General features: G+C 40.7%; 1 protein-coding gene across 4 annotated transcripts; it reads right to left on the reverse strand.

Moving 5' to 3' along the window:
- Window positions 1-28,554: 28,554 nt before the first annotated feature.
- cnih3 (cornichon family AMPA receptor auxiliary protein 3) lies at window positions 28,555-112,826 on the reverse strand. Of its 4 annotated transcripts, none has more exons than XM_070987985.1 (7): window positions 112,179-112,826; window positions 92,866-92,934; window positions 79,059-79,106; window positions 47,042-47,154; window positions 41,029-41,172; window positions 40,293-40,348; window positions 28,555-30,246 (listed from the first exon to the last, which is right to left on the reverse strand). In XM_070987985.1, exons 1-6 carry the CDS (start codon window positions 112,254-112,256, stop codon window positions 40,321-40,323), a joined length of 480 nt encoding a protein of 159 aa, XP_070844086.1. In that variant the 5' UTR covers window positions 112,257-112,826; the 3' UTR covers window positions 28,555-30,246; window positions 40,293-40,320. The 4 variants fall into 4 exon arrangements, with proteins under 4 accessions (XP_070844086.1, XP_070844083.1, XP_070844084.1 ...); XM_070987982.1 differs by having other exon boundaries at window positions 41,029-41,175; XM_070987984.1 differs by lacking the exon at window positions 28,555-30,246 and adding an exon at window positions 38,355-38,573 and having other exon boundaries at window positions 41,029-41,175.
- Window positions 112,827-144,179: the final 31,353 nt, after the last annotated feature.

Genomic DNA, 144,179 nt, shown 5'->3' on the forward strand with positions numbered 1-144,179 from the left:
ATGTATGGCCCTTGTAAACTGAAGCGTGTGTCTCAAGAGCTCAACAAATCAGCACGGTGATCCCTTTGTTGAGAGTAACCAAGTCTTTACAAAGCCAACTTCTGTATTAAAAGAAATGCATTGTACTCTATGAATGCTATAGTTCTGGGTCACACTCCCTTTACCCCGAACTGGAATTTCTGTGTATTTAATCAGCTGGTGATCAGGAAAACCCGAATCAGTACACTCAAGGAGATTTGGACTTCTGAAGTCATCAAACAAGAACTTGAAACTTAGACTTGACTTCTGTGAAACCTGACTCCCCTTGATCCCCTTGACTTGACCTGACTTCAGACTTGAAAAGCAAGACATTCAGAGTCTGAACCTGGAAACACCCTCTTACCAAGGACCAGTACTTCACTCATCCTCTGGGACTTGAGACTTGACATATTCTGCAAAAAAGTGAATTGATTTGACTTTTCCTCAAAGACCTGTGACTTGTCCTCAAGGAAATGGACTTGGAGGAGTTGTCATTAAGGATTTGACATGGACTTGCCCCAAAACACAACTCCAAAAGGTTTTCTTTGAAATGAAACATCACCATCAATTCTAATTCTAACACCAAGTTAGGGTGTTGGAAGTTTGCCCTCTAGTATAGTCTTATAGTTCAAACTTAATGAGCAGTATGGTTTGGAGTATTTCACTTGATTGACAGGTATTTTCTATTTTATCATACCATACTAATCTGCGGTGGTTGCAGATTACATCTATTTTGAATTTGGGTTTACTGGTAATTATTTACCCCAACCATCAGAACCTTTAGAAACTAAAGGTGAAAACTGCTACAGAGGGTGTATCTATCTTTTATAGATGTTAAACGATTAACATTATATTTTTCACCAAATAAGATCCAAATGTTATAATAGAATTCCAGCTGAACATAAAAGCTGCTCCTGCTATTAACAGCGAGACCATTAAATCAATGTGCGACATGATCAAACCTCCATTAATCTCTGTCTGAGGTGAAATTAATGCATGAGATGTAGAATACAGAGTGGGCTCCAAATCCTTGAATAGAGGAAGAGATTCAGGAGAGAAGAGGAGAAAAATGCCTTTGATGTGCTGTAAATGCATTAACGTTCTCCAGTTTCTACCAGGAGGTAATTGGAGTGTTGGTTTGCTGAGGTTTAACTTTCAGCTGAGGGTTTTATGGAAATTGATTTTTTTTTATAGTAAAAGGATTTTTTCATAGTGCCTCACACTAATAAAGGGCTTAAGATTAATGTGAACAAAACACATTTATCTTTAAAATGTGTGTAAATAGAGGGAGAAATGTATTTAAAGGTATGGTTTGAGAAAGATTCTAAAATATTTCAGTGTCTGAATGATGATACAGATTATACAGAAGGGGATTTTATTTAAAAAAAACAAAAACATTCTGAATGAAAGTTTAATTACGATATTGTTCCATTAACTAATCCATGTTTCATAAAGAAACACTCAGTCACACGTGCAATGATTGTTGTACTTTTCATACTTTAATGCATTCTTGCTGCACAAGTGCAATTACATGATATTACATTTATTTAGCTGACTGTAACGGGGGGTTTAGGACCCAACTGTAGTTCCACCAGAACACGGAAGTCACGCTGAGTCTTAGATACGAGGCTGTCACTGCTCCACTGATGCTCCAGTCCTTGATATGTATTGATGTACTAATGTGTTGTCGACTGTAGTGCTTATCATTTAAATAAAGCCCTTTTCCATATTGAAAACTTGTGGAATGGATTCCCCCAAAAGAGCAACAATCAGGATAAAAGTGTATTCAGAAAAAAATGTCTGGTAAGAACCAAACTGATAAAGAATCTTTTTCAGAAACAAGAAGGATCCTATCAATCAGATGACTGTAAGACTTCAGAGTTCATATCCAGGAAAGACTGTCGACCACAAGTATTCAAATTAACCGTCTACTATATCACTTCAAATAACCTGCAAAAGCTGCTTCCTTTCTGGATTAAGTTCAAACTCAAACTCAAAGGAACCTACAAGTGCTGAGTATGAACACTTGACATTTGTAAAAACAAACATCTAACTGATATGATGAGACTCCTTTTGGAAGCTTGGCATGTGGAACTTGGACACAGTCAGTGTCAAATACAATCACTGATGGGCAATAAACAAAAACACCATGATCATACACATATACACCTTCTCTGAGCAGCTTCGAAGGAGCTGAAGTTGCTTACATGATGTTGCGAGCATCGATCTATGTTGGTGTTCGATCTTACAAACAGTCTAGGCCTGTGACATCATCAAGATTGGCAGGTGTGCTGAGTGTGTGTATTAGCTGCTGTTTCCTGTACTTGCTCCTGATGATGATTTTAGAGTAAAACTAGAAGCTCGAAACAACAAATTAGCCTCTGTCTTTTCACATTTTCAAACTTTACTCAGCATCAAGAATTGAGCAAAAAACTGAATCGCCCCATAGCCACCAAACAACCACAGAAACACACAATCACTGCCGAAAGAGAATTCCAGGGCGAGCACTGAAATATAACCTGCTGCTAATCTTGCTATCACACTTGATTCTAATTCATCATCTGAGCAGCTATGATTAGCTTCTGGAGCGGCCAGCGCTCTGTTCTGATAACATGGCTGAGATATTCACAGGCCTCTGCTTTGGCCTTATCTTATTTAACTCGAGGCCATGTGACACACGAGCTCTCTAAACAAGAACACAGATGACACAAAAAGCCTTGAGAGCATCATTTAAAATGCAGCAGATGGTGCATAGTGATGCAACCGCAGCTGAGCTGAAGGTGTAAGGTGGTTCAGTGCAGAATGGATTCCTCGGTGCTTGTAAACTCTACTGCAAACATGTTCTGCCTTTGTGTACGGCTTTGTACTGCTATTTTAATTTTGTCATTCAGTTTTGTAAAATCCATTTCAGTAAAAAGAAAACTCCATTACTCATTACTGTACCATTAATCAGGTCAAAGCAGGAAGCTGTTTGAAGACCTGGGAGCAGCTTTTTAAATCTTCTTAACTGCATTTTCATCGGCCTGGATAACTGGACTAAAATGAAGAAACTGGTGGAATATCTGTTCATTACTGGATTATATACAAAATCTAAATAACTGTCAAAAGGAACATCAACGACAAACAAAAGGGCAGCAATAGATGACACTGAATACAAGTTTGTGGTACTGGACAATGGTGGCAGAGTGAGGGTGTAAAATAAAGTTTCACACTATCCCTCCAGTATCACCCTCCAGTTCCTCCCAGGAGCTCAGAACAATCAGCAGACGTCACCATAGCTGCAAAAATACACAATCCCTTCACTGGCTTCCCACCATTGTTTGTTGGAACATTTAGTTGGAACTGCTCACCAGACTGCGGCAGTGATGGGTGAGAGATTTAGCATAGAAAAGAAACTCAGAGTTTCTGATGCCACAGTAAATACTATGTTCATAATGTGGATGGTGGTTTTTAGCCTCCATGCCATTCATTGCAATTATGAAGTGAAGAATGACAAATACCATTGTCAGTTGCCAAAAAATGCCATATATAATTAAATGAAAAAACTCCACCTTTCTTATGCTGCTTTTCTGCTGTTGCATGACATCACTAAAACATCTGCAGAATGCAGGTGCCGTTCAACCAGAAGAAGGGGTCATAATGGAATGACATAACTAAGAGAGTTTAAGTCAAACCTCAAATGATGGAAAACCATAATGAAAAGCAGTTTTAATCAGATTTCCTCTCGAGTTTCCCTGCAGCTGTCCATCAGTGCCTTTTTCAGTGTCCTCACAAATCATCCTATTTGTTGATTTGGATCTTCACATTCCCACTAATATCAAGCTCATTTATCATTAAAATAAAGAGGAAAAACATGCCTTCATCCAAGGGTAAGACATGGTACAAAAAACCCAATACGAGGCAGTCAAGCGAAAGGTTAAAAATGAAAAGCCATAAATGAATAATGCCACACGGAAATGACAAAAGCATGGTGGGAAAGGCAGGTGTGTTGATACCCTTTGGTGTATTTTCATAATGTACAAACCCAGAGCCTGGAATCAGATCTCGACTGATTAATGAGGGCAATTTCTTTTCTCTTTAATATATTTTTTAATTGGTTACACAAATAACCCCAGCTCCAAGCTATTTAAAACTAACTGTCAATAAATCATTGTCATATTAACTGAGAAATGTCACCTGCATCGTAGATGTCTGGCTTTATTGTGTGGTTACTAAAAATTAATCCACACCTGCCTGCCAATCAAAATGGAGACTTCTCAAGAGCCATGGTTTAATAGACATATAGATAATGTTTAAATAATTAAATCCATTGCAGGTATGTGCTTTATATCACGTGTCAGTAATGATGATGTGATCTCTGTAACAATTGTGGGGAAAACACAGTGTGTGTCCATCTGTGTGTGTGTGAAAGCCGTACTGAGGTTGTTAATATTTACACTCTGGAACCATGTGGCTCTGGTTTAGAGCTAATCTAAAGGTCTTCCTCCCACACCGGAGATGCACACTGGGAGCAAAATGGAGATCCTGCTGAGACACACACCACACACCAACCCTCCCACACACACACACACACACACACACACACACACACACACACACACACACACACACACACACACACACACACACACACACACACACACACACACACACACACGTCACAATCCCAGTGGAAGTGAGTTGAGAGCAGTTAAATGGGTGTCATGTGGAGTTATTGGTACAGTAACCTTTCTTTTATTTATTTATCCAACTCAAAACCTCTTACTCATACGATGACTGAAGAACACTGCTTCATATTGCATGTTATATTACTGAAATTTTTGGTGGGGGGTTACCTCAATCAGGTAAGATTAAAAAACCTTACCTTTTAATAACTTGCTAGCTTTCTGTGCATCAGATGGAAGCTTTGCTACATATACAACTCTGCTAAATGCCAGGTTTCATTAATGGGGAGTCTTGTGACGCTTAAGGTTCATGAAGTTTAAGGGTCACAGCATTATTCAAGCAATTATCTGTTACTGTTATTGCTAGTCCTTGGTTTGATTCCATCTGGGGACATCGTCACACTGTGTGGGGTCCTGAACCCCCAGGGTCTACTGACAGATACCTTTATAGTTTAGTTACATGTACTGGTCAACAAAGCAAAAGCAAAACTGAACAGTCTGTATAATGTATATTGGTCCTTGGGTGCATTCTGCCCTTTTTGCACTATCGTACATTTGTGGTTTACATCTCTGTTGTCCCTGATTAGTTGCCTTCCGGATTAAATGGCATGAACTTTGAATATGTAATCAGATATTATGTGCATGGACACACACAAACATAAAAACTCATGCACGCACTGACACAGTCCCAGATCCCAGAGGGAAGGTCGAAAATATAACAGAGAACCCAGAGGAGCTGAAACCGTAACAAAGATCCAGGAAACAAGGTATTTTAATCTCTCTCTGCAGTGTACACTTGCATGGAATTAACAGCAAATGTGGCCAATAACATATCCCCATTTAAGGGAATTACAGTACTAAATTCATGTAAACCTACTATTTATCTCTGGCGCTGGAGAGATTAAAATGAGCTATATAGCTGACAGACAAAGCAGGCATGTTGCTTATGCACTTTGTAAGTCCTTTTAAAAAATACAAAATATTTAAAGAAATCAAAATATTGGTCCTTTAAACAGAAATTCCACACACATCTACAGTATATCCAAATATAGTCTTTGAAATGATATTTGTAAACCTAGAGATTATATTTTTCCACTGATCTGATAACTAGTGTGTATCTCAAATGCCCATCTTACAGTACCAGCAGCAAGTCCACATGAAGATGATCATTGATTTCTTGCAGCTCACACACTCCAGAGGGACGCTCACCTGTCAGCAGCAGATATTATGAGCAGAACGGGAGCTCACCTCTCACCTTTGGTCAGGATCACCCTTTAATCTATGATTCTATGCTGTGTGTGTGTGTGTGTGTGTGTGTGTGTGTGTGTGTGTGTGTGTGTGTGTGTGTGAGTGTGTGCAGTTGACAGAGGCTGACAGTGAGTCATCAACAGTCTGCTTGGTGTATGCTTGCATTTATGTGTGAATTTATGTGGCTGTGAGGTTTCTTATGTGTTTGTTTCTTGTACACTGTGTATTGCAGTAGATGGTGAGATAAAAGGAGATTACTAGCTCCCTCTGTAACATCTCAGCCTATAACGCACACACACACACACACACACACACACAGTATATACTGTATATGTGTGTTACTGTATATGTGTGTGTGTATGTGATGTGATATATCTAATATCGTTCATGTACATTTAGTGCACGTATATGTTCTTCTGCCTCTATTTATACAGCTCCTGACAATAAATCATCTTCATATTAATTGAGAACCTGCCTTTTATTTCAGTACAATAGTGCTCATATGACATTTAGCATCTATTATATTCAATTTCATTGTTCATCTGATTCTGTTTTGCTGTGACCTTTACAGCTCCCTTAAATGGGTCTCCACTCACCATTTAAAGGCAGAATTTGTGGGAACTGCAGTATTTGCTGACATGTCCCTGCGATGATAGATTTAAAGTAGAGGACAGGCATTTTAAGAAAACAGAAAATCACTGAGGACAAGATCAATATCAGAGCTAAGAGCACAAACACTGGAAGTGGGGGATGCTGCAGGTCTACAAAGTAAAACATGCCGTCCAATGATTCCAGCTTTTTTGCTAAATATTTTATCTTGTTAAGGTAGTCATCACCACTGAGTTAGGCAGACCTGGCAACCGTCTGTGAAGACAGCAGTCTGAAATACTGTGTTCAATCACTGCACCCGGCTCTTGTAGGTCAAGAATTAGCTTCCATGCTAACTGCTCCAAAATTTTCACGGATAACTGCTGACATTTCTATTTCTACATGTTAAACAAGACAGACAGAAGACAGAACCTTTTTTTTAAAGGTATATATTTCACTTTAATGGAGCAAGGTTATCTGTTTCCCTTGCTTTCAGTCTTTGTGCTAAGCTAGGCTAAATACCCTGGGCCAGGTTTTAAACCAATCACAATAGTCTTGGGTGGCGAAAAGACCAGGATGCAACAATAGAGGGACGACTTGTTTTGAGGAAACGTGGGGAGACTAGTCCTAAAATAGCTAACCTCTGCTAAGGTTAGGGTTACAGATCAGTGCTAGCTCTGAGGCGGTCAATATCCCTGGTCTGTATAGGTCAAACTAGTTAACAGGAAATAAAATTATGTTTCCTTAACTTTACCATGAAATCTTAAACATAGTTTATGCCTCCGTTTTCTCATTTTATTTACTGCTCTATAGGCCTAATGTAACACTATAATACATTTAATGCATAACAGGGAGCTGACATTATCAACCTCAACCTTATGTGATCAGCTACTGTGCAATTTAACTGCAGGTTAAGAGTCTCTGGTACTGTCGAGGAAGGACCGAGCATTACTCATTCACTTACTCGCTCAGATTATTAATGGGGCTCTTGAGATATCTTACCTCCTTAGAGTTCAAGAATCTCATTATTAAAGAGTAATTCCACCAAAGCAACAATGCTTTGTTTAATTGAACGTGTCAGCAGTGTCAGAGGATGGAGGAGGAAGTGAAAGATTGGAGAAAGCTGGGCGATGTGATAGCTTCCAGTAGAGCACTGGGCTGGCGGCAGAAGAGAGGTCGCTGACTGTGATGCATTACCCCAACACAAAGACACCATTCAATACCAGTGGGCAAGGAAATTGATCTGCGACTCTCTCCGAGGAGCCATTGTTACTGGCTTCCTTGTATTAAATGACAGAGAAAATAAGAGGAGAAGAGATGGGGATGGGAAAGAAAGTAGGATGGCGACGAGAGGGGGGTTGGGTAAGAAATTCAAAGTAGAGGGAGAGCAGGCAAAATGAGACATGTTTGAAGTCTTCTTTCTACAGTCGCTGCTTGTGTTGTTGTTTTCGAACTGGAATGATTGTTTCAGGAGTGATGATTCAATACATTAGTGAGAACATCACCTGCACCTTTTAAGTCAAGCTGAAATTAAAATACATTCTCTGCAAACGAGACAGGATCTAATGGGATGTAGTAAGCTAGGTTTTCTTTCTTCTAGAACCTGAATGTGGCCCTCAGTTGTCACTCAACCAATGTCATGTAAACTGCCCACTCAAGTTATGAAGTGAGGAGAAAGATAAGAACTTGTGACTGCTCACAGTTCTGTGTAAAAAGCAGTGTATTCATGGACTTATACTCTGTTTGTCTGCACTGTTTCTCTCAGCTCAGTGAATCGGTCCATCACTGTGTTGTCTTTTGGTATAGTTCATATGGTTAGATGCTTCTTTTCAGTCTGTAGAACAGGCAAAGTCAAAGCAGTGGGAGTGGGAAATAGAAATTGGCCACTTACTGAAACTGCCAGAGGTGTGTTTGTCAAACTCATCGTGCTGCTCTTGAAAACTGGCAAAACATATTTTCTTTACTACACTCAGTCTGGAATTTGTAAAAGTCTTAATGAGCCTTGGGGTTGAGTTTTTTTTGTTAGATATGTAAACCCTTATCCATTTAAAGGCTGTATGTATGAGATTTTCAGCCAGTAGATGTCACACTAGAGCAGCAGCATCTCAGACCAAAACAAAAAAATCTCCCTTCACTTTCCTCCCTCCTCCTTTCCTGTTTTCAGCAAGGTGAAGAGACACACAAAAAAGTGTCCCCTGAACACACAAGATAAACAACAGAATAAAGTTACCCTTTTGCAAACACTGTCATGTAACGCGTTATCCTGGTTATTAATTTGTTGGTTGGAATATTGATTTTTATAGCCTCTAGGGTTACTTTAACATTAGTAACGTATTGATCGTGGTAAGGAGCTGTAAGGTAAGGATTCTTTCTGCCGGGCGACCTCAATTCATGTAATGTAATAATTAGCTTGCCAAGTGCCCTGCTAACACTAGCTACCTGAAACATCAAGTAAAATATGCTTCAGGTAGCTTCATTTCAATGTTTGGGACACTGATGGCAAACAGCTATGACCACAGTTTATTGCTGTGAGGGTGGGCACTCTCTTAGTCCTTTTATAGACTGGAGGGTTGAACAGTTTCACAGGTAGGAACTCACACGCACTAACACACATGTCTGGCTACTAAAACAAAGACCAGAGAGGTTCAGATTACAGTGCAGACAGAGGGAGTGTGACATTCTCTGCTAAGAACAGCATTAATCCACTACATAGCAAATAGCTATTTGCTGCTAGATTAATGTTCAAAATCTCATATATAGAACCCTTAAAGGTCCCCCATGGTAATTGACCACTGGTGGCATCCTGACACCCTGTATTGATGAGCAAACATCTGCATCTGTTGCTTGTTTCTCCACTTGTGTTCTTGCAGCACCTGTCTGCAGCATTATGTCTGGTCTTTATGAGGATGCTTCAATACAATCGTGAAGTTAGTGGAAGTAAAGAACTGAAGGTGATGCTGTGCTCTGAGTCATCTCATGTGTCAGCTGAGCTTGCACACTGCCATCACCATTTGGGTGGCCCATTTAAGCTGTCAAACACATTAGCTCAGTCTGTGCTGCTGCTGTTTACACATCTCTCAGCTCATCACCACCACTCTAGCATCCACCTGTTCCCAGCGACACACTGATTTGTCAGCTTTGTATTATGGTGATAGGGAGACAAAGCTGAGATGCTAAAAGCGAGAAATAGGTCCTCAACAATATTTTCTGAATCTTAGTGTACCCCTATGCTGCAGTTCTTGATTTACATTATAAAACGGAAAGGTGAAATCTGGCAATCTGATTGGCTGTTAACTGTGATATAATGAGCATATACCACAGCTACTATTCTAAAAAGCCTTATCACAGCATATCACTCCGCTTCAGGGAAGCAACAATGTTTGCATGACAACAACCAACTGCTACAGTATGCAGCAAAAAGTAGCCGGTTTTGATGTTTATTTTTCTTAAGGTGTTAACAACATTCAAACATGTTCATGGTCAACTTTGATCTCCAGGGAGGGCTAACGATGGATGAATGAATTGAAGTTAACGACAGCTCCCGTATAATGACAGTCAACAAAATTCGTTAAGGCAAGTAATTTGGTGCTTTTAAAGTCATGATATTCAGATGCCGCTGCTGCCTCTGTCACATATGTCACATATAGTTGGCTTAATAAAGTCAGCGATCACTCAAAACTAAAATATAAAAAAAAACTCATTCATTGAGGTTTTGGGTGGATTCTTCCAGACCACTCACTCATAGTTAACTGTGGGGGGGCCTCACATGTTTACGTTACGGGGCTGATTGTCAGAGAAGCAACAATGTATCCATGACAACAACCTGTAACAGTAGGTAGCAAAAGGTTTAATTTAGTTTAGTTTAGTTTAGTTTAGTTTAGTTTATTACAGTCTTTGGTTTGATACAACAATTCATTGTGCAATAGACTTGACAACACAACATAAGTACAGCAGCTGATCAAGGTCCAAGAAAGGAAAACAAAACAAGATTAAGCAAATCAAAATAACAAATAAATAAATAACTATTAAAGCATTCAATAAATGTTCAAGACTGAAAAGGTGTAGGTTGAAGCATAGCTTATTTCGCCTACCCTTTTACAAAACAGGTTATATTGCAATCTACTGTTTCATTTATATTAACAAATAAACAAAGTCAAAAAAAAGAAAAACTCTTTAACAGAAGGCATTACTGCTCATAGTTCTAATTTGTATAAGTTGATCATCCTCTTTTTAAGTATTTTTTTTAATGTATAAATTGTTCTACACATTTTTAGATCATTTTCAAGATTATTCCACACGTTGACCGCTGTTACAGTTGTACATCTTTGTTTTATGTTGGTTCTGAATTTAGTCTTTGTAAACATACATACCCCTCTGAAGTTGTAATGACTTTGTCTTTCTTTGAACATTTTCTGAATACAGTCGGGCAGCAAGGTTGCTGCGGTGTTTTGACAACATTAATAAGTAGATTAAATTAGTTGAATTCACATGTTTAAGGTTAACTTTCACCTTCAGATAGGGTTAACAATGGTAGAGTTGATTGAGCAGTGACTTTCTCCCGAAAAAAAAAGGCGAGGAATAGACAACATGCACAGCTAACATACAGAGAGGTGGGACTGTTTTTTCCACAGTGGGGCTATTTTATTAGATAATATGTATTTCTGTTTCACGCTAAGGGGGTTTTCCAAAGAACGCCCCTTAGCTGTGGTATAATGAGCGTATATCACGGCCTGTCGTGATGTATTGCTCAAGTATATCACACCTGAACCACAAGATATGTTGAATTCATTATACATTGAAAAATTCCATTCAGAATAGTGAAAAATTTTAATCTCAAATTCCCAATCTCAACATTTGAGGAGCTGCAAACAAAAACTGTCCCACTCAGCGCATTCAAGAGAAGAAAACTTACTGAATGTGTCCCCACCTTTTGTCAGTGGCTTTAAGAATACAGTTACTACTAGTAATGTAGTAATATCGTGATAATGTGATGTGTGTGCCTTTATAGCCTCCAAACTAAGGTTCTGAAACACCCGATATTGAGTTTATTGAGTTGACACTGCCTCGACATTACCTTCCCACTAAAACACAAACACATGAGGGGATGCCACTTTGTGTTGTAAGCAGTTTCTCCTCTAAGAATTGTCCACGCTTTGTTGTCCCGCAGCTATTTCTGTATGTGTGCAGACAGTATAAGTCTGTATGTTCTTGTTATTTTAGTCTTCCTAGAGGCTGTACTAAGCCTGCCTGCCACCGTAGCATGTACACACACACACACACACACACACACACACACACACACACACACACACACACACACACACACACACACACGCGCGCGCGCGCACACACACACACACACACACACACACACACACACACACACACACACACACACACACACACACACACACACACACACACAGACTCAGTAAACAGTGAGAGTCCCTGTCTTCATTGAGATCAAGCCAAACAAGATATTAGGCAATATTGCAGAGTGTTTCTGCTCACAGTCATAAGTGTGCACAAATGCTCCTGACTGTGCTTGATCAACATCAGCTCACAATACAGATATCATAGCTTTATAAAATGAAACCAAAGCATCCCGACACACACCCTGACAAGCACACTTCTAAGAATAAATCCACTCATGGTAATTTATAATGGCATCCACTGTGTGTGTGTGTGTGTGTGTGTGTGTGTGTGTGTGTGTGTGTGTGTGTGTGTGTCTGTGTGTCTGTGTGTGTGTTTCAGAATGTGCAATAAAATAAACTATATTCCAGCTGACAAGTTTGATTCAAACAGTAGGAAATGCAACATTTTTACAGTAAATAGAATTAGTATCATGCTCTATTTAAAGATGTAAAAATTGTGTTAGTGTATAGGCCTTTTAACTCTATTTTAGATGTCTTTACAGCAAGTCTTTATACTTACAGACTGTATAGTGTCTGATCACATGAGCTTCATCAGTGCTGGCTGTTTTCAAACAAAAATCTGGAATGCACATTGCCATGAAGGCAGGATTAAGAATGAGGACAATGTTCCGACTACCTACATTCATGAACAATAGCAAATTAAATGTAATGCTGCCTAGATTACCATTTTTTATGAACTCATTTAAAAATGTTCTTAATTATAAAACGTTGATACTGAATATCTGAGAGTTCACTGGCAAGATATTTGTGTTATACCATTGTTGCTACTTGAAATGGCGTAACTTTGTTGTTCTTAATCAAGTTTGCTGGTTTACATTCCAAAGTGCAAATGTTACTTTATAACATTATTGTTTCTACAAATCTGTTTGTAGTGTGTGCCTTCAGAACATGGTGCTTTATGTTGGAAAAAGTCATTTTTGTGCTTATTTATAGTTTTAAGCATCAGTGAGGTGGATGGTACGTTTCTTGAACTGAGCTGTACAGAACATGACACAGTGTTTCTGAGTTCTCATCCCCTGTGCTGAACATCATTCAAGGGCAGACATTGCTTATAGCTGCTGAATGCGTAGTAATTGTACTTATATTATTGAAATCTTGTTTGTTATATTTGTCACTGCAACAAAAGTAATATTTTACACATTGCATTACTTTTTAATGTGATACTCCCAATACTGATACTGCATGAAGTTTCTCTTTAATTCAATAAACCCCTGCAGCCATCTGAAGGCAGCAGGGGTTGGAGATGTGACAGAGTACAGTGTCATTACACACAGATTTTCACTGTGTTTACCATTATTATATTATGTGCAAAGGACACCAGGCTGCTATAAACTAACCACACACACCTGTACACACATCATACTGGTCTGTTATAACTCAATATTTTGCTTGTTTAACTAGAGCTGTTGGTGTGTCACAGCTTCTTTTCCTCTTCCATTTATTTTTCAGCAATTTATGTTTCCTTGGTGAAATCATTAATCTGCAAAAATGGCTGTTGGACTTCATGCAGTATGATGTTACTCTTTACAACATGAGATAACATTAAAAAGCAGACAAAAAACAATTGATGCTGCGGGTTCGCGTCCTGTTCTCCAGACTAGAATGTGAATTCCTGAAAAGCGTCTCATTGTGAACCAGTGAAATGCCAAATGATGGTATTAAAAAATTAAAATTCTAATGTATGGCATATGTACTGTATGCATAGCTAAGACGTTTGTATTCAGGGGTGTAATGATCATTGCAGCCGCTAGGAGCTGCTAGCCGAGCTTTAGCCTTTCAGCCTTGCTGTGATTGTAGTTCTGTAATCCCACATCAGAGACTACATGTAACCCACTGCTGTCAGCCTGGTGTTTTAGTAAATGCTGAGGTCTGGCTCACACTGTAAACATTCAATGTAAGTCGGTCATTGAGTCATTGAAAATACACACACACAGACACAAATGCACACATATACACAAATCCCCATCAGAAATAAGTTACTCAAGAACAGATGCAGCTCAAAGGAAATACAATTCTGCCACTGAAGATTTCCTCCAGAGACTGTGTGTGTTTTGCATGACTGTGTGTCTGTCACTGTGTTTACGTGTGTCTACGTGTCCATGTTTCACTACACATGTATGCATGTCAATGCTCCTATGTGTGCATGTGTGTTTGTTTCACGGATTCCATTTTCATTAGTTACGGTGTACTTATCCTGCACAGACAGATGAAAGGTTGGCATGCTAAATATGAAGTCAGTAGGGGATAGAGACGGCATGTGTGTATGTGTTTAAGAGAGACGAAGAGAGAGGAACATAAACAGTGAAAGAAGGAGAGAAAGACACAAATAGAGAGATAATGGCAAAAGAGTCATGTCTGGTGGTGAATTTGGCATGTTGTGTGTGTATGCGCACGCGTGTGTGTGTGTGTGTGTGTGTGTGTGTGTGTGTGTGTGTGTGTGTGTGTGTGTGTGTGTGTGTGTGTTTGTGAATAGACATGCAGATGAGAGTACCATGGGTAAATACCAGATGCCCCATGGCTGGTAACCATGGGAACATATATATCCTTCATCACGGGTTGATTTGTTGTTGCTCCAGCTGTGTTGAACCATGCTTTTGACCCATAACACCTCCACTAGTTTCATTACCCACAAATGAAGGCCCATTTATTTTCAGATGCCTTTTGTTCCGGAGCTGCCCCTGTTATTGCCATCAATGCTAGTTAGCTTGCTAGCATTAGTAGAAGCCAAGATGTGGGTGTGGGTCCGGTATTATTGTTGTTTAATGTTGCATCATTCTACCTTTTACCTATTTAGCTGCTCCAAAAACAAATAAGTATTTTTTTTCTGCCTTTTTGTTGTTTACTAGATAACAGTTTGCCAGCTGTAGACTAAAAGAAATAATTTAATTCGTTGTCAAAGTTCAAAGACTTCTGGCAGCTACTGGCATCTTTTAAGGTAGAATGTTTTCTTGTTAATGTTGTGAATCAATCAACACATTAAACCTACATTATAAAATGTCAATGGGACACCGCTGACCATTCCATTAGTCGTTATTACAGTAGCTTGCATGACATGCACATTAATGATGATTGAATTTTTAGGTGCTTAAAAATTGAATATGAATTTCAACTGGATTATGCAGACTTTAGATTTTTTTTTTTTTAGATTTCATTTTTATATAGTCTACAATATTCTTCACTTGGGAATAGAAAAAGGTGCAGAGCGTCCTCTGTGTGCTCTGGCAAAACTGCACCACTACATGTGTGTAGGGGTGTGTACTGAACTTTTACTAATACTCCAGTATCTGGTATTCAATCAACATTTACCAATATGATTGTCTCCCCTATCGTCTTTGTCCTCTTTTAACTCTGCAACAGGATGTTTTTAATGGTTTTTCAAACATTCTCACCAAAAATGCCAGTTATAAATTGCATAATTACATTTGCATTTCAAGGATGCATTCAAAAATAAAAATGCTATGATAACTGCTGCTGTTTTACATTTATATCTATATCTATATCTATATCTATATCTATATCTATATCTATATCTATATTAAGACACATCATCTCACAATACATCTCAGTTACTTGTATAGTAGCTATGTAGCTTTAGCTCACAATTAATTGTGAGAAGTTACAGTAAAACATTAGTAAATAATAAATATATATTTGCAAAACCTTTTTTGATCGAATTTGTGATTACATTTTAAAGTGCATATTAATCCATCACATAAAGACAGAAGAGGGAAACAGAAGTGTTAATTAACTATTATAATTAAACACTGAAAAAACCCCAAGACTCCATAGTTGAAGTATTGTCTGCCAATGAAAGCTGCAGGCATCTACCTGTGACAGCACACAAATGCTACAAGGGAGCAACCAGAGGTCAAATTTCATGTGGGATGTTAAGAAAGAGGTGAATGTTTGTGTATCATTTCCCCACTGGGATTTTAACTGCTGATTCAAGGCCTCAAACTTGTTAAACTTGTTAAAACAGCAGTCCACTTCTCTATCATCCCCACTGGCTCTGCAGGAAGACAAAAACACACAGGCACAAGCACACAGTCTGGGTTGTATGGTTTATTTTGGGAGTCCAACTGTCTGATTCAGCCCCAGGACTCTTTGTTAACAAGTAAACACAACCTCCACAACACTAGCACCCACCTCCACAGTTCTGCTGTGTGAATGGGAGACACACACATTGAGGTAGAATTTTAGCATCTCTTTATACAGCCCAAAATAAAGCAGTATAAAGAGTTGTAGCCTGATGTGCAGCTGAGGGAATACAAGTAAAAACAACTTTCACAGCATCCCTTTGTTTAAATCTGGAGGTTCAGTGTCAGTTCTATTTCATACAGGCTTTACCCTTTAAGAGCTGTTGCTATTGGGGTTCATCCCCAAGAGACATGCACAGGCCCACTCAGGTCTGCCCCTGCAGCATATAACAGCTGCATGACCTGAGTTCTGCTCCCATATTTTCTGCAGTGTCAAGGAGTCAACAAGTGAAGAACAGAGGAGAGGATGAAGTCAAAGTGCTCCGAGGCTGTCCGCTGGTTGTGTGATGCCATCACACAAGCCTCCAGTGCAGCAGGAGTGGAGCCTCCACGGGGCATCAGTGTGCTCTCTACGAGATCCTCCTCCTCATCCACGACCCTCCTCAGGGGAATCCTCCCTGACTTTTTTTTCTGTTTCAAACGTGCTAGACGGCAGATGATGCGTTGTCAGATCTGGCGTTTTTACGCACATGCCAAATGGTGCGCCTCTAATCCCATCATCACGGATTAGTGGAGTGCATGGGGTACATAATCAACGTCCCACCCTTCTGCAGTGTGGAGGGAGTGTAATATTACTCGACCCCTTTTTTCCACACAGGGCTGATGATGGCACAGCCGGTGCCTTCCCATCATATTACACTTCACGTTATCTGCTTGTAGACCTTGGTGTCACAGAGGGCATTGACTACATCAGCTTTGCCCTTAACTCAATCGTGACTGAATTCTGGGAGCAGGGCTCAGTTATTACATACTGCAGGTGGAAATCCAATGCTTTTTCCTTTTTTTTTTTTTTTTTTTCAAGAACACCATATCTCAGGTTGCTATTTTATGGGAAGAGCTAGAATGAGTGATGAGTGATCATAAACATTAAAATAAATAAAATAAGAAAATAATGAGCTGAAAGATGCTAAAACACTGAGAACTGCAGGATTGGGTGATAATTCTCTGACCTCACTCACATTACATGCATTACATCTATTGTTAAATACCAATTAGATTAGCTTAATGGTTACAGTAACAAAACGAATATGTAAATATTAATTTCAGGTCTGTGACAGGATGCTCAATTTTTCCACTTTGCAATCTGTTGTGCTCCACATCCACCTATCGCATTCTAGCTTTGTGCCACAAAAAGGCACATGACTTCTTACTCAGGCACTGGATGTCAACTGTGAGGTGCAGATCCAATATAAATTTAATTCCCAGAGATACTAAGCTGGATTATTTTCTCATTATTTCATTACATGATGGCAAAATTGTTTTCTAACCGTAAAGACCAACAGACGTGTGCACAGTTCAGTCTGTCACGTCCTTGACACTTTTGCAAGAATGCAAGATAATGCAATGGTAGTTCCACAGCGCACTTGCAAATATGCAGTTTCTATTTTCAAGCTCAGCCACTGACTGTGCCACTGTTCCTGATGAATGAGCTGAGTGGATTTTTAAAGTTCAAGCCTGCCTCTCAGAGATTAATGACTTGCATTATAAAGAGTCTTTCCATTATATTTCATATTATTTTCAATAGCCTATTTCAGTATTCTGTGTACAGTTTTGCTCCCATCTGTCTGAGGGTGAGGTGTTTTATAAACTAAAGTGGATAATTGAATGATTGGTTGGGTTCCACCCCCTCAGCTGTAACTCTATTTATACCACCTGTGAAATGTGTTGCTGTTGTTTGCTATAATGAAGGCTAATGCTGGCTGAAACATGAAACATGTTGGTTTCTTAATGGTAATTAATGATCATCTGAACATGGGCCAATAGATAAAGACTTGAGGAAGAAAAACAAGCCTTGTTTTTTCCCACTTTAATATCTGTTAATCTCAATTGGAGACTATCTTCAGGTTAACTACTGCTCATCGCTTGCTTTTGCGCCATTTGATGTTTGTCCAATTGATATTTTAGAGGTACTACTGAATTAAACCAGGGACATAAACTGAGAACCAATGTAAGCAAAATAATAACTTTCTATTTTCTTTTACAAAGGTACCACCTTGTTCTGTTCACCACAAGGGTTTTGTTATATTGGCAAAGTAAGAATAGCTGTGGTCCAACCGGTCTAACCTCAAGTGATGCAAAGGCATGAGTCACATGAGTCATGTCCCCTGTATGACAGGACACCGTTAGTCTCCAGCCCTGCTAATGCTACATGCTAATGTTAAATGCTGATGCAACCTCTGGATAAAGACTGTTTTAATTCTTCATTACACTGATACTTACGTGCACTGCATTGCATTTTTTGAAGGGCTCTTTTGGCACAACTTTTCAGTTCTTTAAAGAAAAGGTGGTCCTGTTTTTTGGCCACTTGGAAGAAAATTTTTGCATATTTCAAGATCCAGCAGACACAGAGTAAGATTGGAATTTCTTTGGAGTCATGTCTCTTTCCATGAGATGAATGTAAGATTCAGTCTCTTTTTGCTCTGGTTTAGTCTCCAATAATTCCTTACCAAAATATCTAACCCTGTACCATATGACTTCTTGACTTATGGCCAAAAAATGTCTTTTGTGTGGTCACTGTGACCTTTGACCATTGACCACCAAAATCTGTTGTCCAATGTTTGAGCCAAATTTGAAGAAATTTCATCACGGTGTTCTTGAGATATCGCGTTCATGGGAATGGGATGGACAGATGTACGTACAGACATACAGACAACCTGAAAATATCATCCCAGTGCCCGTTGTTGCCATGGACATATAAAAACTCCAAAATGCTCAAGGGCAACTGCAGAGTTATAGATACTCACTATGAGTAAACTCTTAACGTTACACATACACAAGTCATGTGACCCAATATTAAAAGAAAGAAAATGATGAGTGTAGCTTTAAAGAAAACCAGGTTCAGAAGTGGACTTCAGGGTGGTTTCTGTTAGTAAAATATGTGAGTACAGTTATTGGTATTCTGTAACAGGTGATGTCTTCATCGTAGCCTTCACCCATTTTTCTCTCCAGTGCAGCTTCAGTGCCCGGCCTTGAGCTGTTAGCAGATGGAGAGGAAGGATTTCTTCTCTAAAGCTGTTTCTGAGGTAAAGGCCATGACAAACAGCTCCTCTGACAAAGTAGGAGAGTAACAGTATTTCTCAGCAGTATGTGTGTGTCAGAGAGTGTGTGGGAGTTTGTGTGAGCTCTGCCAGCCTTGTGGTTAATGCAACAGTATTGAAGGTCAGCTCAGCGTCAAGGAGAGGAACATATCTTTGGTAATTAGCACTCCCACAGAGACCCCAGCATCTGTGTCTAACCAAGCTACACACACCAGCTTGGGCATAGCTCACACACTTGTAGTACTATACTTGTGAAGACATTGACTATAAACTGTGAGTCAAACTTTAACATCAAGACCCATTTTGAATCTAAAGCTGTGTCTGGAAAAAAGGGAGGAATGATTACATGTTCTCAATTTAGGATTTCCTCATCTTTGTATGAACAGTTCAGGAAATGCACATGGAGTACACTCAAACAGTAAGACTATTACTGTTGTTTTTATAAAAATATATGATCTAAACTCAATTCAAATATTCCAACTTTTGAACAAGGCATCATCTCAGTCAGACTTGTTTGGTAGAGCTGTTCATAGTGGTTAGTGTTCATGGAGAAGCTCAAAGACACATTTTGGGGGAGACATTGTGGGAAATATGCTTGTTTGCTGTCTTAGCAGAAATTTGATTGGAATATCAGCAACAGTTTAATGCCTGTGCATTCATTGACAAATTGGTCCAAGATGCCTATTATCTAACTCATTGGCCAATTAATGGAACACCAGGATTTGGAATAATACTTAATTTGTGTTAGGTCATAGCTATTTGAGTAAACAAGACTTTATTAGAAACATGCATCAAGTAAGCACAATTTTAACTAAAATAATTAAGTTCTTAAACTAGATTTTGACAATGTCGCACTGTAAGACAAAAACAGCTAAGAATGCAGGACCCATCTAAAATGATATTATTCTTTAGTGACTGAAATTCTGACAAACTGGCAGTTAAACAAGCTTTTTGGGCAGCTGCCCACTTTGCCTGGTTGGTAAACCAACTCTACAACCCTGAGTCCAAAACAGTAGGACACTGTAAAAAATACATAAAAACAGAATGCGATCATTAGCAAGTGTACTGTGTTTGCAGATAACAGTTTTAAAAAGTGTTCCTGAGCCCATGTAGTAATCTCCTTCATACAATCATGTGTTCACAAAGAAGTGAACCTTGCTCCATCCTTGCTTGTGAATGACTGATCGTTTTGATGACGCACCTTTCATAATTTATCATGATACTATAGCTTGTCACATTCATTATTAATCACAAAAATCAATAAAAACAAAACTTCTCACTTGGTATGCATGCAGGAAGTCTGGACATACAGTATGTGTGTGTACATGCATACATACTTGTTTGGCTTACTGCATGTGGCTCCAGTAGTGTTGTCACCTGTCACATGAATCCATGCTGTGTTAACCTTGTAAACCTCTGCTGCACAGAAACCACTGCCCCTGGCAGACAGCTGTTAAGGCTTTAAGTCAAACAGAAGTGTACTCATCCTCTTTGACCAACAGTGTCAAAACAGATGTTCTTTGCATTAAACAAATGGTGTACAAAACCGGAACGTCACCTTTTGTGCCTAAAGGAAGATATGAGTGTAGTAGTGCTAAAAATATACTGAGCTTTTGTTGTTTTTTATGTAGTGTGTCATCTTCATCCTCTATCCTATCATCTCCAAAGTTTGTGGAATTTCTGAAAGTTAACAGGCAAAAAATATTGTTTATTTTTCAGACTGTAAGATAACAAAGAGATTTACTCCGATGAGATGAATGTTTTCTAAAATTACAGAGGACTTCTGTTGAAGTTATGACCATAGTTTTGTGTGATACAGCCATCCTCACCTTAGCAATACAAATCAAAGTACAACAGCAATCGATCAATGTTAGATTATTAGCACCATATTAGCACCGGAAAGCTCACAGTGATTATGTTATATCCCCTTTGTTTGATCTGCACAGCAGACAGTGAACTGTAGAAATGACACGTTATGGTTTTATAGTGGATTGTAACTTCCTTTCCAGCTGCAGAATCGTAATCGCTGTATAGGCATAAGAGTGGTATCAATTTTCTCATCAACTCTTGGAAGTATCCATACTCCTCTCTGATGGTTCAGCAGTGACAGTGATGAAAACTCAGTCAGTGGTCAATCCCAGATCCACCACACACCTCAACACCTGTGATGTAAAATAGTGTGAATCTGTGCTCACTGTCACTCAATCCCCATATACTCCTCAGAGAGACACTTTCCTCCCTGCTGCATTAAAGAGACAGAGGATTCATACAAATGGAAGTAAAGGCTGATTCTTCTGTTTCACTGGAGTCTTTGCCAGAGGCTGTGAAGGTACAAGTGCTCTTTAGAGATGGGTTCATTTGCAGTCTCCTCCAACATTACAATGGAAGATACTATAAACCTCTCCTTTTTGATTGCCGTGTTTCAGCATAATAAACTGTCTGTGATTCTCTGGAAAGGTTCAGTAAGTGTATAACAGTAACCTGCTGGAAACATACATAAAGAAAATGGTAATGCTGATGATCATTGTTCCCTCAGCTGTTGGGATCTTAAACAAGCTGTAGGCCTAGTTGCTACTGCACACCCTCAATCCTCACGATCTAAATGACTGAATAGGTCAGATGCCCAAAACAACATCACAGTTGGAGAGTACCAGCACAAGTGAACCTTTGTCCTCACGTTGTTAATGTTGTGAAATGGTCGCAGTTTGTGTAGTTTTAGGCACCAAAACTATTTGGTGAGGTATAGGCAACCAGTTAGTACACTGCTGTTACCTACATGTAACATAAGTATGTCATGTAACTTAAAATGTGTCAATGTTGCCTTACGGTTTCACAGCGGACATGAGCGGGTTTTGACCCATCGATCCACCCCACCTTTCTCCATATACAGACTTTCTTGCTCTTTATAGTACATCACCTGACTTCCTCCTTTGCTCCTGTCATCATTTCTATGGCCACTAGAAGACACCTCCAAATAATAAACATAGATATGGGTCGTTATGACCTGCTTGCAAAGTCGACCTATAAAATTGTTTTTCTGGTGAGGACAGGTCTTCCTAAACACCATCCCAGCCACTTTCTTATGAATTTCAGTGTACGCTTTCCCAGCTAGCATCTTACGCCCTGCTACTGGACTGTCAGGGGCATCTCTGCACAGCAAAGCTTGTCTGGTGTAACCCTAACCCTGCGGCTTGTGCAGCTATGATCAGACCGTCTGTGCTGTCTTTTCCTGTAGCTTTTCTAGCTACCGGTAGGATTTCTCTCTCTCTCTCTCTCTCTCTCTCTCTCTCTCTCTCCAGTGATATGATCCAATTTTGCTGTTGGTAGTTAATTACACAATAGGTAGCACTGGAACATGAGATAAAATTATTTCTAAAGAAGGCTCATCTTTTCAACATAGGGAAATGATTTGGCTGCGATTATGAAAGGCAGGCAGTCAAAAACAGTGAATGATATTTAGTGTTGGGTGGATTCCAGGAGTTCCAGATTATAATGGGAAACACCTGCTGCAGGTTGCCATGATGCCCATTTTTCTGCTTGTTGTTTTTGGCAGGTAGCTAAAATGTGTTGTGAAGGGATTCATAATGAACTCTCTCCTCTTGTATTATACCCTAATCCATCCACTCTTTAATGACTGTGCATCTGGAAGACAAAATGTGATTAGAGGGTGCTGTAAATATCTAAGAGTGAGTTGAATATATTAGTAGACAGCTTGCTTTAATATATGAGAGTGCTGATTCACCAGATTCTGTCGTTTGTTGTGTGTGGCAGGTGATCTTTGGCTTTACATTGGCAAGGAGCTTACATACACTCCCATAACTTACTATTCATGTTTAAATACTTATCAAAATTCACCTGTTGTGCCTGTTTAAATGTACAGTTAAACCAAACATGGCACATCCCACACAGTTTAAGTGATGCTGTCCTGAGGTTTACTGTATTTACTGTTTAGTTGTTGGGCAGCTGCTTCTTGAAAACAAACTGACACTCAAGAGGAAGAGGCACTTTGCATTTTTAACAGTTGCAACAGGAATTTATTTGGACTGACAGAAGAAGAGGAACAGTATCATTATCGTGACCAGTTCCTATGGTTTGCTTAGCATGAAAACTTAGAACCAACATGGCTGAACAAGCAGAACAGTGGCACCTACAACAAAAGCTGCATTAGTTTGAGACTAATTAATACATCAGATACAACAGATTGCAAACAAATCTTGGGTGAGACAGAGAGAGCAGGGGGCAAAGAAAGATGGCAGAAAAAGAATAAATATAGAAATACAGAGTGGGTAAAAAAGGAAGTAGGGAAGAGAGAGTGGGATGTGCAAAAACAGTACGTGTGTGTGCGAGAGTGTTTTTGAGAGAACCACTTTGAGTTTTAGATCTTGGGAGTGAGGACATTTTGGGTGGTCCTCACTTTCAGACAGGCCCTCACAGGGATGTTTGAGGGCTCAGACCTGGTTTCAAGGTTTAGGTTAGAATTAGGTGTACGTAAGGGGGGTATGCATGTAGGTGTGATGGTTAAGGTTAGGGTAAGGGGTGAGGGGATGTATAGATAGAAGTATAAACATGTGTATTGCAGTACTTGATTGGCAGACAAATCAGTCAGTGAAATTTTGAATGCTGGTACAGAACCACTGCTGTTTGATCGAGACACAGACGACCAGACGGGGAAATCCTCCTCCTCTCACTGGTGGTGTTGTGGGTAATGCAGTTTGACAGCACGGCCATCTGAAGCACACAGGACACTGACAGACTGCCCATACAGCTCTGCAGGACAGCACAGCCTCATGTGTCAAGGCCCATAATGCTTAGCTGCATGTGCCCCCCCCACCTCTTTCTTTCCCTCTCTGTGTCTGAGGATAAAAGCGAAAGCAAAAAAAAAAAAAAAAAAGGTGGAAGACAGAAGTTTTTGCGATAAGGTGAAAAGCAGGCACCCAGCTCCGCGGGAAGTGTTCAGATGGCATTAGAGCTTAGAGGTGTTTTGGGGACAAAGTGGCTGAGTCAGTGAGCGGTATTGAAAGAACAAAAAAAAAGACACAAGGTTAGACACTGGTCCTAATGTTGTTTTTGTGCAACACAAGGAGAAATGTCTGTCTGGAGGCACTCCCGAGGGAGAAAAAAGGAATTTCATTGCATCAGTCGGTTAATCTGTGTTGTCTTAAAATTAGCTGCACAATTCTTGCAACCTCATCAGGAAGTTATTTGTACAAACAATTCAGTTATGCATGCCATCTATTACGGCAACAGAGTCCAGGCTACCATGGCGGCCACAATGAGTAAGTATTAAGCATTAAACATTTCAGCAGGAAGGAATTTCTTATTTTTGCTGATCAGATTCTGCCCTACAGCCAGACTACTTCTACTGTACTTCTAAGTCAAAAGCAGTCACTTCCTGCTGCTCTCCTGTCACATTAAAAGCTTTCAATTCAATATTCTTTTATTAGTCCCGTGAGGGGACTTGCGAGGGGATTTGCACAGGCAATTCACCAGGAGTCATTTATTGAGAGGCAGGTAGATGCAAGCGCTTGTATTTGTCACTGAGGCTGGTGCCGACTGCTTGCACTCACTACAACTTTGTGTACACAAGCCCTGCAACGTGCCATTGTGGTGGTTCTCTGCTGTTTTCTGTGAAAACAGGGAACTCTTATTTCAACAAGAGTTCACTTATTGATTTGTTCACCTCAAGCCAGAGAGGAGGGGCTGATCTGAGATCCCATGTAGACTTTTGTTTGAATGAAAACCTGCAGAATCTCAGGCCTTGGTGTCACATGGTAGAAAGCCACTGACCTAGAATAGCTAGTGCCCTCCTGTGTCCCATGTTGGTCCGTTCTACAAAAGTTGACTCACTGTCTGTTTACAGTTTGGAAAACTACGTGTTTGAAAGTCAACATGAGTCAGAGAGCCTATTTCTGCTGGGCCTTCACAGAGAGAAAGTACCAATATGCATCAGTGAGCTTCAGTCCCATGCAGAGTGAGATTAAAATTGGCTCCCTTGCTGTGAAAAGTTGAAGAAACAGAGTTTTACAGACAAACCTCGGGTTCCAGACAGCTGAGCACAGTGTGCCAGAGCCGCAGGACAAGAGCTCAATGTCATTTCACAGCTTTAAGAGGAGGGTTGGATGCTGGTGAGGATTTGGGGAAGAGAACATAAACAGAGGGAGGTGAGAGGAGGTAAGAGGGAGGGGGGCTAATCCAAATACATCACTGACAGGCTTCACACACACACACACACACACACACACACACACACACACACACACACACACACACGTAACGATGGGCCAAAAGGTCAGCAGCCTGCTTTAATTATGATGAAATATATGGCAGCGATGTGGACAGCACCCAGGTGCATACTGGGAAGACAGGCTGTCACCAATCTGTCAGCAATGGTCTGCCACAGCCTGGACAGGCACTTGCTCACCTGCACACACACACACACACACACACACACACACACACACACACACACACACACACACACACACTCACACACTCACACACACACACACACACACACACACACACACACACACACACACACACACACACACACACTCACACACACACACACACACACACACACACACACACACACACACACACACACACACACACACACGTTTGAACTATTCTGTCACTCTCTCAGGGACACTGGTCAAGTACGAGGGCTCACTGTCTCTTGTTCTGTTACATTTTAATGCAGCAACAATATTAATCCAGCAGTCGAATATGAAATAATATGACACTGACAGACTCTGGTTTATCATTGCTTTTAATTTTGATACCTTAAGTGCATTTTGCTGACAATACCTCTGCACTTTTACCTGGTTTTAATGCAGGACTTTTACTTGAAGTGAGGTATATCATACATTCTGCTGTTACTACTGCTAATTAAAGCTGCACCACTCCGCTACTTTCACTGCATGTGTAACCTCAAAGGGGTTGCTCATAGTGACAAACCCACAGAGAATTATTACCGACCCCCTGCAGTCTCTTTCAGTTCACTGTTTTGGTTCTAAAGTTTTGGTTCCATCTCACTGCTCTTTTCAATGTCATTTTTCTGCTGCAGCAGGCAGCTGTTTCCTATAAAGAAATCTCTGATAAACGCACTGTAGACCACCTGCTCGGCACCAAATAGAAGAAAAGTTGGTGACTAACGGTGAGCATAGTGGCAGATTTTAAAAGCTAAACAGCTAAAGTATGTGGTGGAGACCAAAAAAGAGCTATAAGAGTGAATATTGGACTACGACAAATGAATATTAATGTTGCTCCATGCTTGCTAGATGCGTAAATAGGCAACTGTTTGCTAACATGTTAGCCATCACACTGACAGTTGTTGCGCTGCCCCCAATTGGTTGAATAATGTATTAATGTCGGACAAGATTTTAATATTTTCCTCACCACTGTGTCCTGGTACAGTGTGTGTATTACAATATAAAACGGAAAGGTGAAATCCGGCAATCTGATTGGCTGTTAACTGTGATATGAGCGTACACCACAGCTACTATTCTAAAAAGCCTTATCACAGCATATCACTCCGCTTCAGGGAAGCAATGTTTCCATGACAACGGGCCGTATTATTATTAGCTAGATTAGATTATAAAATCCTGCACTGTGCTTCAATGAGTAATTAGGAGTCAAATAGGAGCAGCTCCTGTACAATGACAGTCACAGGATCAGCACCTTGACAGCGACTATGACACTTACAGGGCTCTATTGGGTGATCTGTCACTGTCTGATTGAACAGCCTGATGGAAATGATATTTTACAATTCTTCACATTATTTACTAACAAAATTTGTCAAGGCAAGTAATTTGGTGCTTTTAAAGTCATGATATTCAGATGCCGCTGCTGCGTCTCCAGGTGCCTGCCGCGATGTCACATACAGTATAGTCGGCTTAATAAAGTCAGTGATCACTCAAAGCTAAAACTATTTAAGAAAAAACCTCATTCATTGAGGTTTTGGGTGGATTCTTCCGGACCGCTCACTCATAGTTAACTGTGTGTGTGTGTGGGGGGGGGGCTCGCATGTTTACGGGGCTGATTGTCAGAGAAGCAACAATGTATCCGTGACAACAACCTGTTACAGTAGGTAGCAAAAAGTTGCTGTGGTGTTTTGATGTTAACAAATAGATTAAATAAGCTGAATTCACATGTTTAAGGTTAACTTTCACTTCCAGATAGAGTTAACAATGGTAGAGTTGACTGAGCAGTGACTTTTTCCCAAAAAGAAGGCGAGGAATAGATGACATGCAGAGCTAACGCACGGAGAGGTGGGACTATTTTCTTCACAGCGGGGCTATTTTATTAGATAAAATGTATTTCTGTTTAATTAAAAACTACATGAAAATTATTGTGTATTCCTCTTTAATATTGCCATTATTGGCAACCGTTTTATAAAACAATACATCACGACAGGCCGTGATATACGCTCATTATACCACAGCTAAGGGGCGTTCTTCGGCCCAATGTGTAGCGGAGGGCTGAAAACCCCCTTAGCTTAATTGATCTGCTGCATGTTCCATCACGGCAAGTGTGTTTTAATAAGAAATGGCTTTGATTTTGCCTTATTTGAGGAGGTTGAAGAAAACAAAAAGCTTTTTTCATTATGTGTGAGAGAAATTTAAACCTTTATTCGGAACAGATATGCAGTTTTTGTTTTTAATGACAGTGACCATCTGCCAAGGGGCTCGATTTTCATGATAGTACATGATGCATGGTTCAGCTTTGATTTGTGTTGCTAACAGTCAAGATGTAAATGGGCATTAAGTGTTTCTAGGACTTGTCTCACTTCCACCCAACAGCTTAAAGAGAGTTGCACAGCACCAGGTGCATGCCTGGTCTGTGTTATTTTTATCATTTTGCCAAGCAAAGTGCAGAAATATATCTTGTGCATAGTTAAAGGAAAACATTGGTATTTTCCAGCCTGGACTCTAGTGGAAAAAGCACTTTCAGTGGATGTATACTGAGGGTCTGCAGTTTCCCTGAGGGATTACATTGCAGCCCGTTTTGTGACTGCCAGCTGCAGCGGTCTCGCTCAATAGAGGACTAATTTGAATGACTGTTGTCCCCCTTACTCACTTAGACCCCCCCCCCCCCCCCCCAAAAAAAAAAAAAAAAAAATTAGAAAATAGGGTTGAAGTTGAAAATTACTTGAGTTTCCCTCTGATACTGTAAACCCGCAGATCCTTCAAGCATTAGCTTCCATTCTTGTTCCCTGGTGGTGATTTTGCATTTTCTGCACAAGGCACAAATAAAAAGTATATACCAAACCATACATACATACATATACATATACACCAAATACTTGATTTTAAAATACTTTATTTCATAAACAATATCTAAATTCAACTTGGTCGGTCACATACACAGTAAGGATAGAAAATGCTTGAATTATAATAAGAGAAAACAACAAGAACTGGGCATTCCTATCTGCTCCTTGAGTAGCGGCTTGCAAAGTGAGCTCATCATGTGACAATGATCGTGAAGATCTAAAGAGCGGCCTAGTTACAAAACTGTGCTACACATGGAAGATGCAGGTTCAAACACCTGCCCTGCTTATAGTAAGTGTCTGTGAGCAAGACACTGAATTCATTCCAGCTGCAGGGATGATGACCTGAACCTGAGCCTGACCTCAGAATTGACCAGTATCTCAACATTCCCAGACAGCTCAGACACTTTCTTTTTCTTTGTGATGTCACCATCTGCTGCAGTTGCTTTTCATCAAAGAGTAATGCTTGGCACCTTTCACATCTTCTGCTTTATTCACTACTCATTCTGTCTTATAATGGTGTGGTTACATTGGAAAACATTATTTTGTTTGAAATAGAGCAGGAAGGCAAGCTATCTCACAAATAGACGTAACTAAATCAATTTTAATACTGAAAAGACATTTTGGTCCATGGTGTAAATCGAGCTAGAAAAGATTCACATTGTCTCCCCATCTTCAAATAGGGCTGGATAGTTCTTTTCATGTTGGAAGACCTTCACCTATCATAAATGATCTCTAATATATAGCCAAATATTGCAAATATTGTGCAAGATCAAAGACGCTATTTGTGCAAAGAATGTGTGCTCCTCTACTATAAAAGCTTAGACAGGTGTCAGCTTTTAGTTGGACTTTTAGAAAAGTTTCCCACAATAGAACGACACTAGGACAACACTAAGAAGGCATTTGCTGTATAGAATAACTTTTGCTGTAGATCAATTAGAAATGCCTTTTTTTTTTTAAAGAATACACCAAAATGCACACGTCACAAAAGCCATTCACGTAATGTTAGAAAGAAAAAACCCACAGGCCATGGACTGTATGTGCCGTCCGGGGGGGAAATATCAGGAACTGGCTGCTCCAGAGCTTTCTCTTTTCTGTACAGTGTGATCCATCCACTCGTCCGTCTATCCCTCGTTGCTGACTCACCGCTGAAGCTACGGTTGGCGAGGCGTCGAGGGGGAATGACTGAGGGTCGGTGAGCTGCGCTGGGCTGGACAGTGCTTCACCATGCTGTGCCTGAGACAAACTGTGCAAACGCTACTGTGCTCTTCATCCTCTGGGCTACCGGTGCTGCTACTGTACAGTGAGTACGGCACCACTCCAGAGGAGGCTGTGGATGTGTGTTTGTGTGTGTGTGTGTGTGTGTGTGTGTGTGTGTGTGTGTGTGTGTGTGTGTGTGTGTGTGTGGTGTGTGCGTGGTACAAACGTTAGCCAGGCAGTGATTAACTCAGGTCTCTCTATGACCGGTCAAACTGTAAACAGGAGTGTTAGTCTTCAGTTTTTATATACAGTTCAGCAGAAAACATGTCCTTTCTTCTTAAGGTGGTGAAGCAGAAAAGAGGCTTCATCCTCCATCTTTTTCTTTCTCTTCTTTACTTTTAAATTTCCTGTCTTTCGATTCTAGACCGAGACAACGGCAGTCTGTGTATCCAGAGGTTTTTTTTTTGTTTGTTTCTCTCCAGTTGCTGATATATCAGTTGTTATGAGGTAACCAAGGAGTAGATCATACTGCAACACAAGAAGAAGAAACAGGAAGTAGGAAGAGAGTCAACACTTGTCTGATTGGACAGGCAGGCAGGAGGTGACAAAGTGAAAATTACATAACAGTTCAAATGATCTAGTGGCCTGTTTGAAGCATTCGAATGGAGCATTAGACATTGTGTGTGTGTGTTCAAACATTTCATTGATCCATAGTTAGTTTTTCTGCTGATTCATCTCAATAGTGCTGTCTCTACTGCAAGCAGCTTTAATGGGGAGTCTGTTTGTGTTCTTGAAAGACAGAAACTCAGGCGCAGACTTATTTATTTTAGTTGCTGACAGCAAACCTTTATACATGATGTCCCTTTGAAGCTTTTCTCTCATAATCTGCATTATTCAGATTAATGCTGTGTTCACACATCCTGTTTGTTTGAATTATAATTCAACACCATGATTGGTGATGTTATAGCAGCAATAATAATGGGTTAAAGCAAGATTATGTAATTTGTGACCAAAGGAATAACACAATCCTCCATTTGCAAGTGGAAAGTTGAATTCATAAGCAACACTTGGGGTATTTGCTTCAGCAGCCTTACTTGGTTTGGTATGACCAGCAGTGTATGGTGGCTAAAGTTAGCAAATATTAGACTGATATTGCTGTTTGCAGACTTGATGACTCTTCTGTAATTGCAACTGTAAGGTAAACAGTAGAAATGCAGTCTCCACATTTTCACATTACACATTTTCACATTAGTATTCAGTCAGCTCTCTCATTCATTTCAATGAGCCACTCTGCTGGCAACAAATACAACATAGCTTGCAGTGGTGAAATTTAACTGAATACATTTATACTAGTACTGTACTTAAATACAGTATTGATGTACTTAAATGAGTATTTTTACACTACTACATGTATTTGACAGCTTGATTCTAGTTACTCACATTTACATTTGGATCATTAATACAAAATATAAATAAATGAATAAATTATGAAAGATGGGTATAGATGAAGCCATCCACCAGTAACTAATTAAAATGAGCCTCATCTGTACCAGCTGCAACATGAAAGTGATGACCACATTAATGCTTTAATAATTATAATCTGCAATGGGCAACTATGCCTACTGAATGCTTAAAAACGCTGTATTAGCAAGATTATGTAAATTAAGTGTACTTAATACTAATGTACGCTTAATGCTAATACTTTTATACTTTTACTTGCGTAAGTCATAGTTTAAGTCCAGTATTTGTAAAAGAGTATTTTAAGAATGTCACACTGTACTTTCACCTCAGTAAAAGATGCCTTCCACCAACGGTAATTTATCATGAAGACGGAGGTTAATGACGGGACAGCAATAGCAAAATCCTGTGATTTTCTAAACCACTGCGCACTGGTTCGGCATTTGATAAGGCCTCACACTCACTGATCTATAACTCAAATCTTCCTGGATAATATTACATAAAGCAGTACATCCATATGAACGCAGCCTCTTGCATTTGACCTTAACAGTGTTTTTGGTCTTAGCATTACTCTGTAATTGCAGCTATAGTAGCCACTGCTCAGTTGTATGGTGTAACTTTTTTGGTCTATTTTGCAAAATATTATGACAGAAGCATCTGGGAGCACTATTACATCTTGACAGAGAAGCAATAAGCTGTTCTAATCTATTTTGCAGAGCAAACAATAGGACATGACATGACTGCTTTTTTTCCAAGCAGTCAATGGAAGGAACGACCAACGCTTGTGTTTCTCACAATTATTAACAGAAGAAAAATGTCGGAAACAATTATTATAATGTCAGAATTGTTAAAAAAACTACTATATATAATTTATTCTACAGTGTCTAGAGCAAGTGCTGGGATCATATGTGAATCACAGGAACACAGATGCTAAAATAAACAGCTTTTTTACTCACATAAAACCCTCTTCAAGGCTTTGTTGTGCAATAACAGAGTATGTGTGAACACAGCCGTGAGTCTAGAGCCAGTTTAGATTGTAGTAAGTCCAGAGAGAGACACGAGTGTACATGAAAGGTGCCTAGTGAGGCAAAGACCGCTCATGATGAAACGGCTTATCTTGACGTCTTGATGCGGAGTGTCTGTACTATCCCCGTCCTCTCAAAGTCTGTGGCTGAACAAACACTGCAGCAGTTCGACCAAAATGAAATCTCACACTGTTTGAGCTATGTTTGCTTGTGCTATGTACATAATTTTGAAGTAAAAATGATTTTAAGGTTTATCATCTGTAACTATAGCAACACACAGGGCTTTATATAGGGCTTTAACTCCCTTGTAGTTTCAAATACTGAAACACTGTATTACTTTTCCAAGTGGCTTTAATTTAGTGAAAAATGTATTTTTTTGTGTGTTTGAAGAATAATCACAAAGCTGAATCCTGACCTGCAACTGGTGTGAAATGCACAAAATGACCTGTTAGACAAGCTAGATAATATATGCTGTATGTTCCACAACATAATGAATATTGTGATAAACCATCTTTAAATTATTATTATTATTATTTATTATTATTATTTTTTTTTTTTTTACAATATTACCAATAACATTGTGTTTCCACATTAAAAGTCTTAATTTTCCATTTGTAGGTTTTTACCATGACCTAAAAGTGTAAAACCAACAATCCTTCCTGGCATGTTTGTGCTGTTTTTTTCATTTCTGAAAAGAAAAACAAAACTGCAGCTGTAGAAAAATTGCCACTGAATGCAAAAGAAAAAGCAAAAGCTGATGAGCATCATGTAATGCAATGAGCGCGTACAAAACAAGCTGTAAAACACACATAGCTGCAAAGTGACACAGTGATTTCACCACCATGAAGCTTTTCTTTTTCGCTGTTTTTTCCTTTTTTTGACCAAAGACACAGTGACGTCTGATGTTTACCTGAAAAAGAGATTAATAAAGGACCGCATGAAACAGCAACAGCCAAAATCACAGATTGCGGATTCAACACTTGTCTCATGGAGCTGGGACTTGACAAGAACAGATCAGCACCTTGCTGACAGTAACTAATGCTTCCAAACGTTTGTGTTCATCCCTGAGGCCTCTCTGAACTCCTAACACCTCCACTAATCTCTGCTGGCGAGAAGACTGCAAGTTCACTCTGTTGACTCATGAATATCCATGGACAGTGAGAAAATATGATGCAGAGAGAGAGAGAGACAGGAGGAGGATACATGTGAGAGGAGAGACAGACAGATCAAGAGTGAAACATTGCTTCCTCCTCAGAGACTTGACCTCCTCCCATTAAAACCTCTGAGAGCTGGCATCGTCATTAGTAGATTGTCTTGTAGCTCTTTAAATTACAGCTCCTTCACTTTCACAGCCTAATTAAACATTAACAGAACATTACGTATGCTAAAATATGACTTCTTATATGAGATACTGCAGAGAAAAAAAAGAGGAATACCGGCACTTAGACAATAGACAAGGAAGAGAAGAAATATAATGGAAGCTCTGTATTTGTTTAACCCTCCTGTTCACGTTAACATATCTTCTCTCATCCCAGCTATTTAAACATCCAGAAAAATGACTCTACCCCCACCTCCAAATGCAGAATATCTACGACATGACAATGAGAAACATGTTGATCACCATAAAATCTCACTGACTGGCTTAAAGTTGAACAGAAATATATTTTTGGTGCTACAGTGGCTTCATTGTTTCTATTAAGTATTTTGAATGTAATTTTAAAATGTTCTGACCCCAAGATTTGTGCAGGACATTGAATACAGTTGTCCCCATGTCAATGTCAATCATTTATTAGCATTAAAGATTGTCTGGAGGAGGAGGTTAGGAGGTTACTGTTTGCCCAGTTGGGTTGGATGCTCCTCTCAAGTACTACCAGCCACTAGATCTGGAATTGTATTATAAATGTGTCCAAGTCCACATAAATCCCATTAACAGCAGAGCCAATGTGAGGTGAATTAGTGCTGAACACAGGCTCTTCATGTGACACCTTATTATGCAGGAAAAACGTGCGCCAGCGAGGCAACATCCAATTATTGTAGCTCTAATTAGAGCGCAGCGCAGCACATGCATGTGTGAGGTGAAACACAAAGGAAGACAAATCCAATTCCCTCCACTTGTTATGGAATTTTCACTGAACACTAATCAGTTGCCACAACACCCAGTGCACACCAGGCAGCTTGTGGCATTTTCATGAATTTTCTGAGGCAACTTTTTGGTTTTTACAGGAAGTCGGCAAAGCTTTGTCCAAACCCTGTTAAATATAATGTTTGACTGTCTTCATATAGTTTGCTGGTATGAACATGTGTGCTGCTCATTGGGGATATTCCTGAATGTGGGTGATTTGTTGTGAAGTTATTTCTGGTTTTATTTCATGGCTTTAGTGTGTGATAACACACTAACTTGCAAACTACTTCTGCTAACAACTTACTAAAACTGATACGACTGGTTGAAATTTCACTTTGATGTTTTGCTGTTCTGGATGGCTAATGTGTGCATAACATGGTTATTAACAGTACTTTTGTGTTCTCTTGCTCCATATTGCGTTGCGTGGCTACATACACTAAATAGTATATGTTGCCACGTATTGCATATCATTGCATTACTGTTTTGATGTTTTTGTAGCTTTGCATGATTTGTATAATATCTTGAGAATGATGACTTTATTGCTATTGTTTGTATCTATCATTTATTTATTATAGTATCAGCTATTCATTTGTAACTATATTTGGGGTTCAATAGCATTTTATCAAATCTGAGTCTCGTACTAAATTCACTTAAGCTCAACTGAGGCTAAGAGTCTACAGAATCTTTTTGTGGATATTCAGCTGTTTACCATGTTCATCATGTTAATTTAACATGTAAGCTTGCTAACATTTGCGACTTATGCAACACCTAGTGCAGCTCAGGCTGTTAGAAGTTTTTCAGGTATTTAGTCAACTAAGGTGCTGGGCCAATTAAAATTAATGATGCGCAAGATGAAAAGTCAGAAGATCAATAAAGTTATTACAATTCAACCTGAGGGAGGGGTGAATGTGGGCAGCAAATTTTACAGGCATCCTTTGATTGGTTCTTGAACTTTTTTGATCAAAAACTGTCAAAAGTTCCAAACTCTGTCAACCTCACGGTGCTAGATGAAGTGACAGAATCACCAAAGTCAGGAGGATTTATTCTCTGTGGACCGTGAATGTCTGTACAAAGTTTTATGGCAGTCGTCCAATAGTTTGTCCAATGGGCTTGTCAGTGTGGACCAAAGCAGTGGACCAACAGACCACAGTTAGTTGCTAGTTGATCAAATACTGGAGGTCCTGATTCACAACAGGGGAGGTGATACACTGAAATTCTACATAAAAGTAAAAAAAAAAAAAAAAAAATCATATAACTATTTTATTCCCACTCTTGAATCCTGATCGTTTTGCCAGACAAGATTCACCAATCTATTGGTCACGACTGAACTAGAACACACAGCCCAGTCCCAATCACACAGTGATGTTAGACGGTGTTTGAGTTTCAGTTTGGTCTTTTAGCAAGTTTCTCGCTGCATTAATGTTAATTAGCTACAGCTGATACAATCTGCTGCCGGCGGTGTTTGTTCTTTTAATCAGCCAGTGCGACGGACTAACAACATTACATCATAAAAAGAGTAACTTGAGTTTGATAACTTCTTGTGTTACTGGAATAATGTTGGCTTTTAGTAGACAGCTTTTCCTATGAACCTATAAGTGCCGACAGCAGCATACAGTTTCAATCTAATCTAGTCCACTGGCAAACACATACACATCATTGAACACTGTGACACAAGCAAAAACAATGAATGTATACGTTTGCTTCTGCTTCACTGGAAAATGGATTGTGTTTGTCCACCGTACAGCAGCACTACCAGTGGAAAACGTGATTTGTAACTGATGGTGGCTCACTCCCTTTATATGTAAATATTATGTTAGAAATACATAATTTTTGTTGTTGATATTTATCTATGTTACCTAAATTAAGGATTTAAGGCATAATTTATGGTAAGGCCATTCCTTACCTGTAAAAAACATTTCATATTAAGCGCTCTCCTTTCGTGACAGATGTCGCCTATTTCATGTTCCACTAGTTTTCAACATCTGTCTGGCTAATGAGCCACAGTTAACCTTGTGTGTGCATGCTTGGGAGAAAATAGAAAGGTCTGCCTTTTTATGTCCGGGAAGATGGGAAGAACAACAAATATGATAAAACATCTTAGACCTGTAAATGTACAGCAGGATAGCACGTAGGTAGCAGCATACAACAACATGCTGAGGGCCAGAATATTACACCACAGGGGTTAAACCAAGCGGAGAAAAGACGGGAAACCTGTACATATTATGCAACAGAAAAGTATTAGTTACTGGAGGACATCACATTTCAACAGCATCCCTGTGACAGAAACAAGTTCAGGAGGAGAGAGGGAAGAAAAGGTAAAGGGGTTGAAGGGTAAAGGTCACAGGTCACACTCTGTGGCGAGCTCCATTTATCAGACAGGGCTTCATTATCATCCATTGTGAGAGAAGCTACAGCAGAGAAGAGTGAGACAGCACCGAGCTCAGCAGGGCCTGTGCAGACAGGAGCTAACGAGGAGGGAAGTTCTCTATAGTATTTATATTAAAACTTAATATAACACATTGTGCACGGGTGTCTTCTTCTTGACTCATTTATAATTGATTATTGAGGAATTTAATTTATTTACAGTATTGACATAAGCAAAAATGTGTCCGATAGGTGAAACCCTATGAAAATTATATTTAGCTCACGTCTGCTTGATGCCCTCTGAGCCTGTGTCTCTGTCCTTCTGTTGTGCACAGGTGGACAAAATCAAGAGTTATAGAGTAATTCCACTGGATCATCTGCAGCAGATAAACTCCACTGAGCAACTCAAAAGGATTTTAAATCATCTGTCACCCAGGTGTGGAGGTGAGCGCTCAGGTGGAGCTGAGTGTGTGTCTGTGAGGGCATGCACAGTTTCATGATGTGCATACATGGTGCCTTTGTGCATGTCTGCGTGTGTGTGTGCATGGGCAGTGAGATTTATTGTGAGGGGGTGGATCTTTAGGTTCCAGATGCAGGCGAGCCGTGCTGGTGTGTTTGGTTTTGGGGAGCAGTGAAGAAGAAGGGTGGGTGTCACAGGGCAAGAAAACAGAAACAAGCCTCATGAAGCAGGTTTCAGACCCCTTCACTTCCAGTTCAACTACCTCTTTACCCCCCGCTACTGTATATAAGCACCAGAAAAAAGTCATTTAAAACTGGCTCACTGTTTATACTGACCATCATCCTAGTCTGTAAACCAGGAGTTCACTTCTCAAATTAGCGTTGGTTTTCAGCCATTGCGTGTCATTGGAACTACCCAGTTAAGTTAAAGATTTCCTGCAACCTGGTCGATTGTCTTAGTTTATATTTGTTATGATGACTTAAATTACAGTCATAATTAAAATAAATGTATAGAATGTCAATGCAGGCCAGTAAGTCACACAGGCTGTAAACAACCCACCGCTTTATTCAGGTGATCTAAATCACTTTATTTGGAATTACCCACAATGCAACTCAACCACTAACTGGCTGGAGATTTGGGCATGTTATGCTAGTGGTGGCTAATGGAGCCCCAAGCCGCTAGCCTCAAACAGAGAGGAGGAGTGGGCCACAGAGGTCTGCTAAACTTCAGCTCCAACCCACACTGACTCACATGTCAGACTTCACATAGCTCCCTCTGGAGGCACAAACACCTGTACAGACAGTGATGTATTCAGTCAGCGGTGTCCCTTTTTAATATTTGTATTTGGATTCATTTTTTTTCCCCTTCCAATAACTATTGTAGCTTTGGGGATTTGTTCACAACCTGTGTAAGTGAGACCACTCTTGGTGCTATGCCTCTAGGCTGCATTGATAAATTATAGCAAATCATATCTTAAAGAAATCCTGGCTAGACCCTGGTTTTCAGTCTTATTTATATTTTGCTATATTGGCCAACACCATCTCTTTAGATTTTAATTGGCTGATCATTCTCTTTGTGGAGCACAAAGATATTATAAACAAAATATATTCTACAGTAGTTTATGGTTTATTCACAAAATGAATGATTTTTTTAATAAAGGTATCAAAAATGAATTGCTCAACCCAATTAAGCAGCTGATGGCCAGGAAGCCTCTGTCCAAAGAAATCAATATTATATGTGATATAAAAATCACACCATGGTTTATATGTTGAAAATGTTAAATAATTTCAAGAAACTGGCCCTCTTGAACTTGCCGGAATTGAAAGTGAACGGCTCATCGCCCTGCTTTGAAGGGAAGTACCTCACTGTTGCTGCTGCTGCTGCCGCCGCCAGTGGTCACTAAAACAGCAGATCAGTCCAACATGAGCTAGAGCAGGACAGGATGGAGTGAGATGGAGAAGCAAAATGATATAAGTTCAAGATGAATGCTCGGCTTACAACCACTGACACCCAGTGTCCTCAACAGGACCAAAGCACATTGCCTGAATGCGCTTTCACCTTGTCTGTCTAAATACTATATCAGTACAACATCACTGTTGAGGCCCAGTTAATCGTGCTGAAGGTACACCACTATTAGGCCCCAAATATTAATATAAAGCTGCACTCTGCCTGGTGATTTCTGTTTTTGTAGCACACTCAAGTCATACAAATCAATTTGAATATTTTAGTAGAATAAATAACAACATATATACTTTACATTACTGCTCAGCATTTCCCCTGAGTCTTTAAGTTAAATAGTGTAAAGTTCACACATTTGTTGTCAATGAGCTAACATATTGAAAACCACCAGTGCAGTCCTTTAAAGTTTAAACTGACCTACAAAATGTCCTCTTCATTTAATCAACAACACACTGGCTTAATTGACTGATGTAGGCACTGGTATGAAAATGGATGATATAAATTGAAGCATTAGAAATTAGCTCTTTTCCTTTCTTTTTTCCCTTACTTTCTTCCACTATACCATGCCAGGAGGGAGAATACTGTATCCTCATTGTCTGTAGCCTTTGTAATATCTAACAATTGTTTCAAAGGACATTATTGCTTTCAGTGGAAAACAAGTAGAAAGTCGACTCTTTAAACCTGACAACCTTGTTTGCTGTGCCATGTGACCTACTTTCAGAAAACTCAGGACATGATGCAACATGCTGTATTTCAATCCATTTCAAATTGAATTGAAAATCTTTGACAAAAATAAAATTGACTACATACCATTGCTATACATGTATGCATCGTCTTTAACTTAATGCATGGTACTATCAATAATATCTGTAGCTGTAAGAACAATGTGCTTCCTCCAAGAGAAAGACGTCAAGCTTCTGTTGTGATTTGGCGCTATACAAATAAAATTGAATTGAATTGAATTGAATGACATAAAATTTCTAAACATTTTTCTAAAAAAAAAAAAAAAATCACATTATCTTGACAAACATGGACAATTAACAAGAAACAGCACCTCATCCCTGATATATGTCGATTTTAGTACAGAATGTGAGGTTGCAGACTGCAATTTGTTTGCTTGGTTTTTTTTTTTAATCAAAAAGCAAACCAAATGCACCCAAAATTTGTATCTTGTGTTATAGAATAACAACAACACTCGCCACATTGCTCATGATGTTGCTTTTCTACCTGTGTGGTATTGCTGTGATAAACATATTAACATCACCATTAACAGGTGACTACCTACTACCTACTGCCTAAAATAACAACAGTTCATATCAACAGCACACCACTTCTCTACAAGGATGGGGCCTTAAAATGTGTGTTAAATGTTTAGTCACAGCATTGTCACACACATACAAGAACAACTCCATGTTAAAGTTGCAATCCTTTTTGGGTTATGGGATAATCATCAAAAATCCTCTTCCATGCTAATACTGCCACATCTGGCTGCTAAAAACCTGAAAATTGATCTTGGAGCTCATCAAAAACTACTATCTGTAACCAACATGGCTCCACAAAAATCTCAAACTTGGTTCTTCTACAGTGTGGCAGTATATGGAAGACCACTAGGGTCAGATTTTCTTGTAATACTTTTCTGTCTCACTTCACTACCATAGAATAAAAGGTCAAAAAATAAGGATTGTACCTTTAAGTGTTTCCATTGATAAGACCTATTAGAGGGATATGTCCAGGTTCCACACACTGCAGCACCCACATGACACATGGAACAAGAATCCGCAGTGATTAATAACAGCATTATTAGACATGGACAGGAACACAGAGTGCATTGTTATCATGTAACAGCAGAACATTTTAGCAAAAACATTGGACATATCATAAAACATTGCACAGGTAAATGAACTGTGTGCAATGCCAAACATACCATAATTTACAGAGCTACCTTCTTATGTATAAAATGAACACTTTATCCAAAAGATTTATCCTTCAACTGTGTGCCTGAGCCTTCTTGTAGTGCTTGTCATTGAAGTAAAGAATCAAATTCTCTCAACATCACATGCATTAGCAGTTGTGGGCCTGACAGTAAACCTAAGCAACCTTACAGATCTCCACTATGTGGAAGAACTTGCATGTGATTGCTAGAGAAATGGTTACTTTATTCAGTGATTTGCACTCACATTGCTCCATCAGAGCTGGGAAATCAAACCAAGTTAAATAACCATGTGATAGCAATAGAGTTGGAATCAAACATATGATGTGAGTGCTCATTTTCACATTTTCAAAGTTTTTCCCTTCTGGTCTATATATTTTAAGTAGCTTCAGTTCAGTTTCATTATTTTTTACTTCATCTGTTGTAATCAGATTAATGTAATCTCTTTACATGTAATCCAATTATCTCCCCACACTGCCTGTCATGTGCTCACCAGTAGAGATAGTAGAAGAAGGAGAGGACGAAAAAGGACAGCTTGCACCAGGCTTCCTTCAGGCAGAACTTGAGTGTGTCACCATTCATCACGGACGCCGGGTCGTAGAGCAGCTCCTTAGTGTCCGTTGGGGAATGGAAGTACCTACCACAGAGGGCAAAGACCACATCGCGGGTAGTTGACCCGTTCCAGACCCCCGTGGGAGGGGGAAGGAAGGAGGGACGGAGGGAGATGATGGGAGGAAATGGGGAAGGAAATAGTATGGAAAAAGATGGCATGATGAGTTAAGCGGGCACCATCATGCAGCAGACGTGGGCAAAATAGTAGATGAATATGTTTATGAAAATTAACCGTTTGCTAAACCCGTCCCCTGAGCAGTGATTTTATAGTCTAGCTAAAGTATGGACAGACGCTTAGCAAAAGTACAGGGAATGGATTAAGCAGTGCCTTTAACTGTCCTAACGTTAGTTGCATATGTTAGGAGAGTAACTAGCTTACTACCTCCTGCAGTAACCTAGCATTACTTTCAAAGCCAGGTATCGTATCTTTAGCAAAGTATTTTGTATTGTATTTTGTGAAGTTACTTTGCAGGGCTGCAGGCTATGTTAGGAAAAGCTTGATCCACGACCAACAGAGCCACTGTGTAGTCTTCACCACTGCTTCAGAGCCACAATGCTAGTACAGCTTACTGGAATGCTAGCAGCATCCTCAAAGCCTTTTCTCTTGTGAAACATACCTAACCTCTGCGTTGCTTGTCCAAAAATGTTACTGTACAGCGATATACTGTACATATATCAGAACAACAACAACAAAAAAATCCACTCTCCAGGCTTTTTGACCTGCATTCAATTAAATATAGCACAAAGTCAAAATACTTAATGTTCAAACTGATAAACTTGTAAATATACCCTGATTTCACCTGCAACATGTTTCAAAGCAGGGACAGGGGCCTGTTTACCGCTGTGTTACAGCACCTTTAAAGTATTTGGGAACTGAGGACGACTTAACTTACTCAACAGTTCAGGGTGTCCATTGTTCTATTCTGTGCCTCATAATGCACCACACATTTTCAGTGGGAGACAGATCTGGACTGCAGGCAGGCCAGTCTATTACCTGCACTCTTCAACTATGAAACCACGCTGTTGTAGCACCTGCAGACTGTGGCTCAGGGACTGTCTGTCTGTCTGTCTGTCTGTCTGTCTGTCTGTCTGTCTGTCTGTCTGTCTGTCTGTCTGTCTGTCTGTCTGCCTGCCTACCTGTCTGTCTGTCTGTCTGTCTGTCTGTCTGTCTGTCTGTCTGTCTGCCTGCCTGCCTGTCTGTCTGCCTGCCTACCTGTCTGTCTGTCTGTCTGTCTGTCTGCCTGCCTGCCTGCCTGCCTGCCTGCCTGCCTGCCTGCCTGCCTGCCTGCCTGTCTGTCTGTCTGTCTGTCTGTCTGTCTGTCTGTCTGTCTGTCTGTCTGTCTGTCTGTCTAGCAGCATATGTTCCCGCAAAACATGTCTGTACCTTACAGCATTAATGATGCCTTCTCAGAAGTTATCACATTCTGTTTTATTTATGCTTTAGGCAGCATCCCAACTTTTTTCCCCCATCATACTGTAATATTCAAGCTAACTAGATACCCTGCGACACAAAAACAATGCTGCTCCTAATTTCTAAGCGCCATCTCTTATACCGACACACTTTTACATATGCCGTGATTTGGTCACATAGCGTTTTATAGTTTTTACCTGTTATCCAGCAGCAGTTGGAGTCAATGTAAAGGTTGACTTTGTAGGTTAGGCTAAGCAGGTTATTACGACTGGGGTCAGTATTCTGTACAAAAAAACTGAAATGAAAACTGAAAATCAGCATTCTCAAATCTCACCACGCAGTTTTGGTGCCTAAAGTGTTTGGCAACCTTAACGTCATAAAGATATGAGCGCAGGCTTTGACATACTGGCCTGTTGGCCTGTTGTTGCATCCCTCTAACAGTGATATATGTCGTTTTGGGAGTCATTGCCAACCAACCTATTCCATCATTCAGGTATGACGGTGTGTTCATAAACTTGTGCTATGCTAAAATGGAAAGCTTGACAGGTATAAGTGAGGAGATGAGGGCTTAGCAAAGGATACAGTATCCTGACAAAGAGTAGCTTGTTGGACTCTTGGAGCAAAAAAGTTCCCAACAAGACAAACAAAGCATGATGAGTATTCAAATATCTTTTCACCCACGTCAGTTATGGAGTTCTAAAGGTATCAGGGCTGGGGTTTATTGGGTTTCTAAATCCAGTCAGCTCCATACAGTAAATTAATTACTTCAGCTGCTGTGCATGAAAATGAGCACTGAACAATGATTTTCAATAAAGCTTTAAAATGAATTTTCAATGAAACAGCCATTTATCACCTGCTGGCTGATTTAAAAGCTGAAGAGAAAATCCACACTATAATGGAGTCTGCATGCATTATTGCGATGCTTTTAGCATAATCAATATTTGCAAACACAAACAGCTCTCTCTCTTAAAGCTGTGTAAAATGAGGTGTCCAATGTCACCAAAACACAAAACCTGGTGGTAATTAATAGCAGAGTGAGTTTGGGGAATTGTAGGAAGTTTCCTGGAGCTTTTGCATCCCAGTGAGACTTATTTCAGTGGGGCTGTTAGAGTTATGAAGTAGAAAATATGTCATACAGAAAATGAGTACTCGAGAAAAGCCACCATGAGAAAACATGACGAGGGAATTCCAAATGCTGCCTTTTGCTCTGAGAGAGGGCTGTTTATGTACTGATACACAATTGCCTCATTACTTTTTACAGGGTGAAATTTCCTTCAATGGACCCCAGAGCTGATACAAATGAACAGGATTCTGTAACAATGAATAACTGTATATTAATGTAACAGACCAGCTGCATTAACAGAGTTACTTTACTACAGGTTATTTTTTCAGTCATTGTGTCCACAGAGCCCAGAGAATTTCACGCATTTAAAAATTCAAATTATGTTTTGGAGGGTATGATGGGTCATGTAGTCCAACCAGGAAGCTGCCACCATTATGCATGTGGTCTGTTCAGTCATAACTCAGGCTAACGAGATGGTTTATGTATGTCCACACAGTATGTTAATTCATGTACGTTAGCTGTACGTGACTGCGAAATGATCGTACGTTTGGTTGTCATGAATTAATTACAATATACATTCACTAATTCAAATTTCTGCTGCTCAATAGATGACTCATGCATGTATGAAATCTTCAATAATGCAGTTGAAAATGCATTTTGATGTATTTTGAGTGGGACAGAAGGGTTTTGTAATGAGTCACTGAATATAATTGCCATGTATTTCTACAAAAGATACATGCATAAATGACTGATGATGAGGTAAACAAGGTTTGCTAATAGATAGCAAAGTACGGCATATGATTAGCAAATAGAATTTCTTTAATAATAAAGAGAACTACTGACACCACAAGACAAGAAGAATTTGACAAACATTAAGCACATTATTGTATGTCATAGACATTTAAAGATGCTCACACACACACACACACACACACACACACACACACACACACACACACACACACACACACACACACACACACACACACACACACACACTTGGAACAGGATTCAGCTGGCAACCAAAGCATTTTAAGAAACTACATCACTACATGGCCAGCATATCTCGGAGTTTCCCTCTACACCCCCACATTCACAGATTGTGAGAGCTTTCAGTCTGGCAAAAATGTAATTTTTTAATAAACAAGGGAATGTCCCCCATGAATGGACCAGCTACTTACATCATCCCAGACTTTACGTAATGAAGGTTTCTCTACTGAGGCCAGACACACAGACATGCTTGTATGCTGTATGTACACCAAACCTGTTTTTGCTTGTTGTCATCGTTCCTCTTGCTCAAACTGAACATTACAAGAATCCTTTCTAACATGTTTCCAATGAAAAAGATGACAGAAGCTACAGTCTTCTTCAGGAAGAGGGAATTTCATTTTAATAATGCTGTAACTTTGAAAGATACTCCTTTCATTTGACTAACTCAGACAGCTGAAGCCTCATGTAACTTCAGACACACACAAACTTTGGAATACATTTATCCACACGATGAAGATCAGTAACACTGGAAGCACAGCAGAGATCTCTCAATAAAAAGCAAATCTTTCAACAATTTGATAATTCTCAGGCAAGTTCTGGAGTTACAAGGAATGTCCTATCATTTCTGAGCAGATTTATGGATGTCTATTTTCAATGGGAATATCCACGGGAAGTTATGGCTCTGACAAGGATGAATGTTGACAAAAGTTGCAGCAACCTTTAGCCCCATGAGTTGTGTGCTACACACTCCTTCCTCACACAGTAACCCCAGCTTCAACACTTATGAACAGACCTCCCTGTAGTTTTAAAGAGTTTGTGTGTATATATATATATATATGCATGGCTCCATCACACTAGAGCTAACTGAGAAAGCCTCAGGGCACCACATAACTCCAAAAGCCATCATGACCTAACCTTCTGAGAGAGGCCTTAATGAGAACGCACTGCTTCTCCTGGCTACAAGACATTCCTCACTACAAGTTTCTATTGACAAACTGATTTTTGCTGCCAGCAAAGCTGTCAATCTGGCTTTAAAGCAGCCCTCCCAGCAACAGGTGTAAGCTCTGCAGAGCATTGCATGGACTCACGAACAAGAAGCTCCACATACGCTCACACACAAATACACAAACACATCCATATGTGTTGGTGTGATCACGTACTGTATCCATGAAGTGTGTTTTAACAGCTCACTCTCAGTGTCTCCCTCCCTCCCTCTCCTCTGAATGACCTTGTCAATATTAGATCTCTCTCCTATCACTCACTTGCTTTTTCTCTCGCCTCACCGTCCTGCCTCCTGCTACCTCGTCCTTCATTCTCCACCCTCCTCCATCTCTCTCTTCCTTTCCTTGTCTTCTCATCTCTCAGCTGTGCAGGAAGCAGCATGTGTAGCCAGTGGGCATCTGGCACAGTCTCCAATTAATGAGACAGCAAGATGTTTTTCTCTTTGGCTCTCCTCTCTCCTCTCCTCTAATCTCCTCTCCTCCTCTGCTCTCCTCTCGTTCTCTCTCAGTCTGTAACTTCCACCAGCTGAGCACAAGCTTAAACCAATCAGGCTGCCAGCAGTCTACGTCTAACCGGCAGGAAGAGCAGCAACAAAGACAGAAAAAGACAAAGAAGGAGCAGCAAAAGAAGCCTGAAGATCACTGACTGGTGACCCATTTTTCAGACGCTGCTTTTCAGAGGCTCGAGATGTGCTAGAACACTGATATACGTGCTTTTAACTAACTTGTTCCTCTCTGCCATTGAGCTGCACTGTTGTCCAAAAAAATCTGTTAGAAACACTTCAATGAGCCAAACTGTTGAGATGTTCTTTCATTGCACATCATGAACACACACACTTTAGATTATTTTGACGCAATCCAACATACAATGTTCTACTCTCAGTATTTAAACTATAAATGCAAATCCATAAACTAGGATGTGTGGATTCATATAAATTTTTTTCACAAGAGATGCACGGCAGCGGAACGGTGTACGAGGAATAAAAACTTGAAACCGCATGGTAGGAAAGATGTTAAATATTGGACGATTCAGCTTACGTTCCATGCCACCTGCTCCACACTGCTACCACTGCTGCAGTATACAGATGCACACTACTTCCTGTGCAATGGCATCAGAAATTAGCATTGGTAGGTAAATAGTGTTGCAGCTCAATATGGACATAATTCCTGGGTATACTGGAACACACAACCACTTGTCAACAACTGCAAGTACGTGCTTTATGACGTGTACAGCTTTTCAGTACTGTTTACTGTTTACTGTTTATTTGTTTTCTAGCCTAAGCTTAGTTTTCCCATTAGTGAAAACCCAAACCAACAGGATACTTTTTAAGAAGCGAGGTCATAAATCTGAAAGTCCAGGAATACACACACGCACGCGCACACACACGCACAAACACACACACACATATATATGAGATTGGATAGTTACCTCCACGTGTTGTAGAAGAGCAGGGGAATGTTGAGGCCCACAGTCAGCCACTCCTGGGCACACAGGAACATGATGCAGAAGAGTCCATGGATGGAGTACTCTGGTAGCACCAACTACAAAGAGAGGAGGAAGAAGTGGATGAGTCAGACAGAAGAGGACTAGAGCGAAGAACAATCATTCACACTTAAATCACTGATGAAGCTACTCTGATGTCAGTAAGCAGAGAGTGACACACCAACACTTGAGCACGTCTCTTTCTCCTTCTACTCCTTTACTGCGCTGCTGGTGATTAATGCTACTAAATGTAAATACTGCTTGAATGACATTTACTCTAATATTAGACCTGCATGAATGAACCAACACTATATTAAACTTAACTACAGGGTAGTTGGTTAGCAGATGCCACATTATCATTTTAATGCCCACAGGTGTAAGAAAACACCTCAAGTATTATCATTAGCATTCAAATCCTTAGCCTAGCCTATATTTAGCCACTGCAAATCTATCTATCTGCAAGCATTCCAAATGGCTAAATGCCCCCATCTAGATTATGGAGAGCTTAGCTCCACAATAGGCAGCACACACTGATGGCAGTGCTCCACCATTATCATAATAACTCGAGGGCTCAGCCCTCCGAATGCAGGAAGCAAGAAAACCTCCTGGCAAACTGCAAGGGTGAAGATGCGTGTGTGTCCTCATCACCAATCCTCTGCCAAGCCCATCTCCCTCTTAAAGACCCCTCCAATGAAAAGTTTTAACCCTGCTAACATGTCCATATGATGTTTTTTATATGTTAGAAGACATATTATGGGAAAAATAAGTTGTTAATGCCACAGCTGAGCATTTCCACCTTGGAACTACAGTGGATCAATGACAATTTCACAAACACAGATTCAGAGAGCCAGTGTTTCATATGCAGTATATGTAAGGAACCGATCCCGTCAACTTGAAGGGTGGGGCTGCAGTGAAACCAGGGTTATCAGAGGAGAAGCCAGCTGTTGCTACATGTTGACATTGCAAGCTAAGTTTTGCTATTTTCAAAATTTTCAAAAAAGGATAAATGATGAGTTGTCCTGTATCACCAAAGGATCTGAAAATCAACCATTTTTCAGAGCACTGTTCTGAAATTTTCACACAAAAACTGATGGATTTTGACACAGAGCTTATACTGAAGCCTGATGCTGTTCCATCCAGAGCAAGTACGAGCCCGCATGTTGGCTTATTTTTTTTGTTTTATTCATTGACTGTGTCCAAGAAATCGACAGTGTGCTAGATAATGTTAGCCAAAGTTAGCCTGACAAGATACACATTATGATTCATGTCAAATGCTGACATTTCATTTGCCTCGGGGATGTTGACGAAGAAAGTTACAGCGAACGTTACTGAAAACAGTTTCAGATAGCAAAGCTGATGAATTAGAAGATGGTTTTATTCATTAGGCTATGATTTCTGACAGAATGTTCACATGACATTGGGGTTGTTCACAAAGAATCCTCATAAGCTGCTAGTATACTGTAATGTTAGCATGATCATTCAAAGTGCATATGGCAAGTTTCCCTTCAGAGCTTTCTGCCAGAAAGCGCTGTTTGTGTGTTTGACTTGCAGAGACGAAGCTGAGCAGGTGTGCTCGAGCTGCAGGCAAGTGGTGGAGAGGTGGGTGGAGATAGAGGTGGAGACTGTTTGCATATTCACAGAAGGCAATGAATGTAACCAAAGCATGTTCTTGTAACTCAGGAACTTCTTGTTCTTCTACCTTCATCAACGACTCTGGTTTGAACTTTGTTTTAAAATCCAAAATGACACAATGACGAATAACTGTGCAACCATTACACTTGCCCATAGTCTGTGACATGAATTGAGAGGTATGTCTAATTTTTTAAAAGGTCTTGTCTGAAAATTACGTCGAGCTCTTATACAACCTTCATGTAAACAAAAGTCACACAGCTACCCAGACTGCTGAATTCCATACATGTGTGGGTTTGCGCACCACAGCCTATGGACAGTTTGCTAACATTAGCTACCATAGGTAGCCAATGCTAAGAAGAATCAGGTCAATGACTGTTAGCAAACACGATGGTAGCTAATGCTAAGAAGAATCAGGTCAATGACTGATCACTCATCTGGGCTTTTCCTACTGTTAGCTTGGCACAGATAAACATTTCATGATGGCTTTAAAGTGACTGACTCAAAAGAATCTTGGCAAAGGAGGGAAATTCAATGTGTCAGTATGACTATATCAAAAAATTATAGTCAAACATAATGCAGCAATAATAGATTTTTTTGGCTCCTGTGGGAAAAACAGGCTGTGAAAACAACATTGGCTGATCTATACCTTCTAAAATTGCTATGTTTACCAGCTAGTTTTGTTTGCTAGTTGGTGCCATGTACAGCAGATTTATCTCAGTTTATGGCTGCTGGAATTAAGGTTGATCAGAGCTGTGAGACTGAACCTAAACAGTTAAACTGCCGGCCATAAAATTAAAGCAATGAGCTGAAAGACAGTGAAAAGGTCATCAAACTACAATGTAGTGATAATTCTTTGTCAGCTGATCCATTTTCTGTATGAACATATGAATTAGTGTACCTTTAAATCCCACGTTATTACTACTCTGATGAAAAGAATCACCTTAACATACATGCAAAAAATCCATTGTAAGATGATGAATGTTGTTTGGTTCTGAACTAACTCACTTATACAAATAGTCTAATAGTAGAAATGAAACCACACTTCATGACAAGGTGCAAAACACAGCTGATGTGCTTATGTATGTTCTCTGTGTGAGCACATATATTTAAGCTGTATGTTGCTTTAATTCCCTTCCTTGGAGAAAGGTAAAACCTACATTTTAAGTCATTATCACGATGCTTTTAGAGAAAAACAGGCAATTCAGGAAAAAGAAAAAGCTTTTGAAGTGTTGAAAGCAAGAAGAAAGGAAGATGCAAGATAAATAAGAGCTTGTCAGCCAAAAAAAACCCCAAAAAACAAAAACCTGTATAGTAAGGAAGCACACTGAAAAGAGCGTGATGACTGAAGAGGTCTGCAGCTCATCATGCAAAATGCCACAGTTTTGAGAAACACTTACCTCTGTATGAGATATTTACCAATTCTTATTACTGTATTGATGCACTGTATTGCTGACATTCAGCATTCACTTTATGAATTTCATATTTGTATGAGCAATGAAAGGAAGTAGATATAAGTGTGAAAAGCTGATTCCAAATTCTGTCTCCAAAAGGACATGTAACACTGACATCTGCTCTGATAAAAATGTTCTCTTTCTAAATTGAACAAAACTATATTTCAAGACAAAATTGGCTTTGCGCCTCAATCTGAAGAATCAGGGAGATACAGCAGACATAACAGAGAAAAAAGTGCCATCTACAAAAAGCTCAGTTTCATCAGAAGAAGCCAAAGGCAAAGAGAGGCTATGTGTGCAGTTATGTCTCAAATCCTGCTTTCTTTCAAATTACAGTGTTGTGTAACAGTATAATGACAAGCTGCCTTTATTACTGATCTACCACTTTATTTTAAAGCCACACTGATCAATATCTGTGTATTAATAATGGACCAAATGACTAATATGAATGGGGTCACCCTGTGAGACAGAGCTACCACCCAGCTCTGCAGTTCCTCGCAGGTCTACAAAGAATTTTAGTGTATTTCAGCTCATTGTTCTGCTTTTCCAGCAGCAGGAGTGAGAAAGCTCTGACAAACCAACTGTACGCGATCTGCTCAGCATAACACGACACACAGACAAAGTTTGCAACGAGCTTGTGCACACAGTGGAGCATTTAACAGCCAAAGAACAAACTCTTATCCAGGGCCATTCTCCCCAGCGGTGTTGATCAAAACAGAGCTAAAAGGAGAGTTAATATCTGACTTGAAATTGACAGAAGCTTTACGTCTGCTGGATGTGTACAGTAAACAGGAAACTTGAAAATGCTGATCCAAACAATTTTATTAGGTCTTAATTGTCAGCATTGCAGTTTGACCTTGATTCACTGCCAATACGCCAAAAAGGACAATTTAAATGAGACATTAATCAGTTTTTATTAAGCAACAAAAGTTATCTCAATAACTAGAAACAAAAGCTTTTTATTTCAAAATTTTGAAGTAGGTTTCCTTTTCATACCTATGCACCAGCTACTTCCTCAGACCTGACAGTAATGCAGATTATCACTTTAGTCTAAACAGATGTATAATCTCAAGAGTTGGCACGCAACCTGGACAAGCCTGGCCTGCCACTCTACATGGGTGCCTGAAATTGCATGCCATGCAAATCTGTGTGAACACCTATCTGAGTAACCCAAATGCCTTAGTCCACTGAAATCTGCACAAGCTTTTCACTGTTTTAGTTAATGTTATTCACAAAGAAAGCCACTTCACTACTCATGTATATTTAACAGCGTACAAGGCGACACATTACGCTGCCATCGTGAACCGCCTGGCCTTGAACATTACTGTATACGCTGCCATAACGAGGCAGTGTTCAGGATGCATTATTCAGATGGCCACATGCCTCCTAATAACAGAAAAACACATTTTCACTGAATAGCTCTTCAACAGCAGGGGACGAGAAAACTGCTGCTAAGACAAAACCTAAATATATCCATTTGCTTTCACACATACAGCAGGGAAGCTGTGCACACACACATACACACTCCAGCATGCAGCATGCATGCAGTACATGGACGAGAACACACCCATACAGTCTCCCCTCCCCACACAGACAAAAAGCTCATTAAAAAACAAATAGTCACACTGAGCTTTACATACTCCCTTTTCTGCACCCCCCATCCAAATCCCTAATGCATGTTGGCTGACAGCACTCAGATGAAAGAACAAGGATGATACGTCACTCCAGCAACCACACAACACCAAGGAGTACATAAAACTTTACTGACAACAATATAACAATCTGATGTGGACACGAAAAGGGGAAAAAAGACCACCCTTGTGTCCCTAAGTGGCCTTGCAACAGAATGGAAAATAACAACGCTTAAGACGCTTAAAAGGAAAGCATGAAAGATATGTTTTTCTGTAATGTGCATGGTTTTGTACATCAGGATGTCACATCATCTATTAATAGTTGAAGAAAAACAAGTGGCTCAAACCAATTAAACATTTAAAATTCCCCACTCCTGCTGTAACTTGGGAAATTACACAGAAAAGAAGTTACTGAAAAACTGTTGGCACATGGGTGTTGGCAGGTGGGAAGTCTGTGAGGGTGTAACACCTCTGGATGAGTGGCAAGTTTGAACCGAAAAAGCAGAAGCACCGAAGCAGACAAAGTATTAAGAAAGTCTAGTTTGCTTTGGGAAGGCAGGCGAGGGTCGAAGGTGTCAGATCAGGGAAACAAATGCAACAAGGGGCAGGCAAAGGAGTCTAAACACTAGAAATCAGGCAAAGAGTCAAACAGGCAGATCAGGCAACACTTGAATCTATTAGGATCTGCCCTCCTGTCTGTCCCCAGTGTTTTCCTTTTTCCCCTTCCTTCGTCTTATTTGTCTGTCTGTCTGTTCCCCTGTCTGTCTGAGGCTGAGTGTGGTTTTCTCCACTTCCTGCTCTCACCTGCCAAATCACCTGCGCACCTGTTGTGCATCAGACTCATTAGACTAACAGTATTCAGCCTGGCTTTCTCCTCCAGTGGTTGCCAGATTGTCCTGGTCTCTCCTGGTGTAATAGTTTTTTGTTTTGTTTTTGAGTATCGCTGTGACTACGTCTTCAGAATTCCTCAGATAGTGCTTATGTTGGATTATGTTTGGTTTTTTAATCTTCCACTAGATGTTTTCTCTTTTTCAGTGCCTTCCAGCTATGTCCAGTGTCTCGCTCAGCCTTGACCCCTCCAGTTGTTTGTTTCACTTTCTGCTCCTCAGTTTAATTTTTGTATGATAAATTTACTTTCTTTTCATTCATTCTGCCCACCACATTTGCATTATTGGAGTCCAGAAAACATTCCAAGGTTAAAGCCTTAACACAAAGCTCACGAGAGAGCTGGGAAAACATAGACAATGTGGCAGGAATTAATGAAACAAACTAATTATGTGTGCTAATTTAGCAGGTAGGCTGCTGGTAATAGCCTTTTTTCAGGCGTCTGATTGGCCAACACTATGTTAGAGTTGGGGTTATATCACCACTTTGTGGTTTGGCATGCTCTTGTTAGTGCTTCAATTGTGTTTTTGCATTTTCATATGGACAGAGATGTTTGTTAAAAGCAGTGGCTGTGTGAAAAGGATTCTGTCTCGAACGAAAGAGGACGCACCCTGTTTTTAAAAAATGCCTGCGTACATGGGGACTCTGCATCAGTGATACGATATGAAAAAAAAACAATGGATGAAAAATAGTGTTGGCAGGGCTCATGACAGAGGGCTCTTATCCTTTTTGCTGGTTGATTAAGATGCCCACAAAGAGGAGTTTTATCTTGGAGAAACTGCACTGTCCACAACCACAGATGCGCCATTACTGATGCGCTCTCATCATTACAACAGGAGTTAAAACTGGTGTTTGTACAGTAGATAAATATACAGTGTGCACACCAGAATGCTGCCCAGCCTGTCAACTTTGTACAATGCTGATTGTTTGGTGCTTTTTTAATAACTACGGTGAATCTTGGTTAACAACAGAATTCTCTTTTCTAAATGAGGTAGCCTTACTCCAGATGTCCTATGCAAGCCGTCACATGGAATTCTGTTTGAGCCGTCTCTCTGTCATGTCTCTGTTTCAGTGCTGTGTCCACTGGAGACATTTCATAAGAGCATTTTAATGCAGTCTGTCTGTCTTTAGATAAGAAGGAAAACAATAGCATGTGTCTGTGTCATTGAATTCATCTGAGAAGTGACATACATAAAAAAAAAAAAAAACTAGTTTTGCAATATTATGTAAAGTAACAATGGATAGGACATTCACATATCCAGTTTAAATGAATTGTCAATATAAGTAAAATCACTTGATGCTCCACCTGACACAAGCTGCTCTGGCAGATGGTCAAGCGGAGAAAACAGCTGCATGTAAAGCATGAGTGAGGCAGTTCAGTCACATCTTCACTGGATGCAGATCTGAAAACGGCTCTGCTGGACATTGGGAATGAAGCAATATCAAGAATACAGCACCAAGAGACAATAATCAACAAGCAGCTTCACACTGTTGGCACAAGTGTGGGCTGTGGCAATACTGTACATGAACCTTTGAAAGGCTTGTGCTAGCAAGCTACATTTCTTTGATTGCAGATGTGCGGTGCCATGCACAGACAGGTTTAAATGCCATTACCCGAAGGCTGTGTGCACCATTCAAGGTCAGCTGTATAGCCAGGGAACTGGACACACCAAACTTCTTTGTGCTATTTACAATTTGAGCATAAGCATAAAGCAGCACTATAGTCAAAGTGTTGTGAGCATTCAAACCAATTTGTATGAACAGCTGTGCTGCAATTTGCTGCATTTTAGCACTGTTTGATTTCATTCAATGATGGAAAAACAGTGGCTGTGTTTATTGTTTATTGTCACAGTGGATGTATTTGTCAGTCCACCATCACAGAAACCAAACTAAGGTCTAAACCTGACCTTGCAATCCTCCTGAGCATTCAGTTTTTTTATTTACGGCTCAGTTAGTGTGACATATTTGTTGCTGAGAAAGAATACAAACATGAAAATTATATACAATTACTAAGCTCACTGTACACTGCAGGCAACCCTGCTGCTTTGCATTCAGTGAACATGTTCACTCTACAGTAAATATAATTGTGCGTGTGTGTGTTGGGATGTATTGGAGCATATGCATTCAATTCCCATGCTAATGGGCAACAAACTATTTTCTTCCTTCAGTCGCAGATTGTTTAGATTGTGTGTGTGTGTGTGTGTGTGTGTGTGTGTGTGTGTGTGTGTGTGTGTGTCTCGACAGAGGGACCCATCTGGGACTGTGCCTGGCTGGGACTGAAGATCTGTTTCTCTTGCTGTGGTGCCCAGGGGCTGCCCTTACACCCATCTGATCCACCCAGCAGCAACGTTGACAACGTTTCATTCATGTTGGAATTTGTATTTTACCTCAGTCACTCCAAGTATCTCATGATACACAGTGTCACTGCACTTTGGAGCACTTCCTACATCTGCAACCATGCTGAACGGCAATCTCACACCACTGTGGATATCGCAGAGCTGAATGTGTACAGAAATGTATGAATATACTGCATGTATATCACCTCTGAAATTACCATAGAAATGAATCTCACCTCTTTCAAACAGTCCCAAAATAAAATGTACATTTTAAGCTTCAAAAGCATCTTTGCATGGCTACTGGTCTTCTTAGTCTCAATTTGTCCACAGCATCAGTTAACAGTTAAGAAAGTTAGAAGAGCTATCTAGAGTAAAAACAGCGCTTTATTTCTTCTGACGTGTCACAAGAATTTCATACCATTCTGGCATTTCACATTTTATACACAGTATGGGAGCACTGAGTGTCAGCAACTCAATGGGTACACTTCAAACTAAGTGTTAATAGCTTATTCGCCATACATTCAGTGGTGCTAACTTGCCAAGAATCTAAAGAAATATTAGTAAAAATGTGGAGCTCAAGATGTAGGCCACATTTTTGTTTTCTTGCATTTCATAAGGGTTTCAGACTGCGCTGTTAGTTCACATTTGATAGACAGTATGCAGCACTGAGTGACAGGAACCATTATAGTGAAGAGTAGAGGTGACACAGATTCACATCTACACAAATGAGAAGTTAAATTTGGTGCTTAGTATGCTGAGTCCCCCTGCAAAATCCAGTATTTTTGCACGAATTATGTATGAATTGTATATTATGTACACTATGGGAGAAGAGTAGAAAGAGAAAAGGAAAAGGTATGGAAAAGGGCAAAATGCAGAAAGCAACAATAGGACAGTGAAGAGTTACAGCATTTCTAGTAAATTCCATAAGCTTTAGGACAGATAGTCCCTGTCGATTCTTGTGGAGGGGACTGTGGATTTTATATCAAAAGTTGAATATGTGAGAAATCTAAATGTGTTTATCTTTGACTGTACATAAAAACTGTCAGATTCAGAGCTGAGGAGAGAATGCCGCACACACCATCCTGTATGTCTGTTTCACCACTGCTTGTGGGATTTCTTCATTTTGATTGGCTGGAAGATGGCCATAATTTTTTCCATCATCTAAAAGCCTTTTTATCAGTGTCTTAAATAACATATATAAAACAGCAAAAATGTTCAAGATTTACAAAATCATATCCTGAGTTCTTCACATTGCTTATTTCATATGACCAACAGACAGACAAAGGCAATGAAATTTCCCAGATATTTAGCAGCAAGTCATCATCATTGGGTAGTCAGAACCAGCAAATGTTTGGTGTCCTGACTTAAACAATTAGATGATTATTAAGGTAAGGTAAGGAAAGGCAAGGCAACCTCACTTGTATAGCATATTTAATACACCAGGGCATTCCAATGTGCCTTACAGGGTAATAATATTACAGCGAAGGTGAGATTTAATATTTAAAAAGTGAAAAAGTATAAGAGATACAAAATTAAAAAGCAAGTAAGTGTAGTTTGAATCAAGTGGAAATAAAAGATGACAGAACAAGTACTGTTTGAAATGCGGATATTTAGATGCACAATTAATTTGAAGTAAAAACTATTTAAAAAAAAAAAAGCAAAGCTATTAAAATGAAAAGCTAAAAGGAGCTAAGATAGGTGGAGAAGTTTTTACTGTAACCAGTAGACCTACTAGGTAGAGTAGGAAAGGTTTTAGCTCTGACTTGAAAGTGGTCAGTTGGGGCTTGTCTAATATCATCTGGGAGAATATTTCATTTTGAGTCATTTCTCAGGGTGACTGGAAGGCAGCGTAAGGATTTTAGAACTGGTCTAATATGGTCATATTTCCTTGTTTTTGTCAGGACTCTGGTAGCAGCCTTCTGTATCAGTTGAAGTTGCTGAAGAGCTTTTTTTGAAAGCCCTGTGACCAGACCATTACAGTAATCCAATCCTGAAAATAAGGGGAAGGGTAAGCTTTTCTAGGTCTTGCTTGGACATTACTCCTCTGAGTCTTGCAAATTTTTTGGATGGCAGTAAGCAGACAAACTGACCAATTTGATGTGACGATGGAAATTTAAATCTGTGTCCAAGATAACACCAAGCTTTCTGACTTGACTCCTTGCTATGAGAGACAGGGCGTTACAGTGAGAGCAGACATTCTGTGTTATCTCTATTTTTATGGAGAAAAATTTGTCATTAATTTGCTGATCCACCAGATTCACTGTCATCTGGTTTAAGTGAAATATAGATGTGTGTCATCTTCATAATTGTGGTAGGCTACTTTATTATTTTGTATATTTTGGCCTAGAGAAAGCATATCAATATGAAACAAGAGAGGTCCGAAGATGGACCCTTGTGAAACTCCACAGGTCACAGCCATCGGCTCAGACACACTGTTACCAACGGAGACAAAGTACTTTCAATCATGGAAATGACTTAAGGACAGTCCCAGAGAGTCCCACTTCTTCTAATTCTAATTATTGTAATCTTTACTATAGAATTGTATAGTCCACAGTATCAAAATGGGCACTAAGACACTGTATTAAAAGAGACTTTGTTGAGGTGGATGTCATTTAACACCTTTATATGTGCAGTCTCAGTGTTATGATGTGGCCAAAATCCTCATTGAACGTTATGCCCCACAAGTTATTGGTATGCAACTTGGCTGCTAGTTGTTTAGTCCAGGGGCATCAAGGCTGTTCTTCTTTAGAAGAGGCTTAATGACTGCAGTTTTCAAAGCCTTTGGAAAATGCCACATTGGTTGTTAACCATGCCTATCAGTTCTTTCATTAAGCTGTTTTAAAGGAAGCTAGTAGGTAAAACATCAAGGCAACACGTGGATGAAATGAGATTGGAAAAAATTTCTTCTAGTTCTTTGTTGTTAATGGGATTGAATTGTGTCATAGCTGCCAAGTAACTTCCGAAGACTGTTATGATTCTTTTTTGCTATTGTGGAGTTGATTGTGTATCTGATACCTTGAGCTTTGTCATTAAAAAAATTGAAAACTCACTGCATGTGCTGGCAGAAACTATTTTCTGGGATATTGGAACTAGGGGGTTGGTTAGCCGGTCAATGGTAGCAAACAAAATCCATGAGTTATAACTCGCAATGAAATCTTTTACGCTGTTAGAACAAATAGGTAAAATAACCAGGATCTAAATGTGTAGCGTATAACTGTGGCTGAATAATTGGCAAATTATGACAGTTTCTGGCAGAAAAATACAACGCTAAGGAATGTGTTGCAAACTTTACAGAAAGTCCCATGCAGGAGTGAAATAGTGATTACTTTTCCATCAAGCAGCTAATCAGTTAATCAACTAATTGTTTCAAAACTTCAAACCAGTGAGATTTGTTTCCATGAAGGCACACAAAAATCCCAGACATGTACTTACCTCAGCCAGGTATAACTATCTCCAGGAATCCTGAAAATAATTCATCAATAAACTAATCCATTAATGACAGCTCATGAGGACATGCTGCTGCTTTGACTTCAACTCAGCTAATTGCAGTGTCACACTTTCAGATGAAAAGCACATTTAGACCAAGATGCTGCATGCATATCATCCCCCTCCTCTTCCTTTGATTTCATTAGCTGACGATGACTGAACACACAGCCACCCTCTCTCCAACCCTAAGCAGCACTTCCTCTGAAGTGCAGCTCTTGAGCTGCTACATCACAGCTCTTCATACGGGTGATATCACATCGTGTTTCCATCTGGTAAAAAACTGTAGAAAACCTCGGCTGTGGCACTAATGAGCTGCTGCAACGATATTTGTTTGAAGAAGAGAAGTGCATTTTTATTGATTTTCTGAAACTATTTCTTAATTTATTTGTAAGATGGAGAAGGGTCCATGTCTTGCTTTTCTCAAGGCTTTGTACGTACAGGCTTGCACTTAACAGTGCAAGTCTGTACAATGTCCACAAATTAATTGCAAAACAGAATAAATGGGTATCAATAACAAGAATTAACATCATTATTACTAATTAAGGAACTGCACGTATTTTATGCATTACTTCAAAACAATTTATTATGATTTATTATTATTATTATTTTGCTAAATCTTCTGCAGAGTTCATCAACTCCTATAGAAAACCTTTTTTCTACAATAAAAAGGAGACCACAAATACAATGAAAAGTAAAGTTTGAAAAGGAAAGCTATGACAAACTATTAATATAAATTACCCTGTAGAATACAGATGGCTGAACAAATAACCAAATTATTATTAATGCAGTCTCATTAAAGAACTTGCATGCATCTGTGGAACCCACTGATCGGACTACAGACCAGTATCCTCCTCCTGAAATCTCATATTCTTTTCTTGGCAGAACCACCATGGAATCATTAGATCTAGCATTCTAATGTCTAAAAACAGTATTAAAAAGTTTTTAAAATGGTCTAAAAGTAAGCATTTTATACACAGTAAATCTGTCATTTTTTGTGTGAAATTCACCACCGTCCGATTCTTTTTCCCACCCTTTTTCCAACCTGCATCTTCAAACACCATCAGTCTCTCCAAAAGACATGTCCCTGCTTATTCACTTTCGCTTGCTCTTTTCTCCTCTGATTACCCCTGTGCTGACGCAGCTCCCGGACCTCTTGCTGCAAATCACCATCCAACATAGCAAATGAGAGCTCCTGCCCACGCTCCTTTCAGAGCCCAAGTGGAACCTGACAGGGCCACCACAACTTGGCCTCAACCTCTCCAGGTCCAATTAGTGAGGCCACCAGCCACAGAGTGTGCTCACTCATGGCTGAAAAGAGGCTGGAGAGCTTTTCAAATGTGACTTCTCAGGCAGGCCTGCTCTGAGGGATGGAGGGGTAGGAACACTGGGTCACCAAGCCAACTAATGAGGGGAAATAAATAAGTAGAAAATAAAAGAGATGACAGTGAGACAGAGAAAAGACATGCTGTGTTCTCTACGCAGTTGTGCAAGCCCACAGTTTCACAGCCTTCATCTCATCTCTCCCAAGTCACGCTGCTTTGTCACCCACCTAGTTGTGCAGATCGCAGAACAGCAGGAAGTATGAAAACACACATAAGCAGTACAGTGTGGCTGTGATGCTACAGACATTTCCTCATTCACTTAACTCTCAGACTTTGATTTGGCTGACTGACATCTGACAAACCTCGGTTCAAACCTCTTTGATTGGCACACAGGTGCAGTATCTAACACTGCTTGACTTTAATTCATCCCATTAACATTCTTGCCATATATTCTGTTTTTTGAAACATATAAACATACAGATAGCTAGAACTTTACCCTCCCCACTGATGTGCTCTCCCCGGACTGCAACTGTATGAACACAAAAGTCAGCCCTTACTCAACCACATCATTACTGAATGTGCCAAAAGAAAATCAGGGACCCCCTACGTTATGGGCACTCTACATAATGCAGCCATCAGGAGCCATAATAAACATAAAGAATGATTTATCCCTCTTGAAAAGCTTGTTTTTGATGAGACCTTCTCACCTTGCTGCAGTGGTGTACAGGTGCACTCCAGGACCCAGTGACATCACTGTTGGGTGTGGTTACAGGTGTAAGAAAGCACACATCTGACCACAACCAAAAGAGTTCAAATAAACTTGAAACTTTCTACCAGGCGTTTTCAGCCTGATTAGTTGGAGAACAGAGTCCTAATTTTCATGTATTAGTCATAGGTGCCATGTCAAAACGTGCATGATGTGCAACTGCTATGGTGAGCTGTAGCTGTTCTGTAAACTTCTGCTAATCAGTAAAGAACTAAAGACAGTTTGGTTTAAGGCTATTAATTAAAAGCTGATTAAAAGAAAAAATGAATCAGCAACTATTATGATCTTTGATTAATCATAATTTTTCAAGCCAAAATACCAAACATTTACTAATTCCAACTTCTCAAATGTCAGGATTTGCAGCTTTGTTATATATCAGTAAATTGTGATGGTCATTTTTTTTGTATATTGCACAATATGAATGCACATTTATCTATAATGAAGACAACTGTTAGCTGCAGCCATAGTCTGGTCGAGACATGAAACTCAACTTTATTGCTTTTTTTTCTAGAATAAGAGTCTTTTGATACTGACCCATGTTGGAATCTAGTAAAAACGCTGATTTTTACAATAGCTAGGACGGTAAATGCTGAAATACTCAGTTTTCTGGATACCATGTCAGCATTACCTGACCTGGGTCAGTGTATTTGATATGTGTGAAGCCAGAGACAAATGAAATTTAATGACAAATTACCATAACATTACATTGTGTCCCACAGTGCAAGTTAAATAGGACGTTGACTGATTTATTAGACAAAATTCTGGCTTGACATTTTTATTTTGCAACTGCACACTTTACCAGCCAAAGGTCAGCATCTAAGATGCTGACTAATGGAAAATCTGTTTTTACTTGCAGATAATATCTGCAAGGAAACCCTTAAAATCTTTCCAGTTTAGATACTCTCGAAGAAACAAGTGGGAATGGCTTACTTTTTGTCCCAGTATGTGGCATCTTATATTTCAGATAATGCAACTCAGTAACATCTTTTTGTTAGCTCCACTGCCTGAAAGTACATGTTTAAAACTCCACATGCCCACTGTGTGGTTTGCAGCAAATAAAATGACCTTCATATAAAATAGGTGGAGTTACCCAATAAAATGTATGCACACATAATGTAAATTATCATGCCAAAGATTTCTCATAGGAAATATAACAAAAGAGAGAATATTTGCAGTGGTAGTAGTGACAGCATACAGCAGAAACCACACCTGAATTCATGTATGTCAACAGAAAGGCAGCAAGTCGACTGCAGATGACCACCACAGATGTATGGGAGTTCCCTTGCCAACCAGAAAACATATGGTCCTCTCCTTCTCCAGTCCAGTCCTTCTCCACACTCCTCTCCACCTAATTCATTTAGGTCCACTCCTTCACTCTGGATGAAACTTGGCTGTTCATTTTAGCTGCAGCAGCTTTTCTTCCCCTCTTTAACATCAAAAAAGACCCACTCACCAATTACTGTCTCAAACCCCTTCAGGACAGACAACTGTAACTAAGCTTGGCAAAAAATAATTGTACATATTTTATGACCTTTAGATGATTCATATTCCCTCCATGCCATGGAGCAGGGACTCGCATGGTTCATTTAGCTGTTCAAACAGAATTCAGATGAAACAAAGGCATAACCTTGTAATAAGGCTTCCATTACAGTAGGTGGGGGACCTATTATATTCATTATCTTGATGTAGTTTAGTTAGAAGTTGAATTAAATAAGCTAAGGCCAATTAAAGTAGAAGTCAGTTTGGTACAATAATAGACAGTGATCACCCACAAACACCGGCCTCGGTAATTTAGCGACCTCTAGTGGTAATGTAGCATCCGAGCCTACAGTAATGCACTGATCTAACCTGGAGACACTCGAATGGGCGGAGAGCAACATAGAGCTGCACTATTTTTCCCCAACATTGTTCTTCTTTCTGTAAACAGTAACTTGTGAGACCAGAATAATTTCAAATATGCTAAAGCCACATAAAATTGCTCACACTGGCGCTTTAAAGCTAGCCTATGCTGAACAGTAGTAGCTGTGGCCAATAATGTTAAATGCTAAAACAGCGTAATAAGAGAAAAGAGCCATGAATTAGTAAACTCACTCAGTGATCTTTTTACAGAAAAATACGTAAAGTTTCCTACCATTGGCCCCAATACACAGTGGCCAGAAACATTTTCACGAGAAACCAGTGGCAGCGCCAGAGACAATGCCTGTTCAAAACAAATGCTACAATGGAAATGTACAGTAAATTAAAAAAAAGTGTTCCAGTAGAACAATACACACAAACTCTGAAAACAACTTTAACAAAAAATTGCTGCATATCCAGTCAACACAGCGGATGTTCTCTAGGCCTCTAGGGGGACTATTAAATTACTGGGGAGAAACAAGACGGGACACTTTGTTTTTGATGCAGGAAGAACAGATTAGCTACCATTTTCTTTGGATACAAAACCATGAGTCAGTGCTGTGTTTGCACTGATAATACCACACTGCACAGCAAACTAGAAGTGTTAAATAAAGTAGTTGAACCAAGAAGTTGGCCTGTAAAATATGAAGGATATTTGCAGACGGTTTGGTTATAATTTTATCAATAACCTTGAATATTGTTAAAATATGTATATTGTCTAAATATCAATATTGCTAAATTATATAGATATTTTGCAGATATAGGGATCAGACACGGCAGCAGTGATATATTCCATTCTAAAGGACTGGTTTTATCGATTGCTGGGCTGCTGAACGACCACTTCCCCTGAGCTGAAACATCAAAGGCTCCTTTTCAGCTTAAATAAACCGAGCTCACTACAGTATTCAGCAGCACTCTGCTCGTGCCCTTTCACCCCTAGGGCAGGAATGATAGGCATGAAATTGGAAGTGTCTTCCTTTTGCAATTGAGTTGATGAAATTCTCTTTCCACATGAGTGGACAGCTGCTCCAGGCCTCAATATATCCTAAAATCCCCCATACACTTGAGTGCAGTTTTGAGACTGGTGACGTGTGCAATATTGCCTTCAGCTGGGATAAAACAGTGGTCACAGGGACACAAGGCATATGGAGAAATAAATTCAGATTTATTCAAATCATTTAGAGACTCCACCTGAAAAAGAGAGATGGGATTTTCTTGGCAAGACGAGTAAAATAAGTGTGAGTAACATTTTTCCAGGCACAGTTGCTTTTTAGACGTCAGCAGTCTCTATGTTAGAGCAGGTGTCACTTAAAAGTGGGATGTCTTCAGCTGAGTGTATGATAACCTTCTTACTTTGACTCACACACACACACACACACACACACACACACACACACACACACACACACACACACACACACACAGACACACAATATCATGTCTTGTTGTAAGTAGGTCACAGGGCCATAGATTAATTGTGTATTGGAGAAGGAGGTATTGATTAGAGTCCGTTTGGCAAAAAAAGCACCATCAGAGGATGGATCCTCCATTCTTGTAAGAGTGTCAGTTACGGTAAACCGCTCTCATCTGTAGTAACACAGCAGTCAGGTACTAGATGCTCTCTCTCTGTTACATCTTTGCTTTCAATCCCAACATGCAAGGTCTTACTGCGTGCTTCAAATGAAAGGGATGCAACCTGGCTGCACAGTTGCTTATAAAGTCAATGCAAAGATATGAGTGGACACGTCTCAAGACTATAGGACTCCACCTTATCAAGGTACAGTGACAGGATGTGACAGAAGCTGAGGTGTCACACAAACACATAAACAAACACTGCATGAATTTGGTCGGTGTGCACCTTTCTTGCTAACAAGATATGTAGCATCTGTACAGTTGTCACACCGATTCGTACTTGCTGCAAATAAACACACTGCACAAACTGCACCGCAGCAGAAGCACCAACAAGGTTAGCAAGGTCATTTCAATTCCAACACTATCACCACAAACGACTGTGATATTGGAAGATTCTACAGACACTTCAGTGAAAATGTTGTTGTACATCCTTTGCTTTACAAATTAGCTTTTTTTGTTTTGCCAAATATCTTTTTCAAACATCTGGCCATGGCAGTCCAAGATCATAGTTATGGCAAATTAACTACGATTAAGACATGGTTTGGGCAGCTACAACACTTAGTTTAAGGGACAAATACAAATTGCAGGTATGTGATGAGATGTAAATCCAGTCTCTTAGTTGAGAGTCAGACGTGCTACATGGTAATCCACCACTCCAACCTCCACTCCTGCACACTGCTTCCTACATTGGCACTGAATGTGGCAATGGATGGAAACTGCTATGTACAGCATCGCATATAGCTCCTCATGGTACTATAGGGATGGACTGAGTATTTTATACCAACTGAGGACAGACTTTATTTGGAAACAATACCTCTTGGTGTTGTTTCTTCCCGGCAGCATTCTCTCCTTCTGTCTGCTTCCTCTTTCTTCTTCTGCCTGGCCTCTTAGCACAGACGCACACAAGCTGACAAGCTAATGAGTCCTCTTCTTCCACCCTTTCCTCAGCAGGCCCTTGTCTTTGGCAGGCCTAACCATTCCATTAGATTATACCCTGTCCAATTATGGAAAAAGTGTACACTAGTTGCCATTGAGGATGTAACATGATACAAGACAGGGGCTAGCACTGAAATGAATACCAATGTTTTTCAAAAGGTTTTCTCATTGAATATTGAACACATCAACACCCATTTCCGTAACTCTTCAGAAAACACTGTTTTCAAATCACAACTGAATATCATTTGGTCTGTCCAACAATCATTCCAACAGCCCTCTGAAGACCAGAGCAAGACACCATTACAACTTTTGGCCAGATCACAACAGATTTAGCAGTGGATATTTATAGTGCCTCGAGCATGAATCTACATTTTCTGGTGTTCCCCTTTTCGAGATGGACCACAGTGTGACCACAGAACTAAGGGAGTGAATCCACCTCTCCACGGGGAAAAAAATCTTGATTTTAATGACAATGCATTGTGGGAATGATTTCTCATCTAGCGCCACCCACTGGAAACAAACATTTTTATCTTCAGCATTCTCTTTGTAGTTAATAAAGGCTAAGAATAGTTAAACTAATCAATGATGGTATTAAAGCATTATCCATTCATTACTTGTTTATGCAAATAAACAAAACCCAATCAAAACGGTTGCCATTGGCTCCCGATTGCAAGTAAAGGTCTTGAATAACTTGATGACACTCTTCCAATGCTGTCGCTTATTGGGTAAAAAGTGATGATGATTATAGGGATCCAGTGCTAAAGACAGTCTATAAAGATTCTACTGGGATGTACAAATTACAGTAATTAAGTGGAGCCCAGAGCAACATTGTTTCAGATATCCTAACTGTGCCCATGCTTGTGCCTTCGGATGACTAAGAAGTGAATGCTGTTTAAATTTTCCAAGCAATTACATTTGGAATGGAGAAATGGTGCATCAGTAACACAGCTATGCCTCCATCACTGAACATCTTTGCCCTGAGTGGAAACATTGCGTTTGTCACTTCCATTAGTAAGAGTTTTATTTGTGATATTCTTTGTATTTAACAATTATCTTTTTGAGAAAATTGACTGTACATCACATCCCAGCTGCATACTGTGGTGCTGATGTGACACTCTTGGAGCCCTATAGAGAAATTCTCTTTTTGATCCAGAAGTCCGCTACAAAGATGGAGCTGGAGGGGAATCAGGGTCTTGCTCAAGCACACGTTAGGCTTCGACACCATAGGACAGCCTCTTTTCATGTGGGAGATAAGAGTTCACGTCTTGTCATAGAACAGTTTGCTTTGGAAGCAATATTGTAGTTGCCATTCAAAGATGCTGTAGAAAGAAATAATTTTCAATTGTTGACATTGCAGGATGGGATTTTGAAGAATCGTCTATGTTGTCTAATGTCGACATTTTTGTGGCATAAAGTTGAGATTACAGGAGGTAGACAGCAGCATTCACATATCACCTATTTATTCAAAACACAGTATATCCATGTCCCTGAGCAGCAGAAGCAATAGTAACTGCCCAGTGGCTAGAAGCACCTTAAGATCAGGCTCAAACCGATGGACAGACTGAAAGCTACTGAGCCTCAGACAGAGAAAATGAGACTGACATGTTGGTTATAAAGAGATAACAGAGGAACGTGGTTGAATGTGTAGGGCAAAGACCCAATTACTATATAAAGACTGTCTTTTCCTTTTGTCTCACATAAACTATTTCCAGTTAGGCAGGCTTGCACAGAACAATAGTCCAAGGATCATTTCAGGTTATCTAATTTTACAACAATAACCACTGGATTTCATTATGCAAAAACAACCCAGATGTGCTGAATCAAAAGCCCAGCATGGTGGCTCTCAATCATATGCATGGTCACCTCATCAGCATCAGTCTAGGAGTCAGAACTTTTTAGCAATTTGTGATTTATGCTCGTGTTTAAATCAGTATCCAATTACTGAGGTGTTGGTCCAAGTAAGACTAAAACTTTTGACTAAAATTGTATTTTGATTTTATTTTATTTTTTGCTTTCTAACTGTTTTGTAACTTGATCATTCCTAATGAATTCAGTGTTTGTGAGATAAAACCACTCATCATGGGGATCTCTAAGAACTGCCTGGAGATTCACTGAGCTGAACGACGCTACTACTGAGACGAACATTTATGTAACACTCATAGTATGTACTGATCCAGTCTAAATATGTCCCTGTCATTCTCTGCTGTTTTATTAATATCTACATTGAGCACACTTAGTCTAGGAAACAGCAGGACTGACATCCATATTTAGCAAAAATATTTATCCACAAACACACATTTGCAGTCAAAATGCATCCCTCTGTGTCGTCACATGTGTCTGTCTGTCATGCACAGACAGACACACACGCACACACATACACACCGAGCTATAATCCCACTGACAGAAGCACCATCTGTGCAGTGCAGCCAGCTTCCCTTTGTGTCCTGTGTCTTGGCAAACTTCACAGAGTTTTATCAAAGTATGCAGGACAGGCCCTCTGTGGCCTCACATCAGACAATGCACTTCACACAGACTACATCACCTGCATGCTAGCTGCTGGCTTCTATGTACTGTGTATGTACTGAATGCATGTGTGTGTGTGTGTGTGTGTGTGTGTGTGTGTGTGTGTGTGTGTGTGTGTGTGTGTGTGTGTGTGTGTGTGTGTGTGTGTGTGTGTGTGTGTGTGTGTGTGGATAAGGGAGAGAATAAAAGACAAGGAGAGGATGAGAGACAGATTGAGTGAGTGAGATGTGGAGATGGATGTGACCTGCACGACGGACACAGCAAATGAGAATGAGTCAGAGAGAGATGGGGGAGGGGAAGGGAGAGAAGGAGGCAAAGAGAACCTTTGTACTGAAACTTCAAAAGCATTATGGGAACCACAGGGGACCCCCCTTCATCTTCATCCCTCCCCACCCGACTCCTCTGCATCCTCAAATCTCATTGGCTGTAACTGGAACAAGCAGCAAGCTTCACCTTGACATCAGTAACTCGTAGGAGGGAAGTAATGAGGGGCCTGCGACAATTCAGTTTAAACTGAATGGCTACAAGTTAAATTCTTTAAGCTGATTTTGGCTTGATTGATAATTGATGTGGATCCCATTTCACATTATTTTGTGTTAAAGTAGGACCAATCTCCAAGGTGTTGGATGGGAACAGCTCCATACAGCCCACAGCTCCAGTGACTGGGAAGTTTTAGGAAAATGAAAGTTACTGCAATGAGAGCAGCAGAGAGAGTGACCTGCAGCAACACAGGAGGAGGACAAAGTGATGAGCGGAGAAGAGACAGGAGCAGAGTCTGAGAAGCGGGTCAGGGTAGGTGTCCGACTCACCTTCCTCTAACATATTTCAGATTCAGAGTTGGCCATATTTTAATACATTGGAAATAAATTCGATTTTAACGTATCATACACATTTGTGCTGTTGACCAATCGCAAGCTGTCTTGATGGTGTTGTCTGATATTCGAGGAAACTGAGCACCGGGGAGTCGAGAATGGAGGAAGCTCATTAGCTATTTTTGCAACATCTACTTTGGTTGACCCCCTCTCAGAGTAAAAAGTGCTGTAGTTGAGACATTGTGCATCTTACCAATAGCTTGTAACCCACCAGCATGTTTCTGGCTGGCAGGCGTGTTAGCAGTAATTTTCCAACAAGCTATGTGTGGAGTGACTTCATCACCAAACTTCTAAAGCTGTGTTTAGGAGTGTTTACCGTGAGATTTGGTAGCTCTCGAGACACCTTCAGCATTTTTTTTTTTTTAGAATGATCTGCAAATTTCCATATCAAACTATATTACTGATCGCTATTATTTGTCCTTTGTTTTTGGTTTGAATTATTTTTCGCAAAATACACACAGTTTACAAGACTGACAATATTCAAGTGTCTGAATCCTCTCTATTCATGAAACTTCAGTTCACAGTCGATGACTGAAGGCTTTTCAAGCTTTTGGAAAGTAGCACTGTATAAACCTCCCTCTCCCTGACGCAGCCTGTGATGTCATCCACTCAGTTACAAGCAGGCTGCAGGCACAACTCTCGCATGCCCTCCTTCTTCTCTTTGATGATGTTAATCATGCACCTCTGTCCTCCAGTCTGCCCACATTCACTCAATATTACATGCGACACCCGAGACAATAAAATACTGGATTTGTTTTATGACAGCACCAAGGAGAGAGACAACTCCCTCCCCTGGGAAGATCTGATCCCAGCCTGGTGCACCTCCTGCCTGGGTGCAAACCTCTGGTACACAGGCAGCTAGCTGTCACTCACACAGTGAAAAGATGGTCCAACGAGGCCGAGGAGATTGTTCTGAACCTGCTGCAATCTGGTGGTGGACTTCTGCAGGTGCAAACACTCTCCTCCTACACCAGTTAAGAATAACAAACCTGTACTTTAGCTACATATTTCCTTTGCTTTGCGTGAAAATTTAAAGTTGAGAAATTTCAGTAGCAGCTGTAGTATATTACTTAAAATATGTTAAGAAATGGCTGTGTCCAGAACCCAGTTAGAATTTGATTAAAACCATCTTAATTTTTAATACTTCATTATATTTAAGTAGAGTTACTGATTTTACTCCTCTTGCCATGTAATAGATGTAACCTGTCAAAGTTGTCTCGCCACAGCTAAGCAATTAACCAAGCAAGCCTCATGCTTATGTATGAAGTGTTCAGAATGCATGGAGTGCTGTTTTGCCCAGGGCTTGACTCTACTGAGTTAACTTCCAGCAGGCAGCCTGACCAGCTGAGTTTATATTCTTGGACAGAGTTCACACCTTGATACTGCAGCGCTCCAGGTTGGAAATGCATTCTACACCACTAGTGATACTCTAGTTTGTGACAGGTTGGGTGGTTAGAGAAATGCCTGTCTGTACACATGGAGGGATGGATAATAAAGTGGCATCTGGATGGACAGATGGTTGGCAGGAGGTAGCACCTCATGGTGTGTTTGGGTATTCTGTTAATTGTTATATTTTACTCAATATTATAGCATGCAAACCGCTTTTAGAACTGATCGCAAATCACTGCTGTGCATATAGTAGTAGTATCTTTTATTATTGCTCGTTCTGACTGTGTGCTGACAACACACCCTTGTGAAATCAGCCAGGTGTTGGCAGATGGAGTGTATGCTGTGTAATACCTTTTCTTTCATGTGTGAGCACAGTTTCCCTCTTTAGCACCTTGGTTACACCGTCTAGCTTCACCAAAGGACTGTCAATAACAACACTGAAGAGGTGGATGTATGTGCAATATTATTGCTTACATATGTGTTACATCAGTCAAGCATAATGAAGCATTACAGGTCTAATGGCGGCTTCTTACATGATAAATACAGTACATATTCATGTTTCATCCTGAACCGATTATGCAATTTCCTTTAAATGTATACCTCTGCTCTTCAGAGACCTGACACCATTGTACACCCTGTCCAATGTATTCACTTAATGTTGTCTGTTATTCCCCAAACTATTTGTTTTCACAGTGTTCAAATCATTATCATTGTTTTTTTTTTTTTTTTTTTTTTTTTCCTTCAGACGGTTTCTAGAGTCTTTGTGGAAACATTGGTAGGGTTGTCTTTCCCTGTCTGACCTCATGCTGTGTGACTGATACTATGGACTGAGGGATAATGTTTGCTCACTGTCGCAGTAGCTTGACGGCACAGACCTGGTGTCACATTCACTGCACAGAAGCACCTACTGAATACTGTGGGATTGTCGTGACAGCGCCTCTTGAAGACTGTCTGAGGCACGTGACGATGAAGACTATAATTTTTTACAGATGACATGAGGTAATTTCCAGTGAACATTCCGCTGGAACATGAGCTTATGTCCTCAGTGCACACAAACACATTGCAGTGACCACAAGACAGTGCCTGTAATTCATCATTACTGTGCAACTAATCTGTGCTTGGTAACTATCACTGAGCAGTTACAGAAGACTATTTGCCATGCAGTACAAAATGTATAGAAACTATAGTCTGAATGACACTTATTTTTCTAAAGAACTGTGACCAAGTGATATACTAAGCGGAACACTTTACAGGTAAAAGATCAACTTGTCAGTGCTCTCTGCAGTCTACACTTTCTAACTGACCCCATTACTTATGTTGGCTTATGAGCACTTTCTTGTTACTTATAGGCCAACATATAGACTGAAACTGATATATCTGTAATAAGCCAAAATCACGACCTTCTTGCTATGACGCACGCGCATAGCTGCTGCTCCACCGTGCCGCCCCCATAGCAGTTCAAATGTGGCATTTTACATTATCATTATGGGCATCATAAAAGTGTATATTAGTATATCAGCTGTATTTGTTGTATGAGAGTGTACAGGTGTATCTAATAAAGTGGCCACTGCGTGTGAGAACATGTATAAAATGCCTTTTAGGGTTTCTCGTGCAGTTTGATATAGTTTTTACCATAACAAATCAATACTGTAACAAAAAACTCAAGTCCCTTTAGCCCAAACCAGCTCCCAACCATCATAGACCAGCGAAATGAAGAATCTTATTTTTTGAGCAGTTCCTATTCCAACGCAGAATACATCACAGTCACAAAGACAATGCAGTACACGATGACTACTGCCATGGAAATCGAGGCTGTTTCCAGTGTAAGTCATGAACACTATTAATATTCATTTCCTGCTGAGCTTAACGGTGGTTGCTGTTGTCTTGTCAAAGAGGGATTTGCCCCCCCCCTCCTCTCTTTCTTTTCTCCTCCTTATTCTCACTCTCAATTCCTCTCTCATGTACATGCTTCTCTCCCCCCTCTCTCCCTGTTATCTCTCACCTCCTCCCCATCCCTGTCTCCACCTTTCTCTCCACCTCTCAGGTCTTCTCTCCTGGTAACAGTGTGTGGGATCAAGGAAGCACTGTGGTTTGCCTGTAAGCTCATTATTCTGACTGACAGAGAACTTACACTATTCCTGCATGAGGGATCACACAGAAGAAATCACACACATACAATCTTTTCTCAGCAGCAATGTTGTTGTTTTGGTTTATTTGCTGTCTGGCAGCTGCATCCTTTTATAATCTGATACACATGCACACGTTTCTCTGTGTTTATGTATCCTGTATGTACTCATGCATTCAGTCGTTTTAAAGCTTAACTCACTATGACTACGTATATAAGGGGAAGTGTTTTCCCATTGTCATGCTTTGCTTATTTGGAACTAATTGAATTTGTGTGAGTAAATCTGAAAAATGTTTCATGACTTAAAGTTTAGCCACATTAATTTGTCCTCAGCAGTAAGCTTAAGCTGCTGAAAGCTGATTAAATATTGGCTCTGACCAACCTTAAATAGCACAGACTTAAGCCATTACCTCTGTCCTTGATTGAGACACAAATCTCAAATCTTAACCATTCCATTAGATTTATCCTATGATGATAAGCCGCACTACATTTATTTAATATTATTCAAGAAACTGAAAGCAGATATTACATTATATACACAAATGGATTTTATATTATGGCTTGACATGAGGTTTTGGCTGATGATCATGTCAATGTATTTCATAAACATATCAACAGTGTAGGCAGCCATATTACTGTAGCTTAACTGCACAGTAATTACACTCATTTGATGCTCATGCCCCTGCCTCGCAATCACAGGAATCTTTAAGAAAGGTAACACGAGTTTGCATGTTTTACCTCTGTGTGTTACCTCAGTGATGCCAATACATTTGATGATAAACATGCACACAGTATGCAGCTCTACATTTTGTTTTATCATCTGAAACAACAGAATGTCCTCGACATGCAATACTCAGAAAGCCTCACTGATCTACTCAGTGTGGCATAGTTGTGTGTCGTGCTGCTGATGTGTGTCAGGTACACCTGTGACCTTGTGCATGTGCATGAGGCAAACAAAACATGGATCCACTCATAGAAAAAAATCCATAGTGCTACCAGAGGTCAAAAGCTGCACAAGGTACCTTTAAATGTGTCCTGTGGTAAGTACAGTTGGTGTGTACATTTACTGTTTCTTGCCTTTGTGCGTGTCCTTGAGGTCCAGCAAACATGCTGAATGAATTTCCTTCCTCATAAATAATCTGCAAACCCAACTTTTTGAGTATTTTGAGGCCTGAATCGTTTACATGTCTGCTTTTGGGCCTTTTGCTGGCTTATTGCTGTTTCTTAGAGCACCACAGTCAACAAGTGTTCTTTAATGGAAATCACGGACTGGAAGGTGTATACGCTTGTGCATGAGTATGTGTCCTTGTGCATGCACACAAGATACAAAAAAAGCCCTCCACAGTGTTACTGGAGGTCAAGGTTAACCCTGGAGCTGTGTCTGAGCCAAGCTTTTTTTCAGCAATTTACATCTATGAAATGACAACAGATGTCAGGTGTTAGTGCTTACCACAGCATGATTTCCCAACCCCTTTCAGGTCACAGTTCATTTAAGTGAACTCTCTGCAGGGCTGATTCCTCACTGCCTGTAACCCTGTGCTCTTCACGAGTGGTTTCTTGATGTCCTTTTCACCTAGTTCACTGCTTTCAACTGTGGCTATGCTCAGTGAGCTATCACTTATGAGTCGGTTAAGAGAGAGAGGCTGTTTCACTGGGCAAAAGGGGCAGGATTGGTGAAAAATGTAAGATGGTTTTGTTGGTTCTACTTTGAGTTATGAATATTAGTCCAGTATGAGGTCATCACTGAAGGCAAAGGAAGTTCAAAGCAACTTGATTTGAATGAACATTGCAGATGTTTATCAGATGAAGCCAACTTTTTCACTTTGTTCTTCTGCTTTAACCAAATCAAGTGTTTTACTCAAATCATTCATTTCTTTATCAAAACAAGGTTCATACTTGAGTACAGTCAATTCAATCATGCTGTCATCAGCTCAGTTTTCTTAATGAGTTCTTCTAAGTTTCAGCCTTTGTGTGCAGCAGCCGGAGGAGCTTTGTTCAGACACACAACGTCCCAGTGGACTTAACTTCCAACCTTCCAGTGCTCTGCAGTGAAAAGTGCCATCACTCCTCTGTTACACTGCTGACTGATTGATTGTGATATTCAGGTGCCTCTGGCAATAAATTCCAAAGATGCTAATGAGAACATGTTGCTCATGGGATCAGAAAACAGGGACACTGACGCTTACATTAAACCAACTAGTAGTCTACATGTGGCATGTAGACAATGCAAACCATCAATTATCTTACAGTGTATTGAGTGTGACTGTGTGTAAAGAGACTTCATAAAAGGCTTCATGTTACAATTATGTGTGTTATATGCATGAGGTGCTTGGAGGTTTTTGCACAGACAGTATGCATGTGATGGCACTGTAGGTGGAAACTGCCGTAGTCACTCGTCCCTGAGCGGACAAACATGCAGCAGTCAAGATCTGTTCATTCACATGGAAAACAGAACATGCAAAACACTGCTAAAATGTTAAAGAGCTGACAACAGATTCTCTCCTCATCTGCACCAGACACGCAACAGCAGCAGTCCTCTGTTACCCCCTGTTCACCACAAACTGAAGCAAAGTGGCAGGGCTGACATGAGCCTGAAGCTTGCGGATGCATTCTATGTTTTTCTTATGCAAGTCCTGGTAGCTTGCTTTCCTGTAGAGAATCAGGGACTGCGATGATTTGCTTTTCCTCCTTTTATCAAAGTTATTTTGCACAATGTAGTTGGAAAAACAAAACTGTACTTCCTTAACAAGGAAATCACAGTGATTGGTTGCTGTTATCCTGTCACTGTGGACCATCAGAGGACATCTGCAGAAAATTCAAGCTTTCCAAACCTCGGGTTATGCCACTGGCTAACTTTTGAATGTTGATATAGCGTGGCAGTCCAAGCATGTTTCTCAAGGAGTGGCAGTGAACAGCCCACTCGGCAGAAGGTTGGCATTGAAAGTTTCTGCAAGCCATGAATACATTAAAATCAGACATGTCCAGTTCGGATGAGGGGGAGGGAGACCAATTACACAGGAGTTCTTACTCAGAAAGAGCTGGTGCAGTTCTGCCTTTTCTTTTCCTTGATGCACTTGTCATATTTTGCCACCAAAAACTATCCAGCACTCCAGCGTAAAGCACTTTGATTGGTTTGTGTCTCATCATAATGAAGTACACTCAGCAAACAGTCCAAACAAAAGTGTCGGTAGTGTAAACCAGAACTGAAAATGTATAGCTTTGTTTGTATTGATTGCATTAGAGTGTACAGGAGGATATAATACAGCAATGAATGAAGGTACCATTTAAAGCTTTGATTACCAGATAGTCAGAGACAAGGGTGAATGTAGATAATGCCATGTATCTTAACTAACCTGCATTTAAAACTGGTCTATGATTAAGACAAGAGGACATCAAGAGCCTGAGTTGGAGTGGAACACGGGACATACAAAGTTGTGTCATCTGCATAAAAATAAACATTAAATAATTGATTAAGGGAAAAATTAAGTCATTTACACATAATGTAAATAGTAATGGGCAAGTAATTGATGCACCCTGTGCTGATGGTTAGAGGGTTTGATTCTTGTGTAGCACTATCAGCCACAACAGTTTGAGCTTTCCCCAAAAAGTAAGCTTATGATTAAAAGCATCAACCAAAACATCAAGCAGGCAACCATGTGAAACTGTAGGTTTGTCTTCTAACTACTTTAGTGCCTGCTTCCTTGTCTCTGTGGCAAATTGTGAAGATTGTTTTCCGCAAGGACATAATTGTTAAAGGTGGAATGCAGTCAATGTTGAGTTTTGAAGACATGACAGCTCCAAAAAGATAGCCTAATAATAAGCAGAATATATAAGGTGCTGCCATCCTCCATCACTTACTCATTACTACACTTAAAAAGGTAGAGGAGGGATGGAGAGAAGAGGAAGACAGAGAAAAAAACAGGGAGAGGGGTCTTGAAAAAGAGGAGGAGAGAGAGAAAGAGGGGCAAGACAGGCCCAAAAATAAAAGAAGGAAGAGCACTAATGAGTACACTCAGGTTTGCTCAGTTGCTGTGACAACGCGCCGGCTCACTGCTTCAAGCCACAAGACTGCATATCTAATGAATAACACACACACACACACACACACACACACACACACACACACACACACACACACACACACACACAGTTGAGAGAACAAAACACAATACATCCCCTCAAGCTATTGTCATCTGCATGGGTTTTCAGATGCCCAAAACCCATCAGAACACAACACACTCTATTGAGAACAAAAATGGCACCTGCCCATCGACCTGCATGTGTATGTATGTCCGTAGTGGAAACTATCGAATAGGTATGCCAACATAAAGAAACAGCCAAAGCTTTTAACCAAATCAATCAGGACCACCGGGCTGTGACTGCGCCAGTTGGCGTGAGCTGAATAGTTTTAGTAGGGGAAAGAAAAGCTGTGGAGAAAGGAGGAAAAACCCTTCACAATGCAGCAGATCCTCCTGCATCAGGACCTCAGGCGTCCATGCTGACAGGCGCAGTGTGCAGCAGAGTCGAAATATAGCTCAAAAATTGTGTGTGAAGTTCACACACTGTGAAAAGATGTCGGAATTTGACTAGATATATGAAAAAGGAAATTGTCACTTGAGGCACTTGGCAGGGATGTTCTCTCTTTCCACTTGTCTTTGCTTTAGTTCTTGAACCACTAGATAATCACCTCATACATTGGAGAAGGGTTACACAATATGACGACATATTATACCGTGAGTATGACAGACATTTGTTTTGCTATTTGCCTATTTTGTTATACCACTTCTAGAGATAGATGTCTGTGGTTGTATGATGCCTTTGAGGGCAGTGCTGCAAATCAATGAGCAGGATTTATAAGATTTTTACATCAATGTGATTCAGTACATTGATTTCTCAGTCATTCCATTCATTTGTTTTGGATTAGCCAACAGCAATCACATCTGGTTATTTCATTTACAGGACAAAGTGTTTTTTCTCAGGTGAATTTAGCCACCTCGCATTGGGTTCTTCTGTTTGCCTTGCAATGTTCAAAATGTTTTTAAAAAGTGTTAAATAATTCCAATATGTTTGCATAGAACAGTATTCATAACAATGTAGCTGTCTGCAGCGAAGTTCAGTTAAGTGATCTATAGTTTGTGGAAAATCAGACTGTAGAACTACTCAAACTGCAAAACCCAAATTTCTGATCTGTGATTTCCTGAGACATAGATCTTTGACCATTCAGGTAATTAATCAGGTGACCACTGAGTGGTTAAAATCGTGCTTAATCTGTCCGGAATCTGACTGGCTTTAATTACACAGGTTCTATAAAACTAAAGATGGCAAAACCTTGACAACACGGCATGGCTGAGGGCTCCCAAGCTGGGTTATAATATTGCATGATGCTGGGCCTTTTGGAAAAATAACACATGAACACAAAACTATGACTTTTATGTCAGACTCCTGAGGATGAGATGAGTTTTTTTAATTTCTAACTGATAATATTGCAGCTAATGTACATGAAGAAACTGAGATTACAACTCTGAGTCTCAACAAAAATCAATCCACTTTTTATTGTATGTAGCAAAGATTTTGATGATGTATTGATTTCATCACAGGTTTCGAATATTTCAGGTTTTTCATTGAAACAAATATTGATTAGAATGACATAAAGTAATGTGATTGGGTGATATTCCACTTCAGGCTGCTGCTTGGTGACATTGTGGCATCACGTCTGCAGCTCCAATGAGCCCTGCACAGTAGGTCACAGCTGCAACGCCACTGCATCTGGATGTGTGTGTGCATGTACTGTATGCTGCTTTGTGTATGTTTGTGTGTTCATGCATGTGTGTATTTGTCTCTACATAAGCACTGCAGGGAGGATGTCCTCCCCATGGGCCAGTAGAGGGCCTGGGGGCTCTAGTTAACAACATTGATAACCAAGATCAGCTGTTCAACTGATGAACCCCCAGCATGAACAGACTTGCACATTCAAACACAAACACACACACACACACACACACACACACACACACACGCACACACACACACACACACACACACACACACACACACACACACACACTTGCATGCACACATGCATGAGGCATGCACACACAGTGGGAGTTTCAGAGAGGTGGAGGGAGAAACAGATGTCACATTGAAGATGAGGAGGCCTCTTCTCATCTGAGTCCTCAAGGCAAATTGTCTGCGCGCGCACACACACACACACACACACACACACACACACACACACACACACACACACACACACACACACACACACACACACAGAGCATGGCTGCAGAGCACAGCATAGAACCTCTCAATCTCTGTCTACAATTTGATGTCAGTTCAACATGAGGCAAGAAGACAAAAGAAGCATTACTGTGCAAATCAAAAATTCATCAAAAACTTAACTATCGTAACTAGACTAGACAGGTGGCACGGTGGAACAAGTGGTAACACTGTCGCCTCACAAGCTAGAAGGTCCCGGTTCTAATCCCGCTGTGGGTGCTGGCGGCGTGTCCTCCACCATGCCTTAAAATACCCCCACTAAAAACATGCAAGAAGATCACCGCCTGACCAGTGGTGAAGAAAAGGGAACTGGTCCCCAGCCGCTGTCGGCTGGCAGCTGGCAGCCCACTGCTCCTGGTCTGCCGTGGAGGATCAACAGACCGAGGATGGGTCGAACGCAGAGAATTAATTTCACAAAGCATGGTGTGTGCATGTATATGTGATGTAGTGATAATGAAAAAGTACGTTCTCTTAGACCTGCAGAATACTAATATGCAGTTCTATAAACTCACATTTCAAAAATCCAGCACTAAATTGTTAAGCAGAAGCCTTGCATTTCTGCATGTATGACAGATTCATGGGCCAGAATGTGTTTAAAACTTTAGTAACAGATTTCAGGTGAGAGTAAGGTCGTCTGCTAACTATTTTGAATTTTCATTGAAAGATGCAATGTTTCTTTCCCACGTTTATGGAATGTCTCATTGGTGTACATATTCTTCCATCATCAGTAATTACAAACCAGTTACAGGTCATATTCACAACTTGAATGGAACAAACAAGATGTGATTTGTCCCTCTGTGCTTACCTTCCTCAGCAGGTTGCAGATCCTCTCAATGTTCCGCAATCTCTCCCTCTGTAAAGAGACAAATAAGGGGAAGGTACATTTAGAATATTCTGGGTTTCACGCAACTCTTTGTTTTTGGTGACTCAATCAGCTGTGAGTGTTGACATCTACTCAAAGATGAAATAGAAATCGTGCAAGTTTGTCCTTGTGGTACATTTTGAAGCAAAGCAGGGGAAATGGGTTTAACTACATTTCTTATGAGCTGTTCATATGTTCAAAAATATATTCCTGAGGAATCTAGACAGATGATCAAAGCCATGTATACATGAATGAATCTTAGATCTTCCACATTTTAATGGTAAGTCAGAGGTGAGGTCTTGATTCCACCTGGCTCCTCATATTTGAGACTTGACATAGGTGTCGCCAATATGTCTGATACCCCGGGGATTGAAGTGCACTGTGCCTGTCAACTCTGAAAGCGAAAAACATGTTTTTTGATGAAGATGCAAAGTGCCAAACAGGCCAACGTGTTGCTATTTGATGGTGAATCATGCTGCCATTGTTTGTATGGTCTGCTGGGATCAGGTATGAGTAGGTCCTAATGTCACTTTTAGATTGTGTCTCTTTCAAAATAAAATGCATACATGTTGGACTTGAAGATCTCACAAACCTTTGGATTGTCTCTGCATTAATTCACTCATATCTTGAGGAGATGAAGAGAGTTTTTCTTCAGCAGTCGCTGCACTCATCACTACCTTTACATATACATTCACATTACTTACTATGTTGAGTGTTCTCAGCTTGTATGATAATGTGTAAAATGCTTAAATCAGCAGTCACCACAATGCTGACTCTAACAGCCACCATCTCACCAGAGCTTTTAATATCATCATCAAATATTAACTCATTCCTATAGAGATGCAATCTGGACTTGACTGGCAGCGCTGCATGTTCCACAGGGATGCAGAACTCTGGCTGCTTATAAATCATATATTGATCTGAGCGTCACGCTGTTTGTGCTTGTGGACAGTCAGTTTGACTTCATCTCCGCCTCTCATAAGCTGGCTGCAAACGTAAACAACAGAGGCTCCATGGGAGTGATGAAGTACATCAAAAAATATATTTAGGCTCTACAGAACATCAAAGCCAGCATGTCTAAAGCTGAACTATTATTTAGTAACCACATAAGACAAACAGCTTTAAAGTGTGTGAAAATGTGCTGAAATAATTGCAGTGAAAACACACTTTGCTGCCTGTGAACATTGTATTTATGGGTGTTTCTGCAACACCACAGTGGTGTACTTATCGTAAATTACTTCTTCTTATAATGGAAAGTATCTGCATCTATAGACTACATACTGTGATGCTGCCTGCATTTAAGCCCTCTGTGGCTTTTAACTTACCCGTGCATTTTTATTCCATATGTTTAATGCTGACGGCAAGCAATAAGCTCACATTTTGATTTGCTGTGTGAAAATGTGACAGTGAGATGCTACCTCTGCTGGACTAGTGTGTGTGTGTGTGTGTGTGTGTGTGTGTGTGTGTGTGTGTGTGTGTGTGTGTGAATCAGTGACACAAGCAGGTGCTCGCTGGGTGAGAGCGAGGCAGACAGAATGTACTGAGTGTGTGTCTGTGTGTGTTGAGGCAGAGCCCTCATTGTCGACACCCACACCCACACACACACATGCGCATGCACACACACACTTAGAGGTGGATTCTGCCGATTCACAACTGGCTGTGAATACTGTGAGTATTTACAACATAACACAAGGTAACTGATGAAATACTTTTTTCATTCACACTTGACTCTTAAATTCACTGCAATTGTTGTTGATTATCATAAGACAGTTTTCAGACGGTCCCACGGCAAAAGCTAAATTAGTCTGTGATTACAGTCACTAAAGGTAACTGTCTACAAGTGCAAATTGAGGCTAAATAGGAGACCTGCAGGGCCTTGATTGACTGTGTTTGTTGTTGTATGTAGAAGTAAAGATTACTTTCCACTTTTGGGTGAGTCACTGTGTCTTTTTTGTTGGACTTTAACACCTCCAGCACCACTCAGCTCTTTCTTCATCAGACTGTGTGTATGTGTGTGCATAACCCTTTGAATTCAAGTGATGAAGTTGTTTTAAAAGAGCAGGGCAGGGAAACATGATTATCATTTTTTTAAAGTGAGATTTGAAGATCGATACTGACCCTCATGTCTGTCACACCAATCTTCAAATATCAGTCTCATACCACTGAGGCTGGAAAACTGTTAATGTCAAACACTGTTTTTTTGTTGCTGCAATATACATCATGTGGCTGGGAGGCATCAATCTGCATGCCTGGTTTCATGAAGAAGTGTGTTGCTTTCTGCTGAAAGTGTATAATAGCATCCAGCTCAAAAAGCTTTTATAATGCGTAAATGAGCTGATTTGTGTTTGGCAACAATGCTCTGGCACAAGTGATGCCCATTACATCCCTGGTATTTTGAAATTAATGATTGTCAAGCCCACCTTAATCAGTCCAGATCAAGGGATTCTAGACTTAGATAAGATGTATTTCAATTCAAGTCATTCACCAACACCAAGACAGACAATAAATCATGTACTTTCAAACATAGAACATAAGGATCAGATAAGACTACCTTGACAGTCTCTGCAAGAGCTCTGGATTAAACCCTTTATCAACCAACTAACGCATAGTATTTAAACTTGAATGATTTGACCAAAATTAAAAAAGATCCCTTTTTGAGGGGTTTTCATCCCACTTCAGATATCATTGGACAGATACAAACATACACACTCCACTTGGCTCCTTGTTTTGGTTCTATTGCTTGCACCTTTGCTGTTTTAGTTGAGTCTTACTGCTCTCATCAGCTACTTCCCACCAGCAGGCAGCTGTTTTCCATAAAAATGCTGACTGCGTCGGCTTCCTGCCCCACATCAACCAGCAGACAGACAACATTAGCAACTAGCTAGTGAACATAGTGGTGCATTTAGCAGCACCACTCCCTCAGGAGTTGGTGGAGACCAAACCAGAGCTAAAAGGACAGTGAATTTTGGACTTCCATTCATCAGGTGGCCAAAAACAAAACTCGTATGAATGCTGTGTATGCAGGTTGTGTATAATTGTGTATAATTACACGTTTTTGAACACATGGGCCGCTGCTAATATGTTAGTGCTGTGTTTACGACTCATTAAGCTATTTCTCAAGAGACCGAAATCAGAAAGAGGAAGCCAGAGGACAGCATATAATATTCCCCAAAATTGTTCTCCTATGCCTTTATGGCAATGATAGTGGCTGTATTTGAAGGTTAGATGCCAGTATATTCTGACGGCCTCCATATCGTTTCCTAAAATATACATAGATAAAGATGTAAACATAAATATTTGATTGCTATTTTTAAGATGTGAAGACTGCTATAGAGGTTCCTCCTTGAAAATGTTTAATTTATGCCCGTGCTCTAAATAATGAAGGCAGAGATTCTTGGGTAGGAGGGCGCAAACAAGACTGAGGTAACACCACTGTAACAACGGAGAGACAGAGAGAGGGGAAGACACATGGATGGTCGTATAAAATGAGAATGACCACTGAAACATTTTGTATCATTTATTCATTTTGACTGTCTGTGTATGTGTGTGTTGAGACTTTCTGACCAAAGTATCATGACTTTATTCATTATTTCTCATTTCTGCAAAATGCCTCATGACTTTACCTCATTTCACATGGAAGCGAGCGTGTGAAAAAATGCTGGAAAAATATAACGCGCTTCCTTTCAACTTTTCATTATTTCAAATGTTTCAAAGTACAAGGAGAAGCAATTTCAACTGAGGAAAGTTAGACTTTGATGTGCAATGTACGTCAGCGCGCGACGGGCAAGAAAGGGAATCTGTGATTGGGAGGAGGAACAGCGGAAAAGCATGGCCGGGGAAAGAATTTATATTCATAGTGATGTAGATTTCTGCCACATGTGCAGAAAGAAGAATTGAAACCCTCCCCCTGTCCTTGATATGACCTCACCCACTGCACACACACCCACATCCATACATGCTTATATATACATACACAAACCCACACACAACAACACACATGAAAGGCCCAGTCTGATAGCCAATTATCTGCCCTGCTAATGTCTATTTCTGGTTGAGACTGCGCCTTGTCGAGGATCAGACCAGTTCACTCCTGCACACCACCATCTCCCCTCGCCTTCACCTCATGATGGGTTTGATCGAGGACACTCAAATTTATTCCACTCAAAGCATTGTGCATGTGTGTGTTTGTTAGTGTACATGTGCGCACACACCCGCAACTGTCTACTCATTAGCAAGCAATTAGGTTGATGCCTCTTTGAATTGTGAGTCAGCGCTAACTGGCTTGACAAGCGAGAGCGGCACGAAAGCATAAACAAGAGTCGGAGAAAGAGAGGGGTGGGGTGGGGGTTTCAATTGACCTCTATTTAACCAGCAGACCAATTAAGGACAGATTCTCATTTACAGGAAGTGGATCGTGGAAGCATGATTGGACAATGAACCCCCCCTAAAGATGAAGTGGAAGAGGGTTATCATAATGTTAATGTTCCACTGGTGCAAAGTGTGTTTAAATGCTGTGAAACAAATTTCCCCTTTTGACTCAAGTAAAGCTTGAACTTAAGCAGGAGAGACAGGCGTGGAGCAGCGAGGGAGATGGAATGATACGGAGAAGGAAGGGTGAAGGGGAGCATTTAAACGGTGTGAAGAGGCTACAGAAGCTGTCATCGCGTGTGCTTGTGTCCTTGGTGAGACGCTAATGAAAACACTCCTAAGAGGCACACTCATAAAAGATTTGAGTGAAAAAAACACAAAAAACACCAGACTCTCTTTCCTTCATCTCCTTCCTCAGTTATCACTCTGATGATATTATCAGTGCTCCTGGCTACAGCTTTATCCTTTCTTATTAAAGCGATGCATGCATGTGAATGTGCCCTGTAAGAGTGTGCATCCTCACTGGAGTCTGCAGAGCATGCATGTGTGTAACAGTCACACAAGCAATGAATGCTGGGAACTACACAATAAACCCTGAGCACTGCTGGAAACAAGGGAATTAAAACTCATGTGCATGTCTGCATGTGATGGACTGATAGTGAATGTTTGTTTGTTTGCACCTTGTCTCATAGCAACATTCCACATCCACGTGAAATAGGCGGTGCTAGAAGCTTGGTGATTAGATAGTAACTACTTGCAGAGCTCGTTGGTGGACTACTGTAGTGGACAGGTGATGCTAACACGTTAGCATGCCAGCAAGATTCTGGTGCTAGTCAGTCACAATAGAAGTCAGAGTTTTTTTGTATTTTCTCTGTACTGGGTAGTTTACTCCTCTTAGCATTTTGGCCTCAGAATTGTACATCATTTTATTCAATATGCAGATACTAAAGGGGGAAAATGCTCTGCAAGGTCTGCATCTTGACCAAGTTAGTGACCTTGCTAACTGACAGTTACTGTGTAGCAGAAGGGTTTGAAATACCAACAAATAAATAATTAGCCACTTGACAGGGAAAATGAACTCACTATGCAGGCTAAAAATGTTCTTCTTTGGTATGTGATGTGTCATTGAGGTAGACTTTATTGCCACCTACTGGCCAGGCATGCTTGTGTGCGTGGGGAGATATTTTGGAAAATAAAAGTCATGCAGACAGAATTTTTCTTAACCGGGGGGTGGGATATCCATTTTAAAAATATCTACATATTCTGCTTGGACAAAGATGGCCACTCTTACTTACACTGTTGTAGCCTCCTGTTAGCTTCAGACCACCTTCAGAAAGCATGTTTGTAATGAATGAGAACTATAGATTTGATCTCCCATCTTTTGCAATGCACTATGAGGGGAGGGCAACTCTTTCAGTGTTCATACAGCATGTTCATAAGCAAGTTCATAAGTTTTAAAATAGCTTTAAAAACTCTGACCCTATCCTATAATGTGGTATAGGTGATACGGTGGCACAAGTGGTCCTGTTGCTGTTGCTGTTAGGTTGTACGGTGGCACAAGTGATAACACTGTCGCCTCACAACTAGAAGGTCCCAGTTCGAATCCCGCTGTGGGCGCTGGTGGTGTGTCCATCATACCTTCAGTGCTTGCTGGGGCCTTTCTGTGTGGAGTTTGCATGTTCTCCCTGTGCTCACCTGGGGTATTCTCCTTAAAATACCCCCACTAAAAACATGCAAGAAGATCACCACCTGACCAATGGTGACGAAAAAGGAACTGGGTCCCCGGCTGGCAGCTGACCGCTCCTGGCCTGCCGCAGAGGAACGACTAACAGGATGGGTCAAAAGCAGATGTGTATGCATGTAATGTGGTGTGACAAATAAAGGGATGTCTTTCTTTCTTTCTAATGTTGCATGTTAATTTGAGTATAGACACTATACTCACTATATATAGACACAGCATTTGACCCGTACAGCATTGACGGGAATGAAACAACAATAAAAACAATGCTCAAAAAGCAACAAACAATCAAAAAGCACAAACTTTTACCAAACCCATCATTCTTGTTTTGTTGGTATCTAGACTCTACAAACACAGCTGTAAGATTTTGTGGTGGTTTGGAAGAACTCCTTCTTTGGCAGAAGCTGGGCGTGGTTCTCCAGGTGGCTGGGAGCTGACTCCTACTCACCTGGGACTCATTGCAATCAGCACAGAATAAAGACTGAGGACTGTTGAAGACTTGTCGCCAGATTCTTACCAGTGCTGCTAGTGTTTAGCATCATTGAGTGTAGTTAATCTAGTGTCTGTCCCCAGTGTCTCATCCTCTTAGTCTTTTTCCTTTGTTTTGAATCAGTGAGTTTGATCTCCAGCCCCAGTGCCTCTGCCACCATGCTACCCACCCTCTTGCCTCAAGCCTCCAACCTTTTACCACCACCACCTTGCATCACCTGTGCCTTCATCACCACGTGCCTGAGTGCTGCAGCATATCTTGGAACCATACACCACCTCAGTCCCTTGTGCCTCACCTGCTGTTCCCTGGACTTCCTAGCTACAAGTTACCTTGTTGCTCATTCAGTAAATTCCTATTTATTCTTACACCTTGTCTGCATGTCTGCTATTGAGTCCTTTTCCTACCTTATACGTAATGGATTTGGCATTAGCTCTCCAACACAGTTTCCAAATTTGGAAATTGGCAAAAATCTCAGGTGTGAAAAGGGAACAAGAGACAAGACAAGACTTTTCTGAAAATGTATGTGTGTGAGTCTATTGAAATTAGGCAGCTGACATATTTCAAATAGAAGAATCCTGATAGCTGAAGTTGTAGTTGAATGTCAGTCAAGATAAAAATACTGAAGAAAATAGAAGTTAAAATGGAAGTACTGAAATAAGCTGAAGTTTGAATGAAAGAGCTAAAATGAGTTAAAAAAGTCAGTTGGAGTATGAGCTGTTGCAAGAGATATAAAAGTTTGTGTTGTTCAAACTTGAAGACTGAAAGGATTTGAAGTGTCAGTGTAAGTTAAATAAGTCTATTAAGAACACTGAAAGGAGAAATGGTAAAAAGAAAAAAAAACTAAGTTGAATTTAATTGAAAATCAATTCAATCACTACACAAAGATGTAGTACATACATACACAGTGAAACATCCATCAGAATGAACACATCAACTATCAAAGACTTTTTTGAAACAAACAGAGCATCAACTCCTCCAGCTACAGCAGCTCTACAGAGAATATAGAGATTGCATCTATATTGTGTGTGTGTGTGTGTGTGTGTGTGTGTGTGAAGGGTCTGCGCATTGTGAAGTTCCTCCCTGATGGTGCAAGCTGACAGAAACTGCTAATTAGGAGGGAAGGAAAGCTGGGTGGGAGACATTATGCAAGAGCCAGTGATAGACAGGCCATATGGATCATTGCTGGAAGTGTATGACATGAGAGCAGGATGGAGAATTATGGCTGGTTACTGTGCTCAAGATGAAACCATCGGCTAGCTGCATTGACAAGACAGGGAGAGTCGAAAATCAAAGCTAAAGGGGAGATATTCAAATGTTATTGCAAAAGATTTCACTTGAAAAAAGCAAGGTCATTGAACTATGACTCAGGAATTATGGGCAGGCCAAGGGAGGCAGGTCAAATGTTTCCAAAGGTTATCCAAATGCTCCTTTTTTATTCAGCTATCTTTTTCATGTTTCATTGGTGGGATGAAAGTCTGAAAGAACTTGCTCAGTTGCTGATAATATGGCCTAAGTACACCCTCTGTTGATTATCCACTAGACTGGTTTGTGAGTAACAGCGTGAGTGACTTCACCCTTTCAAGAGTTGAGTTGATACTTCAGTTCAGCTAGCATCTGGCTAGCTCGGTTCAAGTATTAGAAATTGTATTTATATCAGTTACTGCTAACAGTTCTGTAGATTACAGAAATGACAAGGGAACTAGTGTTGATGTTACCTCCAAGCAAGCAACTACAGCAGGGTGCAGCCATCACCAAGCCATCTCTTCCACCAGCTCCTCTCCACTCTCCTCCACTACAACTACTGTATTGCTGCGGTCACTGTTTTGGCCACCAGCAGCTACCTCAGAACCAGATGCCAGCGGTGGATCTGTTGGCAGCTCTTCTCCCAACCCTCGTCTTGCTGAATTAAGCAACATGAAGATTATCTCAGTGTGGATGAACCCAAAGACGTAGTCATGAATAGTCTTCCAGTTTGGCTCCTCTCAGAGAAGAACCCAAAACAGAGCCTGCATTAACTAGTCTGTGAAAGGCAATGCTGTGTGCTGTTTCCCTTGTTGACAGTTTGGGGCTCATGCATCGTCTGATTTAAAACTAAAAGTGAAAGGTTGTGAGAACTCTTTTTCCAACTTGAAAAACATGTTCAAGCTCCGATCATTGCATATCTGTCACACATTTGTATGTGTTGTTCAGTCAAGTCTTCAGTGGAAAAACTCATCAAGCATACAGTAAATGACGAGTGACAGCCTTCATGGCTATGGGGACAGAGCAGAGTGCTTAGCTGAAAATCCAACTTAAACTGCCCCAAAACACACAAAAGGTAAGGACAATGGCAATGAGCAGTAACAACACAAACGGAACAGCTCAAAGGGTTGTGGAAAGCTGGAGAGCATCCTCCACAATAAGGTATACTTCCAGGGGCCAGTTTTCATGGAGTGAACATGTAAGAATGCAACCGCAGGATTCCAGTAGATGCCAATTACTGTGTTAGACTGAACCAAGTAGGCAAGGAAGAAAGAGAAGAGTAGGTAGAGGGGTTCTCTTTTAACTCTGGCTTTTTCTTTTTTAATTTAAATCTGCATTTTAAAGTTATAGCAAGGATGTCTATGAGCCCTTCATGGTGTAATGGTGTTGACAGAGACTTTAGGGATATATGCCAGGTGGGAAAGCAGTGTAGAGTGTTAGAGAGAGGGGCTCTGGTTTGATGTCACCTCTGCTGTGGGAATCTGCTGCACCTGTGCACCTGTATTGTCCAGGCTGACTTTCAAGGATGCAAGAGTTTTTGCAAGGGCTCACCTCCATCAAAACCTTACAGTACTCATAAGAGGTTAATGTTGTAAAGAGACAGCTGTCTTAAATCACTGATTTTTACCCAATGATTAGCTGTGTGGACTTGGGAAAAAGTGGGAAAAAATATCTAATACCGATGTTTGACGAAACAAGTGCTGTTTGTCAATCAGTAGTGCACCAAGGAAGTTGTCAGTCAACCAGTGGTTTGGGAAACTGGACTATGTTTCATCCACCCATCTACCAAATCTCTGTATGGAAGCTGGAAAGCTCAGCCATGAAACTGGAGCCATGATCGATTGTCAAAGATAGTTCACATGTTTGCAAGATGTGTAAAATCAGAGATATGTACAAGCAGATAAGGCTTTGCTAAGCACATTTGTAAAAACAGAGCGCATATGTTCTGAGAGGTACAAGGGACATCTGAAACGCACTTAAAATGTTTGCAGTGTGGAAAGCCATTTTCACCACAACAGAGTGAACAAATGTGACCAATATGTCTTCACTACTCTTTCTGTTAAAGATGACCTGTCAGGTTTTTGACCTCTACTTGCAATATCTCCCTGCTACTAGTCTTTTGGCTAAGCTAGGCTAACCATGCCCTGCAGACTCCAGATCTGTACTGAGTGTACAGACATGTGATTGATACCCACAAACTCCACAAACTTTCTAGGGTTTTCAGGGCTTAGGGGAACCAAGACATTAACTTGTGCCCGTCATAAAAATTTAAAAAGTAGCAACAACTTTGGTATCTAAAAGAGAACTAATGCATTATTGGGCCACATTTTCATATGGAAATGGGCAGGACTGACTCATTTCATATCAGAAGTGGGAGGCAAAAGGGGAAGGATGGGTTTAAGAAACATGGGAGAGTGAGGGAAGAAAGGAGACGGAAGTGAAAATTAGATGGAACCTTTTGTACCCATTTCCCTGCCGGGTTCTTTGATATGTTCTGCATTGCATAATGATATGCAAATATGACAAAATATGAAAGTGGTACTGAGCAGGAAAATCTGGTCTAATGCACTGGTTTCAGGGTCTTGAAAATTCCTTTCAAGCAGAATTCTTTTCATTTGCCTCTTAAGAAATCCTCATTCAGCCATCTCTTCCTCTTCCTCTGTCTGTCTCCCATCTCTAATGTCCTCCTTTACCCAGTTTGTGATTTTTCTTCTCAATCTGTCTCCTTCCCCAACTTTTCTCCTGTCTTTCTTCCGCTCATCCCCAAGGATATATAGAAATCAATACTTCAGAGAGGCTATACAGTCCAGAGCTCTTAAGTCAAAGTCACCTCCAAACTAACTGCTCGCGCTGTACTGTACTACCATGCATTATTAAAAGCTAACTGTGTTCGTAAAAGCGCAAAAGACTCAAGGGGAAAGGATTTAGAGGGCTGGAATTCATCCTAAAACAACTTCACCAGGGGCAGCTTCCCCATGCTGGCCAACACTAATGCACATTTTTTTTCACAACTTCTCTTGATTGGTGCTGTGGAGCATTTAGAGGTGTGATGAAGCAGAACATACTTTCTCTGTTTGAGGATTTTTGAGAGAGACAAGTTAGTGGATGAGGATGAGAATGAGTTGGTGGTGGTTGTTTGTCAAACTACCTTTTTCTCTCACATTACATTGCATATATATAGATGTTTACACAAGACATTATTGCAGATCTGCTAGAACACTGTTTAAAGGATGTTTTTAATATTCACTGCACGTCACATTTGTTTACCAGACAGCCAGGGAGAGTTGAGGATATATGTATAATCCAGTGTATTAACCTGTGAATTGACTATTGTTAAAACGTAATATTCTGTAAGCTGAAATAGATAAATGTTACTATTCAAACAGCAGACTGGATACACAGAATCACTAAAAGCCTAAATCCCTGCATTAGCCCGAGACAGCCTTTAAATATTATCAGGGTAAACCAAAGTGAACACTGTTAGCTGTGAGTGTGAGAAGCAGTGAGTCTGTTGGCACCTTTCAAGGACACTTAAGGTATCCAAACACTGTATGATTGACGTTTGTCCCCCACTAAAGGCCACAATCTTAAAAAAATGAATTAAGATCTTTTACTTAAGTAAAAGTACTTACAATAACGTAAAAAGAATCTAGCACAAGTAAAAGTTCTGCATTCATAATACTACTTCAATAAAAGTGACATATTATCAGTAACATACTTTTTAAGCCTCCAGCAGTTGTTAAAATGAAACGATGGGAGTTTTTCTGTGGTTGTTTGGAAGACTTGCCCTATGTTTACACGTAGCAGGGTATTTTGGAAAATGGATATTTGGCCCCTCCGTTTTCAAAAATAACATCGTGCACAAAACATCGTTTTCAAAAATGTTGTTGTTTACATGAACCCAGATAAATCCGCCGTCGAGCGCATCATAACTATGCCAAGCCTATGGGCGTGTAAACATAGGTCGCTCACATGACATTAAGTATTCAGTCGCACGTTGTGACGTTTCGGAACCTAAAACGCTGTTTAACCCAGATTACACGCCGACAAATAGCCGGCATTTTCAGAAATCTCCACTTTGACTGGAGTTTTTGAAAATTGTCATTTTTCGTGAAAAAAACTCTTTTTGCGTGTAAACAAGAGGCCAAACCGCATGAAAACATATGCGTTTTCCAAAAGTGTAAACAGGGTCTTGGTCTTTGAGGTGTGGGGTTGAGTTTCCTCTGTTTCCTCTTTTGGCAGAAGCTGGATGTGGTTCTTCAGATGGCTGGGAGCTGGGACTCATTACAATCAGCACAGTATAAAGACTGCGGACTGCTGAGCACTCGTCTGCTGAAGCAAGATTGTTTCTGCTGCTTAGCGGTGTTGTTGGCCAGTTACCAGTGCTGCTGGTGTTTGTTATCAACGAGTGTAGGTTCTCCAGTGTCTCATCATCTGTGTCTTTTTCCTTTGTTTTGGGATCAGTGAGTTCACTGGCACCGATCCCCAGCTCCAGTGTCTCTGCCTCCACCTGCCTTAAACTTCCAACCCTCAATCACCTCTACTTTGCTCCACCTGTACCGTCACCACCTCATGCCCACTACACAAGTACTCTCACCACCTGCACTGTGCGCTCCAGCACATCTATGAACTGCTCTCCACCTCAGAACCTCGTGCCTCTCCTGCCGTTCCCAGGACTACCTCACTACGACTCTCCTCATTGCACATTTAATAAATTCCTATTTTTCCCTTACCCCCTGTCTGTGTGTCTGCTACTGAGTATAATTTCTACCTGAAATGTAGCATTTTACAGGGGACACTGCATACAAATTAAAGACATCTAGGATATGACAACAGGATCTTTGGTTTGGGGGTCACAAGCACAAATTTGTTTTTTAGAAAGGCTCATTAATTCTTTCACAATGTATCTTTTTTTTATTATTTAATAAGATTATGTGTTTTTCATGTAACTGTAGCTGTCAGATAAATATAGTGAAGTAAAAGGTAAAATATTTCCCTCTAGGGAAGCATAAAGCATAAAATGGAACTGAGTCTAGGCTGTATCAAAATGCTGGCTGGAAAGACGGTGTCGGTTAGAGGGGGTGAAATGCACTGGGACTGGTAAGCGTCTGCAGGAACAGACCAACTGTAGAGTCCATGTTTATCTTTGACTGTGCCTTGTCGCTTGTATTTAATTTATATTTGGATTCCCTAAAAGATGATTCATTCATACTTGATGTTTTCGCCTGAGGCCCTATAACAGGAATGTTTTTGAGCAAGGAAGTGTGGAGAGGAGGGCAGACGAAACTAGTGCAACCCTGATTCCTCCATCTGGGACAACGTGTAAAACACTGGAACAACAAAGAGTGGGGAAGTTGTGGAATGAAAAACACCTGTTTGGAACATTCCACAGGTGAACAGGTTCATTGGAAAGAGCATCATGATTGGCTATGAAAGGGGCATCCTGGAAAGGCTCAGTCGTTCACAAGCAAGGATGGAGCGAGCTTCATCACTTTGTGAACACATGATTGTATGAAGGAGATTACTACATGAACTCTGGAACACTTTGTAAAACATTGCCTGTAAACACAGACTGACAAATGATTGCTTTCTGTTTCTCATCTACGTTTTACACAGCATCTCAACTTTTTTGGACTCAGCGTTGTGTGTGTGACCAGCTGCTTGATTTAAAATGAATGAAGAGTGAGGAATGTAGACTGGGAAAGACAGAGACACAGAGTGTAAAAGATGAGATCAAGAATCTCCTGCTGTACTGTGCTGCATTAATGTGTGTGGCTCTCAGCAAATGGACTGAAATTGTTTTCCATATGCGCCAACAATTGCCTTTCACACATAAACAAGGCAATAATCTAAAGAAACATGTGGACAAAGTGTCTGGTATGAATGAAAATGAGTAAGGAGAGCAAGCCTACCGCATGGAGTGGATTGCCCTGATCAATCGGCACCTTGAAGTCAGCCTGGAGCTCATCAAAAGCTGTTATCTGCAAGGGAGAGAGGAAAGAAATGATGACCATCAGTAAAATAGAGGGACAACATTGAATTAAATTTGCTACTCTGAAAGCACATCAGCATTGCCATCAGCCTCATGTGTGTCTGGGCTGCTGTTATCGTTAAATAACAAAAAAAAAATTGCTACATTTAGGGATGCACTGATACTGATACCAGTATTGGGTAATGGGTTCAATACTTTGCTCATGTACTCATTATTGTAATTGTGATAGTAGTCTCGCCACCGAATTAAATATTTTTGAATAAGCAATGATGACAAAGGAAAATTCAGTTGCAGCTCAACCAGCCTATAAGAGCACAAGGTACCTTTGAGCATCTGTATGCACCAGGATTTAACTAACAATGTAAACCATCTTTTCTAAAATCAAGTAGCTTTGGTCCCTAGATCTTTGGCTTTCAGGCAAGAAGGCTTTGCACAGACGCAGAGGAGTGTGACAAAGTGGTATTTGACCACCTGGCATGAGAATGTGTTGGTTTAAACTCAGTAATTGTGCACAGTTGCAGCTAAAGCTTAAGCTACACTAATATTATTATTATTACACTATTTGAAGAATTGCATTCCAGTGATGGTTGCATAGGATTGTTTCTAACTCCCGTGGTCCAATTTCCAATAACTCTGGACTGCAATTTAATCATTTCCAAAATTCATGTTTTTCTCTAGCAAAACATTCTGCTTCTGTCCATATTTGCTGGCATTTAGGCTTTCAAAACAACATTTAACTGTGGTCAAAAACCATTTGCTCTCCTGTACACAAGGGAGGAGTGCACCTGTGTTAAAGGGGTGGTCTAGCATCAGTAAGCCTAAGGGCATGATTATTATCTCATCATCATTTTATTAGCCTGCTGTCTGCATGTATTTATGTTGATGAAACTGATTAGTTCCATTCATTAAAATATATGTCGTTATGGTGATGACATCATAAAATATGAGGACAGACATTTTAAAGACCTCATTAGAAACTTTGAATGTTAGAAAAAATGAAGTTCGGTGCAGCCCTTCCACCAGGCTTCACAAAAATTCTCATGGAACTGAAGACACTGAAGAAGCTCTCTTTCCTCACTCATTCCCTCCAAACAGCTGCTCTGTGACTTCCATGTCTTAATTTTACAGCAGAATGCGTTATGTCAACGTCACCTGCTGAACAAACCAATCCACCTGCTGCACAAGACACAAACAGCCCTCGACATAGACATCGTGTAGCTGACGCTTTCACTAAGTTACTCTTACAAGGAGACATTATGTGCTCACATCCTCCATTTCAGAATCATCTCTTCATCCTCGCCATCATCAACACAATCTGCTCCAGTCAAAATGTTGGATCAAATCTGGCCAGAGGCACAACATTTGCATGCAAGAGACTGAGAAATCAGAACCCCTCGAATTGGTGTCATTTGATCCTGCTGCTCACCCACTGCTGCACTGTGGGACAGCTCTTAGTAATAACGTCAAGTAATAATGAACAGCAGAGAAAATACGCAACAGTTCCATTGGTGTTGGCATGTGTTGCAATGGAGGCAATTGCACTACAAAGACAGATGTCACTGCTTGGTCCTCAGGAGGAAAGTGTGTGTGTATGAGAGAGTGAGAGAAACATTGCAGGAAGAGATATGAGTGTGTCAGTCAGTGCATTTGCATATGAGCTACACTGTGTGTCTCCAGGGTGTGTGCACGATGGGGGAACTGTGAGATGTGAGAGCAGCGTGAGTATACCACAGTGTTATGGGTGCGTGTGCAAAAACTGCATTACTGTTTGTATGTAACAAAAAATGTTCCATTGTGTGGTATATGAGAAAGAAATAGAGGAAGCAATGGCATGTGAGTTTGTACATGTGAACGTGCACGTTCGCCCAGTATGGGGAATTAACATCAGAGAGACGGCAGAGGTTTGCACCAATCTTGGGTTATTTCCCAGGGCTCGCCCCCGCACTGACAGGCAGCTCTTTACATGTTATTTCCCAGTGGATCCCAACAGTGATCCTGGCTCATTGCCTCCTTCTGTTACAGTGTGTTGGCCTCCCCCGGGCTGTTCCTCATGGGCGATGGGAACACACACACACACACACACACACACACACACACACACACACACACACACACTCTTCATGGGTGCATAAATACAAGCACTGTGTGTAAATGCACACAAGAACACACTCTTCCACACAGACACACAGATAAAAGCGGAGTAGAAAAAACTTGCCTACATCCTCACGTGTACCACATGAGAGGAACATTATAGACTGGATGTTGGAAATGGATGTCAGGCTTGAAGGATCATTCAGTTTAGTACAACAGCTCTTATCTTGGTCTTTTTTGCCATCATTTCTCTCACTTAGAATAGCATTGTATTCAAAGTAATTGCTGAGAAATATGACAACATTGCTAAAATAAAGTTTGATGGAGAAGGAAAATAGTAGATGATTAGACAATTAGACAATAAAGCGGGTTATAACAGTTTATCTAAATGTGCCATTCAGGCCTAAGGTATATCACTAATTCTACATTAAGGACCCATCATTGTACGTTATACATGTAACCATCCCACCATGCTGCAGCATGGTGGGATGGTCTTTCCCCACTTTGTGTGCGGTGCAACACTGGTACATTTTCATACAGAAGATTATCCAAGGCAAATTTCTTATTTAAGGTGGGAGTGTATGTTTTTTAAGTCTTTTTTGCAAAGCAGTCATAAACTTTGGTGACTCAAAAGGCTTCATTTCCCAGAGCATCTCACTGGTGTCTCAAATGGACACACAAGGTACCTTTGCCAATGCCAATGTTAACCCACCCGTGGCAATTTTAAATATTAGGTGCTCAGAGCAGGTTGACATAGTAAGAAGGTGGAGTGAATAAATAGATAAAAAAACACGACATTCACCAAATAGTGAAGAATCTTTTGCTTTACCTGATTAAGTAGTTTTGGTGCCTAAATCTAACCAAACTGCGAAGGTTTAACAACATTAACCATGTGTTAGAAAGCCTTTCTGGCAGGATGGCTTTGTGCATTGATGGGATGAGAATGGGTTGAATGGCTGAAGCAATCACTCTGGGCGTCTAATATTGACATAGATGGGTTTACCTCGGACTAAGCAGAAAGCCCAGTGCATCTCATACAGAAGGTACAAAGGGTTCCTCGTGTCTGTATGAGATGCCGAGGGCATGACAAAGCTACATTCCTTTGGGAATGAGACTGTTTTGTGTATATTTTTTGGGTGTAAAAGTTATTTTGATTTAATGTTTTCCTGTTTATGTACTTGATGCTGATATTTGATCTAGGTCTCATTTGTGAAAGACATTTTAATGTCAATGTGACTTCCTTGTAAAATAGAGGTCATATATATTCATTCGTTCATTCACATATCTACCCATTCAACCATCCAAATTGAGTCCATCTCCCTAGTCATGTCCTTCAGCTTTTCATGGCATTCTTTGGCCAGAGGTGATACTTAATGCCTCCAGCATGTTTTGTGTCTCCCCTGGGCCCTCCTTCCAGTTGGACATACCCAGAGTACATCCACAGGGAGGTGTCTAAATTATCTCAGCAGGCTCTTTTGACTTGAAGAAACAGTTAAGTCCAAGAGCCTTCTGGATGTCTGAGGGTGTGCCCAGTCACCCTGCGAAAGAGACTCATCTCAGCAGCTTTTATTTGTGATCTCATTAAAGTAAGTCTCTTAAACTCGTTACCCAAAGCCCCAGGCCAGGATGTTGATTAACTGGTATATCATATGTTTCACCTCCAGGCCCCCCTTTGAAGAATCACCACCCTATCGCACAGGAGGGGGTTGCATACCATGCAGCACTGGGAACTGTGCTGCACGGTATGGTTGCCCAAGGGAGATTGGTCCCAGGTGATGGGTCCGAGCAAGATTGATTGAAGAAACCTTATGGAGTGGCAACAGCAAAAGAAAGCTACTATGCTTGAATTAGGGTAAACAGGGCTTTCTCCTGAAGCCCTGCCTGGGAAGCAAGCTCAGCCCATGGCAAATTGGTCCCTGGGATGGGGGTCAGTGACTCAAAAACCCTTATCCCTTATGGAGTGGCAACTTTGGAAGAAAGCTACCTGGCTTGGATTAGAAAAACCAGGACCAGTTCCTGCAGCCAGGCCAGGGAGGGCAGCTTAGGCACCAGTGGGGCTAAGGATACACAGTCCATTGCACAGAGAAACTGTGCACAGCTACAGTACTGTAAGTTGAACCAACTGCATATGACAAGGGTTCTCAAACTTATTACTCAAAGGTCTGCATCTGATTTCTATTCAAGGTCAGAGGTCTGGAATGATTTGCAATAACAAAGTAGCATTTATTCAATTAATTAACGTCACATCTCTTGTGAATGGGCCAGCATGAAACCGAGGCAGACAAGGCTCAGACAGTTAGTCCATATTTTTTTCTGACTCAGACATTTTCCTACAACTACTTTATAATAGATACAGAAAATCTGTGCTAGAGAGAAGGAGAGACATTCTGCATCTGCGATTGAGGCGCTGACAGTGAATTCTCTAGTGTGACATTAATGTGTGAACTCAGCAGCAACGACACACAGCGCTCTCTCCGACAGTTGCCACAATGTCAATGACAGTGAAATAAGCCACATAAAACCACATTCATCTGTGGACAGGATTGCTGTGAATGATCTCCAGCTGCACTGACTATTCAACATCACTGACAATTATTTGATCAACAGATCAATATAATACATTTTAGACACATTTATTTCAAACTTGTATACGTTTCACTTCATAACATAATGTAGCCCATTCATAACACGATGTGGCAGGAGTCCTCAACTACATTTGTCCAAGGGCCTTTCAAATGAAAACATGTGTCTATCAGTGTGAACAGACTCAAAAATAAAATCATGGAAAATACGTAATAATCAAATGACACCTCTTGTGTCTAATAGACAAGTTTAGTGAGTCTCTAAGTGTGCTGTCCAGTGTGCTGCTGTTGGCTCCAGGGAATGACCTGCCTGGGAGCAGGTGGACGGTGGGTCCAAGTGTGGGATGGGGTTGGAGAATATTCTAATTCTGTGGAGGAGGAGAACTATGAATGAATGAATGAATGAATGAATGAATGAATGAATACAGACTTTTTGGCTCAGTGCCATTGGTTGGCAGGCTAATCAACCATCACTGTCAGGACAGACTGGGCCTCTTCCACTGCTGAGTAATGTTAGATACGTGCTTTTTCTAAATTCATTAATATTGTGCTGGACAGATGTGGCTTGCTGGCTACCAGTTGATGATCACAGAGTTCTGAGCTGGGGCCAGCTGAACCTGCCGTTTGGTCTGGATGCAGACCAAAGTCCAGACTTTGAGAAACCCTGGTGACTGATAAGTTAATAATTGAACCACAAAGTTGGTCTATACACTGTGATCCATAATATTCATTAGATATTAATGTACATGGTTTGTTTTTCAGTCCAAACAAGTTTTCTAATGTTTGTTTACAACCTGTCTCATCATCTGACTAGTTCTGTTTCTTATCTTGTCAAACCTCTTTTTAGTAATGACACCACATTCCCAAATATCAGCAACGAACCTGGCAAGTAGAATGTTTTCATTACCAATAGGGATGATGGCTAAGACCCACGTTATAATAAGTGGGTTATCCTTTCAGGGAAAATCCACCCTAAAACAGAATTTCATCTCCTTGATCTGAGGCTGTTCAGTCAGTCACAATCAGATGCAGCATTTGCCCCTGAGCTGCAGACCAGAGGACCGAATATCGAATCTGTGACACGCTCAGAGGGTGATTCCTGCTGAAGATGTCCTGGCAATGACCATGGGTTGTTTTTTGTAAATCCAGTTTTATTTTGATGTGGAAGTTCACTTTAACAGACTGCTTTGAAGTCAAGGTTGGCTGGCAGTAACAGCAAACAAATTGGCACCCTCTGCTTCACTCTTGGCACACCGTATTCAGCATAAACAGTGTGTTTCAGTGCAGACTGTGACTGCTAGTGGATTGACACCTTGCTCTATGTGTGTCTGCAAGGGAAAAGAAGGGAACAGAGATGGATGCAGCCCAATCTGTTGTATTTATGTGTGGATGTAAATTTGTGCTTTTTCATTGTCTTTCAGTCGGTTGAATCTATGGCCAACCAAAAACATGCTTTTCTCACCATACAGCCTTCAAGGCATTCATATGGAAATAAGAAGATTAAAAACAACAACAGCAATCAGAAGAACCTCCACTCTAATGTGAAAGACTACAAGGTCCACTTTAATTATTCAAAGTCTTGTCTCAATTATTCATTGGGATTTTAAACCCACTCAATATGGGTTAATTTTCTGCACAGCCATTCTTCTCCAACCTCTGATGCGCAATTTAGAACTCGATGAAGCGGTGCAAAACGCTAAGTTTAGTATGCATCAGCCAAATGACATCTGAACAGTGCTGGATTAAATTAAAGGAATCTATATGTTTCAATGCATTAACCAATAAGAATGATGCAAAGTTTACAATACGAGGAGTATTAAATTTTCATTTGATCTGAGGCATAGAGGCAGCATCTGGCAAATCAAGAACGGGAGCCGGTCTGGTGTGAGCAAGCCTGCGTTGGTCTTTATTGCTTGTAATTCATTTTTTAGTAACAACATGTTTAATAATCAAACATTAGGTCGGGGAAAAGGCAATCATGATGGCTGGCAATGTCCAGCACAGTTTGGATGCCTTGCAGATGAATCCACATGCCAGGATTCTTGCTCAGGTAGGCATCGCCTGCTTCACATACTGATGTTAGTTTTGAAAAGTGGAGCTAAGAGGGAAATCTCAAACAGCTTAGCAGTTCCGCTTTTGCTACATTTTTGTTTTAAACCTTTAAAATAACACTGAATACTGAATAACACTAATAGGATTTTCTATCTTTGCATTTTAAGATCCGCATTACTCTTCTGTGACTGTATACAGAACATCAAAATATCTCCTCTCCTGCAGACTTCCCAGAGGTCACTGGCTGCCCATGTGCTGGGAGTTGGCTTGTGTTTTAATCACTAACATGCTCCCGTCACTGTCGGCCTGTATCTGTGCTGAACACCTTGGCAGGGGGAGACAGCTGGAGAGAGCAGTTTCTCTGATGCTAATGAACACTTCTGGCACAGTTAACCCCTCCCTGCACTGTGACGAGATCAAATGAAACAAATCTCTTCCTTCCAGAAAAGGACTATATCAGCATTCAGTATGCATGATTCAGCTGTCAGGACTTTCTGCAAGGCCCTAAAGCCAAATGATAACCACATATGCAACTACGGTGATGGGTATTAAACAGAATATCAACTGAGCGTATTCAACACACATAAACAGACTGGTGTGACTACACCTTCTGACTGGTCCAAGAAATGATGCTGTGGTGACGTCACTGCAGGACAATATTTGTCCTAAAATCAATGGCAGGAGCTACATTACCAAGGAAACATTGATTAGTGAGACAATATTGTGATGGTTCATCTTTGTTTCATACCTACAGACTGAAGGTCACCAAAGGCAGTTGATTAAATATGGTGTAGTGACAGACAACCATATTCAAAAATCCAGTGAATAGTTACTAACAGAACTACAATATTTGGCCAGTGTCAATAGCAATTTTTATTGTTTTTTTGGCACTAAATTGAAAACAGTACAAAGATAACATATTTAATGTTTGACCCCATCAGCCTCATCAATTTTTGTAAACATACGCTTATTCTGAATCTGAATCATTATACACATATACAAGTAGTATAGTCTGGTTGTACTGGTTTGCCCTCTCATGGCCCTAAATATCCAAAGCTTCCAACCAATGTGCTTTTTAGAAGGAATGATCAAACAGTACAAACCAGTAATCAGACAAACCCAGTTAATGCTACCAGACAAGACAGACTGAGAGACAAAACTAACTACTAACAAAACTAACAAAAAAGCTGGAGACCAAAACAGAGCTAAAAGTAGAATTAATAATAAATTTATATTTATTGGATGGCAAAAAAAGAAAATCAGCGAAAAATAAATGCTATTGCTGCTCTGTAACTCTGTCTAAATAGGAAACTTGATGAAGTGATAATACGTCTGGGTTACGTTTACAGCTTGTTCTGCTGCCCCTAAGTGGTAAAAGAAAAAATCCACAACACAGTGTCGTTTAACAGACAAACATATATTTATATATCTAAATCCCAAATTAAAACTCTATTAAACCCAACTGACATTTGGATTTCATTATCCATGGCCAGCTGATGACTGTCACTGCAGCTAACTGATAGCTTCCAAAATTTGGCAGAATTGCTGAAACAATTGCTTCAGCAGTGCAACTTTATAGAAAAGGAGTGCTGACTGAACAAGGACAAATGTAGTTTTCAAAATCAAAACAGAGCTGCCATCTTAGACAACTGGCCGGACAAACCACACCACCTGTAACGACTTTCTGCTGTACAAAGATAATATATTTATTTCCATGTTTTCATGAATAAAAATAAATCTGCTAATTATCTTCCTGACTGAGCAGAGCTATGTCTTAATATTAAATACATACTGATGCATCAGAAGCCAGAGATGATTCCAGCATCTGCAAGTGAAAGCAGGAAAACTTTTATACAGCTAATCTGACAACTACAGTATGGACATACAAGACTTAATTAACAAGAATTAATTACTGAATAAGCCTACAAAGATGTGCTCATTTACCTCACCCTCCTCATCATCGGTGCTGTCACTCCCTTGCCCCCTGCTGTCACACTGCCTGTTATCCATAACTGTACGTGCCAGGCGGCGCTGGAACTTCTGAGTACTCTAACATGGAAGCAAAATAAATGCAAATCCAGCAAATTCTAAATTCATGAATCCTCACAGGCTTTACCTCATCTACTGTGATCTCTTGGCCCAGATAAATGTTCACAAACTAAATATAATCACAAAGAAAAAGAGGGAATAGTAATTTGTCTGATGAAGCAAGAAAGCAAGCAAGCAATGTGTAAAGGATGGAGGTTGCTTAATGGGAATAGTCAGGCTTTTGGAGACCTGATCATCTCTAATCAAGCCTGGTCTGAAGATATTAAACGTGATAAGACCTGTGCTGTGGTTGCTATCAGTCTCTTGTAACATCATCAATGATAATCTTTATGAACAACGATAAAAAAAAAGCAAGCAAAAACGACCAAACACTGGCAATTATCTGTCATTATTTACACGTGAGGTGGCAGGCGAATTAAGAAGAGAGGAATAACTGGGAAGGAAGAGGATGGAGGATGAGGATCACCATGTAACCCTACAGTGCATGCACTGTGCAGTGGAACAATAGAAACAGTGGAGTCAGAATGATGGATGAGGAGCCAGCAGGGGTTAATGAACACCGATCGATGCTGAGCCAACCCAGCTATATACTGAACGCCACCTCCATTATAGCCTCCGGTGGCTGGTGCCAGAAAGCCCTGTTGACTGTTTGCTTCATTGAGATTACAATCAATTGTATCACCTATGCATTTCTTCCCTCTGATGTCTTACTAGGGCACCTTGAGCATGAGCTACTTCCTACTTTGTACAGTTCAGCGGAGCGTGGTGGGAAATCACTGTGGCTCTGCATGCTACTGTAAATACTAGGTGAAGCCCAGAGGAGCTGAATACTTTCTGTTCTATCATTCATAGATGTCTCCACCTCTAAGCTAGATTCTTTTTTCACATTTCGTCCTCTTTATATTTCCCTGGGTTTACTTTTAGACTGAGGCAACACTGTGCATTCAGGCAGTGGTTTCCAACCTTTTTCCATCATTGAATAAACTAATGACAACTGACGATTTGAAATAACTTTCAATGCATAACAATCACAGTACAGAACAACTGATAAACAAAATGGTTAACCCCAAGAGTGAACGTAATAACTGCTGCACGTTTTTGTAAATTTCTTTAGGAATTTTGAGCAGATTATTTCTTGTGAAAATTAGAGGTTAGTTTTTCTCGTATTTTAGGGACTTTCTCGGCTATTCTCTCTCTTTACTGTGTATTCTCTCTTATTTAACAATCCTATATACTTAATAAGCTTCTTCTTTTTTTTCTTTCTTTTTTTTTTTAGTGTTTCGTTTCCCTCGTGTTTGGCCATTGTTCTGTTAGCTCTTTGGTAGTTTTGACCTCATACTTTTCTAATGCAGGATTAGGCTGCTTAGTAGAGAATGAAGGCTCTGTGAGCACAGTTTGTGGTTCAATGTTCACTGTGCGCTTATCCTGTGAATTTATATCCTCAATAATAATCTAAACTTTAAAACTACACAGCATTTTATGTGCATAAAACTCAGTGAAATTGCTATTTGTAAGCTTATTTTTTTAACCTTTATTTATCCAGAGTTCCCTGAGAGGAAGCCTCTCTTTTCACAGTTAAGCACATTCACACCAAAAGCTGCCCAGTATAACCACACTCATCTGCTGGCCGCTGAGCAGCTCCACTGGAGCGGCTGGGGTTGAGGGCACTAATGAGTGCTGGCCTTGACTGAATACCATTCCCCCCTTTCCTAATATTTTTCCTGTCCTCTTTCATATGTGGTGTTTAATAAATGTCGTCACATGAATAAGGCTAATTTAGGTTTCCTAAAACCTTGGTCTTGTTTATTTCGGCAATATTAGCATTGTTGACATCTGAAAATGTGTAACCGCTTAAGAGTAGCCAGACGTGGCAAGAAACATTCAGACAATCATACAAACAGTACACGGTTTTAGCCAAACTTACAAGGAAGAGAAAGATAAGATGAAAAGTAAACCATCCCTCGCAGCGTACCGACTTCATTGTTAAACTTTGACCTGCTGTACTGCTGAGCACAGGTTTCTTCTGCAGTGAGGGATTATTACCAATGTTCAGATTGTTTTACCTCCAAATGAAGTGTTTTAGATAATCTGAGCAAATCAGAGACGTGGCTGACGCTTCTTCATACTTGACCGAGAATGGTCAACCAAAACCAAGAAGTTGCATCCAAAATCATTCATTGTCACTATTATTTGAGGTTCATAATTCCATAGAAAGTGGACTAAAATCATCCCACAATGCACTGCAAAAAGAATTAAATCACCAGCTGAGAGTTAGTTATAGCTACAAAAAGGCCAAATTTAGACCACTGCCAGATTTTCATCCGCATGTCCCTCTATGTCCCTGTATATGTTAGGATTTGCTTTCTGTCTTCTCTAGTGTTTTTCTCTTTCCCCTGTCTCCCCTGTCTGTCTGAGACTGGGCGTGTCTTCCTCGTGCACTGCTGACCCTGTCTGATTACCTGCACACCTGAGGTGTGTTACAGCCTTGATGCTGGCAGTATTCAGGCTATGTTTACACATGGGCAGCTACTGTCATAAACGGACATTTCACCCTCTCCATTTTCAAAAATGACATCGTGCACACGTGTCCGTTTTCAGAAAACTTTTTGTTTACACTAACCCGTGTATGTCTGTCGTCAGGACATTCCAAAACTGTAGGTGGCAGTGTAACGAGAAGCTCAAGCCCACGTTAGCCAATCAGAATCCCAAAAACAGCAACGAATCACTTCCTCTTTCTTTTTTGAAGCAAAATGGCACCGGGATCATCATTTATATGGACTGACCAGGAGGTAGTCAGGAGGTCAGGAGAACATCGACTGGGACACGTGCCTCTTTTTAGAGCACAACCCTACCGATTTTCCTCATCAAAAGGAGGACATTACCCGCACTGTCCTGGCGCATAATGTGATGTCGGCTAGCTAAAACTCTGTTTTTCTCCGTTTTTCTCAGTTTACATGCAAACATGCAACCGAAGTGTTCCAAAATCTCCACTCTGGCCGGAGTTGTTAGAATGCATTGTATTCAGAGGCAAATTCTCTGTTTGTGTGTAAACAAAGGGCACAAACGAAGGGAAATGTCTCAGTTTTTCCAAAATACCGTGTACGTGTAAACGGGGCCTTAGGAGAGGCTTTCTGGATTCGTGGCTGCCAGGTCGTCCTGATGTCAACCGTGTGGTCATCCTATCTTCCGTTGTCGACAGCCCTGCTCAGTGTGCCTCTCAGCCTCAGTTCCCCCGTATAGTTTTCTTTGATATTTTCCACTCAGTTGTGCACCTCAGGGTGCTGTTTTGGTTTTTCCTTTTCTAAATAACTAAATTGTTTCTTCTGGAAATTGTTTTTGTATTGATCTGCTCATTTGAGTCTTGAAATTATTATTATTTAAAGATAAGCCTTAACAGTGTTGTGTTTAGTTAACACCGAATGAGACACAGATGGAGACACTTGTAAGAAGATCATTAAGCAGAAAGCTGATTGTACTTCATCTTTATTTCATTGCTGTTATTAAGACATGAATAATCCAGATGAAGCCAGTACAATCTTTGAGTGCCCTCCCCTGAACACAAAGCTTTACAGTGGCCTGTTATTCTGTCTCTAGCTAATTATTTTGTTCTCGAGCTCTTTATCTGGTTCTTTGCATCCTCTCCTATGTCTGCTGGAAAAGCTTGATCCATCTCAGGATTTTTCCCTCTTTCTCTTCCCAGGAAACTTCAGCCTTCCCACACAGAAGTTTAATTTTATTATCCGTCACCCTGCCTTCCTTTGATCTCTCTATCTGTATTGCTGCCGACTCAAAGCGTTGCATCTGCCTTTTCCTTCCTTTTCATGTCTGATCATCATTTCATATTCTGCCCCCGTCATCCATCCAGTCAGTCCAAAAGCAGTCCAATCTGTCCTGCTCTGAACTCCAAGGAGGAGAAATCTGTAGTCTCTCTGGCCTCCCCCCCCCGTTTCCTCTCCATCATCCCATCACTCCTGCAGCTCATTTCTCTCTCCTTCAGCAGGCTCTGCCTCATCTCCCTTTCATCTATGTCCCTGTGACTTTGTCTCTCTCTTTCCTCTGTGTTTGAACCAGTCTATCCCCAGTAGACCCTGACAGCAGATATCTGAGGTGTTACAGATCACGGGAACATGCTTAAGCATGATTGGTGAAATATTGCTCTGGCTCAGTCTTTCACATCTGTGTCTGAGGCTCAATCAACCTTCTGCCATTTGAAAATCTAATCCTCCACATTTCACCTCGTCATCTCTTTCTCCACTGTCACACACCCTTCCCTCTCCTTCCTGCACAGAGCAACCCGAAACGTTTTTTTTTAAAGATTTTTGCTGCAACATCAGAACACCATAGAGACAGCAACAGATGAGGGAGCATTATGGCTGTTCAGTGTGAAAGAATATTCACACGACACCTCTGTTACACCAGTGAATGCCCTGTACTTGTCAAAATCTCAGTGTGATGCAAAGTCACGCTCGGAGAGGAAGTGACGCCAAGTGCAGCATGAGCTGAGCGGCTCCCCTCCAAATCCATGCTGAAGTGTGCGTGAAATCCTGATGTGTGGTGTTGCCTCGGTGTTATTTAAACCAGCATTTGCTTTGTGTGAGGTAATTTAAGTGAATAAGTGGAAGGCAGGAGAAGGAGAGTTTGAGAAGTTTTGGAATAAAAGCATTTCATCCCTCGCTGCCAAGGCCATATTAACCTAAAAGAGGGTCCCGGAGCAAAACTGAGCAGGCCCCAGATGGTCTTCCCAATCCTCCCACTCTCTACTCGACGTCTGCGTATCGTGTTGCCTGGGTACCCACAGGGCACAGTGCAAAGTTAAGACTGCAAAAGATTTGATTTTACGCAGAGCTCCACAAACCAACCAATGTTACAACCAGTGGCTACTCGGCTCTGGGTTTGCTCTATCACTTAGTTAGCGATAATCAAATTAAACACAAACATATGGAATATAAGCACAATATCAACTAAAATAAGACTCAAAATTAGGTAAAAATGAACAAGCTGCCCCATGACCAATTTAAATATAACATTAAATTTGCACTTTTTAAATTTCTCTGTGTAGAATAAATTTGATTAAAGTGCAGTTTTATTGTCCCTCTTTGTAAAAGTGCATGACTTCATGAAGGGTTTACAGGTAGTAATGGCTTTATTGAAGGAATATTTCAACATTTTGGGAAATACACTTAGTTTTCTTGCCAAGAGTTAGACATATTATATATTGTTTATTTAAAATCAATGTTCAAAAGCAGTAGGTCAGTGCTGCACAGGGCTCGTGTTACTGCACTGTTTCGTGACTGAGCCTGTGACTTTCTGGAGTGAGCTGCGCTGGCAGTCTCTGGCTGTAGCAGTTTGTTAGTGTACAGACGTGAGAGTGGTATTGATTTTCTCATCTAACTCTGCTCAGTACAGCAAATAAACATGGCTCCCACAATGTCAAACTATTTCTTTAACGGTAAACTATTTATAAATGTGTTATAGACTATTTAGAAGCCATTATGAAGGAAAGGGTTGGGGTTGCCAGTTTGTGAAAACCCCCCTCAGTCGGTGTTTATCTCTTTGGTCATAACACAGTTTTAAATGTCAGTCATCCATTAATTAAGGCTCATATTGTTTTCTCTCTTTATAATAAGCCATCAAACCTGCTGTTGTAATGTTGTTGTTACTGATGCTCACAAGTTGTTAACAATTGAAATATATGACATTGGAGGCATTTCCCGATGAATGAGAGAATAAAAGAAAAGCTAATGAGATTATCATGGTTTGTTAAACCTAAAGTTTTTTTTCTTCTACTTATTGGCTTCTAATTAATCTGCAGTATAATGCACTGGTACATCATTTATTTACTTTATTATACATTATTTATTTACCATTAATAAAGCAAGGATACTTTTATTTATTATTTTATTATTTAAATTATCACTAAACCGAGGGCCTTCTGTGGGTCTGGGGTACGGGGGCTGTGGCCCTCTTGGTGATTCAGCTGTTCTTGTTGCTCCATACACATGAAATCACTGCACCATCCATGCACTAAATACCAAAACTGCCACAATATAATGGAAACCCCAACTGGGAGCGTAAATGACGTCAATTTGACATTCTGCCCTCTGCCACACTGCCAGGACAACCTCTACATCACATCTGCACCACAGGGCTTTCCCATCTATCAGTGGTGCACCAGAGGACCGTGTGGCTCGCTCCCAGCTTTAATGACACGTAGCACATTAGGAGCTGTGGTTACATGGAAGGAGAATCACTCAAGCAGAGTCTGACCATCCAAGCGGCGAGCTGTAGAGCTCTGGGGAGGTCGCAGTTCACCTTGTATGTTAATTAAAATGGCTTCGTAATCACTTTACGTGAGTGCTCCCACGGGTGACTGTGCTGTTTTATTTTATGTGGTGTACAGATTGATTGTGCCGATCACTGCATCTGGTTTGAAGTGAACCACTCAAGGTGTCATTATATCCCACAGTGAGAATACTATGACATGCTTAACATCAATATTACATAGAAGTAGTAAATGGACTGGATTTATGCAGAGCTTTTCTATTCTAACAACCACTGAAAGGGCTTTACGACACGTCAACACACACATTCATACGCTGATGGCTGCCATGCAAGGTGCCAACCTGTGTGCTGAGTGATGCAGTCTCTATCCAAAGTGCCCCATGATGACACAGACATCAGGAGAGGTTTAGGATCTTGCCCAAGGGCACTTCAGTACACAGACTGGAGGAGATGGGGATTGAACCACGACCCTCGGATTAGTGGATTATACCTAATGGATGAATACATCTTGCCGAGCTGCTAAAATCACTTAAAGAAGGAGAAATTATGGCATCTCTGGAGTGAAAATGACTAAAGAAATGTGAGAGCCATCTAGAAATAAGCTGAAAAATCCTGACTGCTAGCTTTCATGCTAAAAAAAAAGAGCATTTACAGTAAAACTACACAAATTCGTTCCTTGAAATTTCACCCCTGTTTCTGAATGTAACTGACATTGAAATATGTGCTAGAATGGCTTATTAAACATTTAGAGGTCAAATCTTTCAAAGACAGCAAGAAAGAGGCAGATCAGGCAGTGTATCCAAAAAAAAAACAAAAAAACAAAACTTTAGATGGATATTTGTGTTGTATAACAAGAAAATGTAGTTTATCCAGGGGGTTTTCAGTCTGTTGTATGGAGACAACAGAGAAAAGGAGAGACACTCAAGGGAAATACCAGGAAGAAATGGAATTCCTGGAGAGGTATGAGATCAGTCAGTGTCACAAAACCACACACAGGCACACTCCACCAGTGCTGGGAGTGACTATGGAACAGCATGATGCCAATTAATTAAAGAAGTTACAGAGAAAAAAATATGTAATTGAATTTTGATTTCTTTTTTTTTTTTTTATTTGAATTTCACTAATCAAAATGATTCTGAACATGTTACATCAGAATATATACTTTTAGGTATGAAGCTTGCAAGTATAATATAACATTCATTCTGTTTCAGGTCTTCTGCCTCTCAGTGCTGAAAATGAAGCATCATTATTCTTAGGAAACCAGAAAAGGGCTCTAGCATTGCTGTCCGGCTTTAAAACTTGTTTACCAGCAGTGAAAATACTGTCAGCAGGGAAACTGTCCGTATCAAAACATCTACATTTATTTTTATGAGTGACTCCAATCAGTCACATAAAATAAAATACCTCTGCCCCACCGTGTTATTTATGTGTGATCAAGGTGTAATTTAGCTTGAGATTTGGTTTAAAACTTGTGGTAAAAAAGTCATAAAAAAGAGCAGTCAAATGTATTAACATTGATTCGATGATGTAATTAAAATAGTTACACAACTTACATTTTTTAATGACTTGTAATCTGCAGCCTATTACATTTCAGAAGAAACCTTCAGCGCACAGCTCAACACACACACACACACACACACACACACACACACACACACACACACACACACGGTCGCTGATAGTTTGCTTTGAGCTACTGTCTGCACAATCGGTTCACTGTCTGTACACAGAACGCACAAAGTCCAGCTGTTTTACTCTTATATTGGTTACTTTAAACAGAACTGATCTGTATTGCTATTTTTAATATACCACCCTGTAAAAGCACTTATAAGTAAAGGTCCTGTAAGAAAAAGAATAAAAAAGTAACAGTACAGCCATATTGCTAGAAAAACATACTCAACAGAACTCATGCAGATAAATGTAATATTGTGACGTTAAGTTGCTTTTTACTGTTCCAGCTGTCACATAAGTGGACTGCTGTAACACATATTATATTTGCAGTGTTGTAAATGTCTAAAGAAGCATACCATGGGAGACATGCCTTTGTCTTTAATGCACTGAAGTGATTAGTGGTCAAACTCATCAACATGACTTCCTCACAGTCATCAACCAGTGTTCATGTAGTGGCTTTCACGGGTTTGCCAGAGTTCTGTTCCCTCCTCATTACCGACCTGTTCCTACTTAACACCTCAGCCCACGGTGAGTCCAGTGACGGTCAGAGAGGAAGTGATTAATGATAATAGATGTGCCAAAGATAGCCAACATGTCCTCCTCTTTTTTTCCATACAGAGGTCTGATAGATGTGACATGTGCAAATGAGGGGGATGGAAGAGGAATCAGCTGTGTTCAGTGAGAGTTCCCTCCTTCAAAACAAGTTAATGAAAGATTTATCAGCACCTGAAAACGAGTGGAGGAGAAGATAAGGCGCATACATGTGAGCTCATTAACTTGGCAGTATATGGTTTCATTGATTACAGCCAATTAATAACAGGAATCCATCTTTGTGCAGTCGTTTGTCATTTTCTGACATCCGTGACTCAGGCGCTCCTGTTACCTGCTGACAGGACTGCTAATACGTTAGAGTCACAGCAGTCATTGCTCATTTTATTTCCTTTGTCTGCTCTCTGTGGTCCGTTTCATAGCCTTTGTCTTTTTTGTTCATTTAAACTGGCTGGCTGTATTTATAGCTTGATTTTGCCCCGGGTAGTTTGACTCAGCACACTTGTTCTTTTTAGCAATGCACTGCTGCTCAGGGCATTAAACACTAACCTTTTGGTCAAGTGGCCACTGTGGCAGCAGGGTTCAGTGTTTGCAGCGCTTCTTTGGAACCCGACGAGTTCTTGAAATTGAAGGAAAAGAAAGAGTGACAGAGCGATGGCTACCTGCCAAAGCGGCTGATAGAAGTGAGAGAGTTACAGCCAAAATCTCGCAGAATTTGGCAGGTGGCTGGTGTTAATGTGCAGCCTTGGCTCTGCTCAACGCTTCCACGGCTCCACATATTCCCACCTCACAGCCTCTTCCTAATTATGTTTGCTCGCAGTATGGAGCCCCAGCTTATTATGCTGTATGTCTGTATGTCACAGTGAACGGGAATCAGTGGAGGAGGCATCTCCACTGTTTCTGCCGTCTTAAGCAGAATGCAAAATAAAGCCTGGTGCTTGTGGATTATTGCTGAAGCTACAGAATAATGTGTTCCATGTCTCCGCCAGTGCTGACATCACAGACAGAACGGAAGGAGCTGTTGTTGTGTCTGTCTTTCTATTATCAACCATCATCAATCCTTATCAGTGAAGTAGTCACAAGCTGTATGAAGGTGCTGTATATTTTGTCTATTTTGCATTTGTCTGCATAACTGCTCAGTTTCAACTGTACTATCACGGGTGTCTGCACTCTCACTGTCCATGCCTCTTTATTTCTGCTCTGTGAGCAGACACATGGGCCACTGTCTGAAAGACAGGCAGACTGACTATTAGCTGTAATTGCCAGAGGATCAGTCATCCCAAGTGCATCAGGTCTGTTGCTGTTTCCATGCAAAAGGCAGACTGGGGGGCAATAGGCTGAAAGACCTGACCCAAATCTGTCTTTACATAAGGCCCTGCATGATGGAGATGTTGCTCAGGGAGCAAATAATTAGATTATTCAAATATCATAATGCAGTCAGTCATATTGGCACTGGTGGATAGCTGAGCTGAGGCTTGATTAAAGGCAGAGGGAGCAGAGCGGGAGGATGAGAGGGGGGAGATTACACTCTACAAGATTTCCTAATTGATCTGGAAGGAAGGCTGTTTAATTGATCTTGGATGCTGCAGAGGGTTGCCAGCATTTCTGCATATTAAATTGGGTCAGCGTTCATGTGTAAAGTCGTTAAATCAGAGAAAAGACTGGTAAAATTGTGACAGTGTGAGAAGTGACGGACGCATATGTGAACGATGGAGCAGGAGCAGATGATACAGGTGCGCACCTGTCGTGTGGAGGAAAATATCTGCCAGGAAATGATACCGCAGTGTTGAACAGTGGAAAAGCTACAAAAATACACATATGCAATGAATGAACGTGCACGGCTGTGAGGCGCAAATGTCACACCTGCGTCCAATATGCACACATCCCCGATCAGACCATCTGCTGGTTATCAAACATGCGAAAAATGCTCCAAATAAACCAGTTCTGAGGTACTTACGTGCCATATTGCAAAGAAGATCAGGGACACACAGAGGACCAGAGACAGCATGTAGCAGAAGGCAGCAAAAGTGAACATAATTGAAAGGGGAAACGGTGGATAATTTCCCAAAGAAGCACGATCCCGCTGACAAACATCTAAAAGAAAAAGGGGGGAGTCAGGAAGAAAGTTCTCACGGTGTCAAGACGAGCCGATGCAGTACCGGCACCATGACTTCGCCCCTCACAATGTTTGCAACAAATTGTTGCAGAAAACCTCGCCAGATGATGAGCCGTGCGTCCACCCTGCAGCGGGGATGCGACTCTGAAGTCAAAGCTGGTCTCAAATCAGCGCACTGGGCATGATCAGCGGTCAGTGTCCACAGTGCTGGAGAGGTGAGCCTGTGTGCACGGAAAGGCAGCGGCTTTCTCAGAGGTGACTGGAAAGTACCAGGAGGAGGCTCTGCGCAAAAAGCACCCGGGAGAGGTGCGCTTGTAGGTAATCCATTCAGCCGCGGCAGCAGAAGCTCTGCTGTGTGTGTGCTGTCATGGTGCGAGAGGGGCTCCTCGTCACTTCATGCACAAGGCGTTTATAAATGCTGTTTTCTCTGTGATAAACCTATCAGAGAGCGCGGCAGAGAGCGCAGGAGGCGCGTGAACAGGTGGATTTAAAAGAGCAGCGCCCGGTGTGCTCGTGTGTGCGCGCGCGCGCGTGCGTGTTCAGATTTCTAGTTTTGCAGGTTTAACTGTGCTCTTAGTGTTTTTTTTTTTTTTTTTTTTTTAAATCATTTGGGTGCCAAATAATTTGGAGAGTGTGGAACTTGAGCGCGGTTCTGGGTGAAGTGATTGGTGCCCTTGATTTCATGTGTTGAGTCTGGAACCGGTTCAGTACGATCTGCTGTGTTCACCTGTGCGAAGTGATCACATCGACCACTTAATGCACATTTACGGTGCATGCCTGAGTCAGAAAGAGTCCACAATGACTGAAATGTTGTCTTAAGCGCAAAATTGATTTTATCTCCTAAGAGAGAATTATCTTACAGACTAGAGATCATTTAGACTGAAATGAAATGAAAAATACGGTTTCATTGATTATTTCAAAGACACCGAACCACATGCTTGGATTGAGGCACAGGGTAGCCTATATTGAAACTGTGGCACTGGCGCCACCGTCTGACGCCTTTAGAAATTGCCTGTAATTGCAAGTACCATAGCAATAATGAAACACCTGGAGAACATGTAGCTCTGCTCTGCAAAATAAATGATAGCCTTTAGGTTCATTGATCATTTTTGTAAATTGTAGTGTAGCAAGTGTTTCATTCTTTTCATTTTTTTCATTATATAGTAATAATAATATCATCATCACCATCAGTATGATTCTTATTGTTCTTGTTGTTATATGTATTATATAGTAATATGTTATGTGTTAATTTACTTATCCAGCACTTTTAAAGTGAGATGCACTTAGTGCTTTCCAGAGACAGGAAAATAAATTCTACAGTAAAACATAAGTGGTTTCAAAACAACAGCATTAAAAAGGTGGTGTATTGTGTGAAGGACCAGTGAGCCTTCAAGAGATACTGCTAGTCCTATGGTGTAGGACAGAAACAGTGTAAGGTCATCTGAGACATTTGCAATTTTGAGCGACATAAACAAAACTGACTTGAGTGTTTGAGTTAACACAGCTGCTCATTGTTAGTTTTTAACAAGAACATACGGCTTAAAATGTATATGGAATTTACAGGAAAAAGATGCTAGTGCGAGTTTTATTTTGAAAGTCGTGTTTTAACCGGATTTCAGATATTTATTCCGCCTAACTTGACGCTTGATCCTTGTCGCTTAGCAACAGCTTGTGGCAGTTTCTACTTTTGACTAAAGTGCTGCGTTATTACTTTACAATGCGTTGTGGCTGATAAAACGATAGAAAAACAAACCGCTGTGTAATTAGTAAAACTGTAACTTTCGAGGGTCATTTATTAAACATTTTCGTCACACTGACGTGTTGTCAAAGTAATGTCATACACTGAACAGAGGACGCCGGACGGCACTGAAGCACACGGTGAGTAGAAGACATTAGCAGCGGCAGAGAGCCCTGCTGTCCAAGAATGGTTTGACTTCCGTCATGAGGCCTGGTTTCCTTTAAGTGGTACAGGATAATATAGCTGCATTAGGAGCAGTAACTATACACAGAGTTACACTGAAGCTCCTCAGATAAGATTCTATAGTCACCTGCGTGCTGACTCACAGGTGTCCTCTTTAGTCATCTGTCTATTGTCTCAGGAAACATGCACACTCTGCTCAGCTCTTGAACAGATGATTAATTGAAGGCATGAATTGGGATAAACTGTGAGAAAAGCTTCCAACAAGTGAAAGGTCATTTTACAGTTCATTGCATCATTTAGAAATCCCCAGTTTCTCTACAGCACGTCAAGTGCTCGGTAACATCAAAAAGAAGACGGGAGAAGTCTAAGTTCCCGTCTCAGTCCTTTCAAAGTGTATTCATGTGACAGCTTTGTACTCTGACACCGGAGCCTGTCACTCAGCCCTCCTGAGAAAATAGCTGCAGTGCAGCTTTTCAATGTCGAGCAGCTGAGATTCTCTTCATCACCATCATCACAAACAGAGAGAGGGAGAGACTTACATTCCTTTCTTGGAGACTTCCCCTGTCCATAACCATAAGCACCTCTTGTCTAAAACCTAACCTTAACCCAAGTCAAACCTCGCCGTAATGTCTTTCATCATGAGGACGTGTTTATCCCCAAAAGGATGGCAAGTCTCCACAATGTGACCGTGTAAACAGACTTACGTCCCCACAATGTGAGTAATACCTTTCCACACACACACTTGTGCTAAGTCACTCCAGGATCCGTCTTTGTTGCTGTGACACTTAACCAGCACGCTGTCACCGTGTTGTTCTTCCTCTTTACATGTGTTGATATGACAGCACCGACGGCCACTTGGTGAGGCGTCAAAAGGTTGTTGTGTCAAAGCGTTAGTGAGAGACAGACAGGAGGCCTGCGAGGAGGACAGACAGACCAGTGAAGACAGACTCTGGAGTCTGCACGGCAACTAGTGACGCAGCGGATTCAGGATACTGCTGCGTCATGGCTCAGCATTTTCTGACATCCGTATTGTTTTTTATGTTAAAACTCTGTGACCATGCATCTGAGGTCTGGTGGCACAACAGTGAACAGGTATTCACTACATAAATATGCAGAAAGCTTTATGATTGTATGGAATCAGCAGTTTTGGTGTTGGATCTCTCCTTACTGGGGAACTAAAGTGCCATCGTCAGCTCTGCCATGATATGCTGTAGGGTTACGTTACTTCCTGGTTAAAAGACACTGAAAACCACAGAAACAAATGCCGATGCTGTGTGCAAATGCTGTAACACACATGTTGCAAATAGGTGGATGCTGAGCCATTAACCGCATACTTGCACTAACACTTAATCCAACCCACATTTCTTGTCTCTGGATTAGCATTTTGGAGATACAGCACTTCGATGTCTATTATTTGTGTTGTTACTTGAAAAGAGATGTTTACTGCAGAAAGCCGGTCTGCTGGTTTAAAACCTTTCTCTTGAAATTTAGCACAGCTGGAACAAACGCAAATAAGCAGAGGCCATGATATCCTGACGCTTTGTCACTAGTGTGTACTAAAAACTCCTGAAAAACAGCGGATCCTACAATTGTGGGATTCCCACAATGCAAGGCTGCAGGCTTTCTGCGAAAAATGTTTAAGTTTCAAGCCTGATGATAACGCTGATGACATCACAAAGCATCATCAGGGTTACTTTTCTTTTTTTTTTTCAGATGTTAGGGTAGTCCTCATGACAAGTAACCTGAACCTGATGTGTAAACGACCTATTGGCATACACAATGCACTGGTTTGGATACCATTTTCCAAACACTTTGATCCAAAAAAGATCTGATTCAGATCTATTTAAAATTTTAATACATATTTGTAACATTCACACGCTCTGCCCAAGAGAGACACAGAACTTCTGAATCACAGACATGACATATAACTGACTTCAGAGGCGTGACCTTGCTCAGTGGTCCCACTGAGGCTGTCTGCCTCTGGTACACTCATAATTCCTGAGAGCATCCATCTGCTGAAGGTTTGCTCTACTGTTCACTTTTAAAATAAACATTCAGGGTTGTGCACCTCCGAAGTGTTTGTGAGCAGTGGACCATCAGCATCAGCTGCCTTGGGGATTCATTTTTAGCACTGATAAGCTATATGTGTCACTGCTGGCCTTTTTACAGCTCTTTTGCGAAAGCAGCATTGCCAGAAATTGGCATAGCCTCTTTTTTGTTTGTTTGGAAAGAGGCCAAGGCCATAATGTGCTCAATTCCCAGTAGGCATTTCAAATGGTGTTGCATAGCAACTAATAATCCTTTTTGTCTCATCAAGAAGCTTTTTCTGCACTGTTTTCTAATCATTATGTATCCAAGGGGGAGCTTTAGCAAGCGTTCCTCCTGCTCAGGAGCAGCTGTTTGATATGCATTTACACTGGGTTCTGTTCACACCTGGGAACTGTTCACTGAACGTGATGGTCAGCGCGCAGCTTCGTGGTAGCAGCTGCCTGCGCCGGTCCAGAGTTTCCCAGCCTGTAAAGGGATTTCGTGAGAAATCTCCAAAGTCAGTTCAGGTTACTTGGGCGAGCAGGGTGGCACAGGCTTTGTGTTCTGTGGTGTGTATATTGAATATGCTATGCACTGTGTTTCAGAGGAACATCTGTCCTTTTTGGATGCCAGCATGGAGCGGGAAGAGCAGGATGGATGGACAGTGCAAGCTGAGGAAACCTGTTCTCTGCAGGACTCCAACCTCCAACCACCTCCAACCACTGACGACTCCAAAAGTATGATGGCTAATGAAAAATGAGATGCTTGATGATGACACATATGGTGATCTTTCTGGTGGCATTTAGTTGTCCCAAGTGACTTAAGTCATGTACTCCATCTCTTACTTCCAGATGTGTCCCCCTGCCATGCTTGCCATGCTGTCATTGGGGCCAGGCCCTACTGCTCCCCTGAGTACAGTCCTGATTTCCACAAGCTAGGCTCAACATTACCTCGCAGCGCACATGGGTGTGTAACACATTAAATATAAGCTAGTCTAGCTCTTAAATTTAATAAGACCAAATAGATTATTCTCAAAGTAATTGTAGTTTGACAAAGTTTTGACACAATGCAGAATACCAGCACTGTATGTCCCTGGTGTTTCAAGGAGGAGCTCCACTCAGATATTTTGTCTGTGACTATCGCACTATGCAGGAGTTCATATCTACTTCTTCAAACATACTGGTGACGTAAGCAAAATTTTCACACCAGCTCACGTTTGTATGAGATTCAGGAAGTCATTTATAAATAAGATGGATCCACTTTTCCATGACATGAGGTAATGAGATGATGAGGGTGCATTTTAATATTAATACCTTCATAACATGCATCATTGTACTGATAAGTTACATCAATGCTTAACATGTTTCATGATAGAACCATCAAGCTACTGCTGCAACACAAAGTACGCTAGTTGACGGTCAGTCTGTCAGTAACTGTCTGTTATCAGTGGTGGATGTGATCGTGTCAGGTCACAGGTAGAGATGTGGACCTGTGGCTCTAACATTGAACAGTTTCAGTGGGCTGTGACTGTGGACTGATCACAAGCAACATGTTCTCCTGCTTCCTCCTGTGGAAGCAGGAGAAGAGTGGACATGGAGCGAACATCCTGAAAAGTCAATCCGTCCTGAAAGATACTGAATGGAACTTTGTTAAAAGAAGCGAGAGAATTTAATCAACACGCTTTGTGCTCATTCAGCTCTTTCAGTAAAGGAGGCACTTCATCCATCGCAGAGCCGAGATCTGTGGCAGCCACTCAAAATGGTCTGTAACACTGAATGCAAAAAAATGTGCATGTTGGAAAAGAATGCACCATTGTGTCGATTTTTCTACTTTATATTAAAAGTGAAACAATCTAGAAAAATTTGGCCATTCCAGCACAAAATGCACCTCTATTTGCAGAAGCCATTTGTTTTCAAGGTTGATATAGTCACATGGCAGTGGAATAAAACACTCTTAATAAAAAGAGTCAGAATGGATGTACAGTGCCTTTTAGTTGATGCTCATATCTAGCGTGCTTTCACTGAGGGCTTTTGTTGGCCCCCAGTCAGAGGAAAACCCCAAACAAGCACAAGCCCTGAGTTCCTCTCTGCACTGTGTAACAAGAGGAACCACAGACATTTGTCCAGAAGATGGTGCAATATCCATATTTATCAGTGAAGGGGAGAAGGGCTGAAGCATGAGAGTTTATGAGTGCTTTGCGATCGTTTTTTTTCTCACAACCAAACAACTTAGACTGAACTGATCCTTCTCTCAGAACAGTGTCACATATCAAAGCAGATGCCTCCGTTCCTCTCCAGACATCCACCAAGACACGGTGAGTTAAAAACTCTTCCTTCTCCTTCTTCTTCTTATTGCCTTTTATGCCTGTTGGCATGAAAGGCAACAACAAAGGACTTCCACTCCTGTCTGTTTTAGGCCAGTGTCTTTATAGAAGCCCAGGTGTACTGTAGGGTGAGGGTACCATTCGATGACCTTGGAAGCCCACGCAGTAGTGTTAGTTTCCTCTGTTGCTGTTTCCGTAATAAACCTTTTTTACGGTACTGGGTTGTTAGCCCTGTGCCCAACCCCCAACCTGGAGGACCAGTGGATCGCTCCTTGTCAGGCCTCTATACTTCCACCTGTCCAGCTTGGGTAACCCTGCCAGGAGACTGTGCTCCCACTGGCATAGCTCTAAGGGTCTCTGAGGCATGCAAGCCCCCCGACCTCGAAAACTCTCCCAGTATACCTTATTATGCCCATTGCACGCATTACATTATACTGTATGACATACTTTAACTGATGATTTTAGAGCCAGCATTTTCTTTGTCTTTACAAGTAAAAAGAGCCTCAATGCCGGCACACAAGGACTTTAACACGTCTCAATTTGAAATTAAACCGTTACAGCTAAACAGAACATTTGAACAGAGAAAAGAAAGGCAGAGTTAGGGGACAAGAAAACGCTCCTCAGACAAGTTTTTGGCCTGTTTTGACAGTGTGCCGTACTTGGAGAAAAAGAGGCTCCTGGACAAACAAGAGGAGGTGCAGGAGGTGAAGCAGCTGGATGAGTGGAGGCCGGCTGCAGGTGTCTTCACAGCGGTGCTGCAGGGTTCAGTGACAGCCAGCTAACAAATCATTCAGACACTATAGTGTTAGCTGCACTCTGATCTGCACATGAGCTTTAGAAGATGGATTTAAGTTAAATAAAAGCAATAGTAAATTTCAACACAAGAGAATCTATCGACTATATCATTGCTTAAGATTTGCTTTTACTTTGCCATTTTCTTCGTTATGTACTGTGTTACTAAGGTGTGGGTGGCTGTTCTAGCTTTTGCTGTTCTTTATTTCTGCTACATGTTATGTTCTAAGTTTTCACCACTTCAGCAACCAGCTTTACATGTTGTGTCTGTAACTTCTGAATGCTGGGTGAAAGTAATGCAGCTTCTCTATTTAAATGGGCTAAGATAGATCTATTTATATTGGCCTAATGCTGTACAGTGCTGGGTTTTGTTCATTTTTATTTACAAGATTGTTTAATCAGACAGCATGGCAAGAGTTAAGTTGCTTCAACCAGTTCCGGTCTGTTATGTTGTAAGCACATGTCTTTTATCCCTGCCTGTTTCATTTTGAAAATGTTGCTGTGAATTCTTAGCACTTACTATTGAAAGAAAAAAAAAAAAAAAAAGCCTGTTGATGATTTGCTGAATCAACTGACTTCCACAACTCCCAAAAGTGTATATTTAAATATGAACAAAATGAAAGATTTTAATTTTTTAACTTAACACAACAACATAATCAAAGATTATTTACAATTAGCAAATGAAAATCTTTTTGCTGTAGCTTATTTGGGAAATACACATATGCACTTTCCTGCCAAGAGATACGTGAGAAGACTGATACAATTCACAAGCTTGTGTGCTCAGTATGAACCTAGAAGCAGGCAGCATGAGTGCATACAGGGGACATAGCTTGCCAGGACCAGCTTCTCTACAACTCACTCATTAAGCAGGTTTTATGTGGATTATTTAATCCAGGAGCTGTTTCACACTGCTTTTAGTGTTTACACTCAGCAGGGACAGTGTGAAGACTGACTCCAGCTCCTTAGTTAAAGCACAGACATGAGAGAAGTTAATCCACAACTTCTTGTGAGCTTATTTCTTTGCAAAGAAATGGGCTTAGAAGCAAAGCTAATCGCCTCCTCACGCTATCACATGCATCCTCATGCCTTCAGATCAGTTAGAGGAGAGAAAGCCAGAGAGAGGAGGTCCTCGTGGATGAGTGATCAAACATGAAACAAGTCCAGCTGTCTTCGTCTTCTGACTCTGAAGCCCTGGTGGGGTCCAAACTGGTCTCTGAACACCTGGCTTTAGTCGTGTCTAGCCTGATCCGTTGTGTACTGAATTAACTGCATGTGGACTCACTGATTGGAATTTCTATGTAAACGTAACCTTTGAGAGGATATCGCAGAAGAAGCTGGAGAAGCCCTTTGCTCTTCCTAACCTCAGTCTCATCCTGCCGGCTCTCCCTGAGGTACAAATGAATCAACACCTCTGGTGTCACGTGCAAGTCAGTGACCACCTCATCACTGGAAGTGGCTGAATCTCTGGTCCACTGACACACCTCTTCCTCAGACATTTCTTCTTGCTCTTACACACTTCTGTCACTATCTCCTCTTTACAGTCAGGATCTAAAGCTTTCTGCATCCTCCTCTTCACTGCAGAGCCTCCCTCTGGGAGGAAGGACTTCATGGCTGCAAATGATATTGATATTTATTTATGTGTTCACTTCCTCTCAATATATGTAATGACTGTAGCGTATATTTCACTGCCAGTTAATTAATTAAAGTGTCTATTCTATTGAAAGTTGAGACCCATCAAAGTGACAATATGAAATGAAATATGACATTATGGGAAACTATTTGTAAAATAAAAATCTCTACAATAAAAAAAACCTTGAAATAAGGATAATGAAATAACGTCATACTGAGGTTGATATTTAATGATTTTTTCAATTATTTCTCAATTTATTGTTTCATTTATTAGAATTCACACAATTATTCGTGTTTTCTATCATGTCTTTATTTAATATTGAACAGACATATTTCTTCCAAACAGCAACAGGATTAAATAACCATGCTTCATGTGAGACGTGAATGATTGTAACAGATTACAAACTCACTTGTTTTATCTTGAACACTCTGCATTGTCCTTGTGAAATGTGGCTGATAGTTATGAACGCTGGTGATTCCTACAAAACTCAATGTCCGTGCAACATGTCCCAGTTCTTCTAATACTGCCAGCGTGCTTGAACAAAAGTGGTAATTTGTCCGCAGGTGTAATAATTGTTCAGTATCATTCATTTGAAATTATTAGTTTAATAGTCATTTAGGTCAGGTCAATACAATTCAAGTCCACCTTTAATAATACGTGGTCACTGCAATAGTTACAGAGAAACCGTAAGTGCTGTGCTGGTTCTTTCTGTGATCTTGACAGATCAATGTTGTGATAATGATTTAATCAATACACCCCAAGGTCTTGAAGCCAACCAAATAAAACAGAATTACTGCTCCTATCTTGAATACTGTTCTGCTGCTTATGCTGTTACCTCCCTGGAGTCAGCAGTTCTGGCTGTATCTGCTGCTGCTGTGCTAAAATGTTCTGTGGCTTTTTTAATGCAGGAAGCACTTACAGATAAAAGGAGTAAAAGCTGAATGTTTTACAGTGTTGTACTAATGAATAGTGTGTGTCCCTATGACTATTTTTTTTCTCTTTTTGCATTCAAGTAGCAGGATTTAAAAAAAAAAAATCATGCACACTTAAATGCAGGGTTACTGTTAGACAAGAGTTATTCTCAAATACTACAAGGCTGAAGCTCATAGCCGCCCTCCCCACCTGAAATGTTTGACCAGACATCCAAATTCTCTTCTGTTTAGCTCTGTCTGCGTTCTAGATAAAAATGTAATGAGGTTGTTGTTTTGTACCATCATACAGTAACTGGTGGATTCTTACAGAAAATCAAGTAACACAGAGATTGAATTTGTGATTGACTGTTCAAGTTTATAAACTAGTCCTCATACAGTGATATCCTTCTTGGCTTTTGAGCATAGGACTAAGTTGTGACTGTGTGTAACATGTTAGCCCAGCTACCACCCCCACCCACCTGCTCCAACACCTGTCTACACTGATATTTACTGTTCATCCTTGTGCCAAAGCAGAATTTGTTTGTGCCATGGATGGACTTCTGCTCTGCACCGCTGATATCTCCGAGGTAATCCTTTGTGATTAAGCATCCCACTGCTCTTAATGAATGTCAGAGCGCTGAATTTCTTGCCATCCATAAGGTCACCCCCCTTAAATGTCAACAGGCAGAGAGAAAGCAGGAGAGTTTTTTTTAAATATATTGAGCATGGAGAAGCACAGCCCTGAAAGACAGAACATGCATTCAAGATTTCACTGAACAAATACACCTGTCTAATCAGTGGATCACAGACTGGTGCTGCGGCGAGGAGTCCAGTCCAGTCTTCACAGGCTGAAATGTCAAAGATGTGATCTCCTGAAAAATGAGGCAGGGAATGTTAAGGTGCATCTGATGTAACTCACCAACTGATAAAAACAACTTGTTTTTTCTCCTCAGCTCTCTAGACTTGCCAATGAGTACTCCAAAATTGTAAAGTTTTACTGCTATTAAGCCAAAAAGAGGAACATATCGTATGTAGCACATAAGGTAAAACGTGTGGCTGAGACACATACTGTACACACGCACACACACCCATTCTCCAAACCCTCTTGAAGATTTGCATGTAATTAGAGGTGCGAGGGTATAGTGGCAATGAAGCACAGAGCCTGGGCCTGATAGATAAGCTAATACGCAACCACCTTGTTGCCTTCACATTCACACCCACCACCACAGGCACCAGCAAGCTCCTGCTGGGGGCTGTGATGGAAAGTATGTTTGCATGTAAGTGATTATTTGGGAGTGTGTGTGTGTGTGTGTGTGTGTGTGTGTGTGTGTGTGTGTGGTGTATGTGTTTGGCCTCATATTATACTTTCAAGGCCGAAAACATCAGCAGCTTCTTTGGGTTGAAGCTGCAGCAGATGTTAAGATTTATTTTATTGTCCTAGAGGAAATTTGGCTTGGACACTCACAGTATCTGCTCTTAAAAGATACAGAAGAACATGGTGCATACATGCAGTATATATGCAGACTGCTGCTAATCCGCATGCGTGCATACACACACACACACACAGAAGTACCTACAGCACATACACTGACTGCCACCCACCTGCAGACTGCCCATTGTGCAACACACGTCTATTCATCAATGTAGTGTACATAACATGTAAGTGCCAGCAAACCATGCTGCACCTCATGTGAGGAGTAGTTTATGCTAGGGCAGAGGCAAAGCAAGTTTATTTGTAGAAATCTATCAATTATCATTAGTCGCAGTGATGAATTGATTAGTTGTCGACATAAACGTAATGAGAAAGTATTTTGATTTTGAAACATTTGAATAATTTGTAGGGCAAAAAAACCATCACGTGTTGCAGCTTCTCACATGTGAACCTTTTCTCTTCCTCTCAGTCTTAAATGAAGGTGAATTGAACATCTTTGACTTGAGGGCTGTTGGTCAAAAGTCATTTCAAGACATAAATTTCAGCTCTGGGAGCTTCGTGATGGGCATGTTTGCCATTTGCTCACATTCTACAGACCAAATAAGAAAATAATTAAAAAAGGTTATGTTCGTTGGTTAGTAGCTAGTTAGTTGCAGCTTACAGATGTCCCTGAACACAGCTGCTGTGTGTTCTGTGTGTGTTTCTACAGTTCTGTGTCACTGCGTATACACATGCACACACATCCCAGCAGTTGTCTGTCTGAATTCATGCGTTATCAGCTATTAAACACAGCCACTGTCTGAATAAATTCATCCCAAACAGAAAAGCAGGTGAATCACAATCAACAAAGCGTTAGCATGCAGAGAGAATGAGCAATTCTAGCAGAAGGTGGAGGTGCACACAGTTTATGTGGAAACCATTTCCCCACCCTGCCCATAGCTATTGTTCCGAAGCAAGGGCTATTACCACAAATAACAGCATTTCTGCCTCCACATACAAGGACTGGTTGAAGAATCGTATTCACTGTGTGGAAATTGATATGCAGAGTGGAGTATAATACCACAACAAATTATGCCACCGTAGCCGATCTTTAATAATGATTTTGTAGGGGTCCAGTAACGATGGAATTGAAAATGCGGCCTCTGAAACTGCATTGTAAAATGCTGACAGCGCTCGCTTTTCAGAGAGCGCACAGTGAAGACTGAAAGCTGAGAGCAAGATCTGTTTTTATAGAAGCTTCCATCACCTGCATGTGTTTCTACTGCCCCGCCCAACGTGACGCTGTCAACAACTGGACCAACAGTGCCCCCTACTGATAGGCCCTGAAGAACGAGAAGTTGTAAGTCAATTCAGAGGCAAAAAAAACTTTCATAGAGCTGCACTGACTGACAATACTTTCAAGTCTGCTCTCATTAACCTTTTGTCCAGCTACAACCAACCCAGCACCAAGCAGCAAAGAAAGTTAGCAACCAACCAACCAACCAACCAACCAACCAACTGAAAATAAATGCTCATGTCTATTTGTGTCTGCTGCCAACATTTGAATTAAGGAACAACATTAGCAATGAAAGAGACACATAAGATCAGCAAGAGTTGCTCCAGTGGGAATGTCAAACAGTCAGTCAGACGACATCAGTCCAGCAGCATGCAGATAACAGCACTGCAAACCTGCCCTGCTGCTTCATGCTTTCTGCATGCGTTAACCATATGACCACCCATGCCGACCAAATCCATTATGTCCCCCCGCTTGTCTCGGCTGCAATTTGTTTCGCCATCCATCCCAGGCAATGTGTCAATACATATCACCAAGACAAATGAGGTTTCTAATATTCAGCGTTTTCATTTTCTGGGGCATGTGTCACAGTTCTGACTGCAGGGAGAGCAGTACGAGGGTTACTATCAACCAGCCTTCTGCAATCAGACCTAGGATTAGAACCACTAATCATATGACCGGCACTATTCAACCTCTGCTTGTTCGCTCTGTTATTGAGAGGTGAATGGATTGTTGATATCAGTTTCAGCTCTGTGTGTGGTATTTCTTCCATGCAGGAACGGTGCTTCAAATGTTGCATCATATAGAGTGTTATGTGCTTGATGCACATTCTCGTCGGCTCACGTTGGGTCATCTCATTACCGTTTGGACAAGATAGCAAAAAACATAAAACGTAAAAAAGTTGCTTGTTAACTTAAACTTTGCCTTAACATCCACAGGAGGCCTCACGCCTAACTGTAACTTCAAACAGAGACGATTTTTAATTTTTTGTCATCATCGATTTACAAAGATACACACCAACTGGAGAATATGTATGACTTAACAGTGCTGAAACATATTGACTAAAATACATCCAGCACCAAAAATGCACTCACATGTGAGGTCTGTGTTCTGATATCAATGCATATTGGGCATCAAAGCCGATTGGCCTTAAATTGGCCTTCAGGGCTTTCTGCCCGACAGCCTCTGTTCTCCCATTTCCAGCAGCTATATGCACCATTTTCCGAGCCATATGCGATAATAAAACGCCTTAAAATCTGCACATCTTTTTGGGAAAACGTGACTCAACCTCCAACTGCCTTTATCATTCTGAAACCAAACACAACAATTGCTGAGGACGACTAGTTTTCACTCCTGCCTTGAAGAAAGAGGCAGCAATTGTCTGATGTGACTGTTTTCAGATGATGTAACATTTTTAGGGCATGACTTTGGTATAAACAGCATTACTAATCTTGAAACCTTCTCTTTGTTGAGCTCACAAAATGAATGTTTAGCGGGCAAATTAGCGACATTTGAATCCATGCCATAATAATCTGAGGCTGTGCTAATTGCAAATCAAGGATCCTCATTGATGCGCAGTAAATGTGGTCTTCAGTACTCTGCACTGACCATTAGGCCAACAGAAGAACAAAAATCTTTTGGATTTCTTCAGAGAATAGCGTAGATGGATAAACAGCACGGACATATAATGATCTTATGGTACTTTATTTGATCTATTTCTGGTCTCTGGTCTCTCACTCTCAGACCTGAAGAAACAAAAAAAGATGAAATGTATATCTTATTCTCTCACATCTGCTCCTGGCACCTCTGCTCTCCTCTCCTCCTCTGTTCCTCACTCCTCTCTCCTCAACACATTTTCATCTCTTGTCCATCTTCCTCTTCACCTGATTTCTCACAAGTTTTCCTTTATTTCCTGTTCTTTCCTTCATTCCTCACTTTGGCTTTCACTCCTGTGTCACTAGAAAACTATGTTATGTCCATAAGCTGGTCAGCTGACACACCCTACCCCGCTCTGCCGTTGGTTGAGACTAATGTGGTACATGTTAGCTTGATTAGCCTCAAACAACAGAGGCGAAATAAGCCCCGAGGTAACACCAGTCATCTTACTTACATGCTGTGTGTTCTTGGCTGGCTCGCATTAGTCACTGGTCACAAGGGGTTGCAGAGGATGTGGAGTTGTTTAAAAGGCACCTATGACAGCTGTGCTTACGCAATGAATTATTAAACTAACTCATTTCTGTCCCTTGAGTAATCAGTACTGTAATTAGTTTTCATTGATTTGTCAAATAACACACTCTCTCTCCAGAATCCCTGATTGAGGTTCAGGTTTTTGATACAAATGTGCATGAAAAGAAGATGAAAACTATAACATAGCTTGGCTTGTCAAACCAGTGTTGCAGTTTGAGAAGTTTATAGCAGACCCCAATAACCTAAATATATCCTGATGTGACCAGCGACCTGTTTCATTTCATTGATTATATTCACTCAGCTAGAGGTAGAGAGGAGAACCCCCAAAGGGAAAAGTGTTTGTCACTTAGAAGGGCAAGTACGAAAACAAGCCTCAGCTGCTTTATATACTCTATTTTGTGTCCTTATCACTATCCCAACACCTGAACATGTAAAATGCAGCCCAGCCAACACTTTGCTTTCCGTTCAGTGAGCAAGTGTGTTTCCCTGAGGTAATGTCCACCCTCACCACTAGATGACAGTCTTTCATTCCCTTCCTCCCATGCTTGGTGGATTTATCATAACATTTTGTGCTCTCAGCATGCTGCCTATCAGCTGTATCCTGTAGGATCTTCAGAGCAGAGAGGCAAAAGGCCACTTATTACCGATACAGAGCATACATGTGCATTTGTACTGAACAGTACCACAAGCACATGTTGCACAGAAGCCCACACAGGATTCCTCACTACTGTATGTTTAAGATGAATCACCGATCGATTCTCTGCTGTCTGAAGGAGCAGCTCTCGTCCTGTTTGGCTCTTACTGCCTGTATAAAACTGATGCCAAATGGTTCCCCACACTGCTGCAGGCAGAAACGTGTGTGGCCTTTGACACCAATTTTTATTTTTCTCTTTCAGTTTATTTTTACTCTGCTTTTATGAGAAAGAAAACAGCCCAGAAGCTTGATGGGTTCATTATTCCACTAGAGAAGGAAAGCTTTTTATATAGAGAAGATCAAACACAGTACACTGTAAATACTTAGAAATAATAACATTTTCTAATTTCCTAATAATTTCCTAGAACAGAACAGATTCCTGGAAATGAACTTTAGGACGTGCTATAGGGAAAACAGTGTGTTTATGCCATTATTACAGGACCACTCCAGCTATTAATAATACTCTTCCATAAGGTGTGAAACTTGTGAAAGACAGATGGTCCAATCAGAGCCTCAGAGGCTGAGGCAGCCTGACTCTTACTTCCTAATGTGGGTCAAGTTTCAAAAGTGCCAGATCCTCCACTTCCTAATTTGATAGAGTCTTTAATTAGGCCCCTCCTGCCTCGTGAACCCTTCTTTCTTTCCAAATTTGAAGTCTACAAGCCCGAGCTCAGACTCGCAATGAATTCTAAACTCAAGGTTCATGATTAGATTCCTCCAGAGCTTTCAGCCCTATCTTGTGGCCTTCATCCGCAGATAGATCTGGCTCTGTTGTTATGGAGATGGACAGTGTCGCTCATGTGACCCCATTCAGCCTGTTACATCACCTGTTACAGTATTATGTAACGGAGCCATCTCCATGACAACTAAACAGATTCCATCCACTGATGAGGCCTGCAAGCTCCAGAAGAAATCGAGTGAGTGAACTTTTTTCCCAAGGTCATAAAAAAACCTCTGAGCTCAATCTTCAAGGTTGTTTTTCGCAGACAGTGAGAAAGTCCTCCTCATGACTTCACGTGTAAAATCCCCTTTGAGATTAGAAGAGTTCAGTTTGTTTGGCGATCAACAACTACATCGAAATCAACCCCAACAGTGTAACTGCTGCACTCAGTTATTTCCTGGCTTCTTTTCTTTTCTTTTCATTAAATAAATGAGTACTTTCTGTCTCAGACAAACTGGCCGTCTCTGTTGTCCCTGTTATTAGTACCTGGAAACTCACCTGGAAATTATCCAGGACTGAAAAATAAAGTGTTGCCATTCAGACAGTAGACCCTCGATAGTGATAATGGTAATTACCATTGTGGGATCTGAAGCACAAAAGCCACAAGTAGAAAATGTACATGACTGAGCATGTAAATATGTCTTGCAGGATAATGACAGAAATGTACATGTAGCAGGGTGAGTCCCACCTGCTCACACACTGACATACAATGCTACAATCCTGTTTTTGCACCATGTAATTCCCGTGGTTGTACTAGTGCATCTGTGTAGCTCCTCTGTATCACCTGCAGCACTGCTGTTTGTACACAATGTGACAGACTATAGAGAACTCGATTAGGGCCCTGGCAGAGAGAGCAGTGATCTGCTGAAGCGTTGCCTGAGCGAGCGAGCTTTGCTGCAAAGTCACAGCATCCCCTCTCTCCGACAGGGAGAAGACACAGAGACGCGCAGCACAATGTGCTGCATCCATCTGAATATCTATCAGTTTAGCTGGATCTGCTCAGAGCTTGGCCGCTTCTCATCAAGCGGAGATCCGCTTTTGTTGACGGCCTTCGGGGTTGTAGCGGCAGACATGAGGCGTAGCAAAGCGCCTTTCTGAGTGTGCCAGCGAGCATCAGGGCCTGTCTCTGTGGTGCACAGCCTGCTGGATCAGCATTTTGCTCAAAGAGACAAAGAAAGAAAACTATTTTTGGGTTATGAGGCTCAGGGCCACATAGTGCGAGGGTTACACACCGGAGTCACTTCCCCATCGTACAACCTGTTATTTTTTCTTCTTTCCTCCTTTAATTGTTAGATTTTCTCTGCTTCTTGGCTTTTTTTCATGTGCTCATGGTCTCTCTCCTCTGCCATCTCCTCCTTTTTACATCCCCCGCTCTCGTCCGTATCGCTCATCATTTCAGTTTCTCTTGCCATGAAATCAGAAGCGCCTCGACTTTTTTAAAAATTCAACTTAAAACGGCAGCGGAGTCAGCATCCTTTCCATCAGCGTGTCAGATTCAGCCCCCGGAGCCAGCACCGCTGCCAGAAAAGAGGAGGAGAGGAGACTGTGTAAGACCCACTTCAACATAGCTCGAAATCTCTCCAAGACTTCACCTTGATGTAAATGTGCAGCTAATCAATACACGACATTAAAGCAGTAACAATAGGCTTGGTGAATTGCCCCTTTAAAGGCACACCAGGGAATTGGGTTCATTTATTTAAGAGCTCCTTTGTTGCCAGTTGTGCTACTCAGTCTTTTTGTAGAAAAAAACTTTGCATTGTCTTTCTCTTTTCTTTCCCCTTCCCTTTTCTCTATCGTTCACTGCCCCCCCGCCCCTCCAGCCCACCATCTTTTTAGGACTAATTTGTTCGGGCCGGTATCTCTTCTGCAGGCGAGGGTTGCCAGTGCATGTTTGACTTTGACTCACCTTTCTAATTTGACTCGGTTCCTTTGTAAAGCGCTATCAGGGGTGTTTATTCAGCCTCTGAGACTGCAACACCAAGCTAAAGGGCAAAAGGACAGCAGTCACTCAGGACCGATTCTGCTAATGAAGACAGATTAGTCAAGCAACACTGTCCACTCACACACACACACACACACACACACACACACACACACACACACACACACACACACACACACACACACACACACACACACACACACACACATACACACTACATGCACCGTGCTTGTATTGACTGGTGAAACAGTGTGTGATTTTTGCTTACTGTGTTTACAGTAATGGACTGATGAGTATTGGCCTTCATGCCGTGGTGTGTGGATGTTATATGGATGTTGGTGAAGTCAGCTTTCTATATATGATGCAAAGTTTCTTATTCATGAGTTTACAGCAGAAAAGAAAATATATCTTTCTGACCTGATTAGTGTGTTTCAAACAAGAATTGAGCTAATTCGTGTGGTTGGCTCACTGTTCATCTATGTAAATATATACGATACTTTTACGATGCTTGTTTATTCACCTGATGAAGGTCAATTAGCCCAGTGGTTCCCAAAAAGGAGGTCGGGGACCCTCAAGAGGTCGCACAATAAATCTGAAAGGTCAGGAAATTTTTCTCTCTTTCAAATATAATTCTTATACCCTAAATTTGTGCACATTGTTTGCGTGTCATGTGTTTTTTGTTTTTGGTGTGTAGACTACATCTGTACCCTGCAATTGGCTGGCAACCGGTTCAGGGTGTACCCCGCCTCTCGCCCATTGTAGCTGGGATAGGCTCCAGCCCCCCGCAACCCCGAAAGGGATAGGCGGTATAGATAATGGATGGATGGATGGACTACATCTGTATCAAAAGCATTATTTTCTTCATTGAAAAAGAGGCTCTGTGACGGTGGAGCCACTTAAGACATATCATCTTAGCAAAATGCTAAATGTCAGCATGCTATTATGCTCACAGTGACAGTGTTAACACACTGATTCTAAGCAGGTATATCATGCTAACATTTGCACTCAACACAAAGTAGGCCTGCAGCTGAGGCTGATGTCAGTGGATTCATCCTCTGGGTCTCCAAGAAATGTTATTGCAATTGATCCAGCATTTGTAATCTCTAAAGTTTATGTCCTTTACATTGATGTGATGCAGTTTGTTGCAAATACATGTGTATTAAATTGAGAGATAATGCTCCTCAACTCTTACAAGTCATATAGAAATTTCCACACTTTATTTTAGATATAATAACAACTTAAATTTAACTTCTGTACACTATCCTCTCATGTACGTGAGTGAGCTTTGACATGATTCTAACTCCCAGTAATAATTTGCTTCCCTTTCGCAGGTTAATCTTGGGTAGGAAACTCTTCCTTTTTGAGGATATGCTGTAAAATTATGTTAACCAGATCTTGCTTCCCATCGCTCTCATTCACTTGACCTGATTATCAAGCATTTCAGTCTTTAGGGAAGATTGCCTCAAGCAAAACAAAAAGTGCTTTAATGTATAAACCAGTGTTCATCCAAAAGAAACTATTTCCTTTCTTTTCCAAGCAGGTAACAGATAATTGCCCAAGGATATGAGACAGCAACAAAACAGAACAAAAAAAAAAAAATAAAAATGAAGAAGTAGGACAGAAGAGGGACCACGATGCATAGATACTCATTCAACTTAGTCTGGTACTGTGGGTAAAAAAATGGCAAAGTGAAACATTACCTTGAGGTGATGTAGTAATTTGACATCTTTGATATATTTGCATGTGCAGTTGCATCTTTCATAGAAAACTGAAATGATAGTAGAGTTCATGGGGACTGAAGCGGACTCTCTGACAGGCTGAACACAGGTTGTGTGACATTGGGTGCCATGGGACCACCTCTGCTCCTGTGTTGCGTGATACATAGAAATGCACTGCTGAGCAGCGCTGTGACAGCACATATGTTGCGCCGCTGTCACAGATGTGTCCAGATGTGAAGTGTGTATAGAGATGCCTTCACGACACGCAGGGTTGCATGGCTCAAAAAGTGCAATGTTTAATTCTGTGAGCTTCACCTTGCTATAACTCTATTTTTGTACAGTCCATCTATTTAAAGTGGAGAATACACATTGGAATGCAACATGGAAATATGTGGGGAAATGTCACAAAAACAGCTCATCAGCCTAGTTTTGCTTAATGCTAATGTGTAAATTTATCCACAACCTTTTCCTCAACATGCTGTGCCTTTTAACTGCCTTCAACCTGGTGGGTTTCCTTTAATTATTATTGCTTTTAGGCTATTTGATGGCTGTCGGAGTAATGGCAGTAATTATAGGTTCTCCAACTGGGATCTTGGAGAATAACCCCTTAAAATTAACTTTTTGACACTGATAAAGTCATAACAAGGTAGAGTACATTTGAGCATCTACAAATGATGTGTTAGTTTTAAGGTTCGTGCAGGTCACGGTTAAGACAAACTGACGGTACAGAAAATGTTGAAGTGACAGAATCTTGTTGCTGCGAATAGAAACGGAGATAAAACAAATAAAGAACCATGATTAAAAACAATTCACAAGTAAAATTGGTAAAGAGCGAGTTAAAATCCACAGGACAGAGACTCCTTTTAGTAACTATAAAGAGCGCATTTAAAAGCTGGAGAGCAAGTTAAAAGTGATTTCATTGCACATAATAATAAAGAGTGTTTCAATCTATTGCACCGGGCCCTGCAGTGTCACTACGTCCACCCCGCGTCCCCAGCTGCTGGGTGCTGCAGAGGCAGCGCCCCCTGGTGTGCTCGATGCAGCTTTACGAGCTTAAATGACTGTTAACTTATAAACCAGATGGTTTTCAAATAAATGAAATCCAGCTGCATTCATGTACCTCTTCATCTGTTCTTCAGCTCATCATAACAACAGACGCATTACTCATGAACGTTTGTTTTACTGAGGTGATCACATCCAGCAGCACGTTTCCATCTGGATTTTCTGGTTATAAAACTAACACAGGAATGAAAAATACACACAAGTGTGGAATTTAATGGCCAAATATTAATCTTCAACAAACTATAATGCGCTCCTTTCCACCCGGTCCTCTTTTATATCCAACGTTCTTTAGCACCTCTTTTCACCATCATGTGTCACTCTTTCTGTCTGTCTTGTTCATTCATGCAAGGCCCTCAGGCCTGCCATCATATGGTGATATATGTGCAACACTGAGACATAAAGGGGACCACACGAAACTAGACGAGATGAGTATGTATGAGGAGAGAGTGAGAAATGATACGAGAGAGAGAAGAACGAATGGGAAATGAGGTGAAAAATAAAGGATGGGAATTCTATTTATGGCAAATGGCACTTAAATCATAATGTATATACTGCAGGTCTGTGTGTTTATGTCCAACATTCGTTATATATAAGCATTTTATTACAGTCTAACTTGCTTTGAGGTTGCCAAAAGAAAACCAAGCGACTTAACTCAACTAGCTTTTGATGAGTAAAACTAAGTTGTTATTTAATTCAGCAATTTTCTTCGTATTTATACTTAAAAGATCCGAGTGTTTCTTTCACCAATCATCAACTCCATGTGGAAATAACAAAAAAAGTCACATGTTGCAAATTCTATTTCCATTTAATTAGAGAAATAAAAGGCCAACATGAGAGATCATGTTCATAAAAGAACAAATTGGAGAGCTTAAAAAGTTTTGAAATCACTGTAAATCTGACTTGAATCATACACACACACAGAGATTTGTGAGTGTTGTTAAGCAGCTATAACAAGTGTCTGCACTCTATCAGGTCTGCTGGCTGTTTGTGGTTTCACATATCCAGCAATCGAATTGCCTGCGTCATTACTGTGACAAATATCAAAATGACAGCAAATGATTATACGGGCTAAACACACAAATCCAATCTGGTCACTTGTAACAGCTACAGTATCTCCAGGATCTGCCTGCTATTTGAAAATAGCCTCCGTCATTCTCTCCTCTCCAGTAAGCCATTTCACACATGCTAACCATACTTTATTATGGATGACATACTGGGATGACAGGAATGGATGGCAGCGAGCCTTTTTTTAGTCACTGTCATCCTCTCCTTTCCTCATAAGACATTAATCTCGCCGAAGTATAAAGTCAGCTATAGGCCTACTCCAGAGACAATCGGCACAGCAAGGGAGCCGCAACATCTTTGACAGATGCATCAATCTCGTCTCTGCTTTGCTTGAATTGAAGCATTTGAATGTGGGAATGTTTGTTGAGAGAATGGCTGAGAGGAATCATGAAAGGCTCAGAGCAAATTTGCTTTTGTGATGCTCATTACTGATGTCCTTCACCACGAAATACTGGAGTCCTAAATCCTAATGGAACATTTCTATTATACTTAGTAATGGATTGATTAACATGGAGTTTGCTCAGACATTTGAACTTGAAGGTGACTGGAACACTAATACATACATCTACTGGGCAAGTCCTTCTGCTGCCTTGTGTAAAATCACAGATTAAAAAAGAAAGTTAACAATAAAATGAATGAATATGGTGGTTACAACAGCCACGCTGGCAGCTGTCAGGATCAACTCTTGAGGCACTGATCCAACCTTTGAGACAAGGGTCATGTGGCAGCCAAAGTAGCACTGGCACTAGTGAGCTAATGTGCTAACATGTTTACCATGCATGCTTAAAGTTACCCCTAATTTCTAACGTCCACTTCCTGTACACCAAAATACACGCAGAGCCTATTTTTGATGGACGATGTGTCAAACTGCACAGAGTAGATCAAGCCAGTCAGGGAGTGAGACAAAGGAATGGTGCAGAGAATCTGGTATATTTACAAAATAAAACACCCTGTGCAGATTCCTGATCGTACATCAACAATAAGTTGATAACTTCTGAAACATATCCAGTCGGGATTATAGACGTGTGGATGGCAGAGTAAATATGCGTCTCACAGGTGAAGTCATGGATACACGTCTGAAGGAAGTCTTTGGTCAAGGGATCATCAGAGTTCTTACAATTCATCCTGCGTTGGTTGAACCAATTTTCATGGCGATCGTCTCAAAAGTTGTTAAGACGCTTTGAACCAAAAAATATTAACCTGCTGGTGACATTTCAGATAAAGTCAGGGGATCATCAAAGTCATGAGCATACACTGTATGAAAACCATGGCTGTGACAAAAGTGGTGGAGTTACCAACCAACAGTGCCACTTCCAGAACCACGCTGCTGGCATAGCTAAAAAACCTTTATCTGTCTGCCTTGTCATCACATATGTAAACCCACATTAGCTGCACAAATGAAAAAAGTCTGTGTTCTGCACTAGGGTGACCCAAGGAAGTGGCGATGCAGCAGATTGTGATTTTGTTTTGATGAACTGCCAAACAAAGCCTGTCTATCTCTCATCTCTGCAGCCTGTTAAATTAGAACATCTCTCCTTCTGCTCTTTCTCTCTCCTCGTGTCGACAAAGGGAATCTCAGCTCTCGCCGCTTCCCTTTGATCTCTGAGTAACAGTGTGGGAGGGAGCTTGACGATACTCCATATTCCTACACAGCCACTGGTGGAGTTCATATATTCTCTTAATCCTCTCAAATTCACCCAAATTGGCTCTATCTTTTAAATGAACTGTACCATCTAGAAGCAGTGTTGTATGGGAGCCTCTGGGGAAGCTGTTTGTTGCCACAAGAAACCTCAGATTGACCCCAGCTTGACCTGCAGGCGAGGTCGCAGACAGTATTGAGGCGGTAGATATGGCCGAAGCCAGAATCGATAACCGTAAAATTGCTTTACACTCTGACATGCCCCAGGCGAAGATCATTTAACTCTTGTATCATGCATCTATCAATTTGTCTATGCGGTATACTGCGCAAATGCCAAAGAGCTGTCTGGTTGTCAATATAAAAACATAACCGCAGGCTCACATTACTGCACAGTACAGTAAGCTGGTTTACCTCAGCAGACAAAAGTGCTGCAAAATGAACACCCATTAATTCATCTGTGCAGTGATTCATATTGGTGTCTTTGTCTATAAATATCTTTAACAGCCCAGTGCTCATCAGAATTCCTCATTTCTTTCCCCCATCACCTTGATTCACACCATTTATTCATATACTGTTACAAAGCACATTTCCCTTAAAGCAGGTTCCCATTACCTTGTTAACAAGATCCTCTTGCTCTCCTCTTAAATCAGCTCTTGGCTGTAATATTCTCCAAGTCAATTGAGAAATATTGTAAGTAATATTTTGGTTGTGTTGCCTTACATTTGGATTTTGAAAACTCAGACTCTTTTAGCTATATGATCATTTGTGGTATAAGCTCACCCAATTCTGCAGTTTTAGTATTTTAGTGTCCTTTAGTTCAACAATTTAGTTTTACATCCTGGAACATTATTTTTTGGTTCATTCTTTGCTCTCAGTGTTATTTACAGGCACAGCAATGAGCTGTTTTCAAAGAAGAAAGCTTCGATAAACCCACTGTACGCTACCTGGCCAGCACACAGACACAGCTGGCGACTAGCTGATCAAAAATTTTGATCAGAAGTGGAGACCAAAAATAGAGTTAAAAGGAGAGTAACTATTGGACTTAAATTCATCAAGTGGACACAAACACAACTCCAAATTAACACTATTTATGTCTGATGGATTTGTGAACATGTTAAGACTCAAATAATTTTTAATATTTTTCATTTTTTATTGTTTGAAACACTGCAAATTTTAACAATGCAAATAATGTCTAAATGTGTGTGATACTCTGTAAATACTCAAATGTTTTACAGCTGTTTCTATTGGAATAGGTCTTTTTAACAGCAGATATTTTTACTAGATACAGATATTTTTTACAGATGTCACAAAGAACATTAACAAAGGCTCTGATCTACTCTTACCTCACTGTCATGACTTAGTGTCCCACTAAGTCATGACAGTGAGGCAGTATAAGCAAGAACAGGACTACAAGAAATACCCTGAAACTGAAGCAGCGAAATGGAATTCAGCCATTATTAACTTTATTATTTACTCCTGTGTTTTTTCTACTGTGATATATCTGAATGTCTTGTCTGAAATGGGGAAAAAGTCTCTCTGGGCCAAGGATCACGTTACAAACCTGCAATTTCAGGAACTCTTTTGGGCACTTCCTGCAGTTTTTGCATGAATGACTGATTAATTATTCAACAACATTTTGATTAGATTAGCAGATTTCTTTGTCCACGTTTAAGGACATTTTGTAATATGTTGTTTAATCTGCTTTGACTGCACATCACCATGTGGCTGTTTTCTTGCTGAAGTAATCAAGGTAACATGGGCTGTTATTTACACAAAACCTATCAGCAACAAGCCATAAAGGGACCAACCCAGATATATAATGTATGCTTCCACCTTAGTCAGAAACATTATACTGGGCCCTGGGGAAATATTCAAGAGGAAATGCTGTAGTTACAGCCTTTGTGTTTAAGAGCATTTGTGTGTGTGTTTTTGCATATATGTGAGTGTGTGTTTGCTGTGGGGGTGGTTCCTCTGGTGGATGACTAATGACTTTGTGTGTGTGTGAGGGTGGCGGTATGCATGCATGTGTGAGCCTTGGAGAAGCAGAGATGGAGAGAGAATTCCCTTATTTGCTCAGACTTACTACTACCAGGAGATGGATGTGCTCATGTATGTTAATGCACACTTGAACAAGCTCAAATTACCTGTTAAATTGCACATACACAGGCAGGTGAGGAGAAACAACAGTGGCAGAAATAATGTGGTTTGTCTGAATCTGTTAACCTGTAAGCCTACATTCTACACCCAGACACCCTCAGCTGGACTAAAACTGCTGCGTACGACCCCCATCTATCCCTCTGTGTGGCACACAACACATTCAGATTTGTCACCGTCAAATATGTAATTTCAGCAGCAGTCAAAGTAAACTGCCCAGCCTCCCACGGGCCTTTATCAATGATTTACAAGTCACGGTGGAGCAGAAAATAGGTACACACATGCCCCAGTGTGTGCTCAGGCTGTGGCATTGTGTCATTTCTCAGCCCACTCTCTCACACAGATCGATTCTGATGAAAAATGTGACGCGTCAGTGGTGTAATTGTAAGTGTACAGTATGTAGGAAAGTGTAGCGCTGAGTAAATGTATGTGAAATTAACAATGCATTTGACTGCACATGAATGGGTTGTTTTTTTTTAATTCATTAATTTGTGTACTTGCAATGAGAAAATGTGATTTAGTGCTATAGTTAGCAGAAACTGGACAACCTTTAGTGACTGCTGTGTGCACCACGCGACAGAAATATTTGAATCTGATTGGCTGGCAGGTGGGAGTTAAAAAATGTATATCAGGACATGTCAAACATATTTAACCACCACTGAAACTCATTGCTGGAGGCATATTAGACTATTGGTAACCATAGCAACGGATTTGTGCTGCATTCAGTTAATTCTCAGTGGGTAAACAGTCCTAACCACAGATTACTGACTACAAACAAGAGAGTTTGGATGCTGACTTGAACACGCTGTCTGGTTTTACCTGTGGGAAGTGGGCATATATGGTACATACATGTGTACAGTATATATTATTATTATTATTAATAATAATGGAGGTTTTTAGCGCCTTTCAGCTTGATGTTTTGGTTTTTGAAACGGAAATGAGGTAGCTTCTTTGCTTCACTCCCACTGCTCTCATCAACCTCACTTTCAGCAGTTAGCAGCAGTTTTTAGTAAAAAAGCTTCTACAAACCCTCTGCACATGACCTGCTTGACACCAAACAGCAACAGACACAGTTAGCAACTAGCTGGTGAATACAGTCTAATAACTTTAACAGCTAAAGAACCAGATATTTCCATCAGGAGTTAGTAGAGAGCAGAAAAAGAGCTGAATGAGAGGGAATATTGGACTATTATACATTGGCTGTCCAGACACATGACTTCAAATAAATGCTAATGCTGCTGCATGTCTGCTGATCTTGTCATGGTTTATGGTGAAACAACATCATCAACAGAACCAGTGTCGGCACTAGAACAGATATCCGAGGGTGGCATGAGGCTTGTGGCAGGGGGGCACTCAAGGCTTTCCTCGTTTCTGTATCCTTGCTGCACTGCATCATTATAAACCGTCTCTCCCTCTTCATCTCCTTGCAGTTCTCGTGCTTTAGTTTCGTATTGTTGACTGTTTAGCTGTTGTGGCTGCTTTGACATACAGTGTACTGGTGTTTGGTTTGCTGTCTGCTGGACTGTGAAAGGTTTTCAACTGTTGTTAATAACCATTATATATAAGTTATTCAACTTAATACAAAACCATGAATATCCTGCACCATTTAATATGATGTCATTATATAGACTGACCTCTCACACATGCTGCAGTTGCAGCAAATCAACAACAGACAAAATATAAGAACAGAGCAGCACCTGTTTGTTAATAAAAAGGTAGAGAGAGCGACTTATCCTTGATACTCAAGGTTGTCCTTCCAACTCACCCAGGATCAGTCCTTAGCTGCACACACAGTACCAGCTGTCTTGGCTACTTTTCTAAGCTGCTGGTTGTGATATTTGGCAGCTGGTTGGTCACGCACACAGACATGCTGTCTGAGGTTTCCAGATTGAAAAGCTGTTTGGAGAAGCCTGCTTGGTCTCAGCAGTAGGATCTTTGAACACCTGTAACACATGCATTACTTACCATCATTGTTACCGCCTGAATAGTTTAAAGAAATCTTTAAATAAATATGTCATAAGCTTTCATCAAATGAAGAAATTCAAGTGTCTTCAGATTTGGACCTTCAAATGGAGAGTTGGTACACTTAAAAATCTGGTCTTACATTTCCTCTCCAAATGCAAACAGTTTCCATGTCTAGTTTTACACTCAAGTCACTGCTTGTGGTGACATTTGGTTCAGTCAGTTTCTTTGCAACGGAACACTCAAACACAGCAGAAAGAAACACCCAGTAAACACTGGCAAGGCAGACTGAAAGACCCAGAGTGAAGCTGGCTGTTGGCTAGCTTATAATCACACATTTTCACAGTTGCCACAGAACAGCAGAACCAAATTTTTCCACCTAATCCCCTAAAACCTCCCAAGCACTCATTATTCCTCTGCTTCAAGCATGGATGTGGGTTCAAAGCCAAAATACTACAAGGCTGATCAGTTTGAGTGAGTTTGGCCACTTCTTATGCAACAGTGAAACAAGAGTGGGACTCATTTTCTCCTTCTTTGAGTAAATTCAATTGAAAGCAAAGTAACTCCATGACTTTGATGTACCAACAGTGTTCCAAAAGCACCACATTTCCTTTCAGAAACCTGATGTTCTGTAGAGTGTGCAGCTGAGTGTCAGTTTGGGGGATTCGGTTGCAGTATGAAAAGTGTTTATACGTGTATAGTTAACATGTATATCATAGAAAATGGCATGTGCATGTATGTGTTTCACGGAGGTGTGTGCACATTTTAATGGATGTTCTATGGATGTCTAATGGCAGCTACATACAGTCACTATGTAAATTGTGAAGTTAAGACAACCTTAAAACTGCTTCTGGTGACATTTTTCGCCACTTGTGGCAGCAGAACAAGTTCAAAACTGTTATGTCTGTTCACAGGCCAAGTATTCACTCTACTTCCTGCTCTGATCTTACACCTTGTTCTTTTACTGCTAAATGCGCCTCTATGTTCATCCAAAAATGTAATCCTTTCTGTCTGCTGGCTGGTGCTGGTAGTGTGCAGTAGATTCAGAGCTATTATACTGAAAACACCTGCTTGCTGAAGCAGGAGATGAGGTTCATGTGATTTAAGTTTTTATGGGTCAGAGAAACAAAGCAGTGAGATTTAAGATGCTCCAATGAGTCTGTCAGGGGACAGTTCTCTGTAGGTTTGACCCTTTTCACGTAACACATAGTCATCTGATACAGTGTTAATATCCAAATATTGTTTGGTGCAGCTTTTAAGAATAAAAATAAAAAGGGGAAAAATAATTTCACCTCTGTTTATTCTCTGCTGGAGTGTTTCTGAATTAAGAAAAATTGTTTTGCAAATTTGTTTTGCTAATCATATTTCATTTTAGTGGTAGCCTTGTATGGGTATAAAAAACAAAGCCATCATTTTAAGTGACTCCCTCCATTAATGCACTGTATTGTTAAGTGATACAAGCCTTTTTACTTTGAATTCCCAGGCCTGTACTCTGTGAGTAATGATGGACTGTTGTCTGCTGTTTCTCTCTCCCGGGAAGCATCTTGGATAAAGCTCTCACTGAACTCCATTAGTTGCAAAAGCTCCCTGCTTAGTGTCAGCTCAGTTATATATGGTGCAGATTTGTTTTATGTTTATACTTAATCGATGAATGTAGTTTTATGTGACATCTCCTTTTATCAGGCACTAGCCTGGCCTCTCAGGGAAATTAAACTTTGTGATTGTGTGGCTGATTGCTGGAAGCATGAATGCCATTCACATTTTATATGCTTTAAGATTGTCTAGCTGGTCCTGTACACTTTAACAGGGACATGCACACATAATGCCTTAAGTGGCTGAAGCCTCTGCCCCATTTCCCTCTTGAAGCACCCTCTGGACTAAATTAATAAATATGTCTATTATCAGATTATTGTAATTATAGTAGTTAATTTGATTAATTAATTAATAAGACATGTGTTTGTTGTTGCTGCGACCCTTATTCTGATTATTATTTCACCAAATTATTATTATTACGCCAAATAAAATGCTGTTGTGTGTGTGAGAGATGGACACTTTTTGTTAAGCTGGCAAGCAGGTGCTAAAACCTCAAGAAGTTTGAGATCATACATGCAGGGTGTGAACTACGGGGGAGCCAGGGGGAGCTTGGCTCCCCTTAACGAGACACGAGCTTCCCTGAAAACATGATTTGCGAAATTTTGGGGTCTCAAAAATATTGTGCTATTTTTGCCATGCATTTCTGTCTATCTGTATTGTCATCATCATTGATCATGCGTTTACTTAGGCTTTTATTGATGTATGATTCATGCATGAGGTGAATTCAGTCTAATAAGGATACCGGCATGCATGCTATTCTTGCAATCGCCATCGACGCGTGGCAGTGCAATATCACGGGTTTGGTGTGGTTATTAAGTGATTATTATATATCAGATGTAGAATCACAGTAAGTCCTCTCCTTGAGGCTCGTGCTCATGTGCACGCCCCTCTGCAACCAAAAAGCGATGTGATGAAAAAGTGATGTCAAAGAAAAAAAAAAAATCTGTCTGTCCCTGTGGTCATCTTTAGTGTTCTCCATATTTGTAGTGATTTGTGGCATCAGTAGCACAAGTGGTAACACTGTCGCCTCACAGCTAGAAGGTCCCAGTTCGAATCCCGCTGTAAGCGCTCGTGGCCTGTCCTCCACCATGCCTTCGGTGCCTGCTGCATGAGGAAAAAAAGGGCCTTTCTGTGTGGAATTTGCATGTTCTCCCCGTGCTCACCTGGGGTATCCTCCATAAAAATACCCCCACTAAAAACATGCGAGAAGATCACCACCTGACCAATGGTGACAAAGAGGAACTGGTCCCCGGTCACCGCCATTGGCTGGCAGCCCACCACTCCTGGTCTGCCGCGGAGGAAGACTTACCAGGATGGGTTAAATGCAGAGAAAATAATTTCACGAAGCATGTCGTGTGTGCAGTCTCTTCCCTGTAGCATGTGTGTGCAGTGATCAATAAAGTGAAATCTTAATCTTAATAGTTTTAAAAGTTTTTGCATATGGCATTGCAGGTAGGTATCGATTATTGCCCTATATAACAATTACACATAGCCTCATATGTGTTTTTGTTGAAAATCCCTGCTAGTGCTACTTGTAGGTATAATAAATTGTTGGCACAAATTTTTCTAATCGGGTAATTTGGTTCGCAAAGAGAGACCTGAGTACAGCAGAGAGAATACACAAATACACAATGCACATGAGCATCAGAGACAATCACAGAGTTAAAGGTTTACTGTCTGCCTGTGGGATGAGATATCAAAGTTTTAAATTACTTTAATTCCATTTATAAGTTGCTAAGGAGTGGAATGTAGTCCTCCCAGTTTCAGCATTTTCCTGAATGGTAACTACAGTCAAACAGTCCTGAGATGGTGAGCAGTGGTTTTAGATTTGAGAAGTGACCTTTGGAAATGAAAATCATGGATATATTCAACATGTTCTTGTTGGTGAGGACCAGGCAATTTTTTTCATAAACTGACATAAATGGCATCTCCAAAGACAAGCAGCAAATCATTTTCCTGTCCTCAAGACAGAAACAGGCTTTATTTCTGTGTAAGAAACCCCTCTCTAGACTGCTGTCTGACAAACATTTAAAGATTAGACTATTTCAATTTCAGTAATATTCAGTGTATGGATGGCAGGGAGAACTGGAGTTACAGGTTTTTGAGAATAAAACACATTTTGACCTGACAGCGTACAGTACAAGCTGGAGATTCTGAAGGCAGACTGTAATCTTGATATAGTTGAGCTGAAAAGGAGCCAAACTCACATAAGACTGTCATCTGCATACGAATTGATATTATATGTTCTTATATAAGTCTTATATAAATCTTTGTTACAGTATGTATCCACGCTTTTTGTTTAAGTTTGATTCACAATTTATGGAAACAGGACGCATTCTGGTGTAATTAAATAGGACATTGTTATTCTATGTGTATGACATGCGTATCATCCAGTCAGTGTTTTATCATCTTATACACAAACGTGTGTGTGTGTGTGTGTGTGTGTGTGTGTGTGTGTGTGTGTGTGTGTGTTTGGGCATATCATGTTTTTATAGTGTGCAAACATCAAGAGGAGGCCTGATGACAGCACAGTACCCTAGTTTTAAACCGAGTCACTGTGCCTCATGATGTCTGTGCATGTCCCGGCACTGAGACATTACTGTGAAGGACTTAAGACTGCCAAACAATCTTATGCTTGTTGTAGGCCTGAAATGTCATCCAAAAAGATGGATTACTCTCAACATTCTCTGTTTGTACCACACCCTGCGATGCACAAAACTACATACAAATCAAATGACAAAGGTCATTCAGCAGGACTCCAAATAATGAGAGAAAACCATCCTCACTGCACAATT

This window comes from Chaetodon trifascialis, chromosome 19 (assembly GCF_039877785.1).
Source record: "Chaetodon trifascialis isolate fChaTrf1 chromosome 19, fChaTrf1.hap1, whole genome shotgun sequence".
Taxonomy (NCBI): Eukaryota; Metazoa; Chordata; class Actinopteri; order Chaetodontiformes; family Chaetodontidae; genus Chaetodon; species Chaetodon trifascialis.

Coding starts and splice junctions, on each gene's coding strand:
- cnih3 (XM_070987983.1), bottom strand. CDS start 112,256: ATGTTCACTTTTGCTGCCTTCTGCTACATGCTGTCTCTGGTCCTCTGT. Junction 92,935..112,178: donor TCTTCTTTGCAATATGGCAC/GTAAGTACCTCA, acceptor TCTCCCTTGCAG/ATAACAGCTTTTGATGAGCT. Junction 30,247..41,028: donor TTCTTCTACTATCTCTACTG/GTGAGCACATGA, acceptor CTTGTGTTGCAG/TATGATCTACTCCTTGGTTA.